We start from the raw sequence: 111,607 nt of genomic DNA on the forward strand, positions 1-111,607 counted from the left end.
AATTGTCCATCCACCATGAATTTAGGACAACATCGGTTTCATTCGTCAAACATTCTATGACATTTTTTGCCATTTGATGGGTATTTGACAAAAGGCTAGTCTGTTCTCAAATCCTTTGTAAATTACTATTGCAACAACATGTTGTGTCAGTAGTCAATGTTAAAGATCCTGGCTCATCACCTTGAGCCAGGATCTTTAACATTGACTACTGACACAACAAGGTTCTGCTGTCAAGGTCTCTGAAACTCACCTGGTCCTGGAAGGACAACACTTAGATTTCTATGACATTTTTTGTCATTTGATGGGTATTTGACAAAAGGTTAGTCTGCTCTCAAACCCTTTGTAAAATACTAATGCAAAACATGCTGTGTCAGTAGTCAATGTCAAAGATTCTGGCTCAAGGTGATGACCAAGGTTCTGCTGTCAAGGTCTGTGAAACTCACCTGGTCCTGGACGGACAACACTTGCGTGTGCTCCACCGTGCAGATGTGAAGGACGTGGTACCTGAGCGTCTCACAAAGGGTGTAGGGGAGGCTGGTGAGGGACGTACTGCCGGTCTTGGGCACCCGGTTGTAGATTATCAAGGGGTACATCGGCTTCTGCTGGAGAAGTTCGTCCGCCACCAGAGGGGTCGGGACCTTCTGCAGGTGCCTCATGTGGCCGTTGTCAAGGGCATCACGAAGTTGTTTATCTGCAAGAGGGGTACGAAAGTTAATTAATAGGACTGCATTTTAGCAGATTTCAGTCAGCATGATTTGCCCACATGTCGGTGCAGTATCAGAGCATATACAAGATGCAATCCAACAAAGTCCCCAGAAAGACCCGGGGGGGGGGGCGGTCAAATATATTGCTGTACACACGCGTGACCCCCAAAATGCTTTAAAGTTTTGGACATGGTCTGCGCGTGGACTCGTTAAGGGTATCAAAAACACTGATTTTCAAGAAAATGAGTGGTTTTGAAAGTCTGGTCAACGGTCAATTGCGGGGTCAAATGTATTTAGGGTATATTTTTTTCCCAAACCTTTTTTTTCAAGACTAGTAAAACATATTTAGGGTATGTTTTTTCCCCGAGGTTATATTTTGGCAACAACTTGTTTAGTGTCCAAAATGTTAGCGATAAATTATACGCTTGATCTTTACAAGTGATTGTACATTGCAGTCATTTCAATCAATCATAGTAAAATATTTTATGATTGATTGCTACCCTTTGTGTTGCGGGACCCTGGCCAGTCATCGAGACCATCCTTGTACATGTATACAGGCACATGTTAAAAATGAATTCTCTGCAGATGTATACATGTAAACCTATACATTACAAATAAAGATTAGAAAATACCGAGGCCTTGTTTCATCGTTGACAGGAACTGCCATTTCCATATAGGCCTGCTATCATGTTACACTCAAAATTCATTTTGGCGTCAGCAAGAATTGCGTAATTGATTTAATATCCTGTCCTGGGGATTCTCAATCCTACTCCCCTTGGGGTAACAAGGTCCTAACCCTAAACGCAGAAAATCTCCAAAACGAACTCTAAATATCGTTGATTTATCCAGGAAATCAAAAAGCTTTCTCTTCAATTTCCAGCATCAGTGAAGTTTCACAATTCATGCTGCAGCTTAAGCAGTTTATACCTTCACATGTTGAGATTTTCAAAAGGGCACAGATTCAGGGGGAAATGATTAAAACTTTTCTGGGGATAGCAAAAACGAAAAGAGAAAGTTTCGAGGGATGAAAGTTCATTTTCATGAATTACAGAGACATATACAGATAAAACATACTGAATGATTTCCTTCCATGTATTTTTTCTTGTTCAATCACCCCATCCCCTTCCCTCCTCTCCCCCCTCTCTCTCCGTCTCTTTCTTTCTCTCTCTTTCTATAAGATGTCTTTCTATTGATCTCATATTCTGTGTGTCTCTCTTTGCGTTATCTCTTTTTCTCTCTCTCTATGTTATCACCCCCCCCCCCTCTCTCGAAGTCCCCCTACTGTTGCTATTTTCTTGTTGAACTTTCCATTGTCCCATATTTCTCAATATTTCTCATTGCTCTGATCTGCATCTCTCATTTTCCCATTAGGCCTACATCTTTCCTTCATCCCATCCCCTCTCAGTCTCGGTCACTATACATTTATTCTGCCGAAAAGGACTTATCAAGTTATACTCATATATTTCTATTGTTAGACTATATATTTCTCTCATTTACTCAAGTTCTCGGGTTTACCTCTTCAAAATCATTCGTCAAAACCACTTCCTTCCTTCCCCCTCCTCGGGGACAGAAAAGTACAAAGTTCCTGAAATCCAGTAAAGGAGTGTTGACCATGAAATTGACTTGCCATCAACGCTCGCGACCTGTCATATTGCTTCCTACACTTCAAAAAAGAGTAATCACAGGCTAGGCCCGTCACCGTCAGCCTGAGTTTATCATACACGTATCATCGTCCTAATTTTCATCCTGGAAATCATCCAGGGTCCTGTCACACAAAGCCCAGCGATCAATTGATCAATCACTTGATTTTTATACGATCGATTGCACATTGTGCTCAATGCAATAATCAGTCGTAAGAAGTCGTAAGAAACTGTTCTATGATCATTGTGTTAAAGGGTACGGACTTATAAGGAAAATCTTGAGATCGTTATTAATGAAGACATTCATGGGATATCTGAAGATCCTTCACTATAAAAGGATATTTTGCAAAATGGCATGTTATTTCCCGTCTAACAAAGAGTTGTGATTGATCCGATCAATCACAACTATGGACGGCCAGCAACGTCAACATATAGGCCTATTATGCATGTTTGTTCAAAATATTTTTTAACTATGATGTGCATTCATATTCATGCATTCATTATTTTCTTGAAAATTCACTGTGCTTCTCTTTGTTTACAAAGGACATTGTGCAAAGTTCCAGTAAAAAAATCATGACACTGGATGGATTTCCATAGAGATATGAATGATTGGATCAATCTAACTCTTTGTAAGTCAAGGCCCAGGAATTATCCAGGTAATGATCTTTGACTTGCTTTTCTTCCAATTCCATGTACCTACAACCAAACCAGCACAGACACTGTCCAACAAAGCATGCAAAGTGGGCTGGGCACTATCCCTTATCCATATCAAAAGTCACATTATTGATCAAGCATAGAGCTCAGAGCTGCCAACCTCTGTTGACCCCCAAATACGGATCCATAAATAAAATCATATTTTGAAGGAAAAAACATATTTTGGTACAAAAATTGATAAATTACACATATGAAGCATGCCAATCAAATTTAAAAAATCATATTTTGTCAGTTTTGATTATAAAAAACATACTATATATCATTAAAACATAATAGTTGGCAGCTTTGAGAGCTCCATGGATCAAGTTAGGATTTCACTACTCCAGCTGATGGAGTTGGGGGGGTTCTAGAATATCCCGATTAATTAATCTCAAAGAGGGCTCAGCATCGCACTGTAATCTTGTTACTGCCCAAAATCTGGCTGATCAAGACCCTGCTCTTGCTTCCGACACTTCAAAAGAGTATGATCACAGAGTCTGGACAAATATGAAAATGCCAGATTTCATGCATATCTGATTACAATTTCCTGCAAAGCATCCACCACACACCCTTCCTCATAAAAAGTAACCACAAATTGAACCATAAATTGAATTTTAAAAAAATAATAATAGGCCAGTAGGCCTAGATACATTGCACATTGCAACATTTTGACCGTGTGTAGATGACGGCATTTGGTGACCTCTTTCCAATCTATACAAAGATTTTATGAAAATTATGAACACATTGCAGTGGAACTCAGACCCATTTCTTTAAAAAAATGATAGAAACAATTAAACTTCTATGATTTAATACCAAAAAGGCTGACAAAAAGGAAAAAATAATATCTTGCATTTGTGTAGACTAAAATGTGGAGGGGTCTCTAGGCCTATACGTATTCATATTCAGAGAAGCAAATAGGCATATGTTTTTCCAACACTTGATATTGATAGTGCTGAAAATATTAAGGAAAAAGGGATGGTCCAGGCTGAAAATATCATCAAAATCAAATAACTAGGTTCTTGAATTTTAAAGTTTAGCAATTTTTTGTGAAACTAATTGAATGCACATCATGAATATATTCATGAGGTGGGCTGATGATGTCACATCCCCACTTTCCTTTTTTCTTTGTTCATACATGTGTGTAATTGTTTAATTTTTTCATACATGTGTGAATAACGTGTCTCCTTTATAATGAAATAAGTTGCAGAAAATGCATACCTGTATTTAATAAGTCATTCCAAAGCATGCTTTTGGGGGGAATTTTAAGGGCTATTTGGGCCGTCATGAGGGTGAAATCGCCCTCATGTCTTTCCTAAGCTGGTAAATGCATGTCCAAATACACATTCCATAAAGCCCTCATAGTATGAACAGAGAATTGTTTTCGAAAAGCTTGGTACAGTGTATAATGTACATGTAGGTCATGAGGAGTTCAAGTCCACCAGATGATGTTTCTCTGACTTCACGATCCTTCACTCATGATGAATTCTTGAAAGCCTACACAGGTATACAACTATCCAGTTCTTACTCTTCAAATGAGCAATATAAACCTGTATTTCACTTCCTGGCTATTGGGGATTTAAATCTCAATCCAATTTGAATGGAAACAAATCATTTTCATGATTTCATCACACTCACAGCTTTCTTTCCAGCCAAGCTTCTCATTGCGTTTTCATTGACTGTACCTGATTACTATTAAAGGACAAGTCCACCCCGACAAAAAATTGATTTGAATAAAAAGAGAAAAATTCAACGAGCATAACACTGAAAATTTCATCAAAATCGGATGTAAAATAAGAAAGTTATGGCATTTTAAAGTTTTGCTTATTTTTCACAAAACAGTGATATGCACAACTCAGTGACATGTCAATAAGTCAGTCGATGATGTCCATCACTGACTACAGTATTTCTTTTGTTTTTTATTGTTTGAATTATACAATATTTCATTTTTTACAGATTTGACCATAGGAACTGACTTGACTGAACCATATAAAACAATGCTCATTCCACATGTTCAGGGAGGAATTAATCTCTGTTTCACTTGACAATGAGAAAAAATAGAATATTTCATATCTCATATAATAAAATACAAAAGAAATAGTGAGTGGATGATGTCATTAGTCTCCTCATTTGTATACCGACCAGGAAGTGCATAACTGTTCGGTGAAATTAAGCTAAACTTTAAAATGTCATAACTTTCTTATTTTACATCCGATTTTGATGAAATTTTCAGTGTTATGTTAGTTTGATTTTTCTCTACTTATTCAAATCAACATTTTGCTGGGGTGGACTTATCCTTTAAAGCATGCATGCTTGTAAGCAAGCAACCAGAGGACTGAGAGCTTAAGGTCCTCTCCAAGGGACCTGGCAATGATGTGAATAAAAGCCCCACCACCAAAGGGCACCAAGTGAGAATCGAAACTGGGACACCGGAATCCAAAACCCCCGCTCTCCTGACTGAGACATCAGGCCTCCAACTTGAGTGATGCAAACTCGAGTTTGAGTAAAAGACTATCAATTTGAAAAAATACTGACTTGACGCAGATCAGACAGACTCTCTATTACCGATCAATACTGGACGGATGGGAAAAAACGATGACTGATACATCACTGTACACTGCTCCATCTTCATATAGAAGTAGTCTGAAGTCACAAACCCTTGTCTGTTACATCCTGAAATCCTGTTCATGAATTCACAGATGAGATGGAGTGAAGAATACATGGAGATGGAGTCTTTTTAACTGCAGCACTCAAATAATACAGGTTATTTTGGTCTTCCATATTTCATGAATTGAGATAAGTCGGTCCGCATCCACAAATTCCTAAAATGAGTATAGGCCTAATCGAATGCAGAATTAGCAAAAAGGTGCATACATGTAGGGGAAGGCGGGGTAAGTTGAGCATAGGGGCAAGTTGAGCCACCAGCCCCAGGCCAATAATGAATGAGTCAGACATTGTGGTGGTGTCATGTATTGATGACCCATAGCATAACCCCTAACCCCACCACATTGTTTCCAACTTTGAAACAAAAAGTAGTTTTTTAGAGGGAAAAATATCAATTTCAGCCAAAAAAGTAAAAAAGAGTGTGAAATAGATAAGTGCTTTATAAACACACACGTCTTTAAATATAATAAAGACATGATAACAACATTATTAGTCCAGGTATGGATCTTCATTCTTGTCATAGTCTTTTATATGATGGATGTATAATAAATGTGTGGATACAAAATTATCGCACTAAGTTCGGACTGGGGTAAGTTGAGCCAAACAGCATGGGGCAAGTTGAGCCATGGTAATTCCTATGGTAATGTATCTTAAAAAACAAACAAACCATATAAATCGATTGAAATGCAGGCTGAAAGGAGCAAATTTACATGACTGCTCTTTTCCTTTTACAGGATGTTAGTATTTATAGAGAATTAGCAAGTGAAAAGACTTTTTGAACAAAAAATTGACATGCTGGTTCTCCCCCATACATTTTGTACATAGTTTTTGTGGCTCAACTTACCCCAGAAGGTGGCTCAAACTTACCCCATATATGGGGCAAGTTGAGCCATTTGACATCGTTTTTTTCAAAGGTCACGATAACTTTCAGTGTGGGGATAGTAAGTTATATATAGGTGGAAAATATTTCAGAAGAATTAAATTTCAAGGCAAGGTACTTATTTCGACAAAATTATTAATCATATCAATTCTAACATGCAAAAAGCAAAAACTGTCACAACTTACCCCGCCTTCCCCTACATGTATATAAAAAGTTCACCTGTAAAGGGTACTCTATATGTTCACATTCACATTTATGTTGGATTTAAGTTCAGAGACCGCATATAGAAAAGCATAATATGCCTATTCTTGTGGTGAATTATCAGCTTAAATGAGATACATACATGCACAGGTATACAATATGAGATACTGTACTGTACATGTATTAATGTGTAGGCCTGCCTATGGAATGAACAGTATACAGTTCCCCAAAATGGTTTTCAATGAAAATGACAATTTCACAGTAACTTGTTTGCAATTTCATACTTCAATATTAAAGGAAAAGGTTTTGATCTAATATGAGTTTTCAAATATATTGCTCCCAAAATTTTGAGTATGACCAAAAACTTGTGCTTGAGAATCCACCCTACACAGCCATGCTCAAGTTTCGCATCCAGGTCTGTAAATATAGACTACATGTCCCAGTTTGAAACATTAACGATAATGAGCTGCAAGGGACATCAATATCTCTGATGAGCTAAATAGAATGCGCAACTATTAATGGTTCTTAGATGGAATTGGAATTACGGTATATATTCCATCCCTAAATGTCATTATGGCATCAAGTCTACTGATGACAAAAACATCTAGTTTCTTTCCATATAAAAGGCAAACCTTAAACATTTCCTCAAGAGTTTCCCAGAATTCCTTCAGGAAGATAAAAACTCCAAGGGCCCCCGTTAGGGAGAAAAAATAAATATAAAGAGCACTAACTTAATTACATATATTTTAAACAATTCATATAACAATTAACATATTTACGAAGAATGAACATATGAATTATGAAGAAAAAAAACAGCCACTATGCATTTGTAAGATTGTGAATAATTTGTGATGTTAGATTATGGCTGTTTACGATTTCCTGGATAGATGATTTTCAAGATGATTGATTCACATTGACACAAACCCAAAGATCTAGACTGGCTTGAATTTTCCCCATCATAAATCTTTATGAACATATCTACTGCATATCTTTTCGATGTCAGAGAGGGACAAAACTATATTAGAGGTAAATGATTTAATGCCCCTTTGATTCTAAAAAGATGAAACGCAAACATAATCTCATAAATCAACTATATGGTATGATCGTCTCAGATATATTCACAAGAATACATGTATTTAAGAGAGAGAGATGGAGAGTGAGAGAGAGAAATTAATCATCTGTATTAAACATTTCTTCATAAATCATTCCCCCATGACAATGAAGGATCCTTTCAGTAGTCAATAACTGAGATTTATAAACGAACCATGTCAGGTTCTCTTTACATTTCTCTCTCTGTGAACTCATGAATACAATGGCTATTATTTTTGGTCGATGAATTCTATAATTCCTTTACATTGATTCTGAACGAACAATACCAGTCTTTATTTTGTACTATTTTTCATGGATAAAGCACAATGCATCCTTGATTGACCCCCAAGTCAATGACGGAAAAAAATGGCCCTAAATTTGACACCAGTCACAATGAGGATGAAAAGAGTTTCTCCACAAGATGTATGGTTCATTTACAACCCCCAGTACAACCCATTCCCAGCCGCGAGGCTTTACAAAGCGAAGCCCGTCTTGTATTGCAGACTGGTGCCGGCTTTGCATGTATGAAGCTCGGTTATTTCCCAGTATCACATTTTGTAAGAATGCATTTTAAGGAGACATGTATGGGAAGTCGAAGGGCCGGAGCCTAATACTGTACAAAGGAAGTTCATACGTTCACCCATCGGCATGTTATTATATAAGCTTCAGTCAATTCATGTTTCATAATATCAGAATAGAACAACATCTAATGGCATTTCCTAAAATTTGGGGATGCAAGTGGTGTAAAATTACCTAATCCAAAATCCAAGCAAAAATGTTTTTTTAAATGATAGAAAATTCAGTAAATGGGTGAATCCTTAATATTGAGAATCAATCTTTCTTTTTTAAATGAAGAAAAAAACCCAGATATTTCCTCCAGCATGAAAAAATTGGCAACAGACCCAATTTTAGCACACATAAATGTACTCGGGACTTTTATTTTCAGCATGTTCAGAATCTGTTCATACTTGCAACAATAGCGAGTATAGAGTATAATGGTGACTCTTTGGTGCATATTACAAGTCTATAGAGGTGTCAGGAGGAAACGTTCTCACATGGCTAGGTGTGAATGCCACTTTAAGTTGTCTCCTATAACTTGTCAAGGGTTACTCTTGGCCGAGAGGTGACAACAGCTCTAGTCTCCACAAGCAGACAGTTTTCAAATACACACACAGAGACTGGTGACATGTACATGTACATGTCTGTGGAAATCTGTGTTACAAAAAAAAATTCTCCGTGATTTATTTTGTTATGTACGTTAAATAAAATTTGTCAAACAGTATAATTTATTTCGAATCGGTATGTAAATTTCAAGCTCAAACTTCACAGCAAAGTAACTTTCATTTCAACATAGAATTTATTCAACGTTGAGAAATGACATGAATTCAGAAAACACAACACTCAAAATATGCAGACCTGCAATCAATGCAATGCATTTTGAAATTGTATTTTATTGACTATAAAGAGGCAGACCAGCAAGGGCCCATTTTCCAAAGATTCAATCGATCGCAACTATGGAAAGCCAGCAAAGTCAACATATAAAATGCATGTTTGTTCAAAAATAATTCTAGATATGAATGTATATCCATAAATTCATTGATTTCTTGACAATTTGGTGTGAACTTCTTCTTTGTTTACAAAGGACATTTTGCAAATTTCCTGTAGAAAAAATTATGACACTGATGGATTTCCATATAGAGTTACGATTGATTGGACCAATCGTAACTCTTTGCAAGATGGAGACCCAATTCTCATTACAATCCAAATACCAAGTTTAGTGGAAACCGATTCAGTTTGATAGATCACTTTGCTAGCATTCCTATCTGATCGCTCGAAAGTGGTTTTCAAACCATTACCACTTCATGGTAAAGGATCTGTTGCTAAGGGAAAGCTCCCAGTGGATTCACATGTCTGCAAAATTTGAAACTGCCAATTCGTCCACTGCCAACTCGTCCACTCACCACATGATCTACCTTCAATAGTCTCATGCCATTTCCATCCAACATTTCGTCTAACATCCATTTGGTCTACCGGTAATCATCACTTTGTCTAATCACCATTCCAACTATTACCAATTTGTCTAATAACCAGTTGGTCTAATACCCATTTTCTTCACATTCATTTTGCACAATTAACACTTCAGGTTAATTTTTAGGTTAATTTTTCTCTTTCTTTTAAAGCTTCTTTTATTTATTTATTTATTTCTTTAATTCTACAGTCCATCCATCCTATATTTATCTCTTCTTTCTTTTTTTACCCTTTCTTTCCTTCATTCTTTGTTACTTACTTTGTTTTTTTCTTCCTTCCATCTATCCTTTCTTTACCCTTTCTTGTTTTTTTATTTCTTCCTTCTTTCAGCCTTTTCTCTCTTTCTTTCCTTCAATCCTTCTTTTATTCTTTCTGTCTTTTGTTCTTTCTTTTTTCCCTTGGTTAAATCTGTCCTTTTACCCTTTCTTTCCTTCTTTTTTTAACTACGTGTATGCTTCCTTTCTCTCCTTTCTTCTTTCATTCTTTCTTTCCTTAATTCATTCCTTCCTTTCTTTGACTCTCAGTCTTTCATTTTTTCTTCCTTTCATTTATTTTTTACCTTTTCTTTCTTTTTTTCATATTGCTTGCTTGCTTAACTTCCTTCCTTCTTTATCTATTCCTTTTCTTCATCTTTTTTTCCTTCTATCATTTTACCTTTTCTTTATTTCTTCCTTAATTCTTTCTTCCTTCTTCCAATCCTTCGTTCCTCTCTTTTTTCCTTCTTTCCATCTCTCCTTTTACCCTTTCTTTCTTTTTTTTACTGCTTCTCCTTTCTTTCCTTCACCACTTTCCATCTTTTGTTCTTTCTTTATTGCTTGCTTCATTTCTTTCCTTCTTTCCTATATTCCTTTATTTCTTTTTTTCTTTTGTTCTCTTTCTTATTTTTTGTTCTTTAGTTCTTTTTTTCCCTTCCTTCACATCTATCCTTTCTTTACCTTTTCGTTTTTCTTCCTTCCTTTCTTTTATTCTTTCTTTCTGTCTCGCTTTCTTTTTGTCTTTCATTTGTTCATTTTTTTGGGGGGGGGGTAATAAGAAAGGACAGCAAAATAAACTCAAGCCTTTTTCTTTATTTTGGGGGACCAGTAGATTTTAGGTTCGGAGCAGTAACAAATTGAAAAACTGGGTAACAAATTGAAAAACTGGGTATCTTCTGGTCCGACACGATGAGGTTGGACCAGTAGAAAAAAAGGGTTAGTGTGGAGCAAACTGGAGAAGCAAACCCTTCTTTTAGCTTGAAAGGAAATTTCCGACATAAGAAATTTCCCTGCAACATACTGTGCACTGTAGGCCTCCAGTACCACAACATTTCCTCCGGCGACAACTGCAGCTTTATTTGGTCTATAGGGTTAGGGTTAGGATTTCATGTTAGGTTCAGGGTTAGGTTTAGGAAATGGAATAGTGTTACATCCAGCCTGGTCATTCCATATAGTGTGTGGAATTTGCAGTGTAGCAATTGTCGCTGGAGCAAACGTCATGGAACAATTCCTCCATGGAGGACTGAATTTTAAAAAATAACTTCTAGACAGTGAAACAGGTGCATCTTTGAGCAAACTGACTGTCTACTGATGTTTGAGGTCATCACTTAATTTTAATTCAGGTGTTTGGATCATTTCCTGAAACTACTCATTGCAAGGACTGGCCAGGGTAATTGTAATCCTACATGTCGGCCCTACATGTACATTGTATTAAACCTATATGTTTTGGCTCCTGGGTCTTGCAGAGACTTTGTGAAGTAAGAGCATAGAGCTTTAGGATTGCTCATGAAGGCACGATACGTGGAGCATTCTGGCCCAGTGGATTAGTCTTCGGACTTTGAAACAGAGGGTCGTGGGTTCGAATCCCAGCCATGGCGTAATTTCCTTTGAACAGCAAGAAACTGATCCACAATGTGCTGCACTCAACCCAGGTGAGGTAAATGGGTACCAATAGGAAATAATTCTTTAAAAAGCTGTGTGCGCTATGAACGCCTAGCTTAGCCGGGTAATATAGGAGCGCCTTGAGCACCTAACAAGGTGGATATGAGCACAATATAAATACCGTTTATTATTATTGATTCAAGAAGAAAGGAATATGTGCCATCCTATCCTCCCCCCATAATTCAATATTAACCTCTATGACCCTCAGCATTTGATTCATGACACTGTCTTTTCAGATCATTCTCTTTTCCTTTTTTCTCTACATGCACATGTATAATTTCTAAACTTTGAAAAAAAATTAAAGAATTCTAAAAATGTATTATTCTTACATGTAATATAGAACATAAAAATGGCATTATCCACAGACAAGAAGTTTTATAGCAAAAAGCACACATGCACAAAAAGATTGAGAGATTTTGGAGTTTGAACCCAGATTTTGGTAGAATACTGCAGGTCACTGAACATACTACACAGATTCTAGCTTCAGCAGAGATAGCCATCGGGTGACCCAGTTATGACAAGTCTTCAACAAAAGAAAGCAGCCAGCCTTCAAGTCATGCATCCGCAAGACGTGGAGGAAATCTCACTTCGTTTGGTCTGCCTGATTAACTCAGAATTGCATTCCGTGCACACATTTCAAATCCCCTACCGCCCATGATCGCCCAAATATCTTGTTTGCTGCTGCCCGTTTCAGAGGGGAATATGAAAATCAGGGAGCTTTACAGAATTGCACAGGCTGGTGGTAGCATCTAATACACTTTGTCGCCAAGAAGGTGTTAGATCCACAGAATTTGGACTGGTTTTGATATTTATTCAAAGTACTGTTGTACTATGAAAGACACTATGAAGAAATGTATTCAAAGATGGGAATACATGATGTAGGATCCGTTGTCTGCACGAAGGTGAGGGCTCAAGACTACTACTCATCTTTTGCCACATGATATTAAAATCTACCATGCTACAGAAAATGAAAAGGAATTATCCCTACAAGTAAATTACAAAGTTTTCAAAAGGCAATTAGACTAAAAAAAAATAATTTTCAAACATGATTTTGAAACCATCATGCTCTGATCACATATAGAATTTGTACCATTCTTGTTCACATGAGATGAGTTTACTACAATTTTTCTCCATATTATATTGAATCACTCCCAAAGCAGTTCAACAGCTGATCATCTGGAAATCGTAAACCAGATGAATCGAAAGATTGAGTGTCTTTGGAATGTACAAAAAAACAATTAATTTCCATGTTTTTTAGAACCGCTCTTTATGAACGACCCGGACCCGGTCCGGTATTTGCTGTGCAAGGGGCTATATACAGGATATATAGCCCCTTTGTATTTTTTTTGCTTTTTTTTTTACTAAGGAAATCTTCATTAGTGAATCACTTCTACACTTGGCAAAAAAAGTTCTTGGACACTTTTATTTAAAAAGTTAAAACATTCCATATAGATATTTGATTATAGGCAAATTATTGTATGTCAACATGACCAGACAATATTCTTTAATATTCCAGTATGAAATGACATTTTCATGTGAACAATCATACATGGGTGGTTAAATGCTTTAAACAATAGCAATGTCAGTAAAAGAAAATTGCAAGAAATGGACCATTCAAATGCTAATGATCATGGCAATCCTGTAGCGTAGGCATACATGTGCATTCAACAATTTCAACAGACTGTTATCATTTGAATTGAATGCTTAGGGATGCATCATGAGATGAATAATGAGATGGATTTCAAGATGTAGTTTTCCAACCAAGAGCATGCAAGAGCAATAGGAATGTTGCAGTCTGGGCAGTCAGACAAGTGGCTTGATATTTCCAAGTTTCACCAACAACAATTTCAAATTTGAACCAGCGGTATTTGGCTACTGATGAAGTTAGAGACCGCCCTATAGGAGTGGTCAACCTAGGGCCACCACCCCTGCAGAAGATAGGAGGATAAGGATAATTTTCCAAGATACTGAAATTTGCCCTTTTTTCATCGAATAACTTTGACTTAAAATTCCAGTGGAAAAGTGATGCATCCAAGGCGGATAACTTTCTCTTCACTTTTAAAGTGGTATTTGACTTAATGTTTGCTTTCATCATTTAATGGATATTTATGCCACACAAACTTTCAAAACTAAAAGAATGACTGATTGTTTTTTTGCAATTTTCTTTTGCTGACATTGCTATTGTTTAATGCCTGTAACCAGGCATGGACTGACTAAGCGATTTCTTGCAATTTTCTTTTACTGACATTGCTATTGTTTAAAGCATTTAACCACCCATGCATGACTGTTCACATGAAAATGTCATTTCATACTGGAATAAGAATATTGTCTGGTCATGTTGACATACAATAATTTGCCTTTAATCAAATATCTATATGGAATGTTTAACTTTTAAAAGTGTCCAAGAACTTTTTTGCCGAGTGTAGAAGTGATCCACTAATGAAGATTTCCTTAGTAAAAAAAAAAAATTAGGAATTCAATAATTCATAATAAAATACAAAAGAAATGACAAGTGTCTGTGAGTGGCATCATTGGCTCTCACATCCGATTATGTTGTGCATACATTTGAAATCCCATTTTAATGAAATTTTCAATAGAGTACCAAAATGTGACATCAATTTTCACTTTTTGCATAGTATATCAGCATTTTAGATACCATATTTTGGTAGGGCATGATGACAAACCCCAACAACCCAATTTTGGTGCGAATCGGTCCATGGGGGCCTGAGATACGACCTCATAAATACAAAATTAGTGCCATTGAAGTCGATGTGCCTGGTTCCTAACTTATAGAACCAGGCCAATAATACATGTACATGTACATTGACTTCAGAAGGGCTAATTATCTCATGAGGTCATATCTCAGGCCCCCTTGGACCGATTCGCACAAAATTTTGGTAATGGGGGTTAAATGTACTTCTTCATGCTCTACCAAAGTATACATGTAGTTTCAAAAATGCTAAAATGCAAAACAAAGTTTTTTGTGACATTATCTCTTTTGTACTCTATACCACACTTCCTTGATTCTTCATAATTTCAAATCAAGTTTTAGTTGGGGTGGACTTGACCTAAGGACAAGTCCACCCCAACAAAAACTTGATTTGAACATGGACCTACCACTCTGAGTGGTAGGTCCATGATTTGAATAAAAAGAGAAAAATTCAACAAGCATAACACTGAAAGCTTCATCAAAATCGGATTTAAAATAAGAAAGTTATGATATTTTAAAGTTTCGTTTCATTTCACAAAACACATGTATAATTTATATGCACATCTCGGTCGGTATGCAAATGAGGGAACTGATGACATCACTCACTCACTATTTCTTTTGTATTTTATTATATGAAATATTTTGATTTGCTCGTCACTGTCATGTGAAGTGAAGTTTCGCTCCTCCCTGAACACGTGGAATTCCATTATTTTAACATTTTGTGCTTCAGGCAAGGAGGTCCTAATCATCAAATTCGTAACTAAAAATTTAAATATTGTATAATTCAAACAATAAAAAACAAAAGAAATAGTGAGTGACATCATCGACTCTCATTTGGATGTAACTGGCACGTTCATATCTATTTTGTTAAAAATAAGTGAAACTTTAAAAATGTCATAACTTTCTTATTTTACATCCGCATTTGATGAAATTTTCAGCATTGTGCTTGTCTGATTTTTCTCTTTTGATTCAAATCAACATTTTTCCGAGGTGGACTTGACCTTTAAAGAAATGGGCCTACATGTACATGTCCATATGGCAAAATCAATGGCTGCAAGTCTTATCAGTGAAGGCTACAAATTACTGCTAAAATTGAGAACAGATGTTCAAGATAATGTGATAATATCCTCTGAAATTTACAAGATATGCTACAAACGGTTTTAAAACTCAACTCACCAGTCCTCCATTCTACCCCCACCCTCCCTCTCTCATATAATGTAGAGAAGAAAGTGGTTGTTTGCTTTTGTTTGACATCTGTTCAGCTTGGTAATGTATGTATTTAAAGGGAAGGTCTGAGCTAGAAATATTTATATTCAAATAAAATAGAGTAAAATTCACAGAGCCAAATGCTGAAAATTTCATCAAAATCAAATAACAAATTGTGAAGTTTAATATGGAATTTTAAAGTGTATCGATATTTTGTGAATACAGTTAAATGCACATCGTCATGAATATTCATTAGGTGGGCTGATGATGTCACATCCCCACTTTCCCTTTTCTTATGTTATTACATTAAATCAGAAGTGTTTTGTATTTTCATACATATGTGTAAATGATGTGTATCCATTATGATGAAATAAGTTGCGGCAATAAATAACTAATGGATAATCAGTTGTCAATCCAATTGTTTTAATTCTTGGTAGAACAATTTTGAATAAACCTAATTTCATACAACAAAATACAAAAGAACACGTGGGGATATGACATCATCAGCCCAACTAATGAATATTCATGAAGACATGCCTAGAACTGTTTCACCGGAATAATGCTAATCTTTAAAATTCATTAACTATGTTATTTGTCATCCGATTTTGATCAAATTTTCAACATTTTACTTTGTGAATTTTACTCGATTATTGAGATATATATATCTCTAGCCTGGACTATCCCTTTAAGTTAGATTTCAATAGGTGTACATGTATGTACTTGTGTTCTCATTCATCACATCAGTCACCATCCTGCTTTTTCTGGTCATCTTCATTCCTTTCACCATGTATGTGGGTTGCGCGTTGCGTATTTCATGACCATGCGCAGTGTTACCAATTGAGCCAGATGTTTTCCATGCTATCATGATTTTCAAAATACCAATCTAACACTGTTTTAGTGCTGATTAACACGGATTTCAGAATACTGCCCCTGGCCATTAATACCCATCCTTATTCCAGTTCTTCCTCACTTGTTATTTTTATGAAATGGATATGTGGGTTACTACATTTTAGTTGGGTTTGTCTATTTTCTTAATTCTATTGGTCACCTTTAGGTTAATTTAATTAAAGAGATTGGGTGGTCCTTTTCAGGACAAACACTTGCCCAAGAAAGATACAATGTACATGGTGTACCGTGAAACCTACTACACTAATTTAAATATTGTTATGTACATGTATCTGCATCTGCAAATGTTTATTTAAATACTTCTATCCATTCTGTCTTCCTGACCCAGATAAAATACAGCATTTTAAATCAAACTGTAGCTATTCAATAATAAACAAAATAGAAAAACCAAACTAAAATGTAGTGACCCAATTCATAGAAATAACCAATGAGAAAGAACTATGATAAGGATAAATAATCAGGGTTATTATGTAATAAAGAATGTTCAACAAAACAACCAGATGTGAGGTACTAAGTAAATTTACAGCAATTTACAACTTTTTTTGTTTTACCCTACCCCTCCCCTCTTTCCCCAAAACAATTAATAAACTAAAATTGTATTTTAATTGTATTATGGAAATTTATGAATTTTCTCCTAAAGATGTGCATTACTTAACATAGTAAAACCATCCATCACAAGATATTATCAGCATACAGTTTCATAAATTATCCTCATTTCAGGAATGGATGAAATTATTAAACAGGATGGCTACTATCAGACAATTGGCCTAAATTTCTGGCAGAAAGGTGTAGTAAAGTATGGGTGACTGTCATTTGAAATAAACAAGCTTAGAATCTAGTTATCACATGAATGAAAACAATAATTTTCACATTTGTACCAAGTAATTCTTAATTGAATATCTGATGGACAACCGATGCACAATGACAAAAACAATAAATAACAAATCAAGTTCTTATTTCTCACCTCGTTCATCATGAATATCTTGCACCTGGAACTCGAGGAAGAGCACCGCTAAAATGAAGATGGAAATCAAAATAAAAAGTCCAGTCCTGTAGTGGAGTAGAACTCTGAAAGGGATCATCATGCTTGTTCCCCTTTTCTTTTGATAGTGGAAGACAATAGTGAACACCAGCAAACACTCTGGAATTAGAACTTGATTTTTTCCAAATTAATTTCCTTTATTTCCCCTTTACTTCAATTTTGTTTGTGTTGACGTCGTTTCTTTGATAATCTCCTTCTCACTCTTCTGGTTGTCTGCTTCCTCCAAGACCAAGTTCAAGAATGAAGATTCTTGCAAGTCTCATTTAACTATGGTTGGACAGTTACTGCCACGATTGTCATCTAAACCGCCGGCTCAGTCAGAGCCAGTCCTGGAGATGGATTGGAAGTCCACTGCGCCTCCTCAGCTCATCCAGGCACGTCGCATCCACCGCGTCCGTTGCGATGATTGACTTGCCAGCTCACCGGGAGCTCAGGGGTGCCACGGTCCTCTCGATCCGGCGAGATGAACCCGGGTCCGGGAGATGAAAAGGCAAAGGAAATGTCCTCAGGAAAGAGTTGCACTGGAGTTACATTTTCAGATTAAACAGCCTTTCTCCAGAGTGCTGGACACTTGCGCTATAAAAGACTGACATCCGCAATCGAGATTATAAGGAGAAAATTGGATCTTCGGTGAAGTGCCAGTGACGTATGACGGAGATGCAAAAAGTTGGTCGGAGTCGAAGTCTGCAACTTGGGTTGACTGAATTAGCGGTCACTTTTTGTTGATGACGTATAACGTATGCGTACAATGTACAGTACTCGCAAGAACGAGTAACTGAAGTAATAGACCATTTTGCTTATTACTAATTACAGAACTTCATTCGGTTCATCCATCGAGAGACTGCAGAGGCCTAGCCCTAGCTAGGAGGTGCCATTTCGTCCACAGATCATTTTCCCATTTAAAATTTTGTCTAATATCCAGTGAGGTAAAATAGGTCTACCACCACTTACAGTAAACTGCATGTAGATATGTTTACAAATCAAAGTTCAATTTGACCAAGTCAAAATACTAAAATAAAAAGTAATAGTAAAATGAATAAACACGGTAAGTAGACGAAGTGGAACTTAAACCAATATTAGGCATTATACTTATTACAATTATACTTATACCGATAGAATATCATATCGGCCTGTATAGTGAAACAAAGAATCGCTTACTGCTATTTAAAGGGGGAATTTCACGATAGTTTTGATTTTGTCCACTGTTTCGTTTGAAATAAAATCTTGAATTTGCGATTGAAGGTCTATACTAAATTTCTAAAAGGGCATAGTTCCAAACATAATTCCTATTCCTCATCTGCCTCCAGCACCCCCCCCCCCCAGTCGTGCACACCATTTTATTTTCCTACCCTTTTTTCGATTTCCTCATGCCTACGCCTTCCTTTTGCATATACTAGCGGCGGCATCCCCCCCCCCCCCCCCCCCGCCCCGGCCCCACTGACGGTGTCAAAAAAAGGAAGGGGGGAGGAAGGGAGAAAAAGAAGAAGAGCGATTCAACGCCGGGGAAGAAAAGGCACCAAAACAAAGGTATAGGGGCAGTGGCGTAACTACGGGGGGGCATGGGGGGGCACGTGCCCCCCCAATCGGCTGACAAAAAAAAAAAAACGGGGAAAAGGAGAAAAAGAGGGAGAAAGAAGAGTAACGTAGTGGGAAAGAAGAAATTATTATTCATTATAATGGTATATTACATTATAATCATGTTATGCTATATTACATAGGAAACATTTTTATCATAACTCTATGAAACATAATTTGCTCAGGGCCTATGTTGCCATTGTTCCTGGTGCTCGCATTGTCTGTTTAGAGAGATATATAAACCTGTTGTACGAAAAACTCCCGTTTCAAGTCAACATACACCAAATATATTATTGTTTTATGTAGTGACATAATATTTTTTTAATGACTACTTAAAATGATTGCCCCATGTTAAAGTATTAATATAAAACATTTCATGTCCGCGATTACGTTCGTATCAGTGGATTGGTAAGATAAGTCTGCTCTCCGTAAATTCCTAAAATCAGTCCTTAAAATGTCCCTTTTTCTAATCTGAATATCAAAAATTTTCAGCTCGCGCTTCACGCTCGCATCATTTGTTTAGTGAAATACGTATGGTCTTAGTGAATTCCTAGCCTTAGAATGCCCCGCTTCAGGTCTGAATTATCTAAATTTTCAGCTCGCGCTCGCAATATTTGATTAGTGAGATGCGTATGGTAATCATGATTACAATGACTACACAAAGTGCTTCATGTGTTCAGATGTAATTCTAACAAAATTAGCAAGCGCTTGGCACTCTCATTAGATGACCATGGTGAGATATGTATACTATTAAGGGATTCCTAAAATATAGTCATTAAGATCTCCATGTTTGGGGTCAATATATACAAAAATTTCGGCTAGCACTACGCGCTCGCATTGTTTAGCGAGACAGGTACGTATCATGATTACAAAATCGATTATAATGTCCCTTCTTAGGTCTGAATATAAAAAATTTTCAGCTCGCGCTTCGCGCATATTAGGTCAGTATACCTGACAACTGAACGCGCTTCGCACGCCTCACTAAGTGACTCAAAATTTTTGCTGGTGCCCCCCCCCCAATGCCCGCACCCATGGTACGCCACTGTATAGGGGAACAATGGGGGGACCGGCTCTCAGGCCATTGCATTTTTGTTTTCACTTTAAATGCTCGCACTTCATTGCCGTGGGATCGAGATAATAATCTGCTCGAGAGGATAGCATGGTCCTTACAATGTCACGTTTTCAAGTTGAAATGCACAAAATGATTCTTCTCACGATTCGAGTTCTCATTATTTCGTTTCATCCAGATTCGCATCCTGTTCAAAATTGCAGGGAAGTATTGAAACACTATACGGGATTTCAGCTCGCGCTCCGCGCACACAGTTCTTAGTGATGTATATCCTCTACATGAATTAAAAAAAAAAAAAAAAAGGAGGCCCATATTTTCAGCTCGCACTCAGTTGCATTCGCATTATTGTTTATGTACTAATGTAGATACGCGTATCCCGTTCACGATTACAAAAAATGCTTAGAATGTCACATTTTTGGGTTTAAATCGTCCAAAAAATAAAAGAAAAAAAAAATCGCTGAGCTTATAAATTTTAGCTCCGGCTTCGTGCCGACATAATTTATTTAGTAAGATGAATATTCTCTTTACAAATTTCTTTTTCATGTAAAACACTTTCACTCTCTATTCAGTATCCAAAATTTCAGCTCACTTTGCTTTTATTATATTGAAACTATGAAGGTGCTAAAGTTAAACGGAAACAAAAAAGTTTGGCCCCATGTTCGGCCGTCGTGCTTCGCACTTGCATCAACCAACTAGTTATGTACATGTATAGGCCTACCTATTCTTCTCTTGGTTACAACAAAGTGGTTAGAACGTTCAGTTTTCAATTCGAAATATCAAAAATATTTTTGATTATTATGTACCCTCATTAAATCATTTCAAATAAACAAATCTCCTTTCAGTGCATTAAAATTTTCAGCTCGTGTTTCATGCTAACATTAATTGTTTGATAAGATACGCTTTTTAATGATAACAAAAAAATCCCCCAGAATACTGAATCTTAAGGTTTAAAGAAAAAGAGGTTTGTAATGTAGTTTATAATGTACTTTATGAACTTTAGTCGATGGCAATACCTCCTCCAAAAGCGAACAAAAAAAAATCAGCTTTTTCCTGCTGATTGGGGGAAAATGTGAATGAAAATGTTTTCCGCCATTTGGTGCGACCCCCCCCCCCCCCCCGCTAACCGCGCGGACAATTGAACTGATATTGATTAACAAATAAAACTCGACTTTTGAGATTAGTGATTTTTCCTGGAATTGAACACCTGATAGAACTAGATGGCGCTCTTTACATTTTTACAGAGTAGAAAAAAAATAACTCTGCATTTTTAGACTTGCGATTTGGACATCTTGACCCAAACAAATCTAGATATACTTTAGTTTCAACAACTCGCCAACTTGTCTTCTTGTCCCCCAAAAGCCGACTTTCCGAATTTTACCAGCTCGTCGTCATCCAAACCCAAACAGTCGACCTTCCGAATTTCTTTATCCTGTCGTCTTATCTCAAAGAAGCTGGCATTGCCGATCGCTCTGCAACACTTATTGATAACATATTTTGTAACGTCATGCCGACTCCTGATTCTGAAATAATATTATCTGATCTGACTGATCACTTTCCTATTATGTCACATTTTACCCTTAAGCACTCATGTATTAATCCTTCCAAGCCATCAAGGCGGAGACCTACTCCAGAGAATCTCGCAAGACTGGGTGTTTCGTTAGAGTCTGTTGACTGGTCACCTATTTATAACAATAATGATGTAAACATATGCTTCAATAACTTTCTGAATATTTTTATTAGTGAATTAGATAAGCATATTCCAAAAGTAAAAGATAGACAAACTAACTACAAAAAATCATCAAGACTTCCTTGGATATCTAAAGCACTTTTGCGTTCAATCAACAGAAAAAATAATTTATATTATAATTCCAAACTTAAAGGCACTCTTCAGGCTAAAACTAAATACACCACATATAAGAATACTTTAACCAAAACAATACGTTTGGCAAAGAAAAGATATTTTACTGATCAAATAATTCTGTATAAACACGACATTCAAAATACATGGAAAGTTCTTAAACAAGCCATGAATTTATCCAATAACAAGTCCGATATAACTGAAATAAGGTCTAACGGTGATATTATTGGAGATCCTGATGATATAGCTAATATTTTTAATGACTATTTTTCATCTATAGGAACTAACCTAGCTAGAGACATCCCCCTTCAACAAAACACTTTTTTGATTACCTAGGTACACCTAATTCTAGTTCAATATTTTTCACTCCCGTAGTCAAAAAAGATATTACTGATATTGTATCTAATTTGAATAATAAAAAAAGTCCTGGTTATGATGATGTCAATAACTTTATTTTAAAAGGTATAATATCTGAAATTGTCGATCCTTTGACATATATTTTTAACATTTCTCTAACCTCCGGTCAAGTCCCTGATCGCATGAAAATTGCCAAGGTCATTCCATTATACAAAAAGGGTGACAAGTTAAGTGTCAGTAATTATCGCCCAATTTCTTTATTATCATCCTTGTCAAAAATTTTAGAAAAAGTGGTTTATAGCAAAACAATTGATTTTTTAAAATCTCACAATATTTTTTCTAATTTTCAGTTTGGATTTAGAGAAAAACACAACACAGAACATGCATTACTGAATTTCGTTGATAAAGTGGCTCACGCTTTTGATAATTGCTCACATCTAGTCGGCATTTTTCTGGACTTCTCCAAGGCCTTCGACACCATTAACCATGATATCTTATTACATAAACTTTCTCATTATGGTGTGCGCGGGAAGGCCTTGGAGTGGTTCAGAAGCTACTTATCCGACAGACGTCAGTTTGTATCTTTGAATGGTCATGCATCCAATATGCAGTACATTAATTGTGGAGTCCCGCAAGGCAGTCTGTTAGGCCCTTTATCATTTATTATTTATATTAATGACTTTTGTAAATCATCTGATATCCTTTCGTTCATTCTTTTTGCAGACGATTCTAATATATTTTATTCCCATAAAAATCCATATACCTTAGTAAATACAATTAATAATGAACTTTTAAAAGTCACACAATGGATAAGATCCAACAAATTGTCTCTTAATTTACTTAAAACTAAATATATGCTATTTAGCAATTCCATTGATACACTTCCCATGGACATTGTTTTAGACGAAACTAATTTAGAAAGTGTCACATTCATTAAATTTCTCGGTGTTACCGTTGATAATAAGCTTTCCTGGAAATACCACATAGATTGGATATGTAAGATTATTTCGCGAAATATTGGCATTATCAATAAACTGAAATATCATTTTTCGTCGTCATCACTTTTAATGCTATATTCTTCCCTGATCTTGCCTTACTTGAATTATGGGATACTTGCCTGGGGCAGCACCCATCAAACCATTTTAGATAGACTGTTATTACTGCAAAAGAAGTCCCTTCGTGTTATTCATAATTCAGCTTTTCGTTCACACACTGACCCACTATTTTTTGATAGCAAATTGCTGAAGATAAGCGACCTATATTTATTTCATTTAGGACAATTTATGTTTAATTTTGACAAAAACACACTTCCGCGTGTATTTGATTCTATGTTTCCTCTTAATCGGTCTTTTCATAATTACCCTACTCGGCAATCTGACGAATTTCATTTACCCCGTTTTAGAACTTTATTAGCAAAGAGTACATTTATGTTCGATGGCCCTAGATTTTGGAACTCCCTCGACAATAACATAAAAAACAGCCCTTCCATATATTCTTTTAAAAGAAAACTTAAAAACGTTTTACTTAAATCCTACCGAGGTCTTCAGTTCTAATTCCCGCTCGTTATCATCTCCTCTCAGACTTAAAGTTATTTTTTTTAGTCTATCATTTTGTTTTATCCTCTCTTTTCGGTCGAAATTTGTCCTGATTCTATTTTACGTTTATTTCTCCTTTTGTCGTCCTGTTTTTTTTTTGTTTTTGTTTTTTTTCTATTATTTTTTCGTTTTGTCTTGTTCTGTGAGTTATCCTGTTCTTTTTAATCTATTCAGTAAATCTCCGTAGGCAAATAGCAACCATTGCGTCTCTCTCTCTCCCTCTCTCCTCTATTCTCTTTCTTTAGGGGGATTCACATTATACAAGCTATGCTTTTTAGTGAATCCCCCATTTCCACAGATACTTTTTTTTTCTATCCTAACTATATATTATTTGTCTATAAAATATTTTGTATTATATTTTTATATGTTAGTTATGATTATTATTAATGTATTGTAAATATTTGTTATAATCTATGAAAATGATTTGTATCAATATTTGTTATTTCTGTTGGAAATAAAACTGAATCTAAAAAAAAAAAAAGCTGACCTGCCGATTTTCAACATCTCGTCTTCTCGTTAATAAACCCCTCAAAAAAAGTTTTGCAACTCAGTTTGGGGGGATGATATCTTTTTGGTTAATGAAGTATAAAAAGGTGATACTGGTATCATTGGAAAGCTGAATTATTCTTCTTTACAATGACATGCTTTCTAAAGATATCACTTTTACACATGATGATGGCACATTTAGAAATTTATTACCATTCAAACTTGCAGTTTGAGTTGGAGAACTCAAACATGACATGGCAACGAATTTTGCAACATTTCATTTCTAACATTGCTGCATATTCATCATGTCTGTGTATTTCATGATAACAGTAGCATTACAAATGACACATGATCGTAAAGAAGAATATTTAAACTTTCCAATGATACCACTTTCACATATGATGATGGCACACTAAGAAATTTATTAGCACTCAAACTTGAGTTGCAGAACTTTTTTTGAGGGGTTTTTATATACGTCTTTCTCATCTTCTTCTCTTGCCATTACAAGCTTCCTTAGAAGACATGGCAAGATCAGATGGGAACACCACTAGGGTGACACGAAATTTGCTCCTGCGGCAATTGATCAGGGCTTAAAGGGGAAGTTCACCCTGAAGAAAACTTTGTTGTAAAAATAGCAGAAAAAAAATAGTTAAAATATATTAGTGAAGGTTTGAGGAAAATCCGTTAGAGAGTAAAAAAGTTATTAGAGTTCAAAGTTTTGGATTTGTGACGTCATAAACGAGCAGCTGCCCCATGTGTTATTTAATATAAAATGCATGAATTTCAAATTTTGTATGGTTCCTGATGTCTTAATTTTGTTTCCTATTCATGATCGGGTGTGAAACGATTTGTCTATTGATATACAAAAGGTACAGTGAAAACCATCTTCAATTTTCTGAGAAAATGACATTTCATTGATTTTTTACTATTCGCTATATAGGAATGTTGCTCGCATATGACGTCACAAATCAAATAATTGAAATTCTAATAATTTTTTTATTATTTGATGAATTTTCTCGAAAACCTTCGGCAATATTTTTAATTATTTTTTTCTGCCATTTTTACAATAAACTTTTTTTTTAGGGTGAACTTAGCGTTAAGGTTAGAGTGGCAATAGGGTTTTATGTAACGGTTTAGGATAGGGTAAAAATCGTGGGTGAAGTTGGTGATTCCATTTGTGTGTGTGGCATTTAGAGCGGAGTAATTGTCGCGCGATAAAATGTCATGGAACCCCAATCAGATATATATGCTACATCAGCATCTCGTCTGAAGGATGTTGACATTGCTAGACCTAAGATCGTGTCATGTAATAATCATTTCTACAGCATGTGGGCAAGACGAGATGATTATCAGAGCATTTGGGTTGCATATTTTTAGCTCCCATGTTTTTATCTTTCTGAATTTTTGTTCACCGTCTTTATTGTTATGGCACTATGTTATTTGCTTTGTGATTTAATGTCATTCTATTCGATGTTTTAATTCCCACTTGGGGAACCTGTATTTGGGGAGGGGGCTCTTATCTTTCCTTCTCCTACTTTTCCTTGTTCTTTTTCCCTCCATCTCTCCATCTTCGTCCTCATCCCCTTCCCTTCATCTTTCTTTTACTTTTCTCATCCCCTCCTCCTTCTTCCTCTTCTCCTCCTCTTCTTCTTCATCATCATCATCTCCTCCTCCTCATTCTTGTCTCAAATACAGTACAAACACACTGAGAACCACTCCTCTCTCTTCTCCAACAACACACTCATCATTTCGTTTTCCATTTCAATCTTTTTTTTTAACCATTTATAGTTTTAACACTACTTTTTGATCCATAAAATAATAAAAACAATCAAGAAATAACATCTCTCAGTGGTAATTATGTTTCTTTGATCTCATATACAGCAGCATAATATAACAAGAAATATACAATTCAAGTATTCAAATTACATGAACAGGAATGAACGTAGGCCTAAATTATTTCAGTTTTTATATATTAGCTTCAATTAAACATATTCCTAATTTAAAACAAAATGTTTTGTTCTAGTTTCAATTCAACCTGCAGACATAATCATGTTCTGTGCGTTGAAATTGGATTGATTTCTATTATTTCATGAAATTATCAATTTCATAAAGTAATTAATATGAACATACATGCACATCTTCATCACAGACATTGTAACTTATCTTTAACAAATCATTCTGACAAACGTATAAGGAACACATTTTTTAACTTACAGTGTGCAAAGACTGGCAAGGATAACATACATTACAGTATATATATAATATACATTACAGTATATATATATATATATATATATATACAGTGCCTCCCAGAAAAAAGAAACCGAGTTTTAGCGATGATTTCTCATAACTTAATCATTAATAAAATAGACAAATGACCTACCAATGTAAAGCTTAGAATCTCCTCTTCCATCTGATATTACTTAGATTGATTTTCATTCACGCATGAGTGAGCAAAAACAATTTGAAGAGGGGATACCAAAAAGTCACTTGGCGGGCTGTATCTGGGTTTCAAAAGGAAAACCACATTTTTAAAAGTTCAATATCTGCTCTTTAATTTGATACCTCAATTGCAGAAAATAGTCGAGAAATAACAAAATTCTGGCTATTTCAAATAAGACTTGAATTTCAATAATTTCATGAAATGAAGAGGTTTTACAGGCTAGCGTTCAAACTCACTCGACACTCCGTTTTGTTGACGATCAACCATGCATTAAGTCTTTTGTTAACCATGCGATAGCTTCTGTGGAAAAACGGTGAAAACACGTTTATTTGATTAAATTATGGAAATACAAGCATTGTTTTGAGGGAGCATAAGTTTTTTACTTCTTGACCATTTTCTGTGATTAAGGTATCAAATCAAAGAGCAGATATTGAACTTTTTAGGCATGTGGTTTTCATTTTGAAATTTAGATACCCCCCGCCAAATGAGTTTTTGGCATCCTTTCTTCAAATTGTTTTTGCTCACTCATGCGTGAGAAAGGAATAATTTAACTAATGTCAGATGAAAGAGGGGATTCTAAGCTTTACATTGGTAGGTCATTTGTCTATTTTATTAATGATTAAGTAATGATAAATCATCGCTAAATCTCTGTTTTGTTTTTTTCTGGGACGCACTGTATATATATATACACTCCCCTCCAAAAGTTTGGGAACACCTGCATTCAGTGTGTGTTTTTCTATACTTGGTAGACTTTATTGATATTCAGGCTCATAGCACAGTTGAATTTTTGTTTTAAAGTGAAGATTATACAGCAGTGTAAATTTTGTTATTGATTCAAACAAATTTATACTCTCTTAAATGGCTGGCTACCAGTCAAGATGGCATTCTCTCAAAATGCTAACTTCTTTTATTACATGCAGTTATTCAGAGCTTTTACACTATTACTTGTGCAACTTCATTCATTTTTCCTTTTCTTAGTCAGAAGTCAGACACAAAAATAAAATTAAACAATACTCAGTGTTTCACTGATATGGAAAACTTTTAAAATAAATTTTATTGAATAAACATAAAAGACAATAAATCATATATTTCTTTTAATAACCACAATATTAATCAAAAAAGGTATCATTTTTTCTTGATCATGGAAACTCATTTATTGCAAAAAGACTTCACAGTTTATTCTTTCTTTTTGTGATACTGTAACAAAACATAAAATCTTGAATGAATTTTAACTTAAAGGCATGTCTTTCTTTTTTCGAAGTGTTCCATTTAGACTGCCTTCTCATCAAAGAATCCTCCTTTGACAGCAATAACAGCACGACACACTCTTGGCAACCTGTTGGTCAACTTCTTGAGGGAGTCATTTGAAATACCCTGCCATGCCTTCTGTAGTATCTCCCACAGATGAGTCTCACTTGTTGGGCAAGTTTTTCGAACCTTCCTGTCTAGTTCTTCCCAAAGCAGCTCGATGGGATTGAGATCTGGGGACTGGGGTGGCCAATCCATGATTTCCAGGACTTGTTTCTCTTCCTTTTTCTTCAAGTAGTCTCTGCATAGTCTTGACATGTGTTTGGGGTCATTGTCCTGCTGGAAAATTAATCCTTCTCCAATCAGACGTTTCCCTGAAGGGATGGCCTTCCGCTGTAGGATTGAATGATAGCCGTGCTGGTTGAGGATACCCTCTACTCTGTGCAAGCTGCCTACCTTTCCTGCACCAAAGCAACCCCAAACCATGACATTACCACCACCATGTTTCACAGTTGGCTTGATGCACTGGGGTAGCATCTTTTCTCCCTTTTGCCGTCTCACATAGGTGCGTCGCTTGCTGCCAAACACCTCGAACTTTGATTCGTCAGACCAAAGAACCTTCTGCCACTGCTCCAAAGACCAGTCTTTATGCTTCTTAGCCCAAGCAAGCCTTTTCTTCCGGTTCTTTTCTTTGAGGAGTGGTTTCCTTGAAGCCACACGGCCCATCAGCCCTGCTCCACAGAGACGTCTTCTTGCAGTTGAAGAACATACAGGCGTTTCACGGGTGTTGTTGAGGTCAGCTGCAATCTGTGGGCAAGTCAGACAACGGTTGCGCAGACTGCTCACCCGAATGTATTTATCTTCAGCAGGAGATGTTGTTTTTGGCCTACCACTTCGTTTCCTGTCCCCATTAGACCCAGTGGCCTCTTTGCGTTTCAGGCTGTAGTGAACAGCATGGATACTGATCTTAAGTTTCCTGGCTATTTCTCGCATGGAGTAGCCTTCTTTCCTCAAAACTACAATTGACTGACGTGTTTCCAAAGAAAGCTGTCTTGTCTTAGCCATTTTAATTTTGTGACTGACTTCTGACTAAGAAAAACTGAATAGGCAAAATGAATGAAGGTGCACTGGAATAAGTGTAAAAAAACTCTGAATAACTTTTGAATTCATGAATTTCAAATTGCACTGATGTCTACTCCACTTCCATGCATTTTCTTTAAAGAAGGATTAGGCATTTGTCAAGTTTAGATGTTTTCCAGGATAAAGATGCAGATTTCCATAAATTAACTGTCTTATGAACAATAGGCCTACTGAGCAACAAATTCTGAGGACATCTGCTGTAACATTCACAAAATAATGGGAAGAATTTCAGAATAGAACCCCACACAGAACAATGTTAAACAAAGTAAGCATTTTTTAGAGAATGCCATCTTGACTGATAGCCTGCCCTCTTTGGCAGCTGCACGTCTCTTAAGAGCTTTGAATTTGTTTGAATCAATGATAAAATGTACACTGGTGTATAGCCTTCACTTTAAAACAACAATACGGCTGCACTATGAGGCTTAACTTCAGTAAAGTCTACCAAAGTTCGAAAAACACACACTGAAGACAGGTGTTCCCAAACTTTTGGAGGGGAGTGTATATGTTTTTTAATGTATGTGACTTTAATATATTATACTAGTATACATTATATGTAACATTCAATGCATATGTTTTTATTCTTGGATGTAAACTTCAAGTCCAGGGGAGCGTTTCATCAATATTTTCATCTGACAAGTTGTCAGATCTGACATCTTTCCAAGATTTTGATTGGCTTAGAGGCACTGTTCCTATAGTAACTGTCTGATAAACTGGGAATTGTCGGATAAAACGTCCGAAAAGTCCTTTCATGAAACGCCCCCTAGGTCGGGGATTTATAATACTGTAGACACCATTGTTCCTTTCCTCTTTTGTACCTGTGTATTTGCTTTGTAACTTCTTCATTGTTGAAATGCCGAATAAAAAAATATATATAGAGGTATGTGATTTCCTTATAATAAAACATACACACTCAAAACCTTTCAGACAACATGGGGCCTATTGTACATGTAGAAAGAGTTGTTAATAATCGCAACTCCAACAATCAAACGCAACTTGAAGTGTTAACCGATAGAAATCGAGTATTAGGGACTTACGCTTGATTTGTTGAGTTGTGACCAGATGCAAATCTCTTTGCAATGGGCCCTTGGTTTACTAAAGTTACATGAACTGATCAAATTTTTTAAATTTATAGCAAAGTTTTGACATTCAAACAGCGATGTTAAATAACCAATAACTGCCATATTTCAAACTGAGTAATTGCTGTAGCAAACAATTATTCCATGAGAAAATCTTAAAAATCAAGGTTAATTGTCACATTACTATAGATCTATATCTGATACATTAATGTAAACTTAACTTTGTGAAATAAAATGATAACTCTGAAGATCACTAACACAGAAAGGTATTTGTGGGACAATGTTGTAACATTACTTGGAAAAAGACCAGTTTGATGAAATACTGTGCATATTTTTCTCATTTGTCAATAATTACACATTTACTTCTAGAGTTATATTTTCAAATACAAACACTTGGGTAGTCACTTCATTGGAATCAGATCAAACTCATTTTGAGATTGTTGCCACAACTGGCAATTATCTTAAATATACCTGTTTCAGCTTTGTTTAAATTCTTAAGAAATAACCAGTTCATGGTGTAAACCAGAATGCAAATTGTTAATACAGTTCATTCAATTATTGTTTTACTGTGAACATCATCACTGAGAAAATTACACCTTATATCTCAAATTTAAAGGAATATACTATTTTTTTATGGCTAGAAAATCTCTCCCCCCCCAAAAAAAAAAACAGCTCTAGGCAAATTGATAAAGAAATGTGATAAGTTACACATAAGTAATTGAAATGATTAAAAACAAACTATGTGATTGTACAAACTATGTGATTGTACAGCTAAACCCACAATAATCATGGATTTTTTTTCTGTGTATAATTTGTCACTGCTTTCACAAACTGTCACAAGAATATCACATAATGACAAGTATATAACACCAAGCACCTAGTACTGAACATTAAAAAAAACTACAAAACTACATAAAACTGTATTAAATTGATTGAATATCAGTACTATGTAATCAATCAAAGGAAATGAATTAATTGTGAAATTCATACATAGAGTCCAAGATATTGGGCTTAAAACCAATTCATGTCGATAGCTTTTTATACCAGAATCATATATCTTATGGCTACATAAACATGTATGCCTGTTTAAGGGACATACATGTACACAAATTAACAGTTAAATGCCAACTCCTTCAGCCAAATTACTTGTACATTAATGATCTGTATCACACAATAAAATACTCCCAATAAATGTGATGAAATAAAATCTAGATGTTATGATGACATAGTACAGTATGCATGCTTGAAATTATCCTTTTCAGACGGTTGGTCTTAACCCTAAATAGACTGGGCTATTTCGATGCCTAAGAAGACATAGGGGGGATGATCTCGGCCGTCGATTGCGTGATCGCGAAAAAAATTGGCACGCGCGTCACCCATTGCATTATCTACAAAACTATATCAAATTCTGTGAAAATCTCATTTCTCATTAATTATGCTAATTTACGCATAAAATCATAAGTTTGCTCTAATTAACAAAATAATGCCCCTAAAATGCTATTTTTTGTTTCATATACTCTTTATAGGCATCTGATCAAATTCATTGTTGTATCGCGAAAAATGTCGAGGGGTCAGCCCCCCCCCCCGTTTTCTTAGGTTTAATACATCTGAGGAAAGGTGGGGGGGTAGGCTGAATATAAAAATTACATGTATGATTGCACAACACAATGAAATACAAATAATGCTCATGTTATACTTAAAAAGTTACATGAGGAAAAGGATGAAGTGGTACATTTCATGCTAATATCTATTCTTGGTATCTACTACTATTATGGTCGAATAAACCTGCATAGATGTACTACCCAAGTAAATATTTTCAAAAATGCGATTCCAGTATAAAAGTTAGGCTAGTTGAATACTTGAGATTGATATCCTCAAAATAAGTCACATCACAAATATGACTACATCAAAAATGTATGTCTTATCTTATGTGATCTCTAAATCATAAATGTACGTTAATAGGTACATGATTAACAGCTCTGAATGTTACCTTTGCTATTCAATCATTAAAAGTCTTATTAAAAACAATATTTTGGTGAGAATCAGCAAATTATATCTCTTTTTTATTTGAGAGTCAGAGTATAAATGATATAAAGATTACTAGTCAGATTAAGATTATATACATGTAGTTTATCTCACCTTGAGAATCATGAGGAGTGTTTCATGTAAAGTTTTGTCGATGATATTTACTGACTAATTTGCTATTAGCCAATCAGCTGCAAGGATTTCAGTAGCTTATAACAATAGTCTGTGAAAATCAATGACTCTTCGTTTCATGAAATGCTTCTCAGGTTTAATCATTCAGACTCTTCTACTAATTGACTAAGTATTCTCAGTATTATGAAAATAAATAATCTTTTACCTATTATCTTCATTAGAAAAAAAATTTGGAGCTTGCGGTCCAGTGGATCAATCTCTATATTTTGAAACAGAGGAGCGCGGGTTTGAATCTCGGCCATGGCATATTTTCCTTCAGCAAGAAATTGATCCTCATTGTGCTGCACTCAACCTAGGTGAGGTAAATATGTACCCGGTAGGACTTTTGAAATGCTCAAGAGTGTATTTGTTCTCATTTCATAGTGACTGTACGGCAGACCAGTGATGGCCTGGTGGTAAGGTCACTGACCAGCAATCAGTAGATCTGAGGTTCAAATCCTGCTGGTTCCAACAACTGAAATTGATCAATGCGACCCTATTTACTGGGTGCAAGCCAGAAACTGTATTTTCAGTACAATGGAACTTCCCCAGCAAGCCTTAAACATTTGAATCAAATTTTGTCACAATCAAGAAAATATACCTGAAAATATAATCTGAATATATCACTTTCTCAATCACAACAAAACAACATTCATGTAATTACACCATTCAGATAGACATCTTGGGGAAAACTGTCACTACAAATCTCCCGTTATGCTTATTTTAGCAAGAGAGAGGGTCTCTGTTGCGGATTTCTGTCCCTTCTCATACAAGATATAGATATACTTGCTCTCTTGAAGGTTATTTGGGATAGCCATCATGGTGCTGTAACCACTAGCCTTAGGCCAGACTGAGAGGGCGCTAGCCCAGGTTGTCCCGTTGTCGTAGCTCCAACGCAGTGTCAGGTTGATTCCTGCCAAGGGGCAAAGATTTTAAGAGTTGTTACATTCTTCATGGTTTGATAGAGTATTACAAGAATTTAAATGTCAAGGGGTGGGTGTATTTTAAAGCTGTTTTTTTGCCTACGAGCGACTTTATGATGAACTAGTGACCCTTTCTTCAAAACTAGATCAACGCCAATTGAACTCTGGTGTGCATCACTTACCACAAGAAAGGATCACTAGTCGTTTGTAAAAGTCGCTCGTAAGTTCCAAACAGCTTTATGAAACATCCAAAGGAAATATGTAAAACTTATCTTTGGGAAAAGCTATAACAAGTAGCGCTTCTAGATTTTCAAAACAATCGTGGACTTTAAAACTAGGTGTAGTTTTCGCATGTACTACGGGGAAACTCTCTACAACGCATCAATTCTTTTGAAATGCAATGAAAATCACAATGGAGAGCTGAGAGGCTTTTGCCAAAAATGGTGGACTGGGACAGCAGATCATCCAAAGAAGTGAACTGGATGAACAATTGCAAATATGTCATTGTCCAGAGTCAAGAGATTCTGATGCTGTCCCGGTCCACAAACTTTCTAACAAACATTGTGATTTGACTTGCATAAAGGAATCGGTGTGTTGACGAGAGATTCCCTGTAGTAAATGTAAAAAGTTTGGACTTACATACTCCAACACCAACATCGTCAATGGAATCATTTATTTCATTACCTCTTTATGTTTTACACTTATTGATTACCAGTTATCTGTTATTTTTTTATTATTTCATTTATTGATTTGTTGTTTGTATGATTGACATTAATTACCTCTTAAAATTGTACATTTATATATTCATACTTTGTTTCTATAGATTTAAATTGATTATATTGTATTTGTTTTATTCACATTCTGTTTGAATTGTAAAGTGCTTAGAAACTGTTTTGTAATAAGCGCTATATAAAAGCTCCATATTATTATTATTATTATTATAACCAGCTGTTGATGCTGGAGTGTGATACTTTACGCATCAGTACAAGTATTACTACACTCGTTCTTTTAAACAGATTTATCATTACCCCAGTTATTTATATTCTGTCCTACCTACACACAACAAAAAATTTCTCGACTTCATGGAGCATTCCAGCGAGATTTTCCTAAGTCTCAAGCTTGCCATACAGTATAGCCATTGCGATGAACCTTTAACAAAATCTGAATGGTAATGCAATTACCTACATGTAAAACATAATATTATTAGAGTCCTTTTTTTCCTTGCTCTCAACACAAACACTGAAGCACTGGTGTAAGGAGCTTGATTCAACACCCTTTCCTTGCTCTCAAAACAAACACTGAAGCACTGATGTAAGGTGTGGATTCAGCACCCTTTCCTTGCTCTCAACAAAAACACTGAAGCACTGATTTATGGAGTTGATTCAACACCCCTTCCTTGCTCTCAACACAAACACCAAAGCACTGATTTACGGAGTTGATTTAGCACCATTTCCTTGCTCTCGATACAAACACTGAAGCACTGATGTAAGGTGTGGATTGAGTACCCTTTTCTTGCCCTCAACACAAACACTTTCCTTGCTTTCAAAACAAACACTGAAGCACTGATTCAAGGAGTTGATTTAGCACCTTTTCCTTGCTCTCAATACAAACACTTGAACAAAAGTGTAGGGCTTGATTCAAGCATCACCTCAACAAACACTTAAGCCTTGGTATAGAAGGTTGATTCAGCACCATTTCTATGTCCTCAACACAAACACGAGAGCATCAATATAGAGGCTCATATCAGCACTGTTTTCTTGCTTTTAAATAGAAATTGCTTGATTCAACACTCTTTCTTAATGTCAACACGAGTACATAATCATTGATGTAGGAGCTTGATTTAGTACTTGTATAAATTTGCTTCTTACACAAACACACTTGGACATAGGACTACTGTTGTAAGTTAGAGCAATTACGGGATCGGAGTTCGGTTCGGAAGTTTTGCTCCTAAAATCGGAATCGGTTCGGATATCGGATCGGAAGATATTCAAAAACAAAAAAATACATTAAAATTTGTATGTGGCCGGCGCGTGGACAAATGCGGCACGCTACACTGATGGCAGAGTTTGTTTTGATCTCCGACAAAAGCGGAGGAAGAAGATGATGAGTTGTTTTGATCTCCGACATAATCGGAGGAAGGAAAATAAGATAATGACGTTCCAGCGAGCGACACTACCGCCGATCAACGATAGGCCTCTTCTTTACAACATCGTGGTGATGGCGGAGTCCGTCGTGAACTTTTAGAGGCCGCATTACATACCGAAAAGACGCACTATTATCCAAAGTTGTTTACGATGATATTCACCTTCTCTACAACATCGTAGTGATAGCGAAGGTAATCGTAATCTCAAAAAGATCGCATGACCTCCCGAAAAAGACGCATTATTATCAAGAGTTGTTTACCGTGATATTCACCTTCTCTGCAACATCGTAGTGATGGCGGAGGTAATCGTAAACTCTTAAAGGTCGCATGACCTCCCGAAAAAGACGCATTATTATTCAGAGTTGTTTACCGTGATATTCACCTTCTCTACAACATCGTAGTGATAGCGGAGGTAATTGTAAACTCATAAAGGTCGCATAACCTCCCGAAAAAGACGCACTATTATCCAAAGTTGTTAGAGATGATTTTCACCTTCTCTACAACATCGTAGTGATGGCGGAGGTAATCGTAAACTCTTAAAGGTCGCATGACCTCCCGAAAAAGACGCATTATTATCAAGAGTTGTTTACCGTGATATTCAACTTCTCTACAACATCGTAGTGATGGCGGAGGTAATCGTAAACTCTTAAAGGTCGCATGACCTCCCGAAAAAGACGCATTATTATCCAGAGTTGTTTACCATGATATTCACCTTCTCTACAACATCGTAGTGATGGCGGAGGTAATTGTAATCTCATTAAGGTTGCATGACCTCCTGAAAAGGACGCATTATTATCAAGAGTTGTTTGCCGTGATATTCACCTTCTCTACAACATCGTAGTGATGGCGGAGGTAATCGTAAACTCTTAAAGGTCGCATGACCTCCCGAAAAAGACGCATTATTATCCAGAGTTGTTTACCATGATATTCACCTTCTCTACAACATCGTAGTGATAGCGGAGGTAATCGTAAACTCTTAGAGGACGTATAGTCAGATAGTCGTAAATATTACCGCGCATGTCAGCGTGTTCAACTAAATCTTATTTGCCTATGCTTAAGATCAAAACACATCGTCTTTTCGCTGTTTTTCTTCCTCCATTTTTGTCGGAGATCAAAACAAACTAGAATTTTAATTCGTCATGAGGACGAATTAGGTGATCTGTCTCTGATTCTCTTGATCATGAATACAATCTACATGTTAATTTAGATTAATATGATCATCATGATGAAAACTAACTCTGTCATTCTGAAAAGAATGTGTTGATAACTTGAAAATCGAGAAAAGGGAAAGTTATGTGACAGATATATACAGTATCATGATATACATGCATTTTATATTTTAATATGCAATATTCTAACTTTTATACTGAAATGGGGGTTGGTTATATGATTGAATGACAATACCCAAGCACCTTACCGACTTATTATGTAGACAAATCCAAGTAGAAATCCTCCAATATAATTTTCCAGTTATTGTACGATCCTAATATTTGACACGAAACCACACAGATGTTATAAGAAAACTGACTTGGCTAGCACAACGTTCTTTTGGATTTTTCATTTTGGTGAATAACAGAAAAAACGGTAGTACAAAACTTGTATATGAGATGGAAGATACAATGTAGATTATAGCGTTTGCTCCAAGTGAGATAGAAACCCACAAAAGTATTAAGTTGACGACGTTCACAAAACTCATGTTTACTTGAGAAGAAAACTTTGATAAGTGTGTCAGAAAGGAAAGTTGTAGTTTCCATCCGTCTTGTGATGATGTAAAAAAAAAGCAGAGAGAGAGAGAGGGGGAGATTGAGAGAGCTAGGTTAGATATCAGAGACTTCATAGTGAGTGACAGGTCAAAGGTGAGTGTGCTGTTTACCATCAATAATGACCACTTTGACAGGCATATTGCCAAGGACTCTACACATAAGCAAATTAAGAGGATCTCTTATCCAATTTTGCAAGTAAAATAAAAGGATTATCCAGGCATCTGATTGGAAAATAAATGCAACATTCCGATAGCTTAGAATCTCAGCTACAACATACTCAAAGCTCAAAGAAATCCGTTTAAATAAGATAGAGATATGGCTCGCGAAATAGAGAAATGTAGAGTTTGGTTTTGAGAAAAAGTCATTTCCCATAGAGATTGCACACAAAATGAGCGAAAATGACATGCCTCTATAACTTGCACTTTTTTAGGATGATCAGTTCCTTTAAAAGTGAATAAAGGCATCAAATTAGAAAGAGTATGTCCTCAGCTACAACATATTGAAAACTGAGCGAAAATTGACCAATATTTACAGAGTTAAAGTCAAATTTGCATAATTATAATGACGTCATAAGTAGCAAAATGGGAATTTTGAGTTCCGACGCCATTTTGATGACGTCATGATAAAATTTCGGGTCAAATGCGACATGAAATCACATCTCCCATCCATACTCTATTCGAATATGAAAAAAAAAATGGGGGTCAACGGACTACTTTAAAAGCTATAATGAATTTTATATAGGCATGTTTTTGCACATATATTGTCTATGTTTAGTGCGTGCGTGCACGCGTGCTGTAAACTTTGATGGAGGCTAATTCCTTTATTACTTGTCGTAGAAGGTTGATCAAGGTATCAAATTGTTCAGAATTATATTATCAGTGCATTGATATAAAAAAGATGGCGATCCTATGTTTTATAGTGCCGTTACGCGCGAGAACGCGCGCATAACCGTGCGCGCGTGCAAATTTTCGAAATGCTTAAAATGACCTGATTCGTACTCTGCTTTGGTCAAAAAGTGATTTTGAGCATTTTAAAATTTTGACGCGCGCGTACGCGCACGTCATGACCTTTACATGACCTTTGATGGCATGGGCAGTTGACCCTTGACCTGAAGTACATGTGATGTAAATATTGTTAATTTTTTATAATTGATAATGAAGATATGATTGATAATGTGATTTTACAAAATGGCGTCTAGATGACGTCATGATGACCTTTTGACCTTGAACTTGCTTTATACACATCACATGATAAGTCCCCATATCTGATGATATTTTGAAGATAATTGATGATGTAGATTTGGAGATTTTGTGCTAACAAGAAAAGGGCGGAAAAATAAAAATAAACTAGAATTTTAATTCGTCATGAGGACGAATTAGGTGATCTGTCTCTGATTCTCTTGATCACGAATATGATCACAATGTTAATTCAGATCAATATGATAATCATGATGAAAACCAAAATATGTTGATAGCTCTTGCAATTCGGAAAAATGAGTTGAAGCGGGGGTTGGTTATAATTATGATGAAATGGTAATAAGCCAATCTCCACTTACCGACAGACAATCATCCAATATATCAGAAGTGTTTCAATTATTGTATGATCCCAAAATTTGTTACAATATACGCAAAATCGCACAGAACCTAATTTGGCTAGCACAACCGGTATCTTGGATTTTTCTCTAGGTGAAATGACAGAGAAAAGGGGTAGTATGGACTTGAATATGAGATGACGTAGAAGACACAATGTATGAAGTTTGCTTCAGGTGAGATGATACCAGCCCACAGAAGTAGTAATTTGAAGACGTTCTCAAAACATGTGCCTCCTAGAGTAGAAAACTTTGATAAGTGTGTCAGAAAGGAAAGTTGCAGTTTTGTGATGTAAAAAAAAAGAGATAGGGCAGAGAGGGAGAGAGAGAGGTAGAGAGAGAGCTAGAACCAAATCAGAGACTTTATATATAGTGAGTCACAGGTCAAAGGTGAGTGTGCTGTGAAAGATCAAATACTGACCACTATACTGACATGTACAATGCCAAGGACTCTACACATAAGCAAATGAAGAGGATCTCTAATCCAATTTTGCAAGTGAAATAAAAGGATTATCCAGGCATCTGATCGGAAAATAAATGCAACACTTCCGATAGCTTAGAATCTCAGCTACAACATACTCAAAGCTCAAAGAAATCCGTTTAAATAGAATAGAGATATGGTTCGCGAAATAGAGAAATGTAGAATCCGGTTTTGAGAAAAAGTCATTTCCCATAGAGATTGCACACAAAATGAGCGAAAATGACATAACTCTTTAATTTGGATTTTTTTAGGATGATCCATTCCTTTAAATGTTAATATAGCCATCACAATAGAAAGAGTATGTCCTCAGCTACAACATATTGAAAACTGCGCGAAAATTGACCAATATTTACAGAGTTAGAGTCAAATTAGCATAATTATGATGACGTCATAAGTAGCAAAATGGAAATTTTGAGTTCAGACGTCATTTTCATGACGTTATGATATAATTTCGGGTCAAATGTGACATGAAATCATATCTCCCATCTATACTCCATTCGAATGTGAAAAAAAAAAATGGGGGTCAACGGACTACTTTAAAAGCTATAATGAATTTTGTATAGGCATGTTTTTGCACATATATTGTCTATGTTTAGTGCGCGCGTGCGCGCGTGCTGTAAACTTTGATGGAGGCTAATTCCTTTATTACTTGTCGTAGAAAGTTGATCAAGGTATCAAATTACTCAGAATTTTATTACGGATGCATTGATATTAAAAATATGGTGATCCTATGTTGTATAGTGCCGTTACGCGCAGAAACGCGCGCGGAACCGTGCGCGCGCGCAAATTTTTGAAATGCTTAAAATGACCTGATTCATACTCTACTTTGGTCAAAAAGTGATTTTGAGCATTTTAAAATTTTGACGCGCGCGTACGCGCACGTCGTGACCTTTACATGACCTTTGATGACATGGGCGGTTGACCCTTGACCTGAAGTTAATGTGATGTAAATATTGTTGATTTTCGATAGTTGATAATGAAGATATGATTGATAATGTGATTTTACAAAATGGCGTCTAGATGACGTCATGATGACCTTTTGACCTTGAACTTGCTTTATACACATCACATGATAAGTCCCCATATCTGATGATATTTTGATGAAAATTGATGTTGTAGATTTGGAGATTTTGTGCTAACAAGAAAAGGGCGGAAAAATAAAAATAAATAAATAAAAAAGAAAATTCGTACGAAATTAATAGTTGATCTGTCGATTGACAGATCACCTAATAAAGAAACTAGAATTTTAATTCGTCATGAGGACGAATTAGGTGATCTGTCTCTGATTCTCTTGATCATGAATACAATCTACATGTTAATTTAGATTAATATGATCATCATGATGAAAACTAACTCTGTCATTCTGAAAAGAATGTGTTGATAAACTTGAAAATCGAGAAAAGGGAAAGTTATGTGACAGATATATACAGTATCATGATATACATGCATTTTATATTTTAATATGCAATATTCTTACTTTTATACTGAAATGGGGGTTGGTTATATGATTGAATGACAATATCCAAGCACCTTACCGACTTATTATGTAGACAAATCCAAGTAGAAATCCTCCAATATAATTTTCCAGTTATTGTAATCGTGTCAAATCCTAATATTTGACACGAAACCACACAGATGTTATAAGAAAACTGACTTGGCTAGCACAAACGTTCTTTTGGATTTTTCCTTTTGGTGAATAACAGAAAAAACGGTAGTACAAAACTTGTATATGAGATGAGGTGGAAGATACAATGTAGATTATTGCGTTTGCTCCAAGTGAGATAGAAACCCACAAAAGTATTAAGTTGACGACGTTCACAAAACTCATGTTTACTTGAGAAGAAAACTTTGATAAGTGTGTCAGAAAGGAAAGTTGTAGTTTCCATCCGTCTTGTGATGATGTAAAAAAAAAGCAGAGAGAGAGAGAGGGGGAGATTGAGAGAGCTAGGTTAGATATCAGAGACTTCATAGAGAGTGACAGGTCAAAGGTGAGTGTGCTGTTTACCATCAATAATGACCACTTTGACAGGCATATTGCCAAGGACTCTACACATAAGCAAATTAAGAGGATCTCTTATCCAATTTTGCAAGTAAAATAAAAGGATTATCCAGGCATCTGATTGGAAAATAAATGCAACATTCCGATAGCTTAGAATCTCAGCTACAACATACTCAAAGCTCAAAGAAATCCGTTTAAATAAGATAGAGATATGGCTCGCGAAATAGAGAAATGTAGAGTTTGGTTTTGAGAAAAAGTCATTTCCCATAGTCATTGCACACAAAATGAGCGAAAATGACATGCCTCTATAACTTGCACTTTTTTAGGATGATCAGTTCCTTTAAAAGTGAATAAAGGCATCAAATTAGAAAGAGTATGTCCTCAGCTACAACATATTGAAAACTGAGCGAAAATTGACCAATATTTACAGAGTTAAAGTCAAATTTGCATAATTATAATGACGTCATAAGTAGCAAAATGGGAATTTTGAGTTCCGACGCCATTTTGATGACGTCATGATAAAATTTCGGGTCAAATGCGACATGAAATCACATCTCCCATCCATACTCTATTCGAATATGAAAAAAAAAATGGGGGTCAACGGACTACTTTAAAAGCTATAATGAATTTTGTATAGGCATGTTTTTGCACATATATTGTCTATGGTTAGTGCGCGCGCGCGCGCGTGCTGTAAACTTTGATGGAGGCTAATTCCTTTATTACTTGTCATAGAAGGTTGATCAAGGTATCAAATTGTTCAGAATTATATTATCGGTGCATTGATATAAAAAAGATGGCGATCCTATGTTTTATAGTGCCGTTACGCGCGAGAACGCGCGCGTAACCGTGCGCGCGCGCAAATTTTTGAAATGCTTAAAATGACCTGATTCGTACTCTGCTTTGGTCAAAAAGTGATTTTGAGCATTTTAAAATTTTGACGCGCGCGTACGCGCACGTCGTGACCTTTACATGACCTTTGATGACATGGGCAGTTGCCCCCTGACCTGAAGTTAATGTGATGTAAATATTGTTGATTTTTGATAATTGACAATGAAGATATGATTGATAATGTGATTTTACAAAATGGCGTCTAGATGACGTCATGATGACCTTTTGACCTTGAACTTGCTTTATACACATCATGTGATAAGTCCCCATATCTGATGATATTTTGAAGATAATTGATGATGTAGATTTGGAGATTTTGTGCTAACAAGAAAAGGGCGGAAAAATAAAAATAAATAAATAAAAAAGAAAATTCGTACGAAATTAATAGTTGATCTGTCGATTGACAGATCACCTAATAAAGAAAAAAGAAAATTCATACGAAATTAATAGTTGATCTGTCGATTGACAGATCACCTAATAAAGAAATAAAGAAAAAAGAAAATTCGTACGAAATTAATAGTTGATCTGTCGATTGACAGATCACCTAATTATCACCAATTATCATCATCATCGTTTTGTTCTTCCCCGATTATGTCGGAGATCAAAACAAATCATAATCTTCTTCTCCACCTGCCTTTCTGCTAATATCGGAGATAAACACAAATCATAATTTTCTTCCCCTTTATCTTCTTTTCCTTCCACCGCTTTTGTCTGAGATCAAAACAAATCACCAGCGCATTTTGAAGGCAAACATGTCGCCACATGTTTTTTTTTTTTCTTGTTATGTTTTGGTTTTTCCGATCCGATTTTTTCCCCACTGGTCAAAAATCGGAGTTCGGAAAAATGTAGAAAAAAGGGGAAAATCGGATCGGATCGGGAATTGGAATAAAAATCGGTTACAGCATTACATAGGACCCTATCCAACCTTACACCGCATCAAAACCAGTATTAAACACCTGGGCTGGTATTCAATACTTAAGCTAGAATTTCAAGTATTTTACCCAGTAGTTTGCTCAAGTAAAAAAATACTTTTCCATCTTTTGTATTCAACTGTATTTTTGGCTAAATAATTTGCTTATAGTAATATCTAAGTCAGCTGCCTACCAGACTTAAGCTTGGCTTGGGTGTAGTTTACAAACATGAAACGCACAGTCATACACTCAGTGCACAGATGTTATACATACATTGCGCATTATTTGGCTCAAACTTCATGATGTCACAATGGTAATTAGTAAGTATTTTGCTTAAATATGGCTTGATAAAGTAAAATACTTAGATGTGATCTGAATACGAGTTTAAGCATTTTGGTTAGCCAAGTAAAATGCTAAGTAAATACTTTAAAAACAAAAATTAATACTTCCAATTGAATAATGGCCCATTACTTGAAATCACTGCATGTACCGTACTTACTATGTAAATCATCCTCTGGATTGCTGAAGAAGAGGACTCCATGGTGATAAAGAATAGAAGCCGCTACAGTGGGGTCAACGAGGGTCGTGTCAAACCGAAGGTCATCCGTCTTGAAAGAATCCGCTCCATCGTAGCTCATGACGACCATTCGACAGTGGCAATGGTACTGGTATTGGTTCCTTACGTTGACCATTATGGAGCCATCGGGCAGTTCCAAAGGCTGAAATATTCAAATTGATGTTGGAAATTACACAAGTCTGATTGTGGATCGTGAAAATTGAAATATTTAATGGGTGACCGTCTTTATCATTATCATCCAAATTTTCATCATCATCCCCCAAATCACCATCAACAAAACCATCATCACCACAACCACCATCATTATCGTCAACATCATCATAAATAATCATCTTCACCACCACCACCATCATCATTACTATCATCATAATGATCACCATCATCATCATCATCATCACCACCATCCTCATTACCATCATAATCATCATCATCATCCTCATCTCCATCATGATCACCAACATCATATTATCCTCATAAACACTACCTTTATCATCATAATCATTATCATCCTCATTATCATAGTCATGACCATTATCATCTGTCATCAGCATCAGCATCATCTCCATCATCATAATCAGCATCATCATCATTCCCATATCATCATCTTTATCATCTTCTTCATCACCATGATCATCATCATATAATCATCACTCTAACCAACTTGATATGACATACAAACTCATATAAATCTGATCCAACAAGCCGCGTATTCATCTGGTACAGAGTCTCCTTTGATCTTGTCAGTATTGTAAGGCATAATCATGATACTTCCATTCAATCAATCATCATTACCATCATCATCATCATCATCACCAACACCATTATTATCTTCCTCATATCATCATCATCATCACCATTATCATCACCATCATATAAAGCCCCATCAGCTCTATCTTCATTGCCATCACGACCTCATCATCAACATCATCATCATCAACATCATCATCATCACCACTATCACCACTACTCTCACCATCATCACCATAACCACCAACACCGCCATCACCATTATTATCTACATCATCATCATCCATCACTGTCACAACCACCATCATCGTCAACAACCATATCACTCTAATCAACCTGATGTGGCATACACACCTGGCATTCATCTGGTACAAAGTCTCCTTTGATCTTGTTGGTGTTGTAAGGAATGCTCTTGATACTTCCACCATATCTCCAGGTGTCCCCATGGTCATCACTGAGCAGGCAAAACAGGCCGTCACCAGGCAATGTGCTATGACCACACAGGATCAGCCTTCCTATATGAGGTGCATGCTTTTTCTGTTTCATATATCACAGAGGAAAATAATAGATTGAAACATAAAAAATGTATTAAGATAGCTAATCTAAAATTAAAACAGCAATGGTCATTCGTGCTAGTGATGTTCAATCTTCCTACACTGATTCATTTCGGCTACATTAAAACCTTCAGGGTCCCGTTTCATAAAGACTAATTATATAAAAAATTACACAAATTCTATAACAAACTTTACCATCAGCCAATCAAATTGAATGATTTCAGTAGCTTTAAAGTTTTTACAAATCTGTTATTGTAACAAGTTTTATGAAACAGGCCCCAGAAGTTACTTAATCCTACTGATGAGCGACATTTTAAATTACGCTCTTCAAATTAGATGTGACCTTTATTTCAACACAAACTATTGAATAGCACAATTTGAAGGGTAATAATAATCATAATAATTGGCATTTATATAGCGTCATCTATCTAGAAATATTTTATTCCAAGGCATGTTGTTATTATTATTACCCTGGCACTAGCTGGAGCTGCCTTTCAGCGCTCATGCATTCAAGGGAACCCATTCAATTCACCTGGGTTGAGTGCAGCACAATGTGGATAAATTTCTTGCTAAAGGAAATAACCCCATGGCTTGGATTCGAACCCATGACCCTCTGTTTCAAAGTCAGAGGACTGATCCACTGGGCCACAATGCTCCACAAGAGTACCCTTGGCCTGATGCTTACCTGAATTCCATAGCCAGGACCACCAGCAAACATCTTGGTACCGACCTGTTTGGAGACGTTGTAGGGCTGCGTCCAGGTAATGCCATCGTCAGTACTCTTGATGTAGTACTGGGTTGAGATGTTGCACTGGACGTAATGCCCACACACCTGGTAGAAGATGAAGATGGTCGAAGTCATGTCGTCCACCAAGACCACGCCCAGATTCAGGCCGTCGACGACTGGTCCATCGTTCAGGATAAACTTCTCTGGCAACCAGGTTTGGCCTTAGAAAGAAATGGGAGACAAAATGCATAAGTTGAATACATGCTTTAGTCAGTGGGGTCAGGAGATCAGTTCAATAAATGTATCATGGATGGATGTGAATATAATAATAATATTCTCAGCCCCAAGTCTAAAATATCCAAATAGTCCCCTGGTACACTTAAAGGGGAATGAAACCCTTGGAACAAGTTGGCTTTTGTGGATACAGAAAAATCAAATAATAAAGATCAAAGCAAGTTTGAGAAAAATCTGACACATAATGTTACGAGCATTTGAATATTGTGATCACTAATGCCATGGAGATCCTCCCATTGGCAATGCAAAAAATAATGGCAATGTCACATGAGAACATCTTTCCCATTGATGGACTATAAAACACCACAAAAATGTCTATTTTTGCTCTTTCTTAAGGTGATACAAACTCTTTATCCATAATGTCTTTGACAATATGGATTACATGCCCTCCTATAGAAAGAATACATGATCTACTTATAGATGTGATAAAAGAGGCATTTTAAGTGAAATATACAGAAAAGTAATAAGAAAGTTGTTCACATGTGACATCGCACATCTTTGCCGCATTACCAATAGGAGGATCTACATTACAATAATGATTTTAAACTTCAAATACTCATAACTTTCTCATTATTCATTCAATTTTTCTCAAACTGTCATTTTTATGTTTTTGCACAAGCTTCCCTGTTTCAAGGGTTTCATTCTCCTTTAACAATACAGCCCAGGTTAGTTAAAATCGCAGTGGAGAAGTGAATTTATTTACCTTTGAAACATTAAGTCATCTCTCAAAGACATGAATACGGACCCGCGCCCCGCTTCACAAGTGCAACCATTTATTTTAACAATTCAAATTGAAAAGAAATTTTAAAAAACTTGCAAAAACGGTACCAAGAATATATACATGAGACAGAGACACATGATTCACATCCCACATTTAGGCAATTCCTTATTATTTTGCCAATTGATATAATAATAATAATACTCAATATTTATAACACACAGTGAATGTTCCATCTCCGGCCTGTTTTCTTTCAGTTGGATATGCTAATTTAAGTAGGTCTTCAGAGGATCTAGTTCTTCTACCAGGGACATAAATTTCTAATTAATCAGACAAGTATTTTGGGGCTAGGTTATAGAGTGATTTATATACAAAAAGAAGTAACTTAAAAATAATCTGTTATCTAATAGGGAGCCAGTGTTAATACTGTACCAGATATATTCACTAAGCATGACACTTTCCATTTATATTCAATGCTCTCATATCCTTCTCTGATTTTTCACTACATTTTTTTATTCATTTCTTTTTTTGCTCAAAAAATTTTGGTTTCTGTGAAATTTTGTGAAATTAAATTAATCACCTTTGTCCTTTGATCTCCTTGTGGCCAGAAACTTCGGTCCTGCATCTCCTCCGCCATTTTTACGGGCTTCACAGATCGCTAGCAGGTCACCTTTAGGGGTGTACGTCAGTAGAGGGATACGATAGATGCCCACATTATCCTCGCCAGATATCCATAACAGTTGCTCCTCCTGTATGACTGGGTTTACCTGAATGAGAAGTAATTCAAATAGAGTCACAGTATTCTAAATAATTTGTTAAGTCCAGGTTTTTAATTTTTATATTTAACCTATTTTCTTTATTTGTCTGGTAGTATAAAGAGTCTCCTACTTAAATTACAATCTTACCTCTTCACAAGACACAATACTGAATGTTTTTAATGAGAATCCTTTTCCGTTATTCCAAGGTTAGCATCAGACCAGTCAAAAAGCCCAATAACTTATTTGCATTCATAAATAGTCATCGATCTGATTTTAACAGCTGATTTGTCCTTAGCTTAGCTGGAAGTTAAATTATTTAAAGTAGTTAGGTTAGCTAAGGTGTTGAGTTTAGAAAACTGGTGTTAGGTTTTGCAAGTAAAGCGCTTCAAGAAATTTTAATAGGCGCTATAAATCATTATCATTCAAACTGTTTTTATTCTGAAAAAAAAAACTTGTAGGTTTGCACTTTGCAAGGATGCATGATGGAAATAATCAGACCAAAATAAAAGAATTTTTCCATGAAATTGGCGACCATTCTTCACCAGATAATTTCAGATACATTTAGCCAACAGACTTCACAACATCGCTTCGCAGCATTGCTAGGCAATGTATTTGTCAATAGAATAGATGTTTCTAACAAGTCCTGCATCAGGAACAACCTCCTACGGTGGAAACTTAACCATGAAGTAGTACTAGTGTCCAAAATATTGAAAATCGCCAGGAAAGAGCCTTGTAAGCATTCTAGAATTATCAATGAGTGACCAAACCCTGTGAAATGATCTCTTATTTCCACTTACCATCTAACAATGAAACCTTTGGAACAAGATAGCTTGTGTGAAAACAGAAAAATCAAAGAAACAGATGAACGAAAGTTTGAGAAAAATTGGACAAACAATGAGAAAGTTATGAGCATTTCAATATTGCGATCACTAATGTTTTGGAGATCCTCACATTGGCAATGTGACAACGGCGTGTGATGTCACTTGTGAACAACTTTCCCCATTACTTCAGTATATATTTCACTTAATCTGCCTCTTTTATCACATCTATCATTAGATCATGTGTTCTTTCTAAAGGAGGGCATGTAATACAGATTTTTAAAGAATACATCATGGACAATGAGTTTGTATTACCATAAGAAAAAGCAAAAAGCAACATTTTTGGGGTATTTTATAGTCCATCAAAAGGAAAATATTTTTTTAATCCAAGTTGGCAGTCAAACTGCCAACTTGGATTAAAAAAATACTTGCATCTGCCGATAGATATCAGGAATCGCAAAATATTTTTTTTATCGATAAATATCATATAAATTATTTTATGATATTTATCAACCGAAACAAATATTTTACGAATCGTGATTTTTATTGGCAAATGCAAGTAATCTAAGTTGCAGCTCTGCACGCGTGTTACCGCGTGTGTATCTAGGTATCAATAACAAAAGAAATCAAAATGGCCGAATAAACAGACGGGGTAAGTGAACGCTCTTGCTCTTTACTTCTTTCAATTTCTATCATGATTAGAAAACGAAAAGTGAAAAATAATTAACCAAAAGGGAGTAAACATAAAACTTGCCCATGTACATAACTTTGGGCCAAAAACTAAAACTAAAATTGGTGATTTAGGTCTAGGTTCAACACGGGTAATCCTGTCCTATACGGCCTACGGAAAGGCATGAACAGTAAATCCAGGCGTTAGTGGGGAGTGACTCCATACGTACAGTATATAACTTTCACTCCCAAAACGCCCCAGGCTACACTCACGTACCCATGAATGACCACGCCGCCTGCTGGGCTCCGGAGCTGCGGCCTGCGGAGCCTTCGGCGGCGGTACTGCGCAGCGGAACAGAGGTCTGCGAGATTGCGACGACAGGCTCAACAAAATAAAAGTTCGACAAAGCAACGATTAGAATATATGTCACTGAAATTTTATAAAAAATATGAATAAGATTTTAAGACTCCAGTTCTCACCTGTATACTACGCGATGGTACAAAATAGGCGAATAACACTGCAAGAAACGGGAGAAACTTTGCCATCTTGTTGAGAATTCAGCTCAGCTCAGGCTCGGCTCAAATGGGGCTTCGTCATGTGACCGACACCAGTCATGTGACACATTCTCACTTCATAACAGAGCAGAATACCAATTCGGAGAGATTTTAAGGGTATTATATCTCACTGATTTTAACGGAGATAAAATATTTTATTTCATCTGAAATAAAATGGATCTCAGAATGCCACCCCTGGTAACCAGCAGCATTGCCTGAAGTTGGTATTTTTCTCTCTCTCTCTTTTTAAGCACACCCATTTTCCGAAAAAGCTGGTGACGGCACTATACAGTGCGTATCAAAAAAAAAGTTTACACTTAGAAAAAAAATCCTGACGACTTTTCCACATTTTAGCATTGGTACCGATCCATTTAAGCAATTCCGATATAACTGTCGAAAAATATTTCCGCTTGAGTGGGCACCACTTACTTTTGGAAAGTTTGTGAAAAATGATTTGTGCAGAACTTTGAAATAGTTATGCGAATATAAAAGTAGACCTTAATCATGAAGAACACGTGGATTTTAGCCAGTAAATTGATTTGAAGATATCTTTTACGTTTTTAAACTTGTTTCCTTACCCAAAACACTTCGAAGAGTGCATTGCACCTCATCCCATTCCTCCACACACTGAGGCCTTCGTGACGATTTTTGCTTTACACTGAGCTGTGATTAACATGAAATGGCTGAGGCTTGATTTTTATTTTGTTAATCATTGTCAAGCTTGGAAAAAGTGTGGAGGAACAAGTATTAAATGAAAAATAAAATGTAAACCCACTTTAAATGTTAAAAACTTAGTGAAAAATGCTTGAGATGTCTGATATAACTTTTGTTCAGATTCAGTTACGTCCTCAGATCCAGCCGGCACAAAAAGGGTAAGAGGTTGTGCTTACTAAGTGTTAAAATTTGAAATTTGGGCGGCAAAATTGTTACAAAATGCTTGAATTTATCCGTTTTATTTCAATTGGCTAAAAGTGTTAGGGAAATTTATGAGAAATCCTTCGCAGGGTAAGTTTGATTTCGCCCTTTCCCCTTGACAGATTTCTGCGAGCTTTTTGACATAACTTTCACAACATAATTTTGTCATAATTCACTCCCTTCCTTTTCCATGCATGTGCTTTCCTTTTTCTCCTTTTTTTGGTCGTGATCTTTTTTTTTGCCGAGGGACAAGGACCAATCCCCCGTCCTTATCTCTACAGTGCGTATAAAAAAAGTTTACACTTTGAAAAAGCCCTGGTAATTAAAAATATACAACATGTGGGTAATTTTTCACATATAATTATGGGTTAGGGTCTGATCTATCCAATGAAAGTAAAAGTTTTGACAAAATGTTACAATTGAGTGAGCAATGTCCATTTTCATTTAGAAAGGGTCATTGAAACGCTCGCTTAGCTCTCTCGCAGCTTTTCAGAAATGCTTATATTGTCCCACACATCATGTCTGGCCACTGCTCGAGGCCTATATCAAATCTTATTCATGAAAAATATGTAAAACACCAATATCTAGTTGTCCGGATCATAGATTATTTTATTTAAAGTGAACCTCTGCTCAGAAGCGTGAAGAGGTAAATGTTTGCACCCATATACCGGTACCCACTGGCTTACGGGTGCACTGGGGGATTCATGGACACCCCCCCCCCCCGAAAAAAATAGAAGGGTGAAATACGATATTATTTTGTTATTATTATTATTATTATCAAATATATCACCGAATATGATATTGTATACATGTCGGAAAATGTCCTCGTTATGCCTGGCCCCCTCAAATATTTTGGTTAATTTCGGCATTTTATATCTAATCAGCAACATGCCGATCAGCCGCAAAAGTTATATATTTTGTTGTTGTAAAGATGTCAAAATTGAAGTAGGAAAGATATCTGTTAACAATAACATTAATAGTTGTTCTGATTTCCTTTTGCTTGTCATTTTTTCTCGTTTTTTGTAGGATTCCCAAATTCCGGACCAACACCATATGCAGATGCCATACTGGAATTAATGATTCGGCGGACGAAGTGGTCTGGCTATAAATCTGAGATAATCTCACCATGATTACAATCTGAAACTAATTGTGTATTTTGATCTTCTACCATCAAAAGATACAGAGAGTTAATATATGTCCTCGTTCGCTACGCTCGATCGTATATTTTCCATTTTCAGTGAAGCTGTCTGATCTAGCAGGCAAGATGATAAAAAAGATGACCCCCGCTTTGGCAACAGCAAAGTTACACGTCCGTTACACTTTAGAGGGAGAGGCCGATAATGGTTTTCGAATGCATGGCTGGCATATATTAAAAAAAACGAAAAAAAAATAAATTGGGAAGGTAAATAAAGAAAACAGAAAGTAAAGAGTTTGTAAAAGTTGAGATTTATGCGTCGTATAACTCTAATTAATTATTTCTTCCTTTTTTTTTCAAATGAGAAAATAAAATGCATGTATCGCACCTTGCCGCATGCCTATCAAAACTCTCCTTTGGACTCTCCTGCATGATGATCTATCAAAAGGAATACTATCAACCGGTGGCTCTGTTTTTTTTAACAAGCCAGTATATAAATTGCGTGAATTATATTGAGATGTCGGGCAGAAACTCAGAACATATATACCGAGTGAAATCCGTGCGGTAATTTGCCCGTGACCATTTTTGTTTCGTTTAATTATAACGTTGATATACATGTAGTTGAAACACACAAAAATCTTTATATTGGTATTGTTACCGATGCCTAACTTCGTTAGGCCTAAGTGTGTACTTATCGGTAAAATATCAAACGTTGTCATTACCCGACTGACCCTTAAAGGTGTTTATTTTGGAAAATTAGTAGTACGAGGTACGTATATAGTTCTATTTGTATTGAATAGAAGTTGAAGGAAAATATTTCATTATGCAGACGAGCTTACACCTTTTCAGTTTATTGTTTATTCATTGGAGGACTAGGAAAGTAATGTTTCACCAACTTATCGGGATATACATGTACTTCTTTGGTAGGTGGGGGTGAATATACTCACGGAATTGTGAAAAAAAAATCACAAGTAGAGATTTGTTTTTTGACAATTATAATTTAATCAGTTTTAGACAAAATGCAAATGTTAGGCCTATATGGAATATATGGGAAGGTGAAGTTTAGATCCATATCCACACGGTTAAAAATAGTGAGTCCCAGCTATCAGTAATAATTACCGTTCTTTTTTGTGACTGTAAAAATAGTAATTAAACAGTTGATATTTTATTTAAGTTACTTTGAATTTACGTTTAACTTGTAATTCTACGTTACATATCACTGCATAAATATGCTTTGTTTGTTAAATCGTTGTGTCGTCTGTTTTAAAAGGTAAACATCCTGTAAATTTAGGATCTTTTGGGTTGAAATTACTTTTTAACAGTGCAGTGTATATAATTCATCCAATACATCGAGACCTAGGTCAGGGTTTCCAACAACATTTGAACCATTAAAACACAGGAACACATATTTGTTGCCTCATTTAATGCTTCAAGTTCAAGTTTATCTATTTAAAACCTAAAACATCACATCTTAATCAAAATGGATATATATACAACGTAAATGAGTACCGACTAGATCATCATAGATGAGTTGGTTTTAGGACCCCATAAAAGGAAAGCTTGTGCATGGGCCATGGAATACTCATGATTATTAACATATAGTTGCCGTTAGCGCTCACTGCTTGATTTTTAAGAGAGTTAAGACAGGAGTAGGCCCGTCAGCTATTGATCCGGGGTCCGAAAAGCCTACTTTTTGTACTTGATTGTTGATTTACAATTTTGATGCCCAAAGCAATTTGTTGATTTGCAAATTAGGTATGATGGACTAGTGGACTTCACACTTTTCCAGTAGCCACCCAACATTATTATACAAATTTGTGGGGGAAATTCCTCTCTTTTTAAATGGACCGAATCGGTAATCAAATTAAAATGTGTAAATTTCTTATTTTTCTTATAAATTTGTGAAGAATCAAAGGTTCCAGACTTTCTGACCGATGTAAACAAAGTCCATGTGCAGAGGGCATTTAAACGTTGCCAATTTAACACAATGTAAACAATTGAAAAGATCGTTTCGTTGATTAGAGTTATTTCTCAGTAATTTGAACAACAATGTTTCTTTTTATATGTTAATAACTTAAAATCATGTGCAAAAGTTATAAGTTGGGAAAAATGTAAAGTTTTACAGCGAAAATACACAAAGAACTCAGTCTGTATAATGGTTTTAGATAAATCGACTTGATCGAAATGACCTCTCATCTATGAGACGGGTCACATGAAGGACAGAGATACGCCCGTCAAGAATCTCAAAAAGAGGATCTGTTTTCACTGAATTCACCATGAATTTCTCCACAGATGACGATGATGGTGACTTTGGATTTTCTCCTGGTCCTGGGTAAATTTCAAGTTTTCTTCATTATTACCTGTTTTTCTATATGTTCATGAATTCGTTTCCGGTTTTTCTGACAGGTTCATTACATTACCGCACTATCTACAGCACAGCGCAGTCAGTGCAGTGCGAGATAGAGGCTCAGCCCGCGGCCGAGGACGGGGGCCGAGACTAGCCAGGAGGCGTTCTGGGGTAAAAATCATAGTACTATTCGTACCTTTTACCCCCTAACGCCAGGCGCTTGGCCCTATAGGACCGCACATCGGAAAGGAAAATGCAACTATACAAATGCACCAAACAGCGCCTTATAATTTGAATCTGACGTTAACACTTCTGTACATGGGTATAAATATCGGTTAGCACAGTTTGGTACATTAAAATTAAATGAAAGGGAACAAAAATCGCAGAAATGGGATGAAGAAATAAAAGTAGAAGAGAGTTTACTCACATTTGTTGTCTTCGCCATCTTGGATCCATTGTTAATGCAACCTAGTTACGTGACGCTTATAGAGGGCGGCAAAATCAAGTGCTAAAATGTCCCGCTTCAACCACTGAACCAGGGGGGTGTTTCATCAATATTGTCATGCGATGTCGCGTGACAATATTGATGAAACACCCCCCTGGTTCAGTGGTTGAAGCGGGACATTTTAGCACTTGATTTTGCCGCCCTCTAAGCGTCACGTAACTAGGTTGCATTAACAATGGATCCAAGATGGCGAAGACAACAAATGTGAGTAAACTCTCTTCTACTTTTATTTCTTCATCCCATTTCTGCGATTTTTGTTCCCTTTCATTTAATTTTAATGTACCAAACTGTGCTAACCGATATTTATACCCATGTACAGAAGTGTTAACGTCAGATTCAAATTATAAGGCGCTGTTTGGTGCATTTGTATAGTTGCATTTTCCTTTCCGATGTGCGGTCCTATAGGGCCAAGCGCCTGGCGTTAGGGGGTAAAAGGTACGAATAGTACTATGATTTTTACCCCAGAACGCCTCCTGGCTAGCAGAGACGTCGAGACCAAGTCTCGCGTTCGCTGTTCAAAAACGGCTCTGGATCTGGCTTGGTCTCTGGACATGAATGAATGGTGGTGATAATGATTATGCCAGAAATTTAGTGAATGAAGTAAAGTGAACATAGAAAATCTTATGCATTGTGGTGAATGTGAAGACAGTGAAGGGACAATTTGAATTGAGCCGAGTCTGTCAAATGTCAGTGACGTGAGTGAAAATTAAATGACAAAAGAAGTGAAATTTATTGGAGGCATATTTTTTGTCTACATAGTGATGTGTATACATGGAGAGTAAAAATCAGGAACTTTGGCGATCTCCGAACAGCGGAGGAACTGAAATGAGAAGAGAGGCGCTAATAATGCGAGGGTACTCTTACTCATTTGCCCCCAAAATCTTGCACTTGCTCATCAGGCAAGGGTTCATTATAATGCCGTTGCGCACAGAAAAATTAAGCCATAGAAGTTGTGTGTTGTGGACGCCAGGGGCCCGTTTCTCAACACCTGGACAACTTTAATAGTCATATTTTTATCCATCAACCACAGAGTTAGTTCCAATCTTACTAAACATGGTAGAAAGATGAGACGTAGCCTTAGTCACAAAACAGCATAATTTTCAAAAAGCGTAATTATTATTAAACTGCAAATATTGGGATGATTCGGGAAATACATCTAATCAAAATAATAACAGAGGCAAAATATGAACCATACTAAGTCACCATACATACTTAAACACTGAAGAATGGAGCATTCAATGGGAGAGAAAATGAAATCATGAATAATTGAAATTCATTTCATGACTAGAAAATCATTTGTGGATATGGAGATGGGTACCCCCAGGATATAATTTTGATAGTTTACGGAAGAAAACCATATAGGTTTTCTTTGTAAAAGGGTGATCATTTAACTTTTTTTATGATTCCAAACATCAAAACAAAAATTTGACAATTTCTATGCATAAAGTAGAGATATAATCTGTCAAAATGTTGATAAGGGTCTGAAAACAATGAATAAGAGTCCATTTATGGATAGTCTGATGGGGTAGAATCTTTATTGATTGAACTATAATTTAAAAATGAACGGTTTTGAGGCGTTTTACCAACAATTTTTATGGTTTCTATTCAATATTATTGACTGATCTTTCCCACTTGTCTTGCTATATAATTTCAACTTCTATGATCGATTAACTCTTAACATGCCACGCACACTACTAACCCAACGCCACAGTGCTAATCCGATGCTAATCCCCTGTGCCAGCCACAAAACCCCCCTGTGCCACATTGATTTTGGGATCGCAAGTCATATTCACTCCTTTCAATAGTCATGATTACAATTGCTTGTAACTCTCTAACGATTAGTTTATCCACAAAATATTGTGTAGTAAAGTTGTAGGAAATTTCATACCCCTTATAATGGTGTCCTCATTATATGGATTGGTTATTATCTTTACTGCTAAAATATGAGTTGTATCAAGTAGTTCCATTTTGTGGAGTGTTTTGTATGGATCAAAAAACCTAGGTCTCTTCCCTCTCAGAGGCGGAGCCATATCTTGTAAAAAATGTAGAAATACTCGAAAAAGTCGAATGTAAACCGCGTGAGTAAGTTGATCTGTCAGAAAGCAGAGTTCGCACTGCACACAATAGTGCTAATTACGGCGTGCATGCGATGCGCAATACAATGCAAATAATTTTCAAATTTTGAGGCACTTTTGCATGTTATAGTCTACCCATGTGATGCCACTACGTCATTAAGAAAGAAGTTATGACAGGTTCGGAGGTGTCATAAATATTTATTCAAGTTGTTGTCCCCGATCTTGGCAAACGGCTTTGTGAAATGGTTAGCGGACAAGGAACTCACTATCTCCGATTTAATTTAAATTTAAATTTCAATTTATTTTCTCATAAAAATCCATACAAAAACACAACATATACAAAGCATCGTATTAACAAAATAGAAAAACAACAACAACAAATAGAAATAAACATTGGATTGAATATGAGAGGGACAGCAAGAAAGGAACGAGCCTTGTGATTAGCTGACCCTATAACATAATAATCAAAGACTTTAATAACAAAGAAAAAAAAATCACTAAACTACAACATAAAAAGGGGGGGTTGCCTAATATGCCTAAATTGAATTTAAACAAACTTTATGAATAACTATTTAAAATAATTTGCCTTGATTTTGACTTAAAAACATTTAATGAAACTGATTGCCTGATATCTACAGAAACAGAATTCCAGAGTTGTGGTCCTTGAAATAAAATTGAGTTTTTAAAAGATGAGAGTTTTGGCTTAGGTAGATGAAAATCCTTTGCATTTCTTGTGTTGTATCCATGGAAATCACTATTGAACTTAAAACTTATGACGGTGTTGAGAAATGGGCCCCACAAGCACATGCAACCCACTAGTTGGGAATCCACTGCCAAATGTGGTTCTGTGGTTAGTATACTAATACTAACCTCGCACTAGTGTGAGTGGCACTTGCTTGTCGATCTAGTTGTATTAATCACAAAGAATAAACAAAGTCTGGAAAAAAAACTTGAAAAATATGATAATTATCCCGCATTTGACTCGTTATCAAGTGGTCTATAAACTACTGTACTTGTTTAGACCAAAGTTTTTTTTTAAGGAATGACAAATTGGAAAAATGGAAAATTGCACAATGCGCAGTCTTTGGGCCGATATTACCAGCAAGTACATGTAGCATCAAGACAAGTGAAACGATGCAGTGTTTCTATTGTCTGGCTGGGTATAAGTCCATTGACAATGACATTGTGCAACAGTTCTTGATCTAGCAGTTCAGGAAAATCAGTGAGATATCAATAGTTCTTTTGTCAAACCATGCAGAACGATTATCTGCCAGCGGGGAATAGCCTTCTAGACCTGTTTTTACCTGCAGAACTTTATTCCTTGCTCTGTGCGATTGATGTCTCCAGGATCGTACACAACTCGCTTTCTGCCTGAAGTGTCAGGCATTTTATAGTAGGAGAAAGATGAGTTAGCAAATAATTTTCAATAATAAATTCTAAATGCATCCCTGCTTATAGTTTTGTGATTAGACAAACATGTTAATATAAAACTGAGATTTAAAAAACAAATTAAATGAATAATCGGTATAGATGCCCCTCTAACAATGAGGATCAGCATCTTTGTATACTAGAATAACTTTTGTTTTTGTTTATAATGTCTTCTTGAATCTTCATGTGCACAAGAAAATCTTTGATAGTTCATCTGCTGACACTGTAAAGATATCGGTTTCATAAACAGGTCCTTGGAAAGACTATGAGAGCAAGTTAAAGGAAAAGAAATATGGTTAGTTGTGCACAGTACTCTGCCAATTTCCACACTTCAGAGGACGGAAAAGTAACATAGTATAAGTATTGATGATGCATGACATCTACAAAAAAAAAACACTCTCAATTCTCATACATATAATTGCCATTTAAGACCAACAGAGTATAAAATCATCCTTATTTAAAGGACAAGTCCACCCAAACAAAAAGTTGATTTGAAAAAAGGAGAAAAATCCAACAAGCAAAGCACTGAAAAATTTAATCAAAATCGGATGTGAAATAAGAAAGTTATGACATTTCAAAGTTTCGTTAATATGCACATCCTGGTCGGTATGCAAATTGGCAGACTGATGATGTCACCCACTCACTATTTCTTTTGTATTTTATTATATGAAATATACTTATTTTCTCCTCCTTATCAAGTGAAACAAAGTTTTATTTCTCCCCGAACATGTAGAATTACCATTATTTTAACAGTTTATGGTTAAGTTATAAAGTTGGTCCTTATTGTCAAATCTGTAAAAATGGAAATATTGTATAATTCAAACAATAAAAAACAAAAGAAATAGTGAGTGGTGGACATCATCGACTCTCTCATTTGCATATTGCTGAGTTATGCATTTAACTGTTTTGTGAAATACTGTATAAGCGAAACTTAAAAATGTCATAACTTTCTTATTTTACATCAGATTTCGATGAAATTTGCAGCGTTATGTTTGGTTGATATTTCTCTATCGATTCAAATCAGCAATATTCTGGGGTGGACTTGACCTTTAACAAATTTTTCAGGACATGATTTGTCTTGAATCATAAGATTATCCTTGTTTTCTATGACAGTCCTCATTTTCAAAGTGGTACCTCTACTGATACAAATCAACCTTTGTCTCTAGAGAGTGTAGACATGGTTCTAAGTGTTACAGATCGTTCAGCATACGTTGAAAGCTTCGTCCTAACACATTGATTAATCTTTCAGCCTACCTCGTGAAATTTATTAGTGAACCGAAATATTCAGTCTTTGTAACAGGCATCAGTTGTCCGGCTGATTTATGTTGGCTCTATTTATCACACACTACCCACACTAGACAGTGTAAGGTTTATACGTGTAGTTAAAGGACAAGTCCACCCAAACAAAAAGTTGATTTGAATAAAAAGAGAAATTTTCAACAAGCATAACACCAAGAATTTCATCAAAATCGGATGTAAAATAAGAAAGCTATGACATTTTAAAATTTTGCTTATTTTCATGAAAAAGTTATATGCACATCCTGGTCAGTATGCAAATGAGGAGACTAATGATGTCATCCACTCACTATTTCTTTTGTATTTTATTATATGAAATATTCTAAGGTGAAGAAAAAAAAAGGGGGAAAAGGAAAATGGGAATTAAAAAGACCAGAACAAAGAAAGAAAGGAAGAGAGATAGAGTGTGATTCTTTAACAGTTTAGTCTAATTTAATGAGATAACAGTAGGTCAATTTAAGTGAGTTGAGGACTCACTGAGTATAATATGCAAAATCAGACATGGGCAAGTCCAAAAACTCTGCGTTACGTACAGCATTTTATATTATGCAGCATACATGTATGCAGTGTACTTGTACTTTGTCCAAAGTAACCTTGCTCATCTTATTCCTAATTTGCTACAATTATTCAAAATAATTTGAAAATCATCAAATGTCCATCAGTGTTGAAGTGATCACGTTTTGCATGACTTTAATCGTCCAACTAAAAGATTAGTACATCATTTGTGTTATCTGTGTTTTTTTCCTGCAAAAGGCTTAACACATTATTCTTATGTGTACATTTTAGGCAACTTCAAAGGGGTACTCCAGGCTGAAAATATTATGATTTGATCAGATAAAATAAATACAAATCAGAGAAACAAAGCACTGAAAATTTGTTTAAAATCGGCCAAGGAATAACAAATTTTTGACATTTTAAAGAGCATTATTTCATTGAAACAGGACTTTCTATCTTCATGAATATTCAGTGAGCAAAGTAGCAAACTGATATAGACATACATGTATTAAAAAAGGTATGGAAAAATGAATCAGTTATGATTTCATACATGTATACTGGTAATAACATATAAAAAAGGAAAGTGGGATGTGACATCATCAGCCCACCTGCATTGTAATGAATTCTTGATGACTTTGCACTAAACTGTGAAATTTGATAACTTTGCTAGTTTTTATCATATTTTGATGAAATTGTCAACATTTTGCTCAGTAAATTTTACTCTAGATATTTCAGCCTAGAGAGTAAACCATTAATTACTCAGATTCATCAATAGAGGGCAGTATATCATACTTTGCTGAATAGACTTTTTCACATAGCTGAGAGACCTATTTGACTAATTATGGTTGACCAGTAATTCAGTGGTGTATGACTGCAAGTTTAACAGGTGAGAACATCATCGCCTATATTGTAAAAGCCAATTCCATGTATTTCAAGTTAAACTTAAGATTTAAATTTGGTTTCATGTTTAAAGGTTTGCAATTTACTTAACTATTAAACAGTAATTTTTTTAGCGAAGTTTGCTTTGTGGGACTTGTAAGCTACACATGATGTTCAATTGAAATCTGTGTTTTTTCTGTAAAGAGTATTACCTTGGCACCTGTTGGTTGTAAGAGTCGTAAGCAGGAAATGAAAGACATTTTTTTTTTGGAAGTTTGGTGAAAATGCAGCAAAGAATATGCTTCTACATTTAGAAACAATGTCAAGATATCAAATTATAGTAGAATATAATACAGCATGTAATTCAGTAGAATTCAGAAATTAGTTCATCGGTTTCTTTTTAAATATTCTATGTTACAAGGATGACAGTATACATTGCTTTTTAGCACTGAGGTGCTTTAAAGATGAATACCAGTTGTGGTAAAGATCTGAAAATGAGTTCAAACAAAATCCAATTATTAAAATGACCACCCAAGTGTTTGTATGTATGAATACAAAAATAGGCGGTTTCAAGCCGCTTCGAAGTTCGCCAGTTCCAGGTATTCTCTGATCGGGAAATTTACCCCGATCAGAAAATACCAGCTATTTTGGTAATGTGAAAGCAAACTACGCGTAATTTCCCCGAAAGAAAATACCCGCTAAATAGTAGGTACTTGGCGAAATTACGAGAACTTTCGTGGGGATTTTTCCAAGGTCGCAGGTATTTTGGCGATGTGAAAGCAAATTACGGGAACTTTTATCCCAGCGTGTCGTTGGGCGCGGCGGCGTGGGTGGCTGCTGGGCTAGTGATTTTGAATCTCCCGCCTTGCCTGCTTATCAGACCACACTGCGCATGCTCGTAACTTCGGGAACTTATCCCGAAGGATGTGTTTCGGGGCGGTGTGAATGCAGGAATAATTAACGGGTATTTTATAGCCTTAAAAAGTTCTCGTAATTTAACGGGGATTCTTGTGATCGAGGCGGTTTGAAACCACCTATGGAGCGCCAATGGCTTTGGAAAAAAACTGTAGAAATGAGCAAAATAATCACGGAATTCCATAAAATGTTGGGTATTTTTCCAAGCAATATATTAATACACTATCCCACATACATGTTTGCCTTTTTGTGATATTGATCATCAGAATTATCGGTTTTCAGCTAAGATTTCATGATTTCACAATATAAGTTTATTTCAATGTACCAGATCTACATGTAGATCTATGATAATATGGTGACAATTACTAGTAACCTTGATTTTGGAGACTTTCTCATGAAATAATTGTTTTGCTGCAACTACTTTCTTTTTACCTTTAATTCTGATCTATGAATCATCCACCTAAGATAGTGACAAGTCTAGAGATTTTCCATCGAGATAATTTACCAATCTAGGTGCCTCTTCTCTCTGAAGTGGTATGTCCCGCCTTCAATGTGCATTGTATTATGTGTGACACTGACAGGCAACTGTTTTCACTTCGCTCAGTCACATCAGGGCTTTGTATTACAAGGCTTCGTCATTGATAGTAGGGCTGATAATATATATGCTTGCTTTAATACATTATTTATTATTTGTAATGAAGCACATTTCGGTCTATTGCTTTAATGCCTTTGTGTAATCGGTCCCAGGAGATTGTTAGCTACATTATCGGACTTGCAGAATTTGAGCAGCCGAGGCTACAGAAGAGCTATTACACTTATGCGATGCATTAAGCTTATTGTGAGATGGAGGCTCTTCAAGTTGAATTTCTAAAAATGCATGTATGAAGTCTGCACTCTGGTGGATTTTGATGGTGCATATGAGCCCCCCCCCTCCACAAGAAAAGAAGAGAAGAAGACGCAAAGTCTGACTGTCATGCATGTACTGTATGGACATTCCTACATGTATTCTTGGGAAACTCCAAACAGACAATTTGGAAAATGTTAAGTTTAAAGCAGATTTTTTTTTAGGGGGGGGGGGTGTATGGAGTCATGCTTCATTTTAAGAGATCTTCATATAAATTTTAATAAATGATGTGATATTTGAACTAGACAATACACTGACTAGGTTTTCAGAGCTTCACATGTAAATTAGTTTGTGAAAGGATAGGCCGACATGTAGTTTGGGGTTGATTGTTGCTAGACATTCTCAAAATATTAGAATTTGCCAAATATATTCATTAGTTGTGAGTGGGCCCCATTTAAATCTACTTGTTACTGCTATTCACATTACATAGCACTATAGAAGGCATGGACATGATAATCTTTTGACTGACTGTATGTATTGTTGATACCCTTAAAGCCCCCAGTCAGCTGTTACAAAATGTAGACTAGTTAATAATGAACATTTTGTTTCATTTGCTTCTTCTCTTCCCCTTTTACTTTGTCTCTTTTGATTGGTGAGTCATTTATCGTCACATTTCAGGTAGCTGAGGCAGTTTGCCTTGTGTTGTGATCCCACAATGTTATCACTTTATGAAAATATAGTCATATACAGCTGTGCTCAAAACGTGGTTTTGGAATGCCTTAAAGGTGGTCAGTTCAAGGTATTTTCTGATTGGGAAATTTACCCGATTAGAAAATACCAGGTCATTTTGGCAGCGTGAAAACAAATTATTACGGAACTCTTACGCCAGCATGTACATGTAGTTGGAAGCGAGCGCCACGAGTGGCTGCTGAGCTGGTGATTATTAGCTCGTGCCTTGCTTGCTTATCAGACCAGACTTTGCATGCTAGTAACTTCAGGAACTTATCCCGAGTTTCATGGCAGTGCAAATGCAAAAAAATAATTAATGGGTGTTATCAACAGGTATTTTTTAGCCTGAAAAAAATCTCGTAATTTACATGTAACTGAGATTCTTGTGATCAAGGCGGTGTGAAACCCACTATGCTTTCCTTCATGCTGAGTGTTGAATGTAGACCAGACTGTAGACAACACTACAATGTTCGGCGAGCCCAGACAAACAAACTGTCTCGAATGTAATATATTATCAGATTTATCACCTTATTTCACAATTAAATATCTAAAACATGGCAGAATTTGAACACTTTGAATATATGTTCATTTGATTTTCTGGTGGGGTTCATTAAAACTTATTAGCACCACTGGACATTTCAACTTGTTAACATACCACGGTGTGTCAGTTTTCTTGAAATATAGAAAAAAGGGAAAAGATGGAATGAAGTATGAATGGAGAAAGAAATGAAAGAAAGATTAAAGAACAAAGGAATGGAGCATAAAAATAGTTCAGAAATGCAATTGAAATAAATGATGAAGGAAATAAATAAGAAAGAAGTGGGATCTTGTAAATTTTTAGGAATGTGACTTTACATGTTAGTCAAGATTTGCTTAGTGATTGGATTTGTGTAAATATTTCTTCACCTTAATATGAAGATTGCAAGAAACTTTAAAGTAGTTTTAAGTCAATTTTAGGTTCGAAATCATAGTACTTGCATAGTACTTGTAATTGGTCAAAAGTATTTTCTTGCAACAGGATAAATATGGACCTACATAGCGACTACACAGCAGGTACAACCATCTACATGTGTGTGTACTGCTTGTCCACTGTCTTTGGGAAAGATGCTGTTTGTGGGGGAAATCATTGTCATTGAAACAAATAGGCGATATGTCAGGCAAAGTCAATTGAGTGTGGGCATGCTCAGTCAGTGGATAGGGGTTCTTTCTTTCAGTCCACCAACTTTAATGATGTGCTGCAAAAAGACAACTTTATAGTGGCATTCTTTCATTGTAGTCCATGAATGAAATTGCAAATGAAAAAAAAAAAGTTGTGTGGTCTAGTGGTTGGAGCATTGGACTCATGATTGAAAGGTTGTGAGTTCAAATCCCAGCTTGGTCATTATCTTGACTTTAACCAAAAAGCCTGAGAGTAATTTCTGTTATCTTTATAAACATCAGCCACTATGACTGATTATTACTCTTCACGCGTTACGTTCGCATTATTGCACATCCGTAGGCATGTTTCGTTCGCATTTTTGCACAACCACACATTTCCCGTAGACGTCTCCTGTCCCATTGTTTTTCGAACAATTGCACGCCCCGGAGCGTGGCTAGCTACAATGTATAGCCTGGGTTTTGTATAACGTACATGTGGTGGAAAGCTGCTTTGCTGAGTTCCTATGAAATACAGAAACGAAACATACATATACATGGATTTTCTGTTGCAAGAAATAGTCTGTTAATGAATGGCAAGTGCATGCATTTATTAATTGCAAGACTCATGATTGATTTGAAAGCTAAATTTTACTTATACATTGATTTTATTAAGGGGAATCCCATCAAGGTCATAAAATGTTGTGTGAGAGAGGAGAACAAATAAAACAGAACGGTAAAAGTTTGAAAATATCGAAGAAGAATATGAAAGTTGTGGCAGTTTTAATTTGAGATCCCTAAGACTATGTAAATTTCACATTGGGTAGTAGGGACAACTTGTATTCTATGTATTGGAGTATTAAAGGTAAATGCTAGTTTTTGTAACAATATGAAAATGAGTTCATGCAGAATCCAATGAAATGACCACCAAAGTGTCTGTTTGTATAAATAAAACGCATGTGCCAAAGGATTCTGGAAGAAATTGCGTAATTGCTGAGAAATCAGCAAATAAGCACAGGATTCGGGTAGAGCGTCGGGCCCGACGCCCTAAGCAATAATTATACATTGTCCCACGTGCGCTTATCTGTGTTGGGGATCTTCGGTGTGAACATTTTTCAGCGTAGATTTCAAGATTCACAAAGTTCAGTTAATTTAACTGTACCAGATCTAGATCCTCGATGATATACTGACAATTAAGCCTTGTTTTACAGACTTTCTCATGAAATCAGTGTTTACTGCAACTACTGGAATTTCTCATGTATGGAAGAGTGGTCCTTGCCTGACATCACTGTAAAATCACTGATGTGGCCAATTTGAAGTCTCCATGGGTATAAAGTATGATTACCATTTTTTTTTTCAACTTTCAACAATTCCAAATTTTCTGATATTTTTGTCTGATAAATTCAAACATTTGTGTGATTTTTCTTTTTCTTCTAAAAAGAAACTTTCATTTGGGTTGGATTCCCTTTTGATTTAAAATGTTTATAATTTCAGTGTCCCCTATCTAGTGAAGAATATAAAATGGACTAGAGTTAGAAAAAAATAAGTTTTTGACTAAAGTGGCTCTTTTTATAAACACCAAGCATTTTGATGGCAGTGAGAAGGGGTTTCGTACATGAGAGTGAACTACATGTAATCTCCCTGGGGAAGGCTGGGGGATAGTAAATCATGGGTTGTCAGCCGAGACACAGGAAACAGTGCGGTAGCAAGGGGAGACTATCGTTTAGCCTCGTTTCAGCCCCCGAACTGAAGGGCACTTTTCCTCAGATATCCCCCCCAAAAAAATTGTTCATGTACAATGTAGTAGTAGTAGTAGTACAGTAGTATTAATAGTGAAATTATTGTAGTATCCGTATTTAGATAGTACTGGTACTAGTATCAGTACAAGTATGAGATTTAGTAGTATTTGCGTGTATTTTCAGCTATAGATAATCCCACATTTTAACTTATATTTTTAACCCCCCCGCCCAATAAAAAACATGCTTTTTTATCAATTAAATGTTTAAGAAGTATCTTCAATATTTTTATGATTTCAAATCCTTGTATTCTGTGTTTAAATTTTACCTGTGATTTTGTTACAAATTCGTGCAAAATCTTCAATAAATCAAATCTACATGCTGTACACACACTCCTTTAGAATTTATGAATTTCTTATTATTAGTTTTATAGTTAAGTCAGCAACAATTTCTGAGCACTATTCATATTATTCTGCCCACAGCTACACTGTACATGTACATTGTTTGTTTGCATTTCAAAATCTAAGCAGGATATGAATTGGATCGTCAGGAAATTTTTAAAAATGAAAGTGAAATAAATTCTCACATCATGAACATGATTAGATTTGCTAATGATAATTAATTGCATTCATGCATTGAACTGTTACTTTTCTTGTATCTTTTCATAACCCATTGCCATATTTTGCAAGCATACATGTACATGTACACATGTATGGGGTGTTGCAAGAAACTTGCGATCAATTGCAAGTCAATTTTTGGTCTGTAAATCAATCATTTACCGTTCAATTAATTAGTGATTGATTGAATAATCTGCTCCTTAAAACAAGGAGTGTAATCTCATTTGCTACTGTTAAAATTGATCAATCAATTGTAAAATTGCAACAGAATATTTGTAATTTATGGCAAATATTTTTTTGCAACACCCCCCCCGTAGACTCATATTTGACACTTCAAGCAATAACAGGTCGAAAGTGAAGACTAATACCATGGTCACATTTACTCTACGGCGGCCGTACGGCGAGTCGGAAACAGCCGTTTTATTCATTTTTATTATAACCACCGACATGTAGCTGGCACAAAAAAATGTTAAAACGGCTGGTTTCAACTCGCTGTATGGCTGCCGTAGAACAAATGTGACCAAGGTATAAACACTAAAGATTGTCTGTGTCAAACTAGCCAGCCACAGTACATTACATGTACATAAGGAAATCTAGTCTCATTCAGACTCTGTATTGTGCACTATGCGAATTGTGCAAACCAAGGGTCTGTGTTTGCAGACTAATTGTCATGTGCCTTTTAGTATTTTCGGAATAGATACATGTATGCAGATATTGAAAATGATTCTATTACTATTAGTATAGATGACTCTGCCTAAAGTGGAATCTCTTGTGGCCACAAAAGAAATATGCTTGACTTTAATAGCAGGAAGTCTTATACAGAAGGTAAATAAACATGTCTTGCATATATTTCTGGCTATAAAAATATTGGTTTGACTTGAATCGGCAATTATTAGACCTAGAGAAGATCAACTTGGAGAGTAAATAATACATCATTTTGTTTTAATTATGTGGTAATACATCAAGTTCGTTAATTGGACATTGAACAAGGAAAATGGACAGTGAAGAGAGAATTAGAACATATAATCACTTGTGGCCTTGAAAGAGACTAGCAGGATCTAGCTGTGGGCATATACAGGGGAGGATGAGGCGAAAGATCATCGAGTGAGATTAGAGATCTGATCGATGGCACATCGGCTGGTTGACATTGTACGCAAAGCCAACGTCAAATCAAGGAGTTGTTAGAATTTTTTTTATTCGGCCTGAATCTCTGCTCACCTTTCCTTTCGGATGCGAGCAGTCTATTTTGAGTTCGGTGTCCACCCCTCTGGTCAACTGGACATGCGCCAGCAATCCTGGACATCAATGCCACTGTTTACTAGGAATACTAGCTCTCTGGTTTTAAAGTTCTCTTGCTTGCTCCGTATTTTAGCTTTGGTTGAGTATATTTTTAAGTGCAGAAAGTGGGCAGCACCATCAGTTGGAGATTTCAACCTGTGGATGTCAAATATTTTTTGGAATTGATTTTGGAGATAATCCCCAGCTAGCCAAATGTAGGTATCATCTATTGCAGTACATACTTTTCTAATCTGTTTTTTTTAGGTGTGGCGTGGAAGTGATTACTGATAATTTTATTTAACAAAAATGAACTGTTGAAAATCAGTTGCAGACCAAATGGTGGTTTCTTGCAATATTGAAAAGAATTTTCACTTTCCTCGCGTGACATCATGGATTATTGATTGGAGTGCTACTGGTACATGTATGAGTGGATGAAATGTGAAAGTTTTCTTTGTATATTAAAACTTGTGATTGCAGGAATGATCTCTGACACTCTTGCACTCTTGAAAGGTACAGTGTCCTGTGGGTCGGAGATGTCTTCCATTGATAATAAATGAAGTCTTCAAGACACATGCATGCACTGTAAAAGCTGTGGTGTTAAAACTGACGCCAGTTGGTGTCTATAGAGGACCAAACCCTGACAAGTTAAAATTACACCCTAGAGATTATACATAATACCAGAGTGTAAATGTAGCAACCAAAGGAGTTGTAATAACACCTATAGGTGTTAAACTAATGCCGTCAATTTCACACCGAAGTGATATGGTCCTCTATGTACACTGGTTAACACCACAGTTTTTGCTGTGTATATTCTGAACTCCAGTTTAATTTAAAATCTGGGGCCCATAACACAAAGCTTGGCAATGATCGTAGAGCATTTTTCTATGATGGATTGCATTGACTACAATGCACAATCGATCGTGAAAATCAAGCTTACGATTAATTGCTATCCTTTGTGTTACGGGACCCTCGTCTAAAGTTGTGGTGGGACAATGAATTTATAATCATCAGGCACAAACCCTTTAATATTAGAACCACTCATTCAATGAACAAGGTTATGATGTATACAGTACCTTGTTCTCCGTTTCAACTCCCTGTTTGGCAAAATAAGGTTTGGCAATGTTTGCCATATTTCTTCTTTTTCTTTGGGACTAATGTTTAATTTTTTTGACACTGTCAGTTGCCATTACATCTATTAAACTTGGCTCTTAAGTAAATTTGATTCTTTTAATTAGTTGAAAATATAGGTTTTGAAAAATGACAACTTTCTTGCTGTATTACTTTCCAGCAGAATATGCCCCAAATTCAACCTTTTGAGCGCTCTGGTGAATACAAAACATATCCCCAAGTTACTAATGAAAAATAAATTATTGGAACTGTATGAAAATAAGTATTTTTGCTTTTACAAAAGTGATATTTTAACAAACTTTTCAAGTGTGTGCTGTGTACTGCATTGGTTTACCATAGATCTGCATTAGATTCCCCACAGGCAGTGTGGGTGCAAGTGAACAAGTGATTGTAACTATAATCAACAATTAGGTCTTCCCTCAAGACTAGCAGAAACCCTCTGTTGTAGGCTTCACATTCAGACCACTTCTTTTTTAAACTCAAGTAAAGGTTTTGCACTGCAGACTAACAGTGGATAGCCATTTGTTATAAAAATCTTTATGAAGCCGTTCTCATTACGCTTTCTAAAACTAGTTTACTGGAAACCGATTCAGGAAACCAGTTTGGAAGATCGCTTTGTTGGCGGCATTCCCACTTGATCACACAAAAGTGGTTTTCGAAATCACGTCACGTAAAGCAGTCTTGTTGCTATGGAAATGTTCTCCGTGGGGTGACACGTTTTGTGGGAAATTGGAAAACGCAACGTAGGCAGTCTACACCTGTCGTGTGGATTAGCTCGCTCAAAGTGAGCGAAGATCGCTTACTGAAGAACGCTTGTGTCCTCCCACTAAAACCAGTTTAACGAGGCAAAGCGATCTTGGAAACTACAGCGTTAGGTGGTCTTCTAAACTAGTATGGAAGATTGCTTCCAATATCGCTTCAACTGTTCTCACTACCCTTTATTAAACTAGTTTTTACTAAACTAGTTTCCAGTAAACCAGTTTTAGGAAGGTAGTGAGAACGGTGTCTATGTAGCAGTAGGCCTACCTGTACAGGTTCAGTATACCACAGAGACTCGACACCCCAATCACCCATAATTGTCTGCGAATAAAAAAAGTTTTCTTATACTATAAAAATATGAGAAAAGAACACAGTAGAAATATCTAACAAATTTTGAAATGTTTGGCTTCCCATAATTTTAAACACAGAGTATTAAGTTAAACTGGACTTAAGAATATGTGTTAGAAGATTGTAGGCCTAGATATACTTGGCTAAATACATGTATGTACTATGTGAAGCAGGTATTTCAATGAACATTTAGCAACAATGTTTGGCAAGTTTTTATTTTCACAGGCATGCATGCCTTTTTCACTATTTCTAAGTTTGCCCCTCTCCCGTACTATTTGCTGATACCCGACTTTCCCCATTCGATTAGCCCAGTGACTCACAGAGGATAATAGGTTTAAAGGCCATGTCTGACTTTTTGCCTATTTCTCAGTCTATGTCAAATTTATTACAGGAAACAACATGTCTAATGATATAATAGTTAGGAGCTCGTACTGATATCATTGTCTGATAGTACATAACATGTAAATACGCTCAGGTATAAAAATCAGTGATTCAGCTTGTAATTTAATCATTATTGCAATCCCTTGTATCAGATAGGAATGGTCGGAGAGTTCTGTATGCGCTCAGGGTAGGAAATGATTTTTATTTCCTAATGCCTATTTTTCAATTCATATTGGGGCGAGGGTGAAATTATGGGGGGCTATTTCTCCCATTCCAGGAGCTTTTTTGCACCACAAGCAAATATGTGATAAATTCAAATAACATTTTGCTGTATGTAGGTTATTGATTTTTTAAAATTTATGTTCCTGATTCTTGAATCTTATTTGGGGGCAACTCTAGAAAAGATGGTCACCCCAAGGCATTCGATAGTGGGAATTCTAGGGGGCGATTTGGGCTGTAATGAGGCCAAAATTACTCAGATGTCACCCTCATATCTTTATGCTGCACAGTACACTGCAAAAAATGCCGGTGTTGATTTAACACCAGCCTGGAATCTATATATGTCCAAACCAGAGAAGAGTTAAACAACACCGGTTTTGGTATTAGTCTAACACTAGATGGGTGTTTATACACCAATTGGTATCAAAACAGCTTTGTTTTGATTCCAAACTGGTGTTGTTTCAATACTTCTCTGGTGTGGAAATATATAGATTCTGGACTGGTGTTAAATCAACACCGGAGTTTTTGCAGTGTATGGGTTTGTCCTTAGCTTCAGTTATTAATTCAGGATATCTACAGTGTTACGAAGAGGGTACCACCATACCATTAAGAATTTTTCATGCAAATGTCTGCGACTCGTATGCTGCTGCACTGGGCCACCCAATTAGTCGACCTGCTCAGTGCTCTCATCCGATGTGAATGGTGAACCTTGATCATTTGGAACTTCTATGTATTGTCAAAAAGTTCAAGCATTGTCAATAATATCGTATTGTCAATTTCTTTCAACCTGAAGCAAATCTACATTTGACACAAAATTAATTAATCTTTATAGGTCAAGTCCACCCCCCCCAAAAAAAACACGTTGATTTGAATAAAGAGAGAAAATCAAACTTGCATAATGCTGAAAATTTCATCAAAATCGGATATAAAATAAGAAAATTTGTTAATGTCATAAAGTTTTCGATTTTGATGAAATTTTCAGTGTTAGGCTCTTGGATTTTTCTCTTTTTATTCATTTGAACTTTTCGTTGGGGTTGACTTGTCCTTTAAAGTTTCTGATCTTGATTTTGTCTAATACCTTGTTCCCAATGTCCTGTGATCCATTTTCGTAACTGATAGTTAACTATTTTCGAACCATGAAAAAAAATTTCTTCGACCATATATTTGCCACGACTGAGGTGATACGATCTGATACAATCTCTATGTTTATTCCGCAATAAGGACCTCTGTTCCAATTGTGGCATGAATTGTGAAAGTATGAATTACGTATTAAAAAAGAATCCACCTGAGAGTTACAAAATCCATACCTCTCTTTTTTATCTTATTTCTTCCTTTCCCTTCATCTTTGTTCTTGTTATCTATTTTTGCCCCTTTTTCCACTTTGTTAAAATTCATCGGGGCAGTTGCCCCTTACCACTTCCCTCCCCCCCTGAAATTCCAACCCTGTATAGGATGACATGTTTGTTTTAAGATGGTACATGTATATGAATGTAAGGATATTTAAAGCAGACTACCAAACTATTGCTGGATAGAATAGATGGTATTGGAGCCCGGGGGGGGGGGGGGGGGGCCACTTCCATTCACAAGTGGATACCATGCGCGACCATGGGGTCTCGAAAAGCACCCTAAACACGTAATTTCCATATTCTGAAAATGCACCCCTTAACAAGTATTGGCGTGTGAAACCCTGCCCTTAACAAGTATTGGAAAAAAAAACGATACTCTTGGCAAATATTCCCTGAAATGAACCCCTAAACAAGTACAGGAATGTTTTATTGTTACGGGTCCTTCGGTCGTCGGCTTTGCCTTATTTGGTCTAGTATGACCCCAGCTTCTACACCTCGCGCAAATCGGACTCTAAACACGTAGTGTTGGGGCAAAAAGGACATCCTTTATAAAACATTTTAATTTTGTTTTATCATCCCCCCAAATTCGACCCTAAACACGTAATTTTCCTACCGAAATAGATACCCTTTTTTCATTATTTTTGTGTTTTTGACACCCTTATCACGTTACGTACGTATCGTGCCCTATCATGAAAAAGACATCCTTTTTACGTGTTTTTTTGGTCGCGCATGGTATCCACTCGTCAATGTAAGTGGCCCCCCCATTGGAGTAGCAACTACATATAGCAGATGAAACAGAAATGGCTTGACTTCGTTATGTCCACTCTAATGTTCAGGCCTAAATCATGAATGCATAGCCTACATGCATGACAGTTTCCTTGCCTTGAACTTGCACTGCAGTCTCCCATTGCCAGAGTAGCATCAATCTTAATTAAAATAATATATATCAAAAGTGATACGGTACAGACATTAAATCTTTAAATCTCCTGTTTCCTTCAAGGAGCAGAGTGACTGAGAGAGCCTAAGGATCCATAGATGTACGCTGTTCAGCTAGGTAGTATCTGTAGGGACAGTATGCGTCTATCCGATCAGACAGTATCCCGTGTAATAACAGCAGTTCATTGTTTTGATAAACATCAATATCTCTCTATATGTTTTCTTGAAATACTGCATGAAGTTTATGAATGTCTGTGCTCTGTAGTTTGTTAAACATAGTTTCCCACCATACTAAAACTGGTTTATGATGTTAAACCTTGCAAAGCATTATTCATTGTAGGGAAAGAATAGTGAACTTGAATTGCCAACGATATGCAGTAATATGTCTAATTTCCCATCTTCATTTGATATGCACTCATGAATTTTGGGGAATCTTTCAGGTGTGTTGGCTCAGTTGGTAGAATGTCCATTTCACAACCAGACCAAAAGAAGATAAAAGATGGGAGTTGCTGCTACCCTGTTTGGCGTTCAATAATTATAGGGGTCGAGCCTTGTTGATCTGGCACTGCATGTAGCTGCCAGGCCCAAGATCAATTTATAGGCAAAGCAAATTTTCTGAGTATTTCATGTCTATTTCGAACAATAAAATATATGGATGGATATTTATTCCAAATTTTCAGGATTTTGTGCAATAATAGTCTTGTTGCTCTATCAGGCAAACTGATATCACCATCTCATTTTAGGCCCCCTTCCTGTGTTCTGCATGGACCTCTGCAAGCAGTCCCTCGTGAATCGCCTGGAACAAGCTTTGAGCATATTAAAAACTGGGCTATTTTCATCATATTGTGGGTGTGTCGTGGTCTAGTGGTTCCGACTCTCGCCTTTAAAAAAGAGGGTCGTTGGCTCGAATCGTAGCCATGGCGTATTTTCCTTCAGCAAGAAATTTATCCAAACTGTGCTGCACTCGACCCAGGTGTGGTGAATGGGTACCCGGCAGGAGTAATTCCTTGCATGCACTGAGCGCCGGTGATGGTAGCTCGAGCTAAAGCCGGGGTAATAATAGCAGCGCTTTGTATCCTCTGGCAAAAAGCGCTTTATAAATCCAGCTATTATTATTATATTGTAATATCTTTTTTAGCCTAATTAAGGGCTCATATTAGAGGGGTATGGAACAGTGCCTCGTAGAGTTCACTGATTGTCACGGATGACACAGATTGTCATTCCTTAATCCTGTGATCTTGTTACCTTGCTGAAATGGAGGACAGTAAAAGAGGCCGGGTAATCCAGGGGAGAACAGTGTTGCCATTTTGATGCACGACGTGTCCATGAACTGGACGGAAGAATGGAGAGTTTGGTTTGCATGTTTAACTAGTGTATCAATTCAATACACAATGACATCTTACATACCTTTGGATAAAAATAAGTTTAGATTTCTTTTAATTATTTGTATATATTAATGTTTATGTATTTATCTATCAATTTATTTGTTGTAACTTTTTATTTATTTATTTATTTATTTATTTATTCATTTATGTAATAAACATTTATTTATTGTTAATTTAATTATTTATTCATTTATTTATTTCATTTTTTATTGATTTATTTATTTATTCATTTATGTTTTTATTTATTTATTTATTTATTTGTTTATTTATTTATTTGTTTATTTATTTATTTATTTATTCAATACCTGAAGTCAGTCAGTCAGTCAGTCAAGCATTTGCTAATCAATGTTTGACAAATGGACATTTTTTTTCTGGTTTGATATGTTTGTCTGATTACCATGAATTGTATATTTATAGATTCATTTTTATACCTGTAGATTATCATTTCACATTTCGGGTTTTAGTTTCTTCCAAACTTGGATCAGTCACTAACCTTTTAATATGTGATGGAGTGATGCAGCCCAGATTATAATGAGCCTATTCTCATATTACAAAAAAATCAAAGTAATTCATTGCTTTTAATTCTCACTGGAAGTTCTCACTTGATCATTCAAATAACACAAACACAATTATAATTTGTTAGGTCTAATGGGAACATTTGATCAAATATAATATTGCCCACTTTGGGCTCATTCAGGGGTTTTCTTCTACTCATTTTTCTCTCTCTAATTTTACACTGTTAGTGTTAGTTCTAACTACGTCAGGGGACACATGAGTTATTCACCTGCACGCATTTCATTCTGGGCAGGCGTAAGTGAAGATCACATGAGATTATTAATATAATTGATGAAAAATAGACAAAATTTTTGTCTCTCAAAATATAAATGATCAAAGTAATTCTATGTTCATACTCGTGGGCCTTTGGAGAAGTTAGACTGCATGTTTGTATTTAAGTTTAGTTATCGGCAATGCAATTTCAGTTTTCCTCACCGTGAACTCAAGGAAATTATCAATATTTCATGCCATCTTTTTTTTTGTTTGAGCTGAACAAGTACCCTATTAAAGTATCTATTTTTTGTTGCATACTCTTCATTGTGATTATCAGTGATTTAAAATGAAATCTATAGAGGGATTGATTTTTAATGATTTTTTGATGAGCCTTAATTTAACGTGTGAGATGGGGGTCTGAAGTACCTACATGTAATATATGTGCCCCCTTCATTAATTTACCTTTTTTTAACAAGTTCACACCTAGTTACCAATAATGCATATACACTGTAGCATTTCTGTTTATTTGAAAGCAAGATAAAAGAGCATTGTAGATTAAATGCCCTGCTCACGGGCATACCTGCCGTGGCCGAGGATCGAACCCCAGACTTTTTCATGTATATAGCCAGGTGCCTTAGACCACTCAGCCACGGCACCTCCACCTTTTTATGTCTTTTCCCCTTTAGTCGCCCTCTGTTGTTCTCAATACTCTTGTCTTCTGGCACCTACATGTATGTGAGTATGTGCACGGAGATGGTGATTCATGGATACATAGGAAAGGATTTAGTCTTATCCTGTGGGATGATTTTTGAGGGTTAGACTAAGAAATCAGACACTGATTCATTGGCCACATATCCCCAAAGAAAAAAACCCAATATTAATTATTCAAAATAGAACAAAACGTTAAACAAAGATGAATTCAATTATAAAGTGAATATTCAATGTGAAAACAAACAATGCCTTCTTTGTATGTATACATTATTAGCTATAAAACCAACTCTTTGATTGGACGGGAGGGGGGGGGTTGGCTAGTTGGTAGATAATACAAAGACAAAATAAATAGATGAATGAATAAATAAATATGGTTTATCAATTCATTAAATTTGAGTTGAAGTTCAAGCTAAAACTGGGATGATAATATTTCCATTTTATATATGCTGGAAAAAGTGCTGTAGATCCATAAAATTTGGCAGTTGACAAGGAGATATAATACACATGGGTTCATGGAGATTGATCCAAAAATATCAAAATATCACGAGTTTTAAAATTTAACATTTGATTTTAATTAAGAATAATTTGTAGGAGTATAAAAAAAATACTAGCATACAGAAAATATTAAACTCCCCCTGTCTGATAGGAAAGCATTAAAATTAGGATCACAATGAATGACTTTTGAATTGCAAAAGAAAAAAAATTCCCCCCCAATGATATTGGGATAATTAAAAAAAATTAATTTGATGAATTTATTATATAATTTGTTTATAGAAGTATGAAAATAACCAGTGTACAGCAAATATTTATTTTCCTGTCTGATTATTAGTGCAGCCAGCACTAAACATGGGATTGCGGCTAACTTTCATTCATACGTGTAGGCTGTATATGGGGATTTCGACGTCCATAAAGGACTTCCTGTCTGTTACAAGCTACTAAGAATAGACGATGACCTTCACGGATTGAGGTCAACTCAGGAATAAAGGCATTGACATTCAAATTGAGAATGAGAAGGGTGTTTTAGTCTACTTCCCTTGAGGCAAATTAAGGTGGATTGATCTATTTTTTCTTGTATTATTAATCATACTGCCAAGTGTTTGTACACATGTGCACAATGAATGAATATTTTTTTGTCTGAATACATATTTAAAGCATATTGGTAAAACACTCAATGTATTCTGGTTCATTGATATAATGCATCAGGCAACATCATTCCCCATGTGTGTTTTGTAATCCTGATAATTAAAAAAAATCTTTATTTTTTTTGGAGGTATTCCTATGGATTTTGAGGCCTTGATTTAGACATAATTTTAAAGAATATTTGCTCATGGACCATTGTTTTTGTACATTGGACCAATGCACTAGATGCTCTGATGGGGACGTTTTACATATATATGTCAGAAATAAGTATCTCAGAAAAGATGACTATTCTTGTATAGTGATACTTTCAAAATGCTTGAAAACATGAATTTCCAGTACCTGAATTTGTACAATTTGTGGAGTTGTGTTGAATCAGCACCAATTAGGCTCTGATGAGCTATCACAAAGGGAACCATATTTCATAAAACTTGTTGTAATAACAAATTTTCAATAAAAGTTGAAAGCTATTGGCATTCTGTTACAAAATTTGTTATAGAAATTACAGTGTATGCATTTTCAAACAAGTTTTTTTTTTATGAAATGGGACTGGTGTACATGTAACACCAGTCAGTTTTAAAACAACAATTGGATTTGATTCTACACTTGTGTTGTTTCAACACTCCGGTGTTTTATACCAACATGTATGTTTGAATCAGGTTACAGTGTTCAATTAACTCCGATTGCATTTTTGCTGTGCATATTGAACCAACTATAAAAGCACCCACGACGACGTGTTGCCAATTTAAGAACACTAAAAACCTCTGACTGGACTGGCTCTCCTGTACAGTAGTCTATCGAACTGGTCTCCAAATGTCATCTTGGAGTCTGTCTGAGTCTGAGCTGACTGCGGCTTTTAACTTCCACCATTGCCTGCGTTCCTCACAAATTGGGACTGGAGGGAAAGACAACCTTCTCCTTGGCTTCCTGTCACTCATCGTTGCCATGGCGACGGGGGCCAACACCGTCCCTATCGCATGTATCCATGCCCTCCTTCTCCCCTTCCAACCCCCTCTCTCTTTCTCTCTCCCCCCTCTATCCCTGGCGATGTTAAAACATTGGTATTTCCATCTTTTTATATTTAGGAGAACAATTTGTGGTGACGGCAAATTTTTAGGCCTTTTCCTGAGCTTTAGCTCTGTCTATGCCTTCCACGTGATGTGATTAATCCAGTCATAGAATGTGAGTCAAAGTTTGGTCTTGATATTGAACTCTTCTACCGCATATTTTCCTCTCCTGTCTTCTTCTTCAATACTCATCATCAGCTGACATTTTAGAGCAGGAATAAAACCAGAACTTGGCCGCACTCAAAGGCTTTTGTGGTGAATAGATGAACTGTGGGAATCTCTTGGATTTGTATTGTGTAATATGTATTTGGAAAATAGAGTGATATTCAGAATTCTTCTTCTTCATAGACTTGAAATGAAGACTTGTGTGGAATCTATTCCTTTCTTAGTGTAATTAATTGTTCTTTTGCCTCCTGCGCAAGTGACTCGAAGAAAAGGATTCAAATAGTTACGGAATAGTGCGTAAAACATCTTGTCTGTGTTCAGAATTGGATTTACTGTACATTTCATACCTGATTTGAATCACACATCGGATGGTGAGTAATGTAACTAATCATATCGGCTTGTGAAGTAATTCAACTTTGATCGAGGGAATTTTTTTAAACTGAGTAAACTTAAACATTATTGTAAAGTTCAGTTATTTATAATTCATAACTCTGAATAATTATGACTTATTGTATTTTTTACAGGAAGAGCCAGCTGTATTTTACTAGCCTATCTGAATGCAGTTGTCATTGTGACTACATGTATGTAAAAAGATGTTTTACACTACAGGCGATTTTTTTTTGTATTTTTACGCTGTATTCACTGGTACCTGAATATGAAAATATTTATCAAAATTTGTAAAACTTTGTATTTGTTTGCCTGCAAATTCCAATAACATAATTGTCTTTTTCAATACAATAGTGAATGAACTTTTTTTGGTTTTATTTTTTCAGTTTATTTTCACATGAATTCATGTTTAATAATTCAATCTCTACATTTTTTTTGTGCGATTCATGAATTAGGCTTTTAAAGCCCACGTTTGTACATATACATTCACATGTACTGTATGAGATCTCTTTATGACCATTTTTCGAATTCTAAGGTACTTATGACTCTATTTTCTATTCTGTTGTCTGGTTATATTTGGTCACCAGCCTGTTGGATTCATCTAATTTTTTTTGTTCTACAGAGCAGCATGATCTAGGTTTTGAAAAGAAAATAATAATAATTTTCCTTTTCCAAAGTATTAAACATCAGACTAAATTTGATCTCTGTCCCATGTGTATTGTGTATATAGCGCCCTCTATGAGAAGGTTGGTCCTGTTTGCAGGTACAACTTTGATACCCAGTCCACACAAAATTGTAATGATGATAATTTTTTTGGAGGATTCATTTTTTAACCTTCCTCAGGCTAATTATTAATCATAAATCATACTACAATAGGAATGAAATGAAGAAAATTCTTCTTTGACAACACATTACAATTTCACAATTGTTATATTTATGAGTGAAGTAAAAAAAGGCCATATATTATTAAACTTTAATATAGGTCTGTATTCTCAAAAAAAGTTTCAGTTGTACCATGTTATTACAAAACCATGGACTATGAAGATTAATCTACGTAATTACGCTGAGACAAAAAAAAATTATGCTGGGACTCAGGGCGATAGCGCCACTGAAATTGTCAAAAGAGCCCTGGATGATTAAGAAAAATTTCAAGTTCACTGCAATAAAGCTTAATTAATGTTGCAGATTTACACATGTAGACGATTGCTTGTGAAAAGTACTCCTTGAAAAAAAAATGCCTGCGCTTTACATGTATTTCATTACCTACACTTTAAAAGTCCAATTATGGAATGCATGCTTTTGGCAAAGGATGTCTAATTAATGAGTGATTGTATATTGTACATGAAATCTGCACGAACCATTACAATTTCTTTTGAGAACATAAGCAATAAAGTTTTCCAGAAATGATATCATATTTCAAATATGTAAAACAAATCTAGATTGGCTGTTAATAGGGACCAGCAGAATATTGGATTTATGTTCAATCTCAAGGATTAACTTTAAAATCTCAAAAGATATGAATTCAATTTTCTTTTTTAGCTTTATGCGAATTCACAAGGTTTAAATCTAAATCCAATATCCGTCTGTCTTTATGGCCCGTATTCTGAAGTAGGGTTTAACTTAAACTCAGGTTTAAAGTTATGGTTGAAGTATGGATAGCCAATTGTTACATAAATCAATAATAGTAGAGATATCATAAATTCATCTCATTTGGCTCTCAAATCATTCATAATTGTCTAGGAAGTATAAATATATTGTCTTCACCTTGATGAATGCAGGAAAGGGAACAGTAACCATAAGAAACATGCAACTTAATAAAAAATTGACACTTTTGGCTTTACATAATTTTAGCACAGAGTTAGACCATGGTGTAAGTCAAACCTGACTTCAGATTACGGGCCTATGAATTCACAGTTGATCTTGGTTTATTCTATTAAAATCCTTGGGATTTAGAATCTCTCTTCCAAATGATAGTGAATGATAAATATGAATAAAAGCTTCTGACAGAATCAGAAGTATGATAATTGAGTATGTGTAAAAGATGTGACAATTACTGGAGTAATCATATACACCATAATAATAGTACACTGTACATAGAGGGCAGACCTTGTGGTTGCCCAAGTTAAAATAAAGGGGTACTCCAGGATAAAAACTTGATGGATGAAATAAAATCGGACAAAAAAGATTGAAAATTTTATTGGAATCGGACTAGGAATAATATGGTGTAACAGTTATGTGTATTGTATGAATATACTGTATGCAATAAGCAGGCTGATGATGTCATATCTCCAGTTTTGTGTTTAACTATATGTAATTATTTATTCTAATTTTGTCTCTTATGGATGGAAAAATAAAAAGTTGAATTGATTACTGATTTAAAGGACAAGTCCACCTCAACAAAGAGTTGACTTGAATAAAAAGTTAAAAATCCAATGAGTATAACACCAAATATTTCATCAAAATTGGTTCTTAAATAAGAAATTTATGACATTCTGAAGTTTCACTTTAATAATTCAAGTTATAATATATTAACATCTTGTTTAGTATGCAAATGAGGGGACTTAGGACATCACTCACTATTTCTTTTGTATTTCATTATATGAAATATGATTTATTCCCATTTTCTCCTCAGTTTTCTTGAAACAAAGTGGACTCCCTGAACAGTGGAATTACCATCGCCTTTAACATTTTATGGTTCAGTCAAGTTGGTCCTTATTGTCAAATCTGTAAAAATTGAAATATTCTATATTTCAAAAACTACACTGTAAAAAACAAAAGAAATAGTGAGTGAAGGACATCATTGTCTCTCTCATGTGCATGTCATTGAGTTGTGAATATAAGTATAATTGTTTTTTGAAATATAAGCAAAACTTTAAAATGTCATAACTTTCTCATTTTACATTCGATTTTGATAATTTTTTTTAGAGTTTAATACATGTATGCTTGTTTGATTTTTCTATATTGATTCAAATCAACATTTTCATAGGGTGGACTTAACCTTTAATGTTGAATAAAATTATAATAATTGCTGCAACTTATTTTAGTATAAATTGGAAAACTCCTTATCAATTATCAAGTTTGATAAGAAAGAATAAGTACATGTACAAGTAATGTGCAAACAGGAAAAATTAGGACTTGTTTAAAGATACAGATCTTTAATAACTTTTAGGAAGGTATCAAATTGGTGACTTGTCGGAAGATATATCAAATTGGCAACAACGTGACTGATATATACAATGACTCAAAGAACAATTAGACAACCTAATGACTTGAGAGACGAAACGACTCTTGCATGAATCAGAGGTGGATTAAAATATCGGGAAGACGATTCTTATCAATTCTATATCACATCACGGGGGTGTATTAGTGGATTGGGACACTTGGTCGAAACCCGAGACTCAATACCAGATCAACAACAGACAATTTACCCCCCAAAGATGAATTCTGATCCCGCAAGGAATTTCATTACTATTTGAAGAATCTGATACAGAATGAAGTATTCTATTTGCCATCTCCTATTAAGCGAACACGATGACACGTCCTAAGCCTGCAATGCTATGATATGCTTTATCATATTGAATATCTTTATGTAGTTTATGAAATAGATCAAAAACATATACATTTTTTTCATTTCATTGTAAATGTATTCAGTAAGGAATCATAGGACTCGCTTTCAGGGCTCTTTGTGCACTTGCACATTAGCAATACTTCACTCTGGATTACGTTATCTCGACTATCAACTTGCGGTCCATAGCTGTTGCATTCTGGTAAAAAAAAAAACTTTGCTGGAGTTTTTCAGGAAAATTCTGTTTAATAATTCTTGGGGGGTTTGTATAGGATTGCTTGGTTTCTTTCAAGGATGAAACGTAGTTGCCCGTGGCAGTGAACGTGCCGTCGAACGTAACATTTTCTTGGCCCGTTGGAAGGAAATAATTACCACAATTCCTCTCCGGTAAGTCTGCTTACGTCAGTCTACTCACGGTTCTTAAGTATTCCATTTTGTCAGATTTCCTCCATGGTTACGCTTCAATTTTGGAGTTTATATCCATTACACCCTTTATGAATTACATTGGAAAACTTTCTCAATCAATGTAATTTAGCTTTTTATAGGGAGATTAATACGTCAAGACCCATGGTTTCTAGGGAGCCGATTCGCTAGATGTTATTTTGTACACTGTATATTACATGTTTATATTTTTTCTTGTTAGTCGTTTTCATTAAATGATTTTGAAATTCATTTTTGAAGCAACCTCCTGACTATTTTGATAGGCTTCTTGTTCCCCCTGCTTCAACACATGGTTGGGGATTTATATTGTGCATCTTGGAAAACACCTTGTTCATATTTGCTGCACAAAGTAAGTTGTAAAATTCGCTCAGAAAACAGAAACAATGGCGTTCATTTTGCGTTGTTATGTTCCGATTTCCTCATTGAGCTACATATTAGAGAATTTCATGGGTAACTTGTTGCACCAATCTTCTAGTCTGCAAGCGCAGACTCATATATGACACTTTAATTAAAACCATGTCTAGAGAAGACTAGTTGTCAAAGTCTCTCTGTAGAGCCAGCCACGGTACATAGTGAATCTAGTCTCACTACTTCAGACTGCATTATGCACTATGTGAATTTGTGAAAAACAAGGGCCTGTGCTTGCAGACTACTCATCTTTCATTTCTTCCCATCAATTGCATTACTGCAAACTTGTACAAAAATATGTCTGTGTGTATGCAGCGTTCTCGCCAGTGTATAATACGCATGGTTCAAACACCATGTGTGCGGAAATGGAGACCAAGTGGAACCATGTGTAAAATTTCAGCGACATGCGTGGAAAAATTAAATAGAAATATTCAGAAAAAAATAATACACTCCATGAACTCCTCTTAGTGATATCAACTTCATTTATCGGGTTGCGCCTAAGTCCCACCAACTTAAGACCACTTGCAAATGAAAATCAGTGCAGGGCCCTAGCTAGCGCTGACGCTCGTTGGATGCGCATTTTGTATACTGTACCGTACATGTATGCACAGATCGCTAACTAGGTGCATGCACGATACGCGCCCTATATAGACGATCGACGGAGCGGCGGACATGTTTTGCAGATCCAGCCTACATGGTGTAAATCTAGATACACGACAAAGCCCTTTGACTTCTCATGTCTGGTCCGACCAGGGCCCGACTCTTTTTTTTTCTCGAAAATATTTACAATTCATAAGCTGGAAAGCTGCACTTCTCTTTCTTTGGACTGAACGGCAAGTATCTGTGCGTTTATGTACATTTGTGTGGGCTTAAAAATACGCCACAATGGGGCTTCCTTAGCGTCTCTATTTGATGAAAAGGCCGTCGCTTCCGTGCCGGAGGGGTGAACCACCCCTCCCGCACCGACCCACCAGGAGTGGCAGCACAAGTCCCTGACATGGGTGAATTTTTTTCTGGCGAGAACGCTGTGTGTATGTGTATCAATTCATTGGGATTCATCCGTACCGTTGTATCGTCAATTTTGGTCAAAAAGGTTGATTTTTAGATTTTTACAGAAAATGAAAGTACAAATCCAGTTCTATTAATACTACTAAGTTGCTAGGCAGCAATTTATTTCAGTTTCTGAGAGATGAGGGGATTTTTTTTGCGATGACATACAAGTTTGTAATGTGCAAATCCCTTTGGAACCGAGTACTGTAGCAGAGCAATACGAGGTTTTGAGTGTTACCGTGATTTCAATGCGCACGGTCAGGCAAATCGTTGTACGCGGCTATCGTCACTGCATTGACTTTGCACGTGAAAAGCGATGCGACGTTTTGACAGGCCGCGCGCATTGAAATCGCGGTCAGGGTTGTTGTATCCCCTATGGTGTTTTTGTACCGGGGGAAATCTAAACCGCTCAAATAAAAATTACAAGCATGGAGCTCTTTTGCAATATTTTCTCTGATCGTTGGTTTTGTGTTAAAATGGATTTTTCTAGCAATGAATATGCTAAAGGCTGGGGAACTACAATAAGTGTGAAAATTATAGTAAATATTGAAGTTGATTTTCTCTGAAATGGGTTTGCACCGTCGTATGTGTCATATGACGGTTCGGATGACCGCCGACAAATTGAGGGGGTGTTTTATGAAACTTCTCATCAGAGATTGTCCTTGACAAATTTGCTCTGAGCCAATGAAATGCAAGGATTTTAGTAATGTTCAGCAATAAGTGGAAAATCATCTGGGTCCGGTAACACAAAGGTGATTGATTTCGTGCGCTTGATTTCTATGATTGATTGGAAATTGTAATCTATGGAATTAATTGTAGAAAAATGTTCTACGATCATTGCTAAGTTTTGTGTTACGGGCCCCTGTTCATGAAATGCTCCCCAGAAATGATTCATGTATTTGGGTATTGACCTAAAGTAAAATGTCATCATTCCAGAAACTTGTCTCCTGAAGGGAAAATCACCCTGATAATAGATGAAAGTTCAATGAAAATATATGAAAATATAAAATACCATCTTCTGTAGGAATAATATTGTTTTCTAAATAGATTTTTTTTAATTTTCATATGGGAAAGCTGCTTGCATGCAATGGTGTCACAAATAAAAGTATTAATAGGAATTCATTAATGTCTCATTCTTTGATGGATTTTCATCAAACTTTCACCATCAAATTTCTTGAATTTTTTGTTTCTTAAAAAACCAACTTATTTCTCTTTAATAGTACAAACTTTTTTAGTACTGGGGTCCGTTGCAGAAAGAGTTGCGTTCAAACGCAAGTAAAAAAATCAATCGCAAGTCCAAAATACGCGCTGTTGATTGGTTGAAAATCAAGTTGCGCATGATTTTTAGAGTTGTGTTTGATTGCAACTCTTTCTGCAACGGGACCCTGGTATTCTTTTTTGTTATAATTGGGAAGCAAGTAATTATGACTAAAAGATTTTTGGCATGTGGAGTTTGAATAAAATTTGACTCCAATATTCTATTTGCCCTCTTCTGCTACATGTATGTTTTGTAATTTGCATAATATAGGTAATGAGATATATAGATTGAAATATTACAGTACTATGTTTATTATCAATTGAACTAGACTGCAAAGCTATTCTCAAATTAATGTTTTATTTCTTATTATAATGGTAATGTCTTTATCTCAACCCCATACTCCACATTAGCTTTGTTTTCCAAATAGAGGGATGGTCATATCAATCTTTGTTTTGGATATTGTTACTAATAATGCTACTACTGCTAGTGCTAATACCACAACTGCCACCACCACCACTACCATCGCAACTGCCACTGCTGCTACTACTTCTACTTCTATACTACACGTTCTACTACTACTTCTACTATTAAAGTACTACTTCTACTACTACTACTACTACTACTACTACTACTACTACTACTACTACTACTACTACTACTACTACTACTACTACTACTACTACTACTACTACTACTACTGCTACTACTGCTACTACTGCTACTACTGCTACTACTGCTACTACTGCTACTACTGCTACTACTACTGCTACTACTGCTACTACTGCTACTACTGCTACTACTGCTACTACTGCTACTACTGCTACTACTGCTACTACTGCTACTACTGCTACTACTGCTACTACTGCTACTACTGCTACTACTGCTACTACTGCTACTACTGCTACTACTGCTACTGCTACTACTGCTACTGCTACTACTGCTACTACTGCTACTACTGCTACTACTGCTACTACTGCTACTACTGCTACTACTGCTACTACTGCTACTACTGCTACTGCTGCTACTGCTGCTACTACTGCTACTTCTACTACTGCTACTACTACTACTACTACTACTTCTACTGCTACTTCTTCTACTACTGCTACTTCTACTACTACTACTACTACTACTACTACTACTACTACTACTACTACTACTACTACTACTACTACTACTACTTCTACTGCTACTTCTACTACTGCTACTTCTACTACTACTACTACTACTACTACTACTACTACTACTACTACTACTACTACTACTACTACTACTACTACTACTACTACTACTGCTACCACCACTATATACTACAGCTACTATACTGCTAATACTTTTACTATTAAACTGATGATGATATATTGTTAAAACAATAATGATGATAACAGTGATTATAATGACAACCCTACTGAGGATGATAATGATAATCAACAGTGATAATGATAATTGTAAATAATAATTAAGAGAATGGATAATAAATAACAATTATAAAAATTATAATGATGATAATAAATTCCAATTTTTTTCCAATCTTACCAATTTCCGTTATCAATTTCCAAATCTATGATTTTAAAAGGAGCCTAGCTCTGTAAAAATGAAAGTTAAAGTCACACTCTTCGTCAGTGCCCATGATATACAGCATATATAAACCCCTCAAAAAAGTTCCGCAACTCAAGTTTGAGTGCTAATAAATTTCTTAGTGTGCCATCATCATATGTAAAAGTGGTATCATTGGAAAGTATGATTATTCCTCTTTATGATCATGTGTCATTTGTAATGCTAGTGTTATCATGAAATACACAGACATGATAAATATGCAGCAATGTAAAAAATGAAATGTTGCAAAATTCGTTGCCATGTCATGTTTGAGTTCTGCAACTCAAACTGCAAGTTTGAGTGCTAATAAATTTCTTAATGTGCCATCATCATGTGTAAAAGTGATATCTTTAGAAAGCATGATTATTCTTCTTTACAATCATGTGTCATTTGTAATGCTAGTGTTATCATGAAATACACAGACATGATAATACGCAGCAATGTTGGACATGAAATGTTGCAAAATGCGTCGTTTGCAATAGCGAATTTCCAATTGTTTCGAGGATGGACCGAGTGCATTCACTGTCACCTGCATGGTGGAAATTCTATAGAAATGGAGACTCTTGTTAGAAATCAATGCATTTTGCAACATTTCACGTCTGACTTTTCTCGATGTTCAGGGTGATTGCATATTCCGTGATTACATAATCACAGCAAATGGCATGTCATTGTAAAGAAGAATAATTCAGCTTTCCAATGATACCAGTTTCATCTTTTATACTTCATTAACCAAAAAGATTTCATCCCCCAAAACTGAGTTGCAAAACTTTTTTTGAGGGGTTTATATCCCATTAATATTTCACTTGAGTCTTTATTTTTTCTCTTTATAAACAATTATCTTTTATCTATTACATGTACATATCTATGATTCTCTCTTCAATTTTTTTTTAAATCCTGACTTCTGTTCTTTTCTGTTCTCACCACCATGTCTCACTCACTCTCTCCCTCTCTCTTTCCATCTCTCTGCGGCCCCTTCCTCAAGTTTCCCCTTCCCTTGCACTTCCTGTGACTCACAAGCTGTCATTTTATGAGTTACTCTTCTCCGCATACTTGTTCATTCTCTGTACATTTTTCCCCAACAAGGAACATGATAAGAGCCTGGGGTGCCGGTGTAAGGGGGAGGGGGGGGGGGGGGGTTGGTAGAGATGGTAGAATGAGCACCTCGATATCTCGCCTCATTCAGACATATGAGTATACCTTTCCTAATCCCTTCTTAATCAATTATCTCTCGGAAAATCATGCAAGATTGATTTCATTCCCCCGTTCGTACGATGCCATTAGTCTGTGGGATCGCCCAGAAATAACTTCTCACAAACCCAACTATTTTCGGAGATATAGCCGTAGGTGTTGAAAGGGGGAGAAAGAGAGAGAGTGGGCAAGATGCTCATGTCGGGGCTATTGGCCATGCAGGAAGAGCTCATTTAAAGTGTCACATTGCGGCAGGCATGTTGCGTATTAAGATGGGCATATCCAGTTTTGTTTGGATAATTTGCCGGTGAAGCTACCTCGCAATTGGTAACCCTCTTCCAGACTGCACACCTCGTGTTTGTTTACTTTACCTTGATTTGTCTGAACCACGTTTTTTTGGGGGGTAGGGTGTAGTACTGTCCAAGGACCTGCCTCCTTCAAAGGATAGAAACCCAACCTGTGGTTCCTTGAAGGTGTGCGGACACCTGCCCGGCTGAAACTGTATTACCCCTCTTAGGAGTGCAGCAAAGCCTTCTTCCAGTTTCCACGAGGATTTTAACGGACAGTTACCTTGAGATCTAAGGCACGAAGGCAGTCACTTAGCATTATTAGATCAGGTTTTTAGGTGGATGGGAGAACGAGCTTCTGGGATGTGTTAATTTGCAGGTGTGGGTGATCATCTTCATTTGCTAATCTTGTTATCCCTAGAAGGATGTCTGCAGTGTCTCGTCAAATACCTTTAAAAAACATACCTGGATATTCGTTTACAGAACAACTGGCATTTACCCATTGAATTGCAACAGCTTATCATCAGCAGGTCTTTGTACCATTTTCTACAGCAATCGCTCGCACCAAGGAATGACATTTGAGCAGAAGAGATCTGGAGCTTGTCTTAAACCTGATTTTTCTTGACAAGTAGCAATGGTAGTGCGATTCTTTTAAAAGGATGAACGAATCCCTAAGGATTAATTGAGCCACTTCAGGAATCAATGCTTTCATGTCTGGAGTATTAACTTGCTGATCATCAATGACTACATTTCTTGTGTTGCTTTGAGGATTGACTTGATCTACACATACATTAGCATCTTGCACCCTATGCTTTGATATTCGTCATATTTCCCCTCTTCTGTCTGTTTAAAAGTATCAAGATCTAACAGTTTAAAACAGGAAACAGTGACTTGGATTACCAAAATTCTTGGTGACCTCATGTAATACCGGTCTGACACTTGACACTCTTTGTTATACAATTTAATCTTTACTCGCAGTATTAAAAATGTTTGAAGCATGTATAGAAACACTTGGTTATCTTCGTGACCATCCCATGTAGAGTTTTCATTCAAAGAGCTTGGAGTATATTAGTAACACTCTGCTTGAGTACCAAGCCACTGACCAAAAAGTCTGACAACTTCATAGTAACACCGAAAAGCGATCTACCTCACTTCATCTTGCAGACACTTCTACTCGGTAATTAACCCTCGCGCAGGTGTCCAGGTGGGACTATTAAGTTTCACAACACAGAGATAGTGTCTGTCTATACCCCCTTCCTCAATACATCTCTTGTCACATAACGCATATCCCTCGTCCCTGGTGGCTCAGCCTGTGTTATCTTGAAGCATCAAGTTCGTCAGCGACTGAGGAGTATTCCATTGGCTAATGGTTCCTTCAAGCCATATGTGGATATTGATTTTACTGATCTGAAGCGGAAAGTGGCACAAGATGTCCAAAAAGTTAGTACAGTAATCATATCTTCATGTACAGTATAATTCTTTATCTTTTCAAGGTAGTGCAGTTAAGTCAAGATCTCAGGCTTACTGGTGTACTGGCTTAGCATGACTATACACTGTATGAACATTGTAATATTGACACCGACACCACTCCAGTTGGTGTTGAGGACCACAATCTAAGGGGTTAAGATTATTTTACCCTAATGTTAAAATATAACACCAAAGAGTGTTAAAGTAACAACTGAGGTGTTTTAATAACACATTTGGGTGTTTATTTAACGCCACAAATTTATCATTGGAGTAAAATGACTGGTGTGCTCCTCTGTGTACACCGGTAAACTGGGACCAGTGTTAAAACTGATACAGTTGGTGTCCCTAGAGGACTGCTGCCTGAGGTTAAAATTACACCCTAGAGTTTTAACATATTAACACCAAAGATTTTGTAAAGTATTAATCAACTATGTTTATTTAACACATTTGGGTGTTGATTTAACACTACAATTGAACACCAAATTAAAATGACTGGGGTTCTCCATGTATACACTGTCTATTAAACACCACAGTTCTTGCTTGTTGTTCACCCACATGACTGTTTAGGGCTTGTTCACTCTTCATTTTATCTTCAACCAATTCATTTTACAACCCTGCACAACTTTTACACATTGCAGTATTGTCAAATTGCAAAAAATGCATGTTTTATAATTGAAAATAACAAATAACAGTAACATTCCTTAATGTGCCTCTTATTTGTTTTTTTAAGCTTCATGAAAAGGGTCTTTATTTCGTTTTTATTTTTGCTTGGTTTCAATATAGCTTTGATTATTTCATTTATTTCTTGTTGGGTGTATTTTGCCTGGGAGGTGAAAAGCAAAATGAATCACTATGACCTGCAAGTCTCTCCTCCCGATATATCTGATTGGCAGTGCAGTGACTTTTACCTTTAATACGGCCAATCTGACAACTTTCCTTGACTGGTTGGCTAAAACATTGATTTAATTGTAGTTCAAATGTTAACTGCCAGACAAAACAGGATGAAATGTTCAAGAATCCTTTCTAGAAGTGCTTCCCAGACAGTAAAACTTTGCTTCTTATATACAAGTATTTTTTAATTTTCAAAAATATATGCATTGATGTCATTTGATTGAGGTGTCAATATAGAGGACACAGTTTGTGTAGGATATTGACTACAGAGGATCTCCCTAAACGTGTTTTAGGACTGCATTTTGGATGGTGATGAATTTAATAGTGAATCACGATACGCGGTCTACGGATTGGGTCAAGCTGGTCTCATTTCCATTCATTTCCTGAACAGACCATTCATGAGGTGTCTCGGGAGGCCGCTCTCATTTGTGTTATAAAGAAATGAAAACAGTAGTAGTAGTAGTAGTATATTGTTATCCATATTTTATTTTCATGTTCCTTTTATACCATATTGGCGGCGCTGATAATTTGTATTGATTGTGTCATATAAAAATGTTGCATATATTGGTTTCATCTTCATTTTCATTGTTGTTGTTATCGTTAGTATGATTATTATCACTATTATTATTATTGTTATCATTATTTTGTTATCTTCATCATCTTTTAGTATGGTAGGAGGAGGAAGAGGACAAGCATGAGAAGCTGTAATGGTGATGATGATGATGATGATGATGAAGAAGAAGAAGATAATGCCAATGATAATGATATTAACAACAATAATGATAATGTTGATAATATTGATGATGATTAAATAGTGACAATATTGATCAAGAAAATGATAATAGCAACAACATCAGCACAACATCAACCAGAACCACTCTGCAACAACAGTTTGAAAACAGTGCTGAATACTGTTGTTTCATATGGCACACTTAAACTCAAATATTTTCCAATAACCTAATCTTGGCCTTCTGTCATATCTTTCACTATATTATTTTTTTCTGCTAGTTATTACACATCCTTTATGTTTGATGGTTACAGGTGACCATTGGGGCCTCTCCCCCACCCCCCTCCTCCCCCATAGGGTGCCCCCGTTTATGATTTGCTGATTAATACACATACATGTACATCTGGCTCTTGTTGTTTATCACGCTTTCACATTAGTCTCTAAACACAGACTCGTATTTGACACTTTAACCTGTAACGTGTCTGGAGTAAAGACGAGACACCAAAGGCTCTGTCTGTGAGGTAGAGCCAGCCACAGTACATACATGCAGTGAATCTAGCCTCGCTACTTCAAACTCTGCATTTATGCACTACATGACTGTGAATTGCAAAACACAAGGGTCTGGGCCTGCAGACTACTTTCACACTTAGGATGTGCCCGTACAAGTTCAAATGTGTACTATATTCTTTGAAAGTTTTTTTTCTTATATAAATATATATATATCACATTCTGTGAATTTCAAGGAGATGGATATTTGTATTAATGCTGAAATTTGACATTTTTCTAAGCAATTTAAACATAGGAAACTGAAATTTTGCATTGTTTTTAGTAGATCAAAGTTCAGAAATTTGTTAAATCTTTATTTCTATTGCATGTGAATCAGACTTGCAAGACATTTCCCTTTTTAAGTCATTGCCTTTTGTTCAAGGTTAGCTGTTGATCTTATTCCACAGATTTGTGTTAAAGGAAACCAAAACCCAAGAAGAGAAGTAATCTTATTGGAAAGAGTAAAATGAGAGGAACAATTAAAAAAAAGTTTCATCAAAATTGGTTATGAAATAGCAAGTTATGGACTTTAAAAAGTCTTGTACTTAATACTATGTGGATCCTCAAATTGGCAAACATGCTTCAAAATGGCTGATTTTGTGGACAGCTCTATTTGTTTTGTACACATATTTTCAGATTTTCCCCTTTATTTTACATATTTCACATTATCTCCTCCTGACCTGGACATATATGGTGTGGATTATATTTTCCAATGAAATATATGTTCTCAGAAGGTGGCAAGATGCAATTTGAAAGATAATGAGGAAAATCTGAAAATTTGTGTACATAACAAATGGAGAGTTGTCCACAAAATCAGTCATTTTGAAGCACGTTTGCCAATTTGAGGATGCCCATAGAAAGTACAACAAGAGTTTTCAAACTCCCATAACTTGCTTATTTCATAACCGATTTTAATGAAACTTTTTTTGAATTGTTCCTCTCATTTTACTCTTTCCAATAAGATTACTTTTCTTCTTGGGTTTTGGTTTCCTTTCATTGGAAACCTGGATGAAGATTGTCAGCTATAGAATAATGTTTTTTTATGGTTAATCATTTTGCTATCAAAGCAAGAGCTTTGAGCGATGACTTTATAGGTAATCAAATATTTCAATTATCAGACTCAATGTATCTGTTTTTATGGTTTATAGATATCCTTCTCGGGCAGCATAAAATTATCTGATCATGTACCGAAGCAATTGACCCAGTGCTTTGCTGAAGCAATTTATGTGGAAGAAGTACAATTATGAGTAGGTCTATCTCTTCAGAAATCAATGTACTCTTTAAAATCTTTTCATATTCATTCCATATATTTCTAAACTTTTAATTCAAATTCAATTATTTTTTTTCTCTGCATTTAATTTATAAATTTTTCTCTGGGTGAAAATGATTTCCAATATGTACAGGAATGACAATAGATAAACTGGAAAATTTGTAAAAAACACTTGCCAGAAGTAGTGCCTACTGATGCAGTTTTATGGTTAAAAAGTTAGATGCTGGAAAAAAGTAGAATCCTTCTCAAAAAGTGATTAATTAGCTAGCTCACTCTCTCCAGAGAGTCATCCTACGGCCACTGGCCTATGACACACACACTCTCCACAGTTTATCTTGGAACATTTTTAGCCAACTGATGTATTAGTAACACATCGCTCTTGGTTTAATGGCTTACACGTATAGACCTACGTGACCGAGCCATACATGATGAAGCTTCTACATTGTATACATCGGTGAAGGGGAAGTGTTTGGGTACCCCTTCTTTGGTTTGAAAGCTCAGCGATGGGCTTTGCTGAGTAATAAGGCGTGTAGTCCGTGGTCTGACGACGGGGAATTTAAAGAGATCCTAATCGGGAGTTGTATATCCTCTGTGTGGAGAAGAGATTGTCACTTTAGATTCCACGACGGTTTCAGGGTCCAATATTTAGAGACCTCCATGTTTGATACTCATATAGCAAACTATATATATTTCATATTGATATGGACAGGTTTTTGCAATTATATAGCGATTGTACAGCAACCGCATAGAAGACAGCGGGATCGAGTGATTCGGATTTGTTGTGGTCATTCCTTTGCCTGTGTTTGTACATGTAGTAATCCAAAATCAAAATGGCCGCCATTTGTTGAAGTTCAGAATTATTTAGCGCAAGGATAATTTTTTTGGTGTATTTTTTTAAGGATTATGATTGGGTGAGTATATCTCTTCTACTTGAAGACTTTAATTATTATTAGCAAGAGATTAAAAAGAATTGAAACCGACATTTTTTCCAGCTTTTTGGATTTTCATCAAACATCCACTGAAAATTTTTCGTCTTTCTTTAGTTTATTGAATCATAATTATGTCATTAAGCTGGACTTTCTCTTTGATACATAATAACATGTACATGATTTATAGTTAAGATAATGAAAAATAAAATGACAACCCCAATTATATTATATGCACCACATCACACGATATGACCAATTTTTTTCTATACAAACAAGTAATGTGTACATGATAACAATGAATGCTTAGTATATATATTGATATAAATGAGCACTATATCATTTTTGTCTTTTTGTATTAAGAAACTCAGAGTGAATGATTAAAACTTGTTGCTATGTCAGTGTTTTTTAAATGAAATCTAGTATTTTATACTGCAGTTAGGTAATACCATCAAGAATCGGAATAAACCAGGGGTCCGTCTTACAAAGAGTTGCGATTGATCTGATCAATCATAACTATGGAAAGCCAGCAAGGTCAACATGTAAAATGCATGTTTGTTCACAAAAATTGTATATAATGTATATCCATAAATTTGTTGATTTCTTGACAATTTGACGTATTCTCCCTTGTTTACAAAGGACATTTTGCAAATTTCCTGTAGACAAAAATCATGACACTGATGGATTACCATAGAGTTACGATTGATTGGATCAATTGTAACTATTTGTGAGACGGGGCCCAGATCACACCTACATGTAAGCTTGCACATGTATGAAAGCAACATTCGTGTATTGAGGAAAAAGCTGAATCAGTGAATGTACATCTGAATTTTCTTTTCCTATAATCTTCCATGAGCTATGATACGGCATTTAGTGGCACAAGATTGCAAGCTTTAATACAGTATAGATTTCCATATTTTCTAGAGTGAATATATCAAAAATATTCTGAAATTGGTCCTAAATATGTAATTTCACGCAGCATGCATGATAGCTAATCCGACTCTTGTATCCACCTTCGTACAGATAAGACTAATCCATCCTAATCCCCTCTTAATCTAGGAATTTGATATATTGGTAGATTTATTTCAAAACTATTTTTTAAAGTTGGATTTGGTTCTAGCCTGCGGTGTATGCTGTTTCAGTGATCATATATGGGTTATGATTTAAATTGTATGAGTCATTTTAAAGGTGGAGTGATAAAGTTATGCAACAAGCACTAACTAGTAATCAGCAATCGATATATGTTTTTGGGTATTGTTTGTAGAAGATCTTTCTGACTATAAAAGCTATCCATATCATGTGTATTGTTTTGAAAAGGGACCTTTGTATGTAAACAGGGATTTCTGAAATTCCTTTTAGCTTTTAATTTCAAATATTGAAATGCAAACCAGATTTTGCAAATGAAAAGATGGGATTTATGCTTTAAATTGATATGATCCATGGTTTCCTTCAAAGCGTTTAGTTCATTCATTTCATTCATTCATTTATTCAATTTTTCCAACAAAATTAAGAAGCAATAATTACAATAAATAAAATATAACATCAGAAAATACAGTTATGAAAATTTGAAAAGTTATCCAAAATTGGAATGCGATTATGTCTAAATCTTGTTTTGGAGACCATCCTTGGTTTAGGACAATTTGTAAACTCGCTGATGAAGTGTGTATTAAGAAAGAAGTTAAAGAATTTTCTCAGATTTCATTATACTGAACACTACCATTGGCTCGACACAATCCATATAAAGTACATTGATGTTGGGTTTCTTTGGCCTTAAATTACAAGTTTCTTTTCTTTCCTTTTTATCCCAGAGAACAAAAAGAACCTTTATTTCATAATATCAACAAATGTAATAATGAATCAAATTATTTTCCTGCATTACATAAAATTTAACATATTTTGTATGAATAAAAGAGTACTAGTGATGCCTACTTCATCAAATAATTCATAATGAACCATTTCTGATGAAATTTGTTGTTACTTTTGAAGAAATCAACTTTTCAAGAACAAAATATCACTGAACTTCACTTTAAAGAAGATCAAAATTTGGTAAATTATCATCAATATCATTCATTTTAAAAAGTTGATGATTAGAAAAGGGGGAGGAGGGGAGGTAGTAGGAAATGATACATACATGAACATGTTCATTGGAAGATGAACCAGCTTGAGGAGGAGGGGGCATAATGGATGAATTGGGTTATGTAAGGGATGCAATTCAATTATGTAAGCAATATCATTGTTCAAAATGTGATGAATGTAATGTAAGGAAATTAGAGGAGATTTGTGTAAGTGAATGGTGTTGTAAAGTTCATGATGAAATAAGAGTATAATTATTTAATTATTCAGGATTAGTTTTCTTAATGTACAGTGTACTCTCAGGAAAATTATTTGATTACTCATGATTATTTTTCTTAATGTAGAGTGTACTCTGAGGAACCCCCCAGAACCAAATATTGTTTTCTCCTTATTTCTCTTGTCAAAGTTCTCACTAAGTTTCTTCTGCATTCAATCAACTACTTACATGTGGGTTTATTGTGATCAATTGTAACACTTTATCGGCTTAAAGCTCAGAATTTGATTTGTTCAATCTCAATAAAAATCTCAAAATGTATTTTGGACAACTTATTGTTGATGTTGGGGTGGCTAGTCATTTATTTAAAACAAAAGAAAACTTTACAAACAGGGGTGACAACCTCTAGTGTCTGCAAGGCAAGGTGCCAGATTAGGGAAGGGCTCTTGAGGGATCACAATCTTTGCTAGGAAACGTAATTTGATAAAAGTTAAGATAGTGCCTCATTTTGAATGAATTTGGTATTATTAAAAATTATCCAATTTTATTTTTCATAGTTGTGAGTGTTGTGCCAGGTTGGTATGTTGTCTTAGAACTTGATCAATTTGGAAAGTTCTATGTGATGAATGGAAGACTTTTCAGGCTGACAAGGAGATGACACGCAAGGCGTTAATGAAGCGATTTTGATCTATGCCATTTTAATGAAGTCTGATATGAACCGTAGATAAATGTAGCAATTCAGCTACAAGTACAAGTACATGTGCATGTATTTTCCTGTAAATGTATCTGTGAAGCTGTTTGTCATTGGCATTATTGTTTCATTATAAATGACATTCAAGACAAGCTTCACTTTAATTAAATTGTAGTAAAAACCTATTACCGATATGAGCATAGAATTGATTGATATTGTCATCATCACTAATGATGTTTATGAATTCTGAAAAAAGGATGAAGTCATTCTTCTTTATGCAATAGAAATGGATTTTTTTTTACTGTGCCTGGCCTTCATACAGAATCAACTACAATGTACATGTACATGTATGTATACACCATCCTTTACGCATGTACATGTAGTCTCTTACAGGAGTCCACAGTGTCATTTAGTTGTTTCCTGACCAATAGGAACACTAAAACGTAGAAGGAGAGGTACTCGGGTATAATTCCGGTATTGGTATGTGCGTCCCTATAGACCCTCCCCTTTTCACCCTTGCCGGCAGTTCCCAAGCACATTATTGTCACCATTTTTATTGGCCAACCAGTTCTTCCCCGTTCCTACAATGTTTAATAAAGGCGACTGTTCTTGAGGGCCCTTGTTTCAGGTTTAAATTCCAGTTCTCAAGCACCCCCATTTGCATAGGGCCATCTACAATGTACATGTAGTTCTTATGCCTCTCATTTCATAGCAACTTCAGTTCTGTAAGGTGTTGCTTCAGATTTTTGGGTTGCACACCCCTAACCTTTTATAATCTAGCCCCCCCATGGGTGTCCATTGGAACATGGTTTTACCTTGGATGTGTGTATAACATTTTTCATCGGTGACACGACATGTGCTCTGGCGAAAATTGCTTTGGGCTTTATTTCATTGAAGATGTAGGGTTAGGTTGAGGGTTGCAATAGGGTTTTATGTAATAGGGTTAGGTTTAGGATAGGGCAAAGTGTTAAATCTAGTGTTGAATTTGGTAGAGTAGTAGAGCTGATGAGGAGATGCTGGCTTGAGTCGGCGAGTAGAGATGATGAGTAGTAGAGAGACTCGACGTTTCGGACAGGTTGACTGTCCGTCTTCAAACAACATCTTCTCTTGTTTCATCGTCATACATGTACATGTAATGATTTGGTTTAAGGTAAGGGTCAGGTTTAGGGTTGGAATTAGGTTTGGCAAGTTTGGTGTAAAGTAGAGTTTGAGCTATGCAGATTTTTTATTGAATCAATTATTGCTTGAGTATTTTCCATCAGAATTGTGTCAAAATTGTGATTTAGGGGTAGGATTGTGGTTAGCGACTATGTGGATTTCCATGGAAGTCAGGACAGAGAGGTCATGGAATAGGATTTTAATGTACATGTCTGATCTGTTCCATAACATTTGCTCCGGCGACAATTGCTCCACTCTAAATTCCATGCATTAATTGAATGACAACATGTAATTTAAACTCTAGGTTTGACACTATACCCTATTCTACATGTAAGCCTAACCCTAAACCTTACATGAAACCATATTAATTCTAACCCTAACCCTACATCTTAGATGAAATTAAGCCCGGAGCAAAGCAGGAGCAAATATTGTGCACTGTATGATCCTATGCTGGCCTTCCATCCGTGAACCTTTTCAAGTACCAAAGCTATTGAAATTCTGTATCAGATGTTAGTGTTGACATCCTCAAGATATAGACTCATGCCTGAAGTACTGTCTCTTGTGTAAACCTCTGAAGATACTTTTGGCGATTGCCTGGATATTGAGAGCAACGTGATGTGACTGCATCCTGGCGATGTCTTAATAGAAAGGAGGGGTTTTTACATACTCTCATGTAAATTCAATGCTGTGGCCTGTTTCAAATTAAATTGTTACCATGAATGATTATCCCATCAATGATAATATGCCATGGTAACTTTGCTCTAGAAACAATTTAAATCAAATTCTTCACGGCATTGTATAACCTTTGTAGAAATAATGATTATGAATCCGCAGTGGAGCTTGATATTTATGGCTCTATCCCAAAACCTGAATGTTTTCAGGCAGTTATGGGGCATCTGAGTGTAATTGTTGATGAATAAGAATTTGAAAAAAATGGTAATTTTTTTTTACATTAAATTCAATGAAATGTTGTCTACAATTAATAGTACAAACATAAGAAGCATACATGTAGCACAGACATCGCATTGTTGAGATTGACACCCCTAGTCTGCAGGCGCAGACCCGAATTGAAAGTACTTTGATCAAGTGGCTCTTCACATAAGACTAGCACGGATTCAAATTTCTGTTCTAAGTTTAGGGGATCTTCTGTTTACAATTCATTTGCAGTGACCAACCCTCATAGGCTGTTTATTCAGACTAATTATCTCAAGTGAAGGGTTAGCACAGCAGAATATGATACCCTTTGCCTGAAAAAGTGATAATGTACCCAAAGATTGTTCTTCTGATTGTAAAGCGAGACCTTGTCATGAATCATCTAACACTGATAGTGTTCCCGATAACAGTCACACAGTGACAAGATTTAGCAAATGAAGATTGTGTTTACTGATAAAAACAGTATTCAATATTAAATCAGTGAACACTGATTGTATATTCTGATAGTACCTACTGTTTTGTGTGTGAGGTACATGTATTGTTACTGATACCGGTGCTTGTATCATATAGCTTCATTCAAGGACAAGTCCAACCCAACAAAAGGCTGATTTTAATAAAAAGAGAAAAAATCCAACGAGCATAACACTTAAAATATCAAAATTGGATGTAAAATAGGAAAGTTTTGAAATTTTAAAGTTTCGCTTAATTTCACAAGACAGTTATATGCACATCCTGGTCGGTCTGCATATTAGGAGACTGACGATGTCATCCACTCAATAATTCTTTTGCATTTCATGTCAAGTGAAATAAAGATTAATTAATTCCTCCCTGAACATGTGGAATTAGCATTATTTTAATACTATATGGTTCAGTCAAGTTGACCCTTGTTGTCAAATCTGTAAAAATGAAATATTTCAATCAGTAAAAACAAAAGAAATAGTGAGTGAGGGACATCATTGACTGTTGCATTTGCATGTCATTTAGTTGTGCATATATTTGTTTTGTGGACAATAAGCGAAACTTTACAATGTCATAACTTCTTTACATCCGATTTTGATGAAATTTTCAGCATTATGCTATTTTGATTTTTTCTATTTATTCAATCAACGTTTTTCCGGGGTGGTCTTGACCTAGCCTGTCTTTAGGTTTCCACAAAGATCAAATGAAGGATGTAAATAATCTTACATTCCAGTCTTATAAAAAGGTTTATTAACCATTATATCCTTCTCAATGAGTGAATCTGTTAAGATAACTGTAAAAATAGTAAATCCCTCTTTTCATGAGGGGGGCCGAGTGATTGCCCTGTTGATCAGCTGATCGGGCAAGAAATGTGAACCATGTACAAATGGAGTCGGGTGATAATTAGGTCCTTCGTAGCCGTTCATTAGCAATGGGTCTACTATTTTCCTAGTGTGAAAGGTGTGAATGTCTGTTTGATTTGGGCCAGACAGGTGGTTCTATTATAGAAATTCTTAGACTAGTCACGATAGGCCTGTACGGCTGTACCCTAACCATTCATTTGGTCAAGAGTTGACTGATAGTGTAACACCATGCCATGGTATCGGAAGAATAACCGTGATCCTGAACCGCGTCCTGCCGTGAACGTAACTCCGGAGGCCATTTTTAATGAGGGTTACGGCAAGAGGACGTAAGTAGGACCTTCTACGCGTTCACATTATCCTTTTTGAAATTAAGATTGGAGAGTATTTGTGGTCAGAATTGCGGACTGTGCCTTGTTGCTTCAGAGGCAATAATATGGATGAGTACACGTATGAATATCGCTTCTTTTGGGATTATAGTCTGATGGCGTAAGTAGATACGGGTTTTGCAAAAAGCTTGTTTGAAATTGATTGCAAATATCAATTGCAAATTTGCAATTGATTGATCGTTTCCAAATGCATGCATTGACAATCAATTAAGGTTCCCTGTTGCAGGAAATTTAACAGCAATCAGTTGTCAGTTTGCGATCTTTTGCAAGAAATTTCATGTAAGAAACTACTGTTGATGTTAGTCTCTTGCAGTGTACCATTCAATCTCTGGCTGTTTTCATCAGCGTTTGACTGTGGGATATTTGGCTTCATTTGCTGCGACTTTTGGAGATGGGAGTCCAAGTTGGACCAGAAGCTAGGTTTCGTACAATATGTTCATGCATTGTCTTGGGTTTAGAAGGGCCAAGGACATTTGGCATAATTTTTGTAATGAAATTGTAATTATGAAATGTTTTCTTCATCTCCTGACAGAAATCTGGAATAAATGGTGGATTCTGTGAAAAAGTGAAAAATTATTTTATTATTATTTGTTATTGTGTTGTGTTATTTGCTAGGGATCATAATCAGTGTATGACTACTGGGTATTAAAGGAATTTTCTTCTTTGTTCTCCTCTGCAGGTCTAAGCTAAGCTCCCTTTTGGGATGGATAAAACCAACAACCAAGGTGGCAATGAGTCGCTGACATTTACAGCACCCAAACAGCCAAAGAAAACCAAAGGTAATAAGTAGTCATGATAACTGCAATATGCTGGATTGTCAATCTGACTAATTTTGCAATCAGAGAGTCAGGGTTCATATTATACCGTATAATCATCAATTTCTTCAACAAGAATTTATCCACAATGTGCTGCTTTCAACCAAGAAGTAGTTATCTCCGTATCTGGTGGGACCTGATTTGTTTGAATACATGAAGCATATTACTTATGTCTAGAAATTAGCAGACAGAAACGTTTTAAGGTAAAATGCATTTCAAGTTTAGCTCATGTTTTGTGGATCCATATGAAAAGATTCAATATTTTATACAATAATACAGTATGTAAGGGATCAAGTGAGTCCTTTTTAAATAGTCTTATCATAGACAAGACAGTCTAGCTCAATTTTGGAGAAAAAAACAAACATTATAAGCACAGTAAAGAAATGATGGTACATGAGTAGTACCACAAGGAAAGGTCTTTGCCCCTATAATATTCATATTATGGACTTGTACATATCTTGTAGTGTCTTGTGATGCATATTGCATCTGTGTGGAGAGTTCATGTTCAGTGCTATCCATGAATTAGTGTAATCAGCCTTGACAGAACTCTTCTTGCTATTAGATCTTCTTCACACATGCCGTCAGTAATCTAATGATGTGACCACACACCCACTCTACCATAGATATATTTATATACTTTGGATGGAAGGAAACTATTACATTGTGTGGTTTTTACTTGGCAGACCTCACACCCAAGTCAAGTTATTAATGCTGTTCGTGGGAAGAGAGGGCAGGAATATTTGTAGCAATAAATGACTTGTGGAGGCTTTGGCAGGAAACCTGAACATTTGTAGCAATTTTGGTTATACTCTTTGACATTTATTCTACTTTAAACCATTTTTTGATGAAAAGTCTAAGTTAAAAAAACCCAATGAAATTAAACAGTAGAAATATCATGTGACAAGTTTGAAGTTTATGAATTCAATGTTACTTCATTTTTTTCTTCAGATCTTTCTTAAAATCACCCAGTTGTCAATAACTGAGAAAGTGTACTTGGTAGACAGTGCTTTATATTTTTGTTTCCATTAATAAAATAACAGAATTGAGTGTTAAGGAAACTTGTCCACAGTTTTTTTTTGCGGGGGTCAGGGGTGAAAAAACAATACCTATCAAATCTAGGATTTGCAAGCATTTTTCTTTAATTTTTTTTTCTTAAAAAAAAGAAAAGAAAGACAAAGGAAAAGAAAACTCACACACAAAACAGAAAATCATCACCACTTTATGTACTATGTATGAGATGCATTTTGCCTTCATTGTTTTGTAAACATCAAAGAGTTTTTTTTTTGGGGGGGGGGGAAATCATTTTCAACTAAAATGTTAATTGTGCCCCATTTCTCTTGAAAGGGCCTTTAATTTTTGGTGATAAACTTGTTTTGCTGTGCCATTTCTTTTTAAGATATTTGTTAACATATTTCCTTTTTTTTCACTTGTCAATGTCACATTCTTGGCGAACAAAGAAAACAACTTTTTGGGATCAACCCCCCTCCATCAGGGATCTAAATAAATTTCTTTGAACAATTACAATGTAAATATGGATGGAAATAATGGCAATGTTTCATTGGATATTTGCAATAGATCAACAACAGCAGCAACAGCCCCAAGGCCAGGGAGGCCAGTCAGCGTTACTACTAGCAGTAGCAGTCCATGCATACAGATTGTGAGTATATACATTGGCCAATCTTTCTTGTGTGTCTGGGCCCCCTGTAACACAAAGCTTTGCAATAAATGAAAGAATGATTTTGATTGGTCCTTGGTCAGTATTTTGAACAGAATACTCACGCAACAATCATCTTGATTGGCTGTCACCATTTATTGATTGGATTCTAAATTGTCTAAATGAATGACAGAGCTGCCAAGTAGTACGATTTTTCCGTATTTCATACGGAAATCAATTTAAAATACGGCAGTACGCTTTTTCATGATAAAATACGGGAAAAAACAAATTAGAGAAGAAAAGGTATTCCGTGTGTTGCTGACAAGGCTTTCCGATTAGCATTTTCGATATCCTGGCGAATCAATGTGGGTGACAAGTTCCGAGCGCACGCATGTAGTTTACGTTTACAAGCGCAAAGCAGCGGCTCAAATCGCGATATTTTGCGACTGGTAAATACGTCTGTAAGGATGATGACGTCATCCAAGATGGCAACTTACGTTGACCGACGGAAGGATCGAAGATTACGATGTTTCGATCATAATTTGAAACGAATTAGCCGTAACTGCAGTCTAAGGTACGATATTTCTGAATTTCATACATTTTTCCGTAAATATGGATGCAATTTCTTTTTCATAATGTGATATTTTATGATTTTATGTGCAAAAAACGATCGAAAAAAACAGGTTTCCGTCGAATGTTAGATCTAACGTTACTGCTAATACGTTGTCTGTACGTACGGGCCTCCAAATTCTTCAGTCTATGTATGGGTGAGTCAGCCAACGCAGTTCAGCGGAACAACCAAAATCTAGACTGAAGCTTTCGGTCTCGTGTGCGACGGTGTGGGGCGCAAAATAATGTAAGAAGTGATCGAACTTTGCCATTATGCATGCATATTTATCTCATGGTAAAAATACAGATTTTTTGGTCAAAATACTGATTTTGGGGGATAAGAATACTGAAAATGCAAAATACAACTTGGCAGCTCTGGAATGAATGGTTTTGATTGGTTCCTGGTCAGTGTTTGGAATAAAATACTCATGCAACAATGATCTTGATTGGCTGTCACCATGTATTGATTGGATTGACTGTAAGAATTTGTGTTGGCCCAGGTTCCAATAACTCAAAGTTTAGTTGATTGTAAGATGAATTTTATGACACACATGTCATTTTCAGTCTAATCATTCTTGAAAATCAGTGAATCTGATGATCAATCATTGAGTTTGTGTTACTTGACCCTATAGTATTTTTCATAAATGTGTTTTAAAATCATGACTTTAGTAGCAGATGACTGGCATATGACATGCCTAAGTGTTGGTCAATGTTTTATTTTGATTTTTAAGAATTAAAGTCTGACTATATTTCAAATAAGTTTATTTGAGTATAGGCAATCTTACGAATGACTGAATCATGAAGTTCTAGAATTTTTATCCTGTTTTTTATTTAAAAAAAATCATTATTAATGTAATGTAATTGAGGCAACTTTACAATTGACTGATATTTAAAGTCCAAAAATTGAGCTCCAAGTTTTCCCCTGATGTTTTTTAAAAATAATGTTTAATACTGTATTTCCTTGTTTAATTAAGGCAAATACATGAAGCTTATACTAATGCATGGTATATAAACTGCATATTTTTGCTGAAAGTTTTCCCTAATGTAATATTGAAATTTTACTATGTTCTCAACAAATTTATTTAAATTGACAATGCAATGGAGCATAATTAGCACATTAACTCTATGTTTACAGACAGAATATTAATCACAATCTGCATATATTATCCTTCCAGCTACATGTAGTATGTCTAAAAGTTACATAGTAAAATAGGGAAGTTGCCAATTTAGGCTTTACATACCCTAGTCATTTGTGAAAATCAACTTTTCAAAGACATGTCCAAACGAAACAAGCCTTGTACAAACTACAGTAATCAGATTTTTTAAGCCAAGATCCTAATGGCGGCTCTGTCAATTCATTGGGGCCAATGGGAGGATTTTTTTTTTAGTGATTTGTTTATCATTCAAAAGATATAATTCCTTTCTTTTATAAATGTACCTGTACCATTTAAAAAATAAATTGTTAAAGATTAGAGATGTTATTTTCACTCGGGGAATAATGTTTATTTTTCATTTGTTCCAGTTCAAATGGCACATATATCAAACACGGGAAGCTTGGTGCAGCTATTCTGGGTAACCACACAGCAAATGATGTAAGTTTTTAATAAGTTTGTGAATATTAGACTTTATAATGTACATGTAAAGGCTCAATTAGAATTAAATGATGAAGGCCACTAATGAAACTCAATGAAAGTCATCAACGTTTTTGTTTTGAACAAGTCCTTCAAAATGGAGATAACTGGGGCCAGTCTTACAAAGAGTTGCAATTGATCTGATCAATTGCAACTATGAAAAGCCAGCAAAGTCAACATATAAAATGCATGTTTGTTCAAAAGATTTTTTTGGATATGAATGTATATCCATGAATTCATTGATTTCTTGACAATTTTGTGCATTCTCCTTTGTTTACAAATGACATTTTGCAAATTTCCTGTAGAAAAAATTATGGCACTGATTGATTTCCATAGAGTTACGATTGATCAATCAATTGTAACCCTTTGTAAGACAGGGCTACTACGTCTGCAGAGGCATGTGATCTTGTACCAACTGAAATTATAATGCACAACGACATCATTCTAGACGTCTCATGCTTGCCTAAGTGATAATGAAAATCACGACATAATTATTATGACATTTATTAATATAACATGAATCATGACCTCACACTGAAATCATTATGACATCATAAGATATGAATCATGACTTCACAATGAAATCATTATGACATCATACAACAGGAATCATGACTTCACAATGAAATAATTCTGACGTCATGAGGTTGTCCGTTGAACTTCAGACAATTTATCAGACTTGAAGCACACATGTACATCGCCAGTTTAGCCCATATTTTCTCACAATTTCTGAACAGTATGAAATATACTGAGATTTATTGTGCTGTATTAAATGAAGATTTTTTTAAAGCAATACAGTTTTCTCATATATCTTCAACAGATCTTTCTCTTTGCTGTAGTTAACATTTCCTATTACTAATAGTTTTATCATATTAGACCTTTAATGATAATACATAAACAATATATCACCTGGACAAAGTCCTTTCCGGATATGTTGGAAAATATAGAAAGTATTCAATACTGTAAACATGAATATGTACATGTATATTGGTGCAAGTTTTTTTCCCCTCTGAAGCCACTGGCTACTGAATTCTATATAATTTTCTTTTTCTTCAAATGAGTATCCATTTTCAGTAGGAAGTGGATTATTAGTAATGTTTTCCCATCATACTTTTCTTTTGCAAATTAGATTTAGTTCAGAGTATTTCTAATAAGATGATTTTCGTAATATCATATGACCACATGTAGTTGAGCAGTCTGAAAATTTGATTTTTGTTCTAATGTTTTTCCAATTAATAAAATGATAATTTTCTCCACTTTTTATATTTTGTGTATATTCTTAATTTAGTACAAGATACTTCTATACATCAGCAAACAACAGCAAGTCACACATGCAAGGATATCACCGACCTTTGCCTTTACAGTGAGTAAACGTAATTAAGGTGATATATTGGATATCACAAATCAACTATAAAACTGTTTTCTTAGGTATAAATGACATTGCATCTTTTTACCTGCAATGTTTTTATCAATTATATGTATGTGTTCATGTGTAATTTCAAATTTGTTTGCTGTATATAAAGGATGTTCTGAGTTATTCATACCCAGTTTTTTAATTTATTAAATTTGTAGCAGATCATAATTTGTCATAGTTTTTACACCAACAGTGTTTCTAACTTGCAACAAAAAAGGTAGATTTTTTTAAATTTTGAATCTATGGCATTCTGCATTTAAAAATATACTTGAGTGTTCTGAATCAGTAGACTGCCATTCAGAGCTTCTTTGTTTTTCCTGAATTTAAATTTTTTAAAAAAGTATTTTCATTTCATTCACTGAAAATGTCTTGAAGCCGGTTTAATACTTAAAATTTTGATCAATTTCATGTCAAATATATAATTTAGAATAGTATTTAATAGTTGAAAATAATAATATCATATTGATTCTATTTGCTATAACAAATTCATTTGTTCATGGTAGAATAATCGTAAAAATATTAACAAAGTTCCACTTTTTTAAATTATGCAATAATGTGACTATTCAACTCTTCATTAAGATGAATTTTTACTTGTTTACATGGAGGTCATTTGTTGTCAAGAATGATGTAAAAAAGGAGCAATCTTTGTGTGGATTGTATTTTAATATTTCATACACAATCATCAATAAAGCTATAAATACTGTATATTGTGCCTCAAAACTATGAATAGATTCACGTGTACACATTGTATTGTCAGCCAGCTTTTCTTATCAAAATAGGCCTACATATCTGAATACTGGCAGGCCCTCAGAAGTAAAAATAGCCAGGGGGAGCCCACCCAGGGAATGAGTCATCTTAATGCGGGCAGTGGGAATGCCTCATTCCTGTTACTGTGATTTAATTGCCTACATATAGGGGTAGTTTCCACTGTTGACAAATTTAGCTATTGCGGTAGTTACAGTACAAGTGCATTGGCCGCCCCATACCAGGGGTACTCCATGCTGAAAATAGTATGATGTGAACAGATAAAATAAGATCAGACAAAGAAAACAATGAAAATTTGATTATCGGACAAGGGAATATAGTATGACACTTAAAAGATTTGCATTATTTTGGTGGAACAGTTCTATCCGTGTCTTTGAATATTCATGAATATTGAATGTGATGATTATGTATTAAAATTTTGATTGTGGTTATGTAGATATTATAATCATAGTAATTAATTTTTTAATAAGATAGATAGGGTCATTAATTGTGATGTGAACATTAATCAAGCATTATGAATAATTAGTTTAAATACACATACTGCAGATCAGAAAAAATGTACCTCAGATATTTATAGATATTCTCTTTATCAAATAATATTGCATGTATATTTGATCATAATTTTAAAGTTTGACAAAATAGTATGTAAAAATAAACCTTCAACTACATTTTATTTTTATCTTTGAATACTAGATATTTTGTAAATCAGAGATTGTAGATCTACATACCTTCTGTTTGCTTGTGATGCCATGGTATTTTTGGTCTATTTATATTTCTACAGGTACAAGCAAACAACTATGCAACATTTTACGATGAACAGAGACAAAACTGGTCAATAATGTTTGAATCTGAACAGAATGCTATAGACTTTGCAAAACAGGTAAGGAAGGAGTGAAACGGCAATGGACATATGGAAGTGAAGGGGTAGGGCGGAAATAAAGGAGAAGAGGGAGGGAGGGGGAGGGGAGGGGGGGTGTGGTGGATGGTACATGTATTTGGAGGAGAAATATTTATCAAGAAGGAAGAAGAGACAGAAAGGTAATGTATGGAAAGTAGAGATCAGTGGCCCAATTTGTTACAGTAACAAATTTACAATAACAGTTTAAAGCTACTGAAATCCTTCAATATGTTTGGCTGATATCAATAGTAATATCAAGTCCTTTGGAAGCGCATAGAGACGTTATTCATTATGTGTTATGCACTATACAAGAACTGACTATTATTATCATCAAACTTGTTCTAGAGATTGTGAATTTGCTCTTGTAAGAAATCTTTATGAAACGGGACCCAGGAAGAAAGGGGGAAAGGAAACGGGGGAGGGATATCGTATAGGAGGGGATTGTAGGGATTGAGGGGTGGTAGGAAGAGAAGAGATCAGAAAGAAAAGGAGAATGGGGGCAATATGAGGTAGGTGGGGGGGGGGGGATAAAATGAGGGATTAGGATTTGAAAAAGTGTGAAGGAAGGAAGAAGAAGAGGGATGGTAGGGAGAGTAGAGATCAGAAAGAAAAGGAGAATGGGGGCAATATGAGGTAGGTGGGGGGGGGGGGGGGATAAAATGAGGGATTAGGATTTGAAAAAGTGTGAAGGAAGGAAGAAGAAGAGGGGATGGTAGGGAGAGGTGAGATCAGAAAGAAAAGGGAATGGGGGCAATATGAAGGTAGGGGGGGGGGGGGGATATACTGTATGTAGTAAAGTCCTGAGGGAATAAGAGTTTAAAAAATGAATGAAGGAAGAAGAATTGGGAAGGTAGGAATTAGAGAGCAAAAAGAAAGAGGAATGGGGGCAATATGAGGTAGGTGGGGGAGGGATGTAGTATAGGACTTGGAGGGGATTAAGATTTGAAAAAATATGAAGGAAGGAAGAAGAAGAAGAGGGAAGGTAGGTAAAGTAGAGATCAGAAAGAAACGGTAATGGGGGTAAGTGGGGTAGGATATAGTGTAGGAGGGGATTGGGATTTTTAAAAAAGAAACATACAGTAAGGGAGAGAGGAAGAAGGGTCGGAAAGCTAGGAAAAGTAGAGAGATTAGAATGGAAGGCAAAATGTGTTCGGTGGAAAGGAGGTAGGAGGGAAAGGATAAAGGAGAGCAAGATGAGTATATAATGGTATAGGATAGGGGGTATGGGTTTCGGAGGGGAAAGGAATAATGGGAGGGAAGGGAAAGAAGAGATCAGAATGGAAAGGAAAAAGGGATTAATATGATGGGGGGATTGGAGAGCAAGATGAGTTAATAGGGGTATAGGATAGGGGGTATGGGATTCGGAGGGGAAAGGAATAATGGGAGGGAAGGGAAAGAAGAGATCAGAATGGAAAGGGAGAAGGGATTAATGGAAAGGTGATATGATGGGGGGGGGGGGGATGGGAGAGCAAGAAGGATTAAGAGGGGGTATTTTATAGGTGATGCAAGAATAGGATGGGAAGTTTGAAAGGAATAATGAAGAAAAACTGGGAAGGGTTAGGGAAAGAGAGACCAGAATGAAAGTGAAAATGGGGCAATGGATTAAAAGTGGGAAGGAGGGGGGGGAGTAGATTAAGAATGGGGTAGGAGGAGCTGACAATTGGAAAGAGAGAAAGAGAGAGAAGGGGGATATGGTAAAGGGTATGGAAGTGGGATTAAAAGAGGGAGGAGAGAAGTGAAGGAGATTTCAAGTGGAAAGAGAGAGAGAGATAAAGCGAGAAAGAAGGGGGATATGGTAAAGGAGGAAGGATAGCTTACACATGTACATACAGTTTATACATTCATGTAAATATGACATACATTAGGTGTATAACGTATGTTGAAGATAACTCAGAGTCAAGGACTTCCAACCGTGTGATTCTGATTCACTCGGGGGGCAAGGAGAGCGCACTACTTATGATGCAACGCCAGCTCTATTTTAAAATCCCTCCTGTGACATAACACACGCAAAGAGATGAAATAACCCGATGACACCTGTCAGTATTAGCTGCGTGATTGTATTGAGTCATAACGTGTAATTTTTTACGAACCTGCACTGCAGATAACCTCACATTCAGTGTTCTACATGTACATGTATGTAGCTAGACCTATTTTATTGGTGGTTGCTATTTCACGGCATTACAAAGTTTTTTTCAAGCCGAGTTTGTGGTCTTAAAGCCATAAGTGAAAGAAGGTCAATGTAATAACATGTACCAAATCTTTGAAAATAACTAAAACTAATATTCATCAAATATGAGAATTTTTAAAGTAATTTATGCAAATAAGATTTAGGATGGAAATAAATGCAGTTGCAATTCCACTGTGCAAGGAGTTACGTGTAGTTTTGAAACTTTTTTCATTTGAAATTAGTGGTGGAACGGAAGCAGTGTTTTTCATGATGAGTGGTGGTCAGATATTTTCTGTGCCAGTTGAGCCCGATCACTGCTGTCCACTGTAGCTATAACACTGCTCACATTATATTTGGCAACAA

The 111,607-nt window shown here is 35.8% G+C and overlaps 3 protein-coding genes across 3 annotated transcripts; 1 reads left to right on the plus strand and 2 right to left on the minus strand.

Moving 5' to 3' along the window:
* Nucleotides 1-302: 302 nt before the first annotated feature.
* LOC121429282 (heparan sulfate 2-O-sulfotransferase 1-like) lies at nt 303-18,387 on the minus strand. The gene is made up of 2 exons (XM_041626279.1): nt 17,599-18,387; nt 303-691 (listed from the first exon to the last, which is right to left on the minus strand). Exons 1-2 carry the CDS (start codon nt 17,717-17,719, stop codon nt 384-386), a joined length of 429 nt encoding a protein of 142 aa, XP_041482213.1. The 5' UTR covers nt 17,720-18,387; the 3' UTR covers nt 303-383.
* A 14,691-nt stretch (nt 18,388-33,078) lies between these two features.
* On the minus strand, nt 33,079-49,855 carry LOC121428639 (sialidase-1-like). Its single transcript, XM_041625404.1, has 6 exons — nt 49,758-49,855; nt 47,613-47,799; nt 45,979-46,241; nt 45,094-45,276; nt 43,915-44,134; nt 33,079-33,632 (listed from the first exon to the last, which is right to left on the minus strand). The coding sequence occupies exons 1-6, from the start codon at nt 49,821-49,823 to the stop codon at nt 33,418-33,420; spliced, it is 1,134 nt and encodes a 377-aa protein (XP_041481338.1). The 5' UTR covers nt 49,824-49,855; the 3' UTR covers nt 33,079-33,417.
* A 52,137-nt stretch (nt 49,856-101,992) lies between these two features.
* Nucleotides 101,993-109,076, plus strand: LOC121428317 (FK506-binding protein 15-like). The gene is made up of 5 exons (XM_041624873.1): nt 101,993-102,070; nt 103,682-103,763; nt 105,892-105,961; nt 107,289-107,363; nt 108,961-109,076. Exons 1-5 carry the CDS (start codon nt 101,995-101,997, stop codon nt 109,072-109,074), a joined length of 417 nt encoding a protein of 138 aa, XP_041480807.1. The 5' UTR covers nt 101,993-101,994; the 3' UTR covers nt 109,075-109,076.
* Nucleotides 109,077-111,607: the final 2,531 nt, after the last annotated feature.

The sequence above is a fragment of the Lytechinus variegatus genome, chromosome 15 (genome assembly GCF_018143015.1).
Source record: "Lytechinus variegatus isolate NC3 chromosome 15, Lvar_3.0, whole genome shotgun sequence".
Lineage (NCBI taxonomy): Eukaryota > Metazoa > Echinodermata > Echinoidea > Temnopleuroida > Toxopneustidae > Lytechinus > Lytechinus variegatus.

What these genes read in the sequence shown, in the direction of transcription:
- LOC121429282 (XM_041626279.1), bottom strand. Translation starts at nt 17,719, where the DNA reads ATGATGATCCCTTTCAGAGTTCTACTCCACTACAGGACTGGACTTTTT. An exon ending in AGATATTCATGATGAACGAG is followed by an intron (nt 692 to 17,598) that starts GTGAGAAATAAG and finishes CCCCTCTTGCAG; the next exon opens with ATAAACAACTTCGTGATGCC.
- LOC121428639 (XM_041625404.1), bottom strand. Translation starts at nt 49,823, where the DNA reads ATGGCAAAGTTTCTCCCGTTTCTTGCAGTGTTATTCGCCTATTTTGTA. An exon ending in TACCATCGCGTAGTATACAG is followed by an intron (nt 47,800 to 49,757) that starts GTGAGAACTGGA and finishes CTTCTCATTCAG; the next exon opens with GTAAACCCAGTCATACAGGA. An exon ending in GTCCTGGCTATGGAATTCAG is followed by an intron (nt 45,277 to 45,978) that starts GTAAGCATCAGG and finishes TATATGAAACAG; the next exon opens with AAAAAGCATGCACCTCATAT.
- LOC121428317 (XM_041624873.1), top strand. Translation starts at nt 101,995, where the DNA reads ATGGATAAAACCAACAACCAAGGTGGCAATGAGTCGCTGACATTTACA. An exon ending in ACAGCCAAAGAAAACCAAAG is followed by an intron (nt 102,071 to 103,681) that starts GTAATAAGTAGT and finishes TATTTGCAATAG; the next exon opens with ATCAACAACAGCAGCAACAG. An exon ending in CACCGACCTTTGCCTTTACA is followed by an intron (nt 107,364 to 108,960) that starts GTGAGTAAACGT and finishes ATATTTCTACAG; the next exon opens with GTACAAGCAAACAACTATGC.